The sequence below is a fragment of the Hydra vulgaris genome, chromosome 11 (genome assembly GCF_038396675.1).
Source record: "Hydra vulgaris chromosome 11, alternate assembly HydraT2T_AEP".
In the NCBI taxonomy this organism is placed as follows: Eukaryota; Metazoa; Cnidaria; class Hydrozoa; order Anthoathecata; family Hydridae; genus Hydra; species Hydra vulgaris.
In genome coordinates, this window is record NC_088930.1 from 37,253,756 (window position 1) to 37,357,952 (window position 104,197).

Below are 104,197 nucleotides of genomic sequence, written 5' to 3' on the forward strand. Positions count from 1 at the left end.
AATGGTATAAGACCACCTTAATCTTTTACAAAAATTACATTGAACAATAAAATATAACAGTCAATGTTTAAAAATACTCACAGAGACAAACTATTTTTACAATTATTTTTCTGACATCCAACTCTTCTAACTATTTATTATTTACTATTCATTAAAATAATATACAAAATATTTATTACGTTATCTTCTATAAACTTTAAAAAGATGGGGAGGGCTTGTAAGTGAATTTTCATCTTACCTTGAACTATATTAACATTAATTAGAACTCCTTTCCAGTATTGAAAATAGTTGTAATAAAATAAAATTTAAAATCATATTTACTTTTTTTTTTTTTTTGCTCAACCGACCAGAGACACTTGTAACTGAAACCAGAGTTACGTAGGGCCCCAGAAGAAGGGTTTATATGGGCGCCAAAACTCCTTATTAAAAATCCCAATTAAAATTTTTTTGGTTGCTACAAGGCCGAAACATAGCAGTGTGAACTTAAAGTTACTTATTACCGTTTAACGTCCTGTTTGTACAAATTGCTTTGAGAATTCCGTACGCAGAACGAGACAAAGAATTAGCAACCACGCCGTAAACCTCTATCGACTGTCATAGTTTTGATCTCATGCTATACCTGCTTCCTAAAAGCTTCGTAACTAACCAAAAGGCAATTAGAAACCGAGATAGAACAGATACCACATTCGATCTTAGTAATTAGACCGTGAAGCGATATTTACTTATCTATACCGACAAGCAGACAGATCAACTTTTCCTTTTTTTCTAGCCACAATTGACTTTTTTCACAAATCAATTTTTTACAGAATCAATTTTTTGTTCATCAAATAACTCTTTATCAATTTAGTTATCTTAAAAAAATTAGCTGTTTGTTAATTGGTAGATCGCCTACGGGTAAATCAGAGTTTTTCACCAACTCTTCCACTATTATTACAATTTTTTCTTAAAACATGATAATGTTACGTACCCACTTAAAATAACACGAACAATTAAAAATGTTATGTATTAATGTTATATAATAAATAATAGATGCACGGGCGATTAGAAACTACATAGAATAAAAGTAAACTAATTTGTTTTTAACTGAATATGTATTCACCTAAAACCTTTTTTTATCAACCGTACAGCTCTGTATTTTGCTGTAAACTGCTAATATTCTTTATTTCACAAAAAAGATTACAGTTTTTTTTTAATTGGCTATATTTATTTTAATCCTAAAAACTCTTATTTCTAAAGGTAAAATCAAAAAGTTATAATAAAGATTAATGATTCAACAGCAAAAAAAAACAACACTTTCTTATATAAAAACATGAAGTGTTTTAAGTAAAAGCATGTAAAATAATGGATTAAAAAAAAAATTAAATATAAACCAAACAGTGTTTTAAAATGATTTCTAATATTTTGACGCATTTCGAAAAATATATTACATAAGGTAATGTTTTGTCTAATAGCTTTTTTATTTTCTTTCATGATTTTTTTGAATTTTCTGAATAAACCGGATGACGACGTCATTTCTTAAGTAATTATGATGTTTCAAATAAAGCGTTCAACACAAGAATAAAAAGAACGTTTTTAATTGCTTCAACTCGTACTATGTTTAAAAAAAGTGATTTGCTTCGTTGATTTTTTTTTATTAAAATTATACTTTTTTTTGTTTGTGTAAAATATTACAAGGATTTACTAGCCTAAAAGCTGTGGAGTTAAAAGTTACTAATAGATTTACTAATGTTATTTAATCCTATGCAGAAGCAAGCTAATATATAGATATCAAAAGAAAATGGTTTTTACTTATGATGTTTACTTTTTATTTGCTATGGTTTTACTTGCAGTTGACGTTTATAGTAAGTTTAAATTTTGAAAAACCTCCTCCCAAAAAAAACCTCCTCCCAAAAAAAACTTGACATAAATGTGTTTGCGCCAATTTGCAGTGTCGCGGTTGCCAGAACTTTCTTCATGTTAAATGCCAAAGGTTTAGTTTGCCAAATTATGAAAGCTGTATTTTCATGTTTAATTTCAAATTTTTATGAAGTCATGAATGGTTTATTAGTTTTTTTTTTAACGATTTACTTAGAAAAAAGTGTTATAATATTAGGTATTGCGACGACGAATTCGTCGACCAGACACAATTCCGTAAAACTTCAAGAATAAAACCATATACCGTAAAATCACTTTAGCTTTGAACATTTATTTATCACGCATAATTTAAAAATTTTCAATTTTTTTTTCCTAAAACATACAGAAAATTATATTGGTATTTGATATTGTAAAATAAAAAAAATGAAAAATAAAAACTAGTACTCATTATTTAATTTAAAATGAAAACATCTACTTTGACCGAACTTTCAATACCATCTCATAAGTTCGACCGCTAAATAAATAAATATATATATATATATATATATATATATATATATATATATATATATATATATATATATATATATATATATATATATACATATATATATATATATATATATATATATATATATATATATATATATATATATATATATATATATATATACATATATATATATATATATATATATATATATATATATATATATATATATATATATATATATATATATATATACATATATATATATATATATATATGTATATATATATATATATATATATATATATATATGTATATATATATATATATATATATATATATATATATATATATATATATATATATATAATAAATATGTAAATACTATATAAAATATATTATATACATATATAAAAAAAATATATAAATACTAATAACGTATCATAAACTTAAGGTCACTTATAACGAAAACTAATTTTTAAATGTTGTTATATTGTAAAACTTTGATATAAATTCAGGTAATACCAGTAACTAAGGAGGGCATCTCCCCAGGCTCAAAAAAAAAAAGTCTTTTTGGCACCAAAAAAAACAAGAAGGAGCTCATAAAAAAAGTCTTTTTAAATTTAAATAGTAGTATTTATGATTTTTATTGCAACTAGTCAACTATTTTATTACTTTGGCCATTATCACATTTGGTACGCCACTGGTTAATAAAATTAAAAGTATATTTTTCAATTAATTTAAAAAGTTTTTTTCAATTAACAAATAAACATTACTTTTCTTTAAATAAACTTTGTATGTTTATTGGCAATTCTTGCACGTATTGTTGACCATAGTAGAGCAGCAAGATCCACACAACTAATCGTCACAGGAATCGCAACGCATCCATAATTGTCGTTGAGCTTCTAAAAAATGTCATAAGCTTGACATTTTTTAGAACTCAAAGAACCGTCAGATAATTTTGAAATTATGAACAAATTTTTTATTCAAATAAAATACGATGGTGTGCAACCATTATAAAAATGTTAAAATTTACTGGTAAATTTACAGGTAAAGTTACCTCATTCACAACACTTATCAACATTTCACAATATTACTGCTTAGGGTTAGGACTATTGTAACTGTAATTGTAAAAATTAAATACAAATACACATTACAATACAATAATATTGTATTACAATATTACAGAAACAATAAAAAAATTTTATTCTGGTATTGTATTGCCGTGATGAAAAACAATTACAATAAGTATTGTATTGTTTTTTTTTTTCTAACGATACAATAAAATTCGAGAACTATTGTATTGTATTGTTTTAATGAATAAAATTACAAAAACTATTGTATTGTTTTGATGAAAACAATTACAATAACCATTGTAGTGTATTACTTTACATTAAAGTCGAAAAGCTAACGTATTTGTATTCACCTCTGACGAACTTTTTATTATTTTTGCTATTTTTTATTTGCGGATTTGCAATCTATTGCAAATTTTATTTTTTACATATTTAGATTTTGACAGTAATAAGGCTATCATCAGACAGGCAAAATATTGCCTGTCTGATGATAGCCTTATTACTGTCTAATGATACTATTATGAAAAATAACATTCATAAACTATTTTATTCAGCCCTTTTATTTTTTCCTCTTGATTTTAATGCTGCAAAGGAACTTAAAATATCTATAAAAATTAACTTTAGTAACACAAACAGTTAAACATAATAATTCTTCTTAAATAAAAATGTTAATGTCTTTTATTACAATAACAATATATTGTTATCGTATTACAAAGACGATGTACAATACAATATTTATTGTTATTGTAGTGGGTCATTACAATACTTTTTTTTTTTTTTTCAGATATTGTTATTGTTTTATAAAGATGAATTGCATTACAATATTTATTGTTATTGTATTACAGAATTACAAGTATTGTTATTGTTTCTAAATTAAGTTAATACAATAACAATAATTATTGTTACTGTTATTGTTTACATTACAATTACAATAGTCCTAACCCTATTACTGCTAATTGTCTTCTTCGTTGTTTATCCGTGAATGACTGAAGTTGGAGTATTTCAAAATTTTACTAATTTTTATAAAAAAAGTAATTAATTTTCAAAAATTTTTTTTTTGTAAATATATTTAATTTGGTGATTCTTAATAATACTAATATTAAATTTGATCATTTATTTTAATAGTTTGCTTATTTTAGATTTTAATAGTATGCATTTCTTTAAATTGTTGTTTTGCTAAATGATTATTTCAGCTTGTTGCATAAAAACATTATTTTTTTTATAGATTCATATTTACGAACTAATTACAAATATTATTTGAGAAAAAAAAGTTTGTAAAATTTGAGTTTTGCATGCTTTTTTTACATTTTTTTTTAAATGACCGAAGTTACATGGTGACCAAACTTAAGCGATTTTACGGTAATGATGTCATGAAAAGATTTTTTTCGTACATGAGATCTTTTTTTTTTCCATCCTATAGAAAAAATGCGCATCAATAAATTTTCATTCTGAATATTCTAGAATGTAGGTAAATTCTTAATTCTTAATTTTTTTATGTAATTTTCAAATAAATACTTTATATTGTTTTTAAAGTTTCAACTATAAATATGATCTTATTATTCATTTTTTATTGTAAATAAATTTTTATATAAATACTTTATGTAAATAAATAATAACAACTATAATAACAATGACCGTTAAGCGCTATGTTCTTTTTTGTCAAAACACAGAAATTATAACTTTTAAGATTAATATTATTATATAACTTATATAAAAAATTATCTAATTTGATATTTTATTTATGTAAAATAAGTAAACTCGAAATAAAATACCTCTTCATTTTTTTATTACTTTATTAGGCTCTTCTTCTGCTTGTATGGCAGATCAGTGTAAATACATGACATGTCCTCCTGGTTACAAGTGTGCAGTTAACATTGGATGTGGTTGCACAGTTAGCTGCAAATTAAGTACGCTATTTTGAAAGATTATAAAAGTTACATTTTTATTAAAAGTTATGCTGTTTTTCAAATATATAATACTTAATTCTTAACTGCAGGTGAACCTAGTATAGCGAGGGCTTGCGAGCACTATTCTCTTTCAATCGATTGCAAAGGAGATGGTTATATTGAAGTGGTATCAGCTAATTATGGAAGAACAGTATCAACATTATGTCCTGGAGGAAACGATCAAAACGTTAATTGCACAAATGAGTTTAACTCTATAAATGTTATAACAAGCAAATGCGATGGTATGCCTTCATGCAATATATTAGCAGAAAATAGTATCTTTACTGATCCTTGTGTTGGAACTTACAAGTATCTTGAAGTTATGTATTATTGCAGTTGGTAATTTCTATTTTAATGCTTCAAGATGATAAAACAAATGTGATTAACTGGTTTATTTGGCAGATAAAAAAGTACAAGCAAAAACCAATTAAAGTCAAGGTTGTTGACATTGAAAGTAAAATATATTTTAATTTAAGAGTTTAAGAATTTCTGGTTATCGTTTGTTAAATGTTTAAAAAATTTTATGAAACTTATTTTTAATGGGTAAGCATAGACAATTTCGAGATCAACTGGTACCAGCGTAAAGATAAAAAAGTTTTAGGAAGAAAACAAAGAAAAACATTTAAGTTTTTAAAAAAAAGTTTTTTTTTTTAATTTTTATTTAGCTTATTTAACAAAATAATAATAATAAAAAATGTTGATTAAAGTAAATAAGGTGCAAAGTATTATAATTTTTTGATTTTTTTGTTGTTCCTTTTTAAGAATAAGGTTCTTTATTGGTTGCCCTCATGAACAGGCTCTCTTATCATTCTCAACTTTATAAATACCACTTATGGAAGAGGAAACACGATAAAAAAATAATTCCACTATTATTATATTAGAGGAAGATAATATTTTCACGAAAAAAAGCAAAATATTTCTAGAGAAAATTTTGTTTCAAAAAAATTTCTCACAACAAATTTAAAGGAAGAACAGTTGTCGAAAATAGGAAAATGAATTACTTAAAAATAACATAAGTTTTAAGTAGATAATAACAATAATAATAATAAAAAGAAGAAGAAGTTAAAAGATAATAATAATAAGTTAATTCTTAAGTCTAACTTCAAGTGCAATGTTTTTGCTTTTTCTATCCTGATTTCTTGCTTTTTACTTATTTTATTTCTGTTCTTCACAAATATCATTTATTCATAGTTTTTGGATGTAGGTTATGACGCTTTGTAGAGAATTGATCTGTTTGTCGGCTATATCAGGTAAGATGTGATTAGTGGAATCAAGAGATGAGATTGATAAAAACTTTGTAGTAAACAATTCAGCTTTGTATTTAGGTGAGGTAATAAAATCTAAACCATGCAAGAGTGGTGTAATAAGAGATTTGATCTTACTAAAGACATTGTCAAAAAATTTCCAGAAGTCTTGGGAGCCTAACTTTTGACATAAAATACGAGGTTACGTGACCTGCGAATAGCGAGCTTTGGCGTTAGATAAGTCCTTTTTACAATGATTTCTATCAATAGTAAACAGACGTCTGTTTTCTAGAGAGTTGTTTTGGCAATAAATAGGGAAGTAATTGCTTGATAACGAAGATAACGATTGAATATTGCAGCATCACAATGAGAGGAAAACTATGAAGAAGAGTGAGCCTTGACTTGGACTTGTCGAGAGCGAATAAAAGATTCCACATTTGTCAGCAGGAAGACAAAAAATTTTAACCCAAGGGCCATCTCAGAGAAAATCACGGAAAGTCTCCGTCAGCTTTAAGGTAGTTTTAAGAGGTGCGATAATAGGGGGATTCTGATGATGAAAAAGAATGGGATAATAGTTTTAGAGATATAAAATTGTTATTAAGCAGGGTAAATGTGGAGAAATTAGACACTGACTAGGGTCACAAAACAAGACATAAGTTGAGTAGAGTAGGTAAATGGTTCGGATTGTCTGGAAAGCAAATTGCAAAGTTGACTATTTGTGTTAGAGATATAGAAAGGCAAAAGTTACAGGTCTTAGCACCTGCAAAGTCACTGAACCAAGCCATTCAGTGTGATGAGAATTAAAGTCACCAACAACAACGATATTGGCTGAAAGATAAAGAGAAAGGCCTTAAAAAATTTGATCAGAAATAACATTGAAAAGAGTGCAGTTTTGAGATGAAGGAGAGCAATTTATAGTAAAGAGTGAAGTAGTGCTAAATGAAAGCACATAAAAGCATAGTCTTTGGTTTTAAACCTAGTTTCCCAACTATCGAATGGGTGAATTCTTACAAGTGTTAATGTCCAGGCCAAACATGTGACTATTTGAGTCTTTACAAATTAAATGAAGTTAACCATCCACACTAAGATCACAAAATTAGACAGCTGAACTTAAAACAGACTCACAAAGAGAAAGTAGATCTGGGAACTTTGCAAGAGATAAGATTCAACTGTAAAAAAGTTACTTTGAAGACCACGAATATTAGTGAATATTAGTGATTTAGAGAACATGGTAATGATATTTTAGTCATTTTTTAAATCGGTTGAAGAATTTGGCTCAAAGCACAGACTCAGTATATTATCTAATAATCAAAGTAATCGCCCCATAACTATTATTAAACCCTAAGTCGTAACAAAAAGCTCCAAATATGGTCTCGACAAACAACACCAAAAATATGAACAGGGGCACCATCCATGCGCAACATGGCACTGTTTGCAAAGGCGTAGCGAGGTGGGGCCAAAGGGGAAATTGCCCTGAGCGCAAAAATTTAATATGGTGCAAAATTATCAAACTATCTTTACTTTGTCTGTTAAAAAAAATAAATCAATTTAACATATGGTTTTAGTTTTTTTAACAGAAAAAAATAAAGGATTTTATGTCATAAATTTAAAAGATATTTTGTTGACACGTAAGTATGCAAAACGATAATTGCTGTTCGAAGTTATTTTTAAAGATATTAATTTTTTAAATTAATATAATTATATTAAATAATCATTTAATATAGAATAAAAATTGTTAGATCTTACTTTAGTTGAAAGTTTAATTGTAGTTGACAGATTTTACTTCCATTGTAAGTTCATTATATATTACGGGGTTATGCGGAAATATAAATTATGCGGAAACATAAACAATTTTATGTGGAAATATGAATTATATTTTGCGGAAATAAAAACTTTAAAAAAAAAAAGAAAAAGGAAAAGGACAAAAAAAGGAAAAAGGACAAGTAACTAATTGCAAGATAACCCTAGACGACCATCAAATAATACTAAATGAAAAACTTCATCATCTGGGCTTCATGTGGGATACAGAAAAATCCAAATTTGTCTCTTGCACTATTGTTTGGAAATTTTGTTTAAAATTTCCAAACAACAGTGCAAACTCTAATTCAATCTGGTATCCGATTCGCACACTCATCTTCAATTATCCAATTATACAAACCTTTAGCAGTTCTAACGGTCTGGTCTGGAACTCTGTGAAAATAGAGAGTTAACAACGCAAAGTCTTGACAAAATTGGTAGAAATGCAGTCAAGTCTTTTTTTAATGTATCCAAGTATAGCAAAAACTATATAAACTCTATATATAAGTCTCCAAGTTCTCTTGTTTTTATTCATTACATTTTCACCTTTAAATTTTCTATTCTTTTTTGAGGAAAATTTTTCGTTTGCATTTTGTATCTTCAAGTTTTTTGTTTTTTCTTCGTTTTTTTGTGAATCTCTTTGCCGTAAAGAGCAGTAATAAAATCTTTTATAATCATATTCTTGTTATACGATATTTATATATGTTGAACTTAATTAAGAAGGGTGCGTATAAACTTTTTGTTTTAAATTTAATTAATTTTAAATTTTATTAAATTTAAAATTTATGGTTTTAAATTTTTTGATTTATGTAGTTTTGTAACAATTTTTGTATTATTTTGCATAATTTTTTTTAACAATTTTTTTTATTACACCTGATGATGCTAACCGCTATAGATCAGCGAAATTTTGTGAATATATAAGAATATCAAAATATATTTAAAACAAAAAGTTTATACGCAGCCTTCTTAATCAAATTCATACGCAGCCTTCTTAATCAAGTATATATATATATATATATATATATATATATATATATATATATATATATATATATATATATATATATATATATACATATATATATATATATATATATATACCGGGGCGGACGCAGGTTTTTAATTTCCCCCGTCAAAAAAATGCGCCTTACGCCATGTTGTAAGTGACGCAACTACGTCCACAATGCAAATAGAAAAAATGGGGGGGGGGGGGGGAGTAAGGGCGGATCCCGACCATGTAGTAAAGGGGGGTGGGCAAATTTTTCTTTTCGTTCGATCCAAACGATTAAAGGGGGCGATATACAGGTTTGACAGGTTTACAGATTTACAGGTTTAACGATTTTTAGGCAGGCAAGCCCAAAAAAAAGAATTTAGACTACACAATTTTATGCCACTTTTAAACAGCATACCAAATTTACTTACGTTTTTACAAAATATTATTATAAAAAAAAACATTTAAGGGGGGCCATCGCTCCCATAGCTCGCCCCCTATGTATCCCCTAAATCCTCCTGCCTTTGGGCTAAAGGATTTAAAGGGATTTTCTTTTTGCTATTTTATTGAGAAGCCCATATCTTAATTTTACTTTGAAACTTTTTTTATATATAATATAAATAAATATATAATAATATAATATATAATATAATAATATAATAAATATATAAACCAACAAATGATTGTTTCGCCCAATATCAGGGCTCATCAGCATGTCTAGGAATATATTTATTCCGGACATGGACAATCGGAGAAAGAAAAATTTAGCACTGAAAAGACAAAAATACAAATGGATTTATATACATCGTGTAATAAAAAGTTATATATATTCTTATATAACAAGATTAAAAAAAAAAAGACATACCAAGTTAAGCCTTAACAACAAGAAAGAAGATCATTTTTGATCAAATAAAAAGAAAGCTAATGGTTTTGACAACTACAGCAAAAAACTGATTTAAGTGGCACAAAAACTTATGAATGTTATTAGGTTGATTGAGAAAAAATTTATTGGAAATAATTTTTTTAATTTTTTATTTTATTGTCGCTAAATTAGAAAATGATATAAAGAGATGGTCAAAAAGAGATGGTTAACGTTTGAAGAGAGGTGATAATAGACAAAAATTTCTGAAGTTGTTGGTGTGTATTAGAATAAACAGTATAGACACTAATCATTGAAATCAAGTCGTCTATTTTTTATAGAAAATCTATTGATAACATTATCAATACAAGGAACAATTTCTTGATGGATATACATTAATGCCAAACCGTTAAGTCGATCTTCTGACATTGTTGTTCTCGTATAGTCTTTTAACCGACGCATAACAGAAAAACTCCTCTCACACTCACATGAAGTAACAGGTGAAGTGTCCCAAGTATCCTTAAAGCTATCTTAATATTTTCAAATCCAGGAATTGATATCGATTTAAGAGTTAAAGATATATTGTCAGGAATAGTCCCAGAGAAACTTTCCCAGTATTTTCCCAAAGAACTAGTTCCCCATTCAAGGCACTGATATTAGGGAAATCATCTATATAAAAATCACAGAATATTTCAAACTGCTTCCTCCAACACAATTGGGTTTTGGGTCTTTTAAGAAAAGAAATAATATTAAATGGAATAATTGATAACCCTTTATATGCAGCTACAGTTTCTGATTTAAATCTTGTAGATATAGATGTAGATACATGATCTATAAGAGGGATAGTAACAGCTCTTTTAAAGTATTCTGAAACAGACTCTGATGGAACATTAAAACGATTTTTTTGAATAGAACAGGTTCTTGATTTCAAAACAAAAATTTCAGTTTTACTTGAAAGCAAACATGCTGCTTCATAGCAGTTATTATGAAAACTATCTATATCATTTCTGATGGAAATAAATGTATTTTTAAGAGCTGTAATAAGATGCAAACTGTCTAAGATATCAATAGTTTTTGATTGCAGCAACCGAGTAACAGGTAAAGTAAAATCAAAGACACGTGTTGTCACAACTAAAGTAAAGACAAATTGAAAAGTGCCAATGGAATTTAAAAAAGTAGAAGATTTGTTTTGTGTGTCTTTGTTAACAGAACTCTCAGGGGAAGCCATGATACATAAAGCATGGAAAATAGATAAATAATGCTCAAGAAAAGTGTTTAAACCATCTATACGCTCAATCCATCTAGTTCTACAGATATCTTTTAATTTTTTTTTATGCGTTTGAGGTTCACGCTCTAAAATGCTAGCTTCTAAAAACTTTTGTCTATTTTCTGAATAATTAAAAAAATAAGAAAGTTCGCGAACTTTATTAAAAACCTCTGAAACTAATTGGACATTACACAATTCACAAACTGATAAGTTCAGTCGATGGCTATGACAATGTGTATGCAAAGCCTTTGAATTTATATTAAGAACCTGAGCAGAAAGACCATTTATATACCCAGAGACAGAACTGGCTCCATCATATCCCTGACCCCTACAGTTTTTTATATCTAGATTTAAGTTGCTTAGACAATTTAAAAGAACATTAAGCAAATCTTTTTCTTTAACTCCTTCACTACAATGAATAAATTGAATAAAGTCTTCTCTGATATTGAAATCACTATCAACAAATCGTAAAACTAATGACATTTGCTCTTTAGTAGATGAGTCACAGGCTTCATCTGCAATTATTGAAAAAAAAAACATTTTTGCGAACTTCAGATAGTATAGATTCACTAATTTCTTCACCACAGCATTTAATAATTTCATTTTGTGAAGTCTTCGAAATGTAGGAGGCATTCTTTGAACAGTTATTAAGATGAGAGCCTAAAACATCATTTCCATTGCGTACAGCAAAATTTAAAAGTTTATTAAAACAACCAGTTCCACATTTCGAATATTCTCCAGCCTTTGGAAGATATTGTGAATCATCTCTGTGGCCTCTCAAAGGTGTATTGGTTTGACCGCAAAAAATTATAGCATCAACAATAGGACGAAGTATTTGGCGATTTTTTATTATTTTTTCTTTTACATTAGTATCAATGATGACATTTATTGGTTGACTTATGCCTGAGGAATGACTCAAAAAAATATTAAAAACAGGCATAGTAAATGCATGTAAACCATTTTTAGTTGACTCATGATTTGAAAATGATCTAATAGCATCAGACCATTTATTGAAAGGCTCCAAATACAAATGTGTTAACTTACGTGATCTTAGTTTGAATTTATTGCCAAATAATACACAAGACAAACAAAATGCACCATTAGTACTTTTAGAATATCTCAGCCAAGAAAACTCTTTCAACCAAAGATATCTAAACTGACGACCAGAATCTTTTGGGAAAATGTAATCTTCATTAGGAATAAACATATTTTTAATTAATAAAAAAATTTCATGGTCAGTTAAAAATTCAATTTTGTCTAAAGAAAGCAACATCATTTTGCTCAAAAGACTGGAGAGCATTTAGTACTTCTTTAGGTGGTAAAATAATGTTCGAAGGGCATTCAATATTATTATTATAAAAATTAGGTACTTTCCTGATGCTTGAAGATTTTGTAAAAAAAGATTTTGATAGAACACTGTCCTTAGATGTCTTTGAGTGAGAAGAAACATCTTTACTTAATGTTAATGATTGAGAAGATGTTGTCGATTGAGAAGAAGACATTGCTAATTGAGAAGAAAATCTACTTGATTTTAGAATACAAGATGTATTTTGTAAGACTGCACTAGTAGGTTCTAAGTCTGGGTTTGTTTTATGAAAGAATGTAAGGATAGAGTAGGGCTTTTTATTTGGATTTTTGGCTACTGTGCTGGGTACAATTGTAGCAACTTGATCAATGGTGGTCTGTTTTGTATCTAGAAATTTATTAGGTGACAAGACTGGCAGCAACTTTTTCGAAATTATTGTTTCTGATTTACTGGAAAGTTTACGCCTTTTAGGAATAAAAACTAGTGGGACATAGTGATTATGCTGAAATGTACCGGACTGAAAATTCCCATCATAACAAAACAGAATGTAAAATGGAGAATAACATTTAATGGGAGTACGTGGTGAGATCTCTTGGTTAAAAAATATTTTATACTTTTCAACACCGAAATCTGGGTAACAGGAAACAATATTACAAGAAAGAACTGATGATAAACCTAACAAACATAAAAAACCAGCCCATTTTTCTGTGCTCTCACAGTTTGCAATTGCTTCAGCTTTAATAATATTATTATCTTCGAAGCCAGAATCTAATGCAGAATGAGATTCTGACATACACAACAAACTTTTGAGATTAATAAAATGAGAACTATAATCAGAAAATATTTTTGAAAATAAAGGATGCTTACAGTAATAATCAGCATGTATATAAATTTCAAGGGACGTTAAAACTCTTAACACATTCATCAGTGTATTGTCAGCAACAAAAAATAATGATGCAGAGCTGTACATACAACTTCCAGATGCTTCAGACCTTAAGAAAAAAAAAATATATTTACTTCATGTTTTTAAGAGCTAAACTTCTTTTATCAATAAATTTAAAATTGAGTAAAAAATCTTTGCTTTTTGAACAAATTCATAAATCAAATCAATAGTCAAGAATTCAGACAAACCAACTTATGATTTTGACATGTAGGAATATAATTTATACATCATGAACATATTATATACATACATGTCAAAATCATTTGACGATGTTGACACTTATTAAATGTTGATTAGTCAACGAGTGTAATTTGTTATAGATTAGATTAATACGGTATTAACAATAAATATTTTTAAAAAAAAGTATTAAATTTTGTGTTAAAACATATTAACTAATTGTAATAAAATACAATAAGATAATTATTTTTGAAAAAAAAGTAAAGTGACTTACCTTAGAGCAATACAATGCATTTTATTGTCTTTTAAGTAAGAAGGGATACAAACTTCGGCACATATATTTCTTCTTATTGTGCCATCAATATATCGACTTAAAAGACCTTCGTTACTAACCCTTTTGTTATTGTTGTAAATATATGTATCCAATAAAGTTTCATAAAATGTATTTAAATCGACAAGATTATCGGTTTTAAATCTTTTAAGTACATCATCAATCAAGTTGTAAGCCATGCTTAACCCTTTGAGCGCTCGATAAAATTTAAACGCCGTTCAGAAAAATTCAACTAAAAAAAAAACGGCAAAAAACATAACAAAAAACAAACAAGAAAACAACTATTTTTGAACTTTATTTTTTTGTAGGTTTATAAGATTAAAAGCAGTTTAATGATTTTAATGCACAGCTTTTATGTGATAATTAGAAAAACAGGCTGGACACAGTCCAACACCACATAACTGACACTGCCAACTTGTGCTCACTCGAGTTTGGTGCCCAGCTACACATTTTATTTTTTTTCTTGCACTAACTTTCACAAGATTGTGACCATATAATGGATTGTTATTTGCAGTATGTTGGGGAAGTGGGTATGAGACAATTGTACTTCTAGCCATTTCAATCTCTCTTGATGTTCGTCTTTTAGAAAATACTTTCACTGGAAAATAATCTCCGACTAAACTTTCCACTATAGCCATCATAAAATCTATTCTTGACATTGGCTTATGTTTATTTGTATTGAGCTTAAACAATAAATAGCTATTTAAAATTGCCCTACCAAATAGAGAAAAAGCAACTTTAGTTGTCCACTTTATTGTTTTACGCTCAGACAAGTACACATAGTACACAAGTACACACAGTACACATAGAGCTGTGCATCACCCAAATCTACACCACCCATGGTTTTATTGTAAAGGGCAACAGCATTTGGTTTCATAACTATATTTCCTCTTCTGTTACGTATTTCAGTAAAACCTGCTTTGGCAACAGTAGATAGTAATATAGGCTTTTTTTTACCATCTTGGTATGCCACACACAACAAAGGACCTTTTCTACATTGGCAAACCTCCTTGTTTTTTAATTTTGATTTGATGCAGATTTCTGGTAGGCTTTTCCTATTGACTCTCACTGTGCCTGTTGCAGTGGTCTGATGAGCATATAGATCTAATAACAGTTGAGGAGAAGTGTAATAATTGTCAATACCTAAGTGATGACCTTGATGGAGGAAATTAGTTTGGCGCAAAAGACGAAAAACTAAACTATAAGTCATACCATAGGCAATGGCTGCTACATCTGGGTCTTTTCCTCCTTTGTAAATTTCAAACTGACACAAATAACCATTGGTGCTGTCTGAAACACACCATAACTTAATCCCAAACCTAGAATGACGTTTGTTTGGCATATATTGACGCAGATGTGGTGTCTTTCCTTTGTAGCCAACCATACTCTCATCTATAGAAATGTCTCTTTGTGGATAATAATAATAAAGAAATTTGTTGTTAAAGTGTTCCACTAAAAACTGAATTTTATAAATTTTATTGAGTGGTTGTTGATTTGGCACGTGGATGTCTGTAAAATGAAGAAATTTAAGCAATAGTTGAAACCGGTCACGATTGAAGTGGGTAACAAACCAGGGAGTAGATGCACAAGGATGACTTATATCCCAGTAAAGTTTAAGGTTAGCTTTTTTGATGAGACCCATGTTAATTACGACTCCAAGGAAAGCTCTTATCTCTAAAAGATTGGTCTTTCCCTGTTTAATCCATCCATGACCTCTTGATGTTGGATGGGACCTCAAATGTTGTTGATTATTTTGAATCCATGTATCAGCATAATTATTAGTAAAATTTACTATATTTTGCAAAAATTCACGAGTAAAAAACAAGTCAAGATATTCAATAGGCTTAGACTCAGGTGAAATTGAGTGCTTGGGTCCTGATTCACCAGTAAAATAAACAACATCAGGACCAAGGTCATCTCCTAGAACAAATACCCAATCATCTAAAACATTACCATCAACATCATCTACATCAACATCGCCATCAGAACTGAAGTCTACATAAAAATTAAAATAAAAACTCCAAATTATCATACTAGTTGATATATTTGTATTAAATAATATTGTATACAATTTTTAAATTAAAGTTATCGTGCCTTCATCAAAGAAACTGTCATCGCTGGAACTTAAAAAATCTTCGCTGGTACAACTTTCAACATCCATACAACTTTCTTCACTGTCGCTCATTTTTAATGCCAAATATATAAAGACAATATACCAAAAGATAGAAAAAAATGTGCTCTATTCAATGCTACCATTATTAATGAACGAACAGCGGTATTTTGCTGTAAAAAGTCATAGTTTCAAAGACCACTTTTAAAGCCACGATCGTGGCTCTTCGCGCTCTGACGGTATAGCCACGATCGTGGCTCGTCGCGCTCTAAGGGTTAAACGTTAAAAATTTAAGGAAATACTTTGTTTATAGAACGGAGTTCTTTGAGTTCCTTGAGTTCTTTTGAGTTGTTTATCGATCTTTGCAACCAATCAAATTACTGCTGCAAATGCTGCAAAGGATAGTTTACACTAAACATGTTTTTTTTTTAAACGAATCAGATTGTTACTTTTAATAGCGTAAACCAATAAACTTTTATCCAATTTTCTCATATCCTGCAAAGTAGAGTTTACATTAGCAAGTTTTATAAAATAGTTTTCTCATATCCTGCAAAGTATAGTTTACATTAGCAAGTTTTATAAATAATTTTCTAATATCCTGCAAAGTATAGTTTACATAAGCAATTTTTATAAAACACTTTTTCAAACGTCCGCAAAGCATAGTTTTCACTATAAACTTTTTCTAATAATATTTTCTAACAAAAATATATAGATCGGCAATTAATATTAGGCGGGCGTTAGACGTCATAATACTTATTTTTATTTTTATTTTTTTACCCCGTCACTTGCAGCACTTGACGGGGTTTAAGTCCGCCCCTGATATATATATATATATATATATATATATATATATATATATATATATATATATATATATATATATATATATATATATATATATATATATATATATATATATATATATATGTATTATATATATATATATATATATATATATATATATATATATATATATATATATATATATATATATATATGTGTGTGTGTGTGTGTGTGTATTTAAAATATATATGTATATTTAAAATATATATATATATATATATATATATGTATATTTAAAATAAATATATATGTATATTTAAAAAATATATATATATATATGTATATTTAAAATATATAATATATTACTGCAAAACACAAGACTTACTGACACTGGATCTAAAACATACAAAAAAAACTCCCTAATGGGAATAAATGGGCGCAATTTTTTTTGTGGCCCCAGGCGCAAAGTTCCTCGTTATGCCACTGATTGTTTGTACTCTGATGTTTTATAGCTGTTGATGGAATTTAGCCTCTCTGAGAGCTACAACAAAGTTCGGAAAATCTAACTGCCAGCTGGCCTCAGAACCATAAATTTGAGTTTTTGAGCTGTAACCTCAATAGAGATAATAGAATAAGTTGCCAAGTCATAAAAAAACACAAGCAAAACCCATGCAATGAGTCAAGAAAATCTAGCATTCAACATCCTAAACTGCCAGCCTAATAGATGAAGGAGGGTTGCAAAGCTGGTTAACAGATATTATCTATGTACCCCTTTGCACCCCTTTGTTTTTAAGTTTTATTATGAGTTGTAAGTCTTTTTTACAACTTGGTATGTGGCCTCCGTAAGGTAGTTAGCTGTATGAGGATAAATCACAATACCAAAAATGACGCTTTACATAATGATAATTTGCCCGATTTTATAAATTGTAGTTGTTCGCCTGTCTAACCTGTGTAAAAGTTGTTTGCTTTTTTTTAACTTTTTTTTTAAGTTATTAGGCCGTGTAAATAAAAAAAGCAATTATTTTTACTCATCGTTTTTATAGAAATCACTCAGCTTTACGTTAAAAAAAAATTGAGAAAAATCGCTCAAATTTTTATTCACTTAAAGCAGAGCAATTACTCCAAAAACAATGAGTAAAAGCAGTTGCTTTTTTTATTCACCTTATTAATCTTCATAAGCTGCTCGTATTTATATGAGAAGAAGCGTTAAATTTTAACTAATAAATATACGTCAAATAGTTATGTAACTATAAATAGTGTGTTCCATTAAACAGGAAATCTTTTTACTTCAACTTTTTCTTCATAACTTTTTCCAGGAACTTGCAAACTTTTACTCTAATCGTTTTAGTAATGACTGATTTAACTTTTTTTAAAGAAAAAAGTTAAATTAATTTATGCAGCAAAGATAGTTCTATATATAATTGTTACAGAAAGTTTAAACGCTTTTTACGCTCTTGAAACGTTTTTATGTAATTTGTGTTAAGTTTAAGCTGTTACAAAGAGAAAACCCGATACAGGCTCCACGTTTTTTTTCTTTTTTTAGCCGATTATTAATTAAAGAAAAAACACAACTTTAAAAAAAAAAACACAAACATGGCGATCTAAGGTTGGAAGTGAAACATTTCCCAAAGTATGCAATTTATTTACAATTTATTACGCAAATTACGCTCGTTTTAAGTTATTCACCAAAGTTTTTTTTATTGATTCTCATTCTATGTATTAAGTATTGAAATTAGTTTAAACTTTTTTTATTGCGGTAGTAATTTTATTACTGTAGTTAACATTTTCTCGCCTACACCGAAGTATAACACAAAACAAAAGCAAGATAGAAAAAAAGTTATTATTATTTTAAGAATTATTTTAAATTTGAATAAATATGTGCGTTTAAAAAAAATACATAAATTTTTAATATTTTTAATTTTTAATACTTTTTTAATACTTAGAAAAGAAATAAACACAAAGATTTTGATTTTATCTTAAGTTAAATTACACTATTTAAGCTAGAAATCGACAAATATGTTCTGATGTAGCATCAAGCATAAAGCATAAAAATAAAATATCCCGACGGAATACAAGAATATCCTGATGGAATACAAGAATATCCCGACGGAATACAAGAATATCCTGATGGAATTCACAACTTCGATGCTCCATAACTTGAAGTCAAAATTTGATATTGATATCTTTTTTTTTCTTTTTTTTTCTCCAGCTATTATATACAATATTAATAAAAAAAATAAAAAACAGAAAACCATTTTAAAAATAAAATTGGAAGTTGTTCTTTTTTTAGTATGCAAGACTGAATAAAAACTGAAAAACGTCGGAAACCCACTTCCACTAACTATTGTTAAATATCAGAAAACAAAACTTGAAAATCTTTTCTGAAATGAAATATTCAACGCAAGTAACCAAAAAATTAATGAGAAAAAAGTGCAATAAAGTTTAAACACAAAAACAAAATTTTTATGATCAAAATATAATAACACAGAATATGACTGTCGTTGTTTTTGATACATGTTAGTAATCGCCATGGTATTGGTTCAACAAGGTTTTTAATTATCCTGATTGGTATTTCAAGCCAAAGTTTGGCCAGTTCTTGTGTGAACATTTCGTTACTAGTTATTTGCTTTTTTGTTTATTGATAACAGAGTTGTTAACAAGGCCAAAAGTAGCAAGACCAAGGCCATATGATATAAGGCCAAGACCAAGACCAAGGTCAAAAGTTACAAGACCAAGGACAAGACCAAGGCCGCATATTACAAGGCCTCAAAGAATATGAGTTTCAAGGCCAAGGCCTACGCAAACATTTTCAAAACCAAAGACTTAAATTTTTGCCTTACGTTAACGCCAATTTTTTTGTTTTTATTTTGTTCTTTATTACAATATTTATGATACAGATACAAATAATAAAAAAAGAAAAGTTAATAAGTCAAGATATCGTTAAGAAATAAAGAATAAAAATAAATATAAAGAACACAGATACTCAAAAAAGACCATCAGGTCTTGTTACAGAGAAACCGCTATTGAAAAAATTAGAACTTTTTTTTCTTCCTCTTTTCAATGGTTATTTCCTTTTGTTATGGTGTTTACAGCTTGCATCAATCAAAATACTGTGTCTTCCAAACAGCTGAATCGTGCGAACAATAATGTTCGTAATTTTCTAGATAAATCTCTTGCGCACACTGAATCTAATTTGTCGAAAATTGATTTTTTTAGACAAATTAGACTGAATCTTATTAGTCGCTATATATTATTCACTATAATCAAAGTAATCTCATTTCCAGACTGAATATAATACATTTCCAGAATGTTCAAAAAATGTGCAAAAGAACCAAGATAGCCATACGATGGTTATCGCTGTGTGTTAAGTCAAGTTACCAAATATCCGTATATATAAAAAAATATAAAAAAACAATCAAGGCCAACGCCTAAAATTTCAAGGCCTTAAAGCAAGGCCAAGGACTAACAACTCTGGTTGATAATCCATCCAACTCCATAGATTTTCAATTTGGATTAAGCCAGGTGATCGTGCTGGCTAAGATATGAGTCCAATATTACTTTCAAGAAAATAACAGGAGGTTGAATGTTGTTTATGACGTGAAGTATTGGCTTGTTGAAATAAGTTTTGATCAGATCGAATAAATCGCGACTACAGATAAGTGCACTTTCCAATGTCACGATATCTACACTGGTTTAATGTTTCTTTGTATATTTTATGACAGCCAATACCTGAGCCTGATATGCACCCCTTTATGCTAACATAATGCTAATATGCCATCAGTTTTTTGATTTCGACTTCAAATATTTTCCGTATTTTTGAGACAAAAAATCTCTTTTTTTTCCAGTTGATAATTTTAAAATTTGACTCATGGCAAAAGATAATCATTTTCGATTGTTCCACTGAATAACTTAAGCGCTTTTTGCACCGTTTTTGGCAATCGAATGCAAAAGACTGAAAGAAAAAATTTATCAATTAACAAGAGCTACAAGTTCACATATCAAAGCTATGTATTACATACAAGCAACATATTAAAGTGCATTTAAACTTTATTACAAAAAAATTTAAAGCACTAAAATATTGCTTTAACCTTCTTATTACTCTCCACCTCCTTTATGATATCCTTACAATATTTTTATTATTTAAATTACCCCCATAGTATAACCAAAAATTTGGTTTAAAGACATGTCTCATTGGATTATTACAAAGTGTATACTCAACTTTGGTTTTTGTACACTCAATGTCTCATTGGATTATTACAATCTTAGTCACGATAAATTATTGCATTTTTTGTTTGTTTTTTTATGAACTAAACGGATCTACTCAGTTAATTTCAAAATTGAAATAAAAACATGCAATTGAACTAAAACTTTTAGTAAAAGAACAGAGTTATTTAAAAAATTGATAATAAAGATGTTAATTAACTTAATTTTCTTACCTTATTTAATTGACAAGTGGATTTAATACTCATAATTTTCCGAGGGTTGGTATATTTCTTGGTAAATAATAAAAATGATGTTGAACCGTGTTACCTTTAAATCGCGTTACTTATTGATAGTAATAATGGATATTAAGATTTTAAAGTATTTTTTTCCGGAAAAACCAAAGCTAGCAAAACATTTTACTCCAAATCAAAAATAGTTAAAAATAGTTTCATTGCACTTCACCACATTGTATTAAACTTCAAACTATGTTGCCTAATGTTAAAAACTTACATGGTAAAAAAACTAAATTATATCAATACAAATTATTCGCAAAAATTAGTAAAAAATAAAACTATTAACAAAAAAAAAAAAAAAACTGTTAAATAAAATCTTTTGTTATAATTTAGAAAAATTCTTAAAGAGTCTAATAGATACAAAAATTAACATTAAACTATATAATATATATAAAATATAAGTTGTGATTAAGCAAAACAAAATAGTCTCAAACTAGGATCGTGTTGAATCGTGTTGGATCGTGTTCAAAGTTAGATTTATTAAACCTTTTCGATAAGTTTGAATTAAAACTGTGAACGTCTTGCGCAAATATAAATATAAAAAAATATTAAAAAATTTTTTTGTATGTGTTACTTCTAAACAAATCTAGCTAAATAATTAAATAATCCGGAAAAATGAATTTTTATTACAATATCAAATGTCTCATTAGATTTTTTCATCGGCTTGAAAATACGACGCTCTATTTTCCGAGCAATTTCTTTTAATTAAAAAAAAACGAACATATGTACTTTTTAAAAATAGGCCGCCATTCATTTGATAGATTCTTACTGTTTGTTCATTAATCAAATCGAATTTTTGCGTTTTAATGCTTGACCAACTACTCATGCCAGAAAAAAACGTTGCAACGCGAGATTAATTTTTTTGAGATAAATCGGTCTTAATGCTCATAGTTTCATTCTAATCGGTTCACATTTGACATTCGATATTTTACAATTCTCCTCGCCTAGTTTTGCCTTTTTCTAAGCGCTTTTTTAATTGCTCCTTTTCTGTTTCAAGTTCCATTATTTGTTCTTGACACTGACGTAGCTGAAAGATTGATTGAGATAACAATATTCAACTTCTTTTAAAAACAAGATGTGTTTATATATATGACTTTGATACCCATAACAAAAAATAAGAATAGTTACTTGTACCTCTCTAGCAATTTTTCGCTTTTCAGCTAGCAGTTCATCTTCAACAGCTTCCTAAACATTAGAATTCCTTATCGAAACTTAAGTTAAGGTAGATAAGAAAAAAAGAAAAAAAAAAGTAGGTAAGATAGGATACTAGAAAAAAAGAATGGCGATAAGAAATTAAGGAGGTAAGAGAAAAAGAAAAATGGAGAAAGTTGAAGGAAGGAATAATGAAACAGGAGGGTTACTCACTGCAGCATCAGCTTGTGATTTGTATCTTTTGACTTGTGATTCCAATCGCATTACCTGTAAAATAAATAAAACACTTCGTAATAAAGCGTTTCAGAAATAACATTAATTAAAAATTCATAAACGATAATAACCTGGCCCTCTATCCTCGCATTTTCTTGCTCAAGCTTCAAAACCTGTGATTTCAAGTCAGCTGACTGCTTCTGTAACTCTCCTGGTTTATAGAAAAACACAGTTGAGAGGGAAAATTATTAAAGAAATCAAACAAGTGGAGAAAAAACAGGTGGAGAAAAAATAATTAAGTTTAAATAAAACAATTTAATAATTTTAACAACTTTCTAAATATTGTTAGTTTTTATTGGTTTCATAAAATAAAAGTTACATTTAGATATTTACAATACTTGTAAATAAAAAAAAAGACAAATTTAGTAATATTTTCAAACCTTGTAAATAAAAAGAAAAGACATTTAGTTGATATTTATAAAGGATGTAAATAAGGAAAAACAATGTAAATTCATTAACAGTCCTACAGTTCTTTATTTGAAAAAAGAAAAAGAAAAACTACAGCAGAACTAAAATTATAAATTTACCATAATTTCGATATAGTTTTTTTTTACCATGATAAAACTAATCTGAAGAGTTTAAAATTAAATTAAAAAACAAAAAAAAAAACAGAACAAAAAAAGCAGAATTAAAAAACAAAGCATAAAAAACAAAGAAATATAAATTAACAACAAAATAAAGAAATAAAAAACTTCTAATTAAACTCAATAATATATATATATATATATATATATAAAAACTATATTATATTAACGTTAAAAAACTTCAATTATTTGAAAGAATATTTTTTATTGACTTTTACAAGTGTCTTTTTTATTTTGTTTTTTTGTACTAGAACGTTTCGGTGTATCACTATCTTCTGTATCGGAAATATCAGAAACACTACCAAGACCATGTGACACTTCTAGAAACTGTTGTGGAATGTCAGAATGACGATGCTGATCTATACGAGAGTCTGAATAGCCAAGTAAAGAAATTTCAGGGGCAAATAACCCTAGAGTTGCTGGGCACTCAGGATTATGATTTTCAAGTTTACTTTCATTACTTTTAGATTTATTTTTCTTTTTCTTTGATTTTTTATCCTTAGAATTGTGAGCAAGGCTTATTTGTTCAGTTTTCAAATCAACAACTTCTTTAACTTCTTTTAACTCAGCAGATTGAGGAGTTGCTTGTGAAAAACTTTCAACACGTACTATGCATCCTTTTCGTTTTATTTCATCACCTATATTTTCTTCACAAATTTTCTGAGTAACATCATTAGAACTTCCTGCTTCTATATTACTTAGCATATTGTGACCTGTTTTAGGTTGGTAACTAGCATCACCAGCAGATGTTTCGTAAAGATCAATAACTTCTTGACTGATAAAAGTATTTTTCTCATTAGAAACTTCTTCATTATAACAAAAAGGCTTTTCACTTTCTAAAATATCTTGCTTGGTAACTAAAATAGATTCATCAATTTCATTAGGTGAAATATCATCAAGCTTATGAACATCCAAAGTTACTTGATATAAAGTTTTATTAACTTCTGTTTCAATTGCATCAAATGGATCTTGTATTTTACAATCTTTGTTTGAAATATCAAATTTATCAAGTACATTAACATTATCTGGCTGAACATCTACATTACTAACATAATCTTTGTTAGGGATACTATTTGAAGAGTCTAAATTACTTAGGTTAGTATCCTGCTCACTAGAAATCAAATTTAAGTTGTCTGCTATATTATTTATTAACTCTAAATTATCATTATTAGTAAACAACTCTGAATTAGTTAGAGTTTCAGCATTATCAGCATTTTGATCATTGCTTGTTGCATCATTAAAAGGAAGCTCAGTATACCTCAGAGCCTCATTTTCTAATTCCACATAAGGACTTTGTCGAGCTTCTACAACATGATTAAGATTAAAATCTTTATTTTCAATTGTATCGTAGGACTCTTCTTCAACAACTCTGTCTATAATATTAGCGTCATTATTTGCAATTGTTGAATTACATTGATCAACAGTTGAAAAATATTGGTCAATGTTTAATTTAGGTTCTTCAATTTCAAGCTCATTATCTTCAAAATATAAGTATTTATCAACAACAATATTACTTTTAACATCAGGAGTGGGAGATCTTTCATTTCCAATCATGTGATCAATATCAAGTAAATTAAGTTTGTTTGGCGTATTGTAGATTTCATTGACAATTATTTCATAATCATGCTTATTGTTATTCTTCTCAACACTTAATTCTAGAGGAAGATCAGATTCATACTCACTGGCAATTTCGGTATCCTCTGATAATATTAATGATGATTGAATTGAGAGTTCAAATGATTTGTCTTCAAAATGGTGTAAGCCGCCTTGCTGAGATCCAGTGTCAATAACTTCAAATTCATCACATTTTTCATTATTGTTGATAAAAATTCCAGCATGGCGACGCTCTTCCTGAATAGCACTTGCTTCATCAGAAACATCCACAAAAGATCGCTCTAGCTCTGTTCGTTCCACTAGAAGGAATATCGAAAACAGATGTCATTGGGACAATATAAGCAAACCAAAAATATAAAGAACAACCGTACCTACAATATCCGCATTATTAAAATAAATGTCCCGTAAACATCTTTTTTCGAGAAACCTTCTAGTTTTTTTTTTTTTTCAAAAAATAAAATAAAGTAAAAAATTTAAAAAAAAAAAAAAATATGCGGATATCGAAAGAACGATTTTCTTTAGAGCTCAATTTAAGAACAATTAAAACCACAAATTTATAAAATGCAATTTAATTATGCAATTATTCAAAATATATTTTTGCTTCTTAACAAACTTTAACTGAAAAAGAAAATTTATAAAAAAACCTTATTTAATTTTTACTAACATTACAAGACTAACTTAATTTATATAAAAAAAAAAAAAAACTTTAAAAAGCTTACGTCTTATAGTATCAGCTTCTTTTTGAGTGGTATTAACAACATAACATTTATCTTGCTCAAGCTTAAGAAGTTTAACCTCCCTCTGTAACCTTTCAATCTAAAAATAACTTTTTTATTAATGTCACACTACGCTTTAATATTATGAATTTATAAAAAAAAAAACAATAACAAATCATATACTTCAGAATGAAGCTCATCTGTGTTTTCTAAAAAACAAATTATTTAAATTTTGTAGAAAAAAAACAATCTATTAGTTTAAATTGGGAGGCTGAATAAGCGCAAATTGGCATAAGTGCAAAGCGCTGCAAAAACTGGAATAAGTGCAAACTGCCATAAGTGCGAATTGTCAAAAGTGTGCCAAAAGAATTTGCAAACATTGGCAAAAGTGCGAATTGGCATAATTGCAAACTGACATAAGTGCAGAGTAGTTGCAAAAACTGGCATAAGTACGAACGGCATAAGTGCGCTGAATAAATTTGCAAACATTGGTATAAGTGCGAACTGGCATAAATGCAACTTGGCATAAAAGCAAAATGACAATTTTCACTTGTGCCAATATTTGCCATTTTATTCAGCGCACTTATGCCGATTTGCACTTATGCCAATTCGCACTTATGCCAGTTTTTGAAACTGCTTCGCACTTATGCTAATGTTTATAAATTTATTCGGCGCACTTATGCCAGTTCGCACTTATGCCAGTTTCTGTAACTGCTTCGCACTTATGCCAATGTTAGCAAATTCTTTTGGTGCACTTATGCCAATTCGCATTTATGCCAGTTTCCACTTGTGCCAGTTTTATAACTGCTTTGCACTTATGCCAATTCGCATATATGCCAGTTTGCACTTATAAAATTCACCCTTATTCAGTCGTCCTGTTTAAATATATTAATATAAGTTTTCATATAATTTATACTTAAATATTTACAGTTATGTTTAGGGATAGGAAGTCCCAAAAAGAATTCTGGAGTCAAATGCTTAGTATATTAACCCGGACTCTGGAATTTTGGAGCGCCAAACATGTTTAGGGACTTTTGAACAGATATAACAGGATTTTTTGATGTTCTGAGAGCTAACTTTCAGACGTGGAGCAAATTCCAAACATTTATATGTTTACACTATTTTCAAACAAAGATCTTTTGTTTCGCAAAGAGGTTATCTTTGCAAAACGAAACATCTTTGTTTGAAAAAAGGAAACTTAGTTATCTCAAAAAACAAAAAAAATCCTGGCTATGACTCTGCTTTTGAACTCCATAAAAAAAAAATACAGAAACTTAAGAATACTGAAATCAATCAATTTCTTATGTATGCTAGAATTAATTTCTCAGGTGTTATTGCAAATAGAGACACTGGCTTCAAAGATGATAGATTCCAAGACTATCAAAGTCTTTTTTATATGGAGTTGAAATGATACTAAGCATTTTTAAACTTCTAAGGACAATCGAGTCCAGGTAATAATGAAACCATTGGTTCTAAACCCTGGAGCCCTCTTTAGTAGTTCCCATCATTTAATATGTTATAACTATAGATGAATGTAATTTGTTATAGCTATATGATTTGCATTATAAAAGATAAACACTTGGCTTAAACAAAATGACTTATAAATAAATTATAGTGAATTTTTTATATTATAGTCATGACTATATTTGATATACAATCAACTTATAATTTGTGTTGATATGTTATATGAATTATTTTATGTTCTACCTATATGATTTGATCCTAGTTTAGAAGATTCATTAACTTGGTCTGTTTTATCAAGTGATTCTTCTTTTAATGTACCATCTATATTAATTCCGTGTTCCTAAAAAACCAAACCAAAAAATTTATAAATTATTAAATATATCTAATAAATGCATATTATATATATATATATATATATATATAAATATATATATATATGTATATATATATATATATATATATATATAAACATATATAAATATATATATATTAGGGTGTTTCATATTTTATCAATTTTCGAAATCGAACTCGCGAATCGATTTTTAAATTGACTATTTGTATAAAAATAAGTTTGAGCAAAAAAAAAAAAAAAAATTTAATTTTTAGGGTCCCCGCCAGTTCGATTTTGGGCCAAAAATGATGGGTGTTTTAAAGGCCTGGCGGGGACCTTAAAATTTATCGAAATTTTTTTTTTATTCTTTTAAATGTTATATGTTGGATTGAATATTAATCACATAAATGGAGCATGTTGAAAAATTAAGAAATTAGTCTACAGAATCTTTTAAAATTGGTGAAAAATTCAAATTTTCCATCTTAAAAATCTATTTTATCACTCAATCGCGTATAAAAAACATTTTTGATTTTCTAATAAACTGTTTCCAGATGCGGAAAAATCAATAACCTAGATTTTTTTAATAATAGTGTCAAATGAGGTATATACAGGTCTAAAAAAAAATTTCTTTTATCCTTCGAGGTAACCGAACCCTTACGCTAACCTTAATAGCCTAATAACAATTGTTTATTTTAGTTATTTTTATAATAAAAAAGACTTAATGAACTTACTGCAACATTGTTAAAAGTGGTATTGTTGTTATTAGTTTTATTGCCTCAAGATTAGAAAGTATATGGTAGCTTTTCAACTTTAAATGATTTTCTTGGTATTGTTGCAAAGTTTTTTTTGGTTTTGTAAAAAATAAAAAATAAAAAAGAATGATATGTTTAAGTATAATTAAATAAAAAATACATATTTACAAATCAATATTGCATCATTAAATAAAAGTCATCATTTAAAAACTATATTATCTATTTTGCAATTGCTTGATATGCTAATTGCAAATCTTCTTTAGTCTTTGCCTTGTTAAGGTTTTCTCTCCTTTGGTGAATAGCTAGCAGTAAGTCCTGACGATCGTCTTCATTGTGAACGTTATTTACAAAGTCTGATACAACTTTAATAGATCTTTCAGAAACGTCGTTAACCACTGCAAGGTTGGAAACAAACTGGGAAAAAATCTTAAACTGTTCAATATACTCCCATAGTGGTGCCGGGCTGTTTAACCAAAGTTTATCATTTAGCTTAGTAAGGTTTAACAAACTAAATATGAACCAAGAGTTTTCTCCCACTAGTTGGGCAATACTTGGTGGTTTTTCTAGGTTAAAGTTAAGAGTTTTTAACAAATTTAATTTTTCGGAATGCCGAAAAAATTCAGGAACTGGTTTCGAAAAGACCATTTTTCCAACTTCTTCTCTCTCTGCAACAGAAATACCTTGGTCTAGAAGAGCCAGCGGAATTAAAGTTTCATCAAGGTACCATAAATGTGATTCCATTGAAACCATTGTGGCATCAATTCCATTTAAAATTGTTTCAGAATTCTGAACATATTGTTCTACATAACCTCTATATTTTGTCATTTGCCAATAGGCTTTTATATCTTGGTAAGGCGCAGCGTAAGGTAAAGAGGTTTTTAAAAACCAGATGGTATAAAAGATTGAGATAAACTCAGCAGTAGACTGCACTTTATTCTTTTGATCGTCTGTCAATTCATAAGACAGTTGCAAACTCAATATCCGAATCTTGAGATAATAAATAGTTTTGGACATAAAACGTGCATGAGACACACACCCTGGAGCTTGAATTTTAAAATCTCTTTCAGGGCATAAGTACATTAGGGTTAGTTTCAATAACTCCTTGTAGTCTCCTCTGGGAAAAGTGTTTTTTTTTAGAGCAATCTCGCAATATTTTACAGCATCGAGTTTATGGATTTCTAAGAAAGTGGTAGCAATAGATTGAGTATCATATTTTACAAACTTTAAAGAGTCAATGCTACTTTTAATGTCATTCCAGTTTAATTGGAACCGTTTAAACATTAGGTTTTCTGGAGATTTAGTTTTTCCACTGCACTGTCTTTCACAGAAGTGTTTTAGATGTAACTCATAAACATGCCTCCTGCAAGCCAGCTCTAGTAGAATTGAGTTTTGTTTATGACTAAACCTGACATTTGTACCAGAAAGTCTTCCTGTATTTGTAGCTGTTGTATCAAAACATAAACCTTTCACGTCATCACATATTCCATACTCATCCAGTATTTTAACTAAAGCATCGTATTGAGCTTGTCCAGTACCACGATCAATTGCTGGAATGCCAAGGAGCTTCATTTTACCATCAATATTTACCGAGACCGCAAATCGATCTCTTTTTGATTTTATACCTTCTGTGATGTCTTCAATAATTTTTCCATCAAAATGTGCTATTATGGGAAAAGTAGCTTTAGCGGTAGCAATTTTTACATTTTTCTTATATTGTTCAGCATTTTCCCGAATAGATTTTTTTTGAGCTCGCCAAATAGTTGAATGAGACACTGAAAAATCAGCCACATTTCCGCCTGAACTTACGATTAAATCCGTACATACATGCACTAGATCTCTTGATGAAATATTTTTTGAGACTGATGTCATGGCAATATCTTTAACAAAACCTTTCCTTAACTCTTGTTTTGCGTTACTTGGGCCGGGTTGCGATAAATCAAAAGAAATATCTGATTCTGTACTCACGTCACTGATATCTGAGAGAAGCTCTAGATCTGTAGTTGATTCGTCTATTTGGGGTAACTGTTTAATATTACAACTTTTTAAAGGCTTCTTATCTTTATTTACCGTTTTATATCTCATGTCTTTGCTCCCCAAAGTCATTAGACGACTGGACTTTTGGTCTTTTAAAAATTGGATATCAACATAGTATGAAAGTTTATCAAGGCTCGTTTTTTTTAAGATTTCCTTAATATTATCTTTACCAATCCAAAATACCTGCTCCCCCTTCTTTTTGAATTCTTCCCTAGATTTCTCTGCTGCTTTAGAGTCTTTATTCTTACTTTTCTTTAATGTCTCCCAACTATCGATTAAACAAGTAATATTATTCCTGAAAAAATTAAGATAATACATTAAATAAAATAGAAATATTAATTTTAAGATGCACCTTATATTTTGCATTATTAAGCTATAACCCACAAGTAATAACAACTAAAAAAATTAGTTGCAGTGGTACTACAAAAAAACCTTAATCATCTACTAGCTTATTAAGTTCGAATGATTATACAAATTTATAATAACTATTTTATTATAAATTGAAATTATAAAACTTACCTTATAGATTTATCCGTTAATAATCCATCTTTATAACCTCCGTCTAACCATGGTTTTTTTACTGCAAAAAGAATACAGTTGTCAGGGCAATTGACAAGTCCGGAGCACTTTGCGAATTTATCGGGCCCATCAGTACAACCAATAAACCTTTTGGATGGAGTTAACTTGTTACTAGATCTTTTAAACTGAAAGTTAAGAATTAATTCTTTATTTGTTGAAAAAGTTATCTGAGTTAAGTTTTCTATCAGGCTTTCTTCTTCAAATAAATAAGCTCTAGCTTTTAGTCTCGTAATTTTAGCCATTTTGAATATTATTTAAAAAAATATTAAAGCACTTATTATTAGTAACGCAAATTTAGTTTAAATACTTTGTCTTCGCTTTGGAAAGTAGTTGTTAAATTTTAAATTATTATTTATGTACCTTGGTATATACATTTTCTAAAAATATTTTCCGATCAAATTTCCGGATTTTCAATTTATTGCTCTCTAATGTTTATTAAGTAGAGGCCATTAAGGTTAGTGTCCGGGGCATGTTACTCCATGGATCCAATTATTATTTTTTTTAGACTTCATTTAACACTAATAAAAAAACTATTCAAATTATAGTTTTTTCCGGGTTTGGAAACAGTTTATTAGGGTATAAAAAAAGTTTTTTATACGCCACCGAGTAATAAAATAGGTTTTTGTGAAAGAAAATTTGGATTTTTCACCAATTTCAAAATATTATGTAGACTAATTTCTTTATTTTTTCGACATGCTCTTTTTATGTGATAAACATTCAATCCAACATAAAACATTTAAAAAAAAAGAAGATAAATTTAGATAAATTTTAAGGTCCCCGCAAAGCGTTTAAAACACCCGACAATTTTGGCCCAAAATCGAACTGGCGGGGACCCTAAAAATTAAATTTTTTAAATTTTTTTTTGCTCAAACTTATTTTTATACAAATAGTCAATTTATAAATCGATTCGCAAGTTCGATTTCAAAAATTGATAAAATATGAAACACCCTTATATATATATATATATGTATATATATTATATATATATATATATATATATATATATATATATATATATATATATATATATATATATATATATATATATATATATATGAATCAGGGGCTATTCTAGACCATTTTTGACAGCATCGACCCTTTTTGGGCGCGACCCTAATTAAAATTTGAGGACTTTTTTTTAATGGCGAATATCATTTTTTCGCAAAAAAATTGCCAATTTTCCGCTAAATTTATCCGGGGCAGGGGTACCGCAACCCAAATTATTTTCCTAGAACAGCCCCTGTATATATATATATATATATATATATATATATATATATATATATATATATATATATATATATATATATATATATATATATATATATATACTCTCATAACTGATAACATGTATCTAAAGACCCAATTTCTGAATATATTTTGCACGCTTTTTGTTTTTATATGTGCTTAAATTTTTCAGAAAATGAAAACAACAAAATAAAATAAAGATTAATAAAAAATAAACGATGGCTACCCCAACCCAAACCCTCAGTTGATGTAGCAGTTTTTTAATTATTTATTTACTAATGTAAATAAATTAGTAGTAAATCACCTATCAATATTTTTACTTGATGCATATGTCTTTATTGATGAAACACTGATGTGTCAAATAAAAAAATGGATAAGTGATTTTCTACTAATTTATTGCAGTTTAAATATTTTTATTAAATATACTGCAACATTCGAAGTTGGAAGCTTACAATTTTTTTTTGTTTATCATAGCTTTGAGAGATTGGTGTAAGTTGACAAAAATAATTTCTATTTAGCATTTAAAAATATAATTTTGAAATTAGTTTATACCTATATTTGTGATGACATTTGGTCATTATACATTTAAAAAAAGTAATTTTTAGTGAATTAATTTTATTAGAGTGAGCGACAAATAAATTATGAGCAAGGACAAGCAAAAGAAAAGTGAAGTAAAAGAAAAGTATTTATTTTAGCACGAAAGAAGATTTAAATTTACAAATTAGTGTTACCCAAATTAAATCCTTAATTACGTGGCTTGTGACTAGGACTCTAAAGATTTTTTATAAAGATAAAATCAGGGCTCTAAGTTAGCTATGGTAATAAATTAATGTGTTTTCTTTGAAAAATTTCATTTATCATTATCCTGTTGAAATATGTAGTTGACAATTAAGCTTATTTGATTGAATCTGACAAATTAAAAATTTATTAACTTACCATCAATGAATTATAATTTACCAACATCTTTAATAGAAATATAGCCCCTAACCATAGCAGAGCTTTCACCATGTTTGACTGGTTTTATTAAATTACTTAATATACTTCTTTTTACTTCTTTTTAGTTTGAGCGTATTTTTTTTTTTTGAACTAAATAGTCAGGAGAAAAGTTTTTAGTTCAAATCGTCCAACATAAAGATACTTTCTAAAAATTGTTGATGCTTATCTGCATGTTCTATGGCATTTATCTTTGAGATAAATGGTTTTGCAAATTAAACTACAAGATACCAAAAACAATAGAGGTTTAAAAACTCAATTTACAGCCCTTGAGAAGGAATAGAATTTAACGCCTCATCAGATTATTTAAAAATTAATGGATAATGTCTAACCAATTGTTAGAGATCATCAAATCAAGAGGCTTTTAAATATGTTATTAACTTTTTAAATAGTTTTATAGCAATTACTTTTTTGTAACTTTTCTTTGTTGTCAACTTTCTGTTCATGTTAAGAACCTAAATATATTCTAGATTTGGAGTAATAATTTACATTACCATTGAAAAATATAGAGGGTATAATAAACATCTTTTATATCAAGAATAATAAAATCAGAAGTTCGTTTATTATTTCGCAATTTACTTTCTGATGTGAGTCTGTATGTTTATATATATATATATATATATATATATATATATATATATATATATATATATATATATATATATATATATGTATATAAATAAAGTTATAATTATTAAAAGTAACCTTTGCAAAGAATAAAACTTACATCTAAAATTCTTTCTCTGTCCTTAAGTAAATCAGAAAGTTTTGAAAACTGTTTTTGTAGATCTGTATGTTCTTTATAAAGTTTGTTGTAATCCTAAATGTTTCAAAAAATACAGTTAATTATAAATGTTTCTAAAATACGCTGATTAATTGATATGGTAATATTAATGTATTAATATATGAAATATATTAATACATTAATATATTATAATATATTATTTATATATATATGTAATCCACTAATTATATAATATATTATACACAAACATAAAGCTTGTTTACTAAAAACATATGCAAAAAATGTTTGAAGTGAGAAATTAAAAAAATTTTGCTTATTGTTTATTTTACATTTTTAAGACTTTCAAAATTTCAATATTTTCATAATTTCATAATTGATTACAATTAAAACTATATGTGATTATAATTAAAAAACTAAAATAGGAGAAAGAAAGGAACAAGTAAAGAGTACACAGGAAAAAAATGACATAGTCACATTTAAAAAGTTTTGAGAAAGTATATATTGATCATTTATAAAAATCTTCATGTAAAGCAAAAAAGTCTAAAAATCAGAAGAAAAAAAAAAGACTTTTCTTGATTGATTTGTTTAAAGTTTACTTTATAATAAAATTTTTGTAATTTTTATTAAAAATTTTTTTCTTCCTAACTTTATATAAACACTTTAATAAATGATTAATATATACTTTCTCAAAACATTTTAAATGTGACTATGCCATTTCCCCCTCCCCCTCCTGTGCTCTTGGTTGTAAACCCTGCTCAACTAAAAAGTAAGCATTTAAATGAGCAAAGAAAAGATAGAAAATAAGTAAGAATAAAAAAAGGAGTAAAATATTTTAAAAGAAAAATATTTAAATAATAAAAGAATTTTAAAAAACTTAGAAATAGAGTTTTAAAGAGGAAAAAAAAACAAATTTAAAAATTTGAGTCTAAAGCCAAAATACAAGTCAAAAGAAAAAAATGTTAAAAAATGGAAAATAATAATAAAAAATAATTACAGATTTATCTATAAGAAAAAATTGTTATTTAAAAAACAGAAAAAGAAGTTTAATTTTTATAAGTACATTGGTTACCTTGGTTACATTGTTGTGTATTGTTTATATGTCATGTAGTTTTTGTGTAAAAATAAATAAATTTACTTTTTTACATTTTCATCTATTGAGTTTCTCGTTTTGTTTGCGTAATGTTGTCATTTGTGTTGTTGTTTTTTATATATTTTGCTGTTCACAGTTGTTTTATTACTATATGTAACATAAAAAAAGTATATTTATTAATTTCTTATCTACATATGTAAGTTTGCATTTATTTTCTTCATCTATGTTTGTTTACAATATTGTTTTCTTTCACTTTCATACCTATAGGATATTTCATTAAACATTATGTTACCTCAAATATTCATTCTCTCCTATGCAGTCACTTTCATTTATTCTCTCTTTTTTTTTAGTCATTTAAGATTAATTATTTAAATAATATATAATATTTTTTGTTTTTTAAGTTTATTTTATAAAGGTGTCGATATAAAACAAATAACATTAATTGACACCAACCTAATTTTGTAAATTATAATTAAACCTGTAATTTTTAATTTTATGAATAAATAATTGGATGATAAAATCATGCAATCACATTAATATAACTTATCAAGACGTTAATCAAAATAGTTTTTTTGAATAATGATTTCAGTTTCTCTAGTATTGAAATGAGTATCTGTTGAAATTAGTAGCTCATTATTGTTTTCATTTGCCTATTATTATTATTATTATTATTATTATTATTATTATTATTTATTTGATCCATTGATCAGACTGCTGATTGAGTGATATCATTCTAATAAGTCATTTTAAAATTACTTTAATTATTATGATCATTAATTTTAGCTTATTTTTATTAGTAATTTTTTTTAAAGTAGAAGGGGTGAACTTAATTACTGAATTAATTAAAATTTAACAAAAATCTTACTTCAATAAATGTTTTTTGGGCAAAAGGTTTACATATCTAGTGGTTTATTAATAATTTATATTATTGAGTCAATTATGTTTAAAAAAATTGAATGTTTAATACTTTAGAGATGCTTTTAAACATAACTATTAATCACTAATTTCTTGATTTAATGCTATAACATAGAAGAGACATTTTTGCAATTGAAAAAACAACAATCTATATATCAAGTATTTAACTTGACTTAAGGGGTAAACAGATTCTATCTGTTGACCAGCCTTGCACCCCCTCTTCATCTATTAGGCTGGCGCAGATGCATTTTTAATACCTTGTTTCCAGTTTAGGATGATGAATGCTGGATCTTCTTGACTCAATGATTAAGTTTTGCTTGTGTCTCTGTTTTTATGACTAGACAATTCATTCTATTGTCTCCTAATGAGGGTACAGCTCTAAAACTCAGTTTTATGGTTCTGAAGATGATTGGTAGTCAGATTTTTGAACTCTGTGGTAGTTCTCAGAGAGGCTGATTCCATCAACAGCTGAAAAATATCAAAGTATTAAGAGTGCAATGTTGCGCAAGAATAGTGAACCTGTTTGTACTTTGATGTGCATTGCCAAGGCCACATTTGGAGCCCTTCGTTACGGCTTAGGGTTTATTAATAGTAATGAGGCAATTGCTTGGGCTATTAAACAGTGTACTGAGTACAATCTATGTTTTGAGTCAAGTTCTTTAATAAATTTAAAATAAAGTACTAAAATAAAGTATCAGAACAAAGTACCAAAGTACCAGAATAAAGTACCAAAAACTATAAAACACAAAAAACCATCGCCATCACCAAGTTCTCTAAACCAATCATTCACTAATATTTGTGGTCTTCGAAGTAACTTTTTTACTGTTGAGTCTTATCTCTTGCAAAGTTCACCAGACCTACTTGCTCTTTGTGAGACTAATTTGACTTCAGCTGTCTCATCTTGTGATTGTAGTATTGATGTTTATCTTCCTTTAATTCGTAAAGACTCCAATAGTCACATGCATGGCCTGGGCATTTATATTCGTAAGAACTCATCCATTTGTCAGAAAACCAGATTTGAATCCACAGACTATTCTTTTATGTGCTTTCATTTAGCACCACTTCACTCTATCGCTTTTCTCTTTGTTCTATATTGCTCTCCTTTATCTCAAGTCTGCACTCTTTTTGATGTTTTTATGATCAAATTGACCAAGCCCTCTCACTTTATCCATCAGCCAATATCGTTGTTGTTGGTGACTTAAATGCTCATCACACTGAATGGCTTTGCTCTAGTGTCAGTGACTCTGCTGGCGTTAAGACCCTTAAGTTTTGCCTTTCTCAATCCCTAACCCAAATAGTCAACTTTCCAACGTGTTTTCCAGAAAACCTGAATCATTTACCTTCTCTAGTCAACTTATGTATTGTTTCTGATCCTAGTGAGTGCTCAGTTTCTCCACATTCACCCTCGGTGCTTCCGATCACGGTTTGATCTCTCTAAAACTATTATCTCATTCTTCTTCATTATCAGAATCCCCCTATCATCGTACCTGTTACAACTACCCTAAAGCTGACTGGGACTCTTTCTGTGATTTTCTTTGCGATGGCCCTTGGGTAGAAATCTTTCGTCTTTCTGATGACAAATGTGCTTCTTACATAACTTTGTGGATTCAGGCTGGCATGGAATCTTTTATTCCCTCTTGACAATTCCAGGTCAAGCCTCATTCTTCTCCATGGTTTTCCTCACACTGTGCTGCTGCAATTTCCAATTGAAACCATTACTTCCATATCTATCAGTAAAACAATTCTCCAGAAAACAAACGCCTGTTTATTACTGCTAGAAACCATTGTAAAAAGGTTTTGTCTAACGCTAAAGCCCGCTATTCTCAGGTCATGAAATCTCATATTTAATCACAAAAATTAGGCTCTCTAGCTTCTGGAGAATCTTTAATAGTATCAATAATAAGGGCAAATCCATTATTCCACCTCTCTTGTATGGTTCAGACTTTGTCACCTCACCTAAAGACAAAGCTGAATTGTTTGCTAAGAACATCAATACCATCGCTTGATTCCACAAGTTGCGTTCTACCTGACATAGCCGTCAAATAGGTTGATCCATTGTTTGACATTCGTATCACTCCAGCTTCTGTATCTAAAGTGATTTCCTGCTTAGACTCTTCTACAGCTTGTGGCCCGGACAACATACCTGTTATAGTCTTGCAGAAGTGTTGTCTGGAGCTGTTGTCTATACTTTCAAAAATATTTAACAAGTGCCTGGTAGAGTTTTGTTTTCCAGCCTGCTGGAAAGCAGCATCTGTTATCACTATTTTCAAAAATTTTGGAGAGCAATCTGATTTGTCTAACTGCTTCCATTAGCCTTCTTCCTATCATAAGCAAGGTTTTTGAATCTTTAATTAACAAACACTTAATCTCAATCTAATAACTCACTTTCTAATCATCAATATCGATCTTCTCGTTCTACAGCTGATTTGCTAACAGCGATAACCGATAGGTTTTATCGTGCATTAGATAGAGGCGGAGAGGTTAAGGCCATCGCTCTTGACATTTCTAATGCTTTTGATAAAGTTTGGCATGCTGAGATTCTCTATAAGCTTTCTACTTACGGTGTATCTGGTAAAATCTTCAAGATTATTGAATCCATCCTCTCTAATCATAATATAAATGTTGTCCTCGATGGACAGCACTCTTTTTCTTATTCTTTAACTTTAGGGGTTCCTCAAGGTTCAATCCTTGGCCCTATACTCTTTTTAATTTACATTAACAATCTTCCAGATATTCTCAAATCTAAAGTGGCATTGTTCGCTGATGATACTACTGTTTATTCTTGTCATGATAAGAAGCCAACACTCTCTGATTGCTTGGAGGGGGCATTTGAGCTTGAAAAGGATCTCACTTCTGCTACAGCATGACTCACAGCAGCTGGTGAACTTTAATTCAGATAAAACCCAGTTTTTTTCAGCCAATCATTATCGCAATAATTTAGATCTTCCTATATTTATGAACGGTAATGTACTCGATGAGTCATCTACCCTTCATCTTCTAGGATTAACTCTTACTTCTGATCTTTCTTGTAAACCATATATCAAATCAGTTGCAAAATAAGCATCTGCTAAGATTGCATCTCTTTATCGAGCTCGACACTTTTTTACTCTGGATTCTATTCTCTATTTCTATAAATCTCAAATCTGGCCTTGTATGAAATACTGTTGCCATATCTGGGGCAGATCTTCTAATGATGCCCTTTCTCTTTAGACAAGGTGCAAAAACGCATTGTAAACATAGTTGGACATGCTTTTGCAGCCAACCTCCAACCATTACCACATCGTCGTAATGTTGCTTCTTTTTCTCTTTTCTACAAATACTATAATGGGCACTGCTCTAAAGTGCTAGCGCCTCTTGTGCCATCTACTAAAATTCATTATCGTGTTACTCGTCATTTAATTAAGTCTCATCCTTTTTCTGCGACTGTTCCTAAGTGCTCCAAAAACTCTTATTTATCTAGTTTTTTTCCTCGAACATCAGTTCTTTGGAATTCACTTCCTTCATCTTGCTTTCCTGATTCATATAATTTGCAATCTTTTAAGTCGCCGGTCAATCGTTATCTTGCTATAGAATCTTCATCTTTTCTCTTCCAGTAACTTCAACTCTAATTAGTGGTTGCTTGCAGCCTTTTTGGAAGCGAAGATGTTAAAAAAAAAAAAACTCAACTTGAAGACACTTTCTCATAAAAAACAAAATTAACAAACACTTTTTTATTAAAATTAAATTAGCTTACACTTTTCCATAAAAAAAAAAAATCAACTGAACTTTCCATAAAAAACAAATTAAGTGACACTTTCCTATAAAAATAAATTAAAGTACTTAATAAGATATTTCAAAATCTTACCTTTACTTTATGTGAAAGTTCATCTGTAATATTTTCTAATGCCTCTTCAAAATCTTCAACACTGTTATATGAAGCCATGAGAATATTAATCAAATAAAAGAATTCACACAAATAAAAATTGCATAGTATACATGAAAATAGAAAAATACACACTTGTCTTTAAGACAATCAACTTGATACAGAAGTGCTTGTTTTTCATTATCTAATTGAGCTATGTTGATCATAGCTTTCCTATATTTTTCTTCTGCTTCTTTATACAACTCCTAAAAGCAAAATTTATAATTAAAAACACTTATCATTAAATGTTGAAAATTAGAAATAACCCAACTATATTAAAAAAAAAAAAAAATTTTCAGTTTTGAGTCTGAAAGTCTGAATAATAAACAAACTTAAGGTAGACTAACTTTTAAATGAATGGAAAAGTTCTACTTTAACTTATTAACTTAAGTTATACCTTGAACTGTGTAGCTTGTATATCCAATCCAAACTGACTTTCAATAATGTCATTTTTTATACTCCCAGATGTAAGGCGAGAGACAACCTTTTTTAAGCAATGAATTTGTATATAATATAAATATATATATACATAAAAAATTATATAGATGAGATTTCTAAAGAAATTTTGTTTTCTGATATTTTAAAAATTATTTTATAAAATACTTGTTACGCATATCTTAATTACTATAGTGAATTTCTATATTAGAAATTAATCACTTTCTTACTCATAATAAACTTTTTGTAAACAAAAATAATTACTGGCTGTGAATATTTTTATTCTCCCTAAAGTAATAGTTAACAAACTATATATAAATTAAATTGCCATTGCAGAGCAAGTGTTAAAATAGTTAATACTAATGCGTTTTATGTTTTACTCATATCTTTTGTCTTTACCCATTTCAATGTCTTTTTTAACTAATTTTATATTTATACAGTAAATTTTTAAAGAAAAAGCATTTTTATTAAAAATATTAAAACATAGAACATTACTAACATATATTATCCATACATTTTAGGTTTTTCTAATATGTCAAATAAAGCAAAAGTGTTGTTGACAAATATTCAAGAGTATGGACAAAAAATTTATTTTCGTTTGAAAAATGTATAACATCAAGAATTGGTCTACCCTTTATTGAAAAACCATTGGATTCATTTAATAGAATGCTAAAAAAAACTTTTATTATTGGACGTTACAACTACATGGCATCAATTGAAAAAAGCAGAAAAGAAAGAGTAAAGTTAATTGCTGTCGAAATAAGTAAATTATGGAAAAAACTCAACTTTCCAAGTATTTCTAAAAAATAAGTTAGAAGAAAAATTGAAAAGGTTATAGAAAAACATGACAAGTATCTTAAAAAGCCTGGCAAAAAGGAAGAATGCTCTGTTTTTGGAGATCTTTTTGATATCACCATTATTAAGGGCATATAGCTTAGTCTGGAAGATAAAAAATTTTATAACATACAATTATTAAGTTCAAGAGAAGTTTATCACAGTACTAACACACAAGTGTTCAACTGCATCAGAAGAAAGTGGTTCAGATTTAGATTCACAAGACAATTATGAACCAGTGGAATTAAAAAAAATCAAGAAAGAGAGTATATAATAGAACAAAGTTAGCATCTAATCTTGTGATAACTGAATCTTTAAGTACAAATAAATCAGCTAGAATCTGTAAAAAGTTATTTGAAAAAGGTATTGAAATAGAAACTCCAAGTCAGACAGGAATACGGAGATCAACTATAAGGCAAGGGAAAAGCATGAAGAAATTGTTGCTAAAATGGTACAAGAAGAACAATTCTGCCTACATTATGATGGAAAGAAAATAAACAAGACTGAATACAAAGTTGTGATACTTCAAAATGAGAAAAGGAAAATTAACTTAGGAATTGTTAAATGTGAAAGTGGAAAATCCAATAATATTTTTGAAGCTTTTAAAAAATTGCTAAATGATTTTGATGCATGGATATGTATTTCAATGATTATATGTGATACAACAGCAGTACACTCAGGAAGATTAAATGGTAGAGTTGTAAAAATACAAAATGAAATGGAAACCAGAGGCTTTACTAAACCACAATATTTAGGATGTCAGCATCATATACTGGATCTCCTTTTAAAACACGTTTTGGATCATCTTGTAAATTGTAAATCAACAAGTCCTGGTTTTGATTATAAATTTGTGAAGGACTTAACCGAAAATTATGAAAATCTTCAAAAAAAGTATACATATGAAGCTGAGCCAAATCATTACAAAAACTTGGGATGGTGAGATGACTTTAAATTCTTTTATGAGTTATGTGAAGCTTTTAGTTACTTCAAGAATCATAAAAAATTACCAAAGATTAGGTGGCACAAGCTTCCTCTATTGCACAGTGCATGTGAATTCTAGAGCATCATATGTTCTTCTTGCCTATTTTCTTATACCAAAATGGAGGTGTGAACTTGAAAGTGCAGCAACTTTTATTGCAAATCAATGGAAAAAACTTTGGTTCAGCAAACAATTATTTGATGATAAATCATATGACTATATGCTTGATGCATTGACTGAAATTAAGTGTACAGCTGCTTTAAAGTTCTTTATGAAACACTGGAGCAATGAATATAGTGTAGTTCATATTCCAAGAACAAACATCATTGCTGAACGAAGCGTTAAATTGATAGAAGATCTCCTTCAAAATTCAAAAAAATGGAAATATGCAAATGCGAAATTTATTGGAAAGAATGACCTGTGAAGCGTTAAAACTTACTTGCTGAAAATAATTACTTTTATTGATCCACTTTAATGATATGTAGTTTATAAATACTCAATTTACAATTAGTTTTATTTATTTTTGTGGCTGTTGGAAATAAGCTTTATGTGTCCTCATGTAATCTTTGAAAAATCATCTTATTATCAAAAGGGGGGGGGGGGGGATATTTTTGCAACTAGACTACCATTAAACCAGTTTTTTATCAATTACTCAACATTTCTCAGGTTATAGAAGTATGGCCACAATAGATTCAAAAAATGTCATAACCCTAATATATATATATATATATATATATATATATATATATATATATATATATATATATATATATATATATATATATACAGGACCAATTCTAGGAAAAACAAATGGACGACGGAACCCCCGGCAAACTTTAGTAGAAAATCAGCGTTTTTTTCACCAAATAAAACAATATTTGCCAAAAAATGTCAAAAAACATAAAAAAAAAATTCCTCAAATTTTAAATTCAGCAGCGCGCAAACCAGTGCCCAAATATGGTCGATGCTATCAAAAGCAGTCGAGAATAGCCCCTGATATATATATATATATATATATATATATATATATATATATATATATATATATATAATATATATATATATATATATATATATATATAACTATGCTTTATTTCAGTTACCACTTTTTTTAATCTATTAAACGTAATGATATGTATAGCATACAAAATATTCATGTAACAATGAAATTAAAAAACTGTTTATTACAACTACAGGTGAACTATGTTTTGTGTCTTTATAATAAATTTTCTTCATCTTTGATCTTACACACTATATATTTATATAGTCCTTATCAACATACTTTTACTAAATTAAAAGTATACTGATAAGGACTATTGTTAATATACTTTTATTCAAGTAAAACAGTTTAAAATATTGTATAAAAATTATAAATAAAAATATTTTAATTAGATATTTTCTATACTTAAAAATATTATTAGAATAGTTCAAAAATCTTAACAAATAGTAAGACACTGTGTTTGATGTTATGTAATTAAAGAAGACACAAATAAATGCAGATTGAAATACCATATCTACTTGCACATTTGACTGATATTGAATAAATCAACTAGAAAAAAAAGTAGAATGAAAATATATTGGGTTGACAAACATGAAGCAGAAGGAAAAGCTTCAAAAGTACCTTTTCTTACATCCACAAAGATCAAATGATGATAACAACAATACATTTTACAATTTACTCATTTTTCTAAACTATAAGAATATTAACTACTTACAATCTTACTGATTGCCAATAAGTACTTGTGATTGTAATTATATTTTGAAGATGTTCAACACTTAATTCTAATATGACAATATCATATTACAAAAAATGCTACATTTAAAACTAATTAATAATGGTGATAAAACTAATTAATGATAATAAAACTAATTAATGATGGTGTAAGATAGATTAAATAATTTGTCTAACATCGGCTTCTCAAAAATGTTTGCTATATCTAACTTAACTTTTATTAAAGCTAATTTTTTTTTAATAAAAAAAAATTAAAACTTTTAAAATATAGAAGAAAAAAAACAACTTAATTTTGAGTTTAAAAATATTTCAAAATATGAAATGGGTCATGATACTTAACCATTTTTTATGACATGGTTTCCCAAATAGCAAAAATTTATTTTTTTAAATTGGTTTATCATTATAAAATAGCTGTTAAGACATTTTATATTTACACCAGCAATTTATGGCTGCACAAAAATTAAACTTTCCTGATACATAAAATCCTTTTAAGTGAGTTTTTTAAATTGTGGTTTCTAAACTTTAGCAGGAATCTTTATATTTGGTAAGTATATAGCTACAAAAAAGATTTTATTTATTTTAAGTGATTACAAGACAAACTATCGCTATTGCAAGCACACAAAAGTTGCATAAAAAGAGAGTGTTTGAAACACTTATTGTATAAATTTTGAATAAATTTATTTCACATTTTAAAATGCATTGATTAAATTTAGTATACCTCAAATATTAGCAATAAAAAAAAAATTTTAACATATAGCTTTTGCAAAAAGCTTTTAAGATGAGCAACTTGCTTGGCTAGCTGTACCAGATTTAAATGAGTATTTCTCAGCTTGTGTACTCATTATATATATATATATATATATATATATATATATATATATATATATATATATATATATATATATATATATATATATATATATATATATATATATATATATATATATATATATATATATATATATATATATATATATATGTATAAATTAGTAAAAACACTTATCTTATTTTTTCTTTCTTCTACAGTGTTTCTCCATCAGTAGGTTCATCAGGGAGAATTCTTCCTGTTGAACCTACTGGTGGAGAAACACTGTGTAGAAAAAAAGAAAAAATTAGATAAATGTTTTTACTAATTTATTATTGCTCTGTTCTTTAAGAACATTGAGCACTCTATTTATAGAATACACTAACATAATTTATATATATATGTATGTATATATATATATATATATATATATATATATATATATATATATATATATATATATATATATATATATATATATATATATAAATCCTCATTTAGTGAGACTTCCTCACTCTTTTCGCAAAAGATGTTTTCTTTCGACTTTTGAATATATTGTGTTTTTTTAAGAACAGAGTCGAAGAGAAGAGTCAAAGAAATAGAAAGTTGTTAAAAGACAAATAAAAAAACTGAAAATTGTATTAGTCAGAAAACATAAAGAAAGGAAAGAATTTCAAAGATAAAAGTTTTTGTAGTATGAAGGAACAACTATAGTAAAAAGATGCATTTTAGCCAAATGACAAGTCACCTGAAATTGGTAGTATTTGTAGAAATATAAGGTATAAATATATAACTTTATATATATATATATATATATATATATATATATATATATATATATATATATATATATATATATATATATATATATATATATATATATATATAACCATCATATTGATTTTGATGTTTACAGGAAATTTAGGTCAGGACTGTAATTGCTGTTTAATTTTATAATTTGTAAACATAAACTCAAATATTGCAACAAAAATAAAACTTGAATTTTTATGCAAGTTTTAAACATTTTAATGCAAATTAAAAAATTGACAAAAAAAAATTGACTCAGTTAATTTTTATTAACCGACAGATTAGTTTGTTTTGAATATACTTTTTTGTGATAACAACTAAAGTTGGTTTTGATAATGTTTTGTAATTTCAAATGCAAGTATCTTTTTTTAATGTGTGCTGTTAATAAAATAAGACTAATCCATACCCGTTTTTTAGGAGAATCTTCAAAATCTTTTTCATACTCTTTGTCCATATGATGATCAGCCTGAAATTATAAAAAAAGAATAAAAATATACATTCTACTCAATCTTCTGTGTCAAAAGTGACTAAATTATTCATGTCTTGACATGGTTTTTATAACTTATTTACAACCTTTTAGAAAAGATTTGAGCACAAAAACCAAGAAGTTTTTGGAGAGGACTAATTACAGATATAAATTATTATTGAGTCAGACACTTCAGAAAATTAATTAATTTTTTTTTAATTTTTGGATAACATAACAATATTTTCTTAAACTTACTACTAGTATTTGTATAGTACTAGTATTAGTATACTACTAGTATCAGTCCTTAACACAACTTTTTTATTTTTACATACACCAACTCTTTTACATACACCAATCTTCTTTTCGTAACTTTTAACTCTAATAGTGGTTGCTGTAAGCAACCACTATTAGAGTTAAAAGTTACTAAAAGAAAAAAGATGAAGTTTATAGAGCAAGATAACAATTGACAGACAACTTAAAAGATAGTAAATTAAATGAACCAGGAAAACAAGAACGAGGAAGTGAATTCCAGAGAACTGATGTTCAAGAAAAACAAATAGAAAAATAAGAATTTTCGAAGTACTTGGAATAGTCACAATAAAAGGATGAGACTTAATTGAATGAGGGTAACATGAGAATGAATTTTAGTAGATGGCACAAGAGACGCTAGCTTTTTAGAGCAGTGCCAATTATAGTAATTATAGAAAAGAGAAAGAGAAGCAACATTATGACGATGTGATTTTTTTTCAACATCCTCGCAGTAGGCTATAAGATAGTTAATGTAACAGCACTCCCTTGTAGCAGCAGGCTCTAAGATTGTTAATCTAGCAGCACTCTCTTATAGCAGCAGGCTATAAGATAGTTGATGTAGCAGCAGGCTATAGGATCGTCGATGTAGCAAAACTCCATGCATGTTTTAAAAATATATTTTAATAAAACAAAAACACTATTAATTAAAAAAAACTTTCAAGACATTGTTATTACTTACTTATATTTCCACATTAATTTAATTGTTTTAACTTTTTGACGACAATAAAATCTAGTTTAATTGTCAAAGTCGGAAAATTGTTGTTAAAAGAGATTTTTTTTACCATAAAAGTCTCTTTCTACTACAAGATAAGAATATATATTTATATATATATATATATATATATATATATATATATATATATATATATATATATATATATATATATATATTGCCCATATAAATACATATATATATATATGGGCAATTCCACATTTAAGTGAGTTATTTCGATAAAAAAAATAAAAAGCAAGTTATCATTGGGTTGCCATTTTTAAAAATTTTAAATTTTGATTGTTATTTGTGTTATTTTTTTGTTTTTAACTCCAAATTAAAGTCTTGTGTCATACTTTCTATATAAATGGTAGCTAAACTACATATTGATAATGATATCGTTACAATAACTAATTCGATTTAAGATATATAAATAAATAGCTAAAACAATCTTTTGAATAACTTTACGCAGAATAATTACTACTTAATTATAGTAAGCATTTTAGGAATTCACGGGAAAATAAAGCTATAAAAAACTAAAGAGATACAACAATACACAAAGAAAAGAACTGAAAACTATACAAAATAGAAAATATAAATAAAATAAGCTAAAAAAATGGAATATCAAAAAAGGAAAATTGTTGTCAAAAAAATAGTATACCTGAATACTTTATGGTTTTTGTTTTCTTATTTTTAGGGCGTTTGTTATTTTCTACTACCAAAATTGATACAAGTCAGGGAAAAATGTAGATAAGGATATAACGAAAATAAAAATATTTTATGATATACAATTTTTTTTCGACTTTTTTCATTCAGTATATTAAGGAAATACTTTATAATTTGTGCTAGAAACATGAACAATTTTTAAATTTGTTTTTCCAATGTATTTTGCTAAACTTTACTGCTTTTTATCAATGCACAGGATGCAACAACAGGATGCAACAACAGGATGCAACAGGAAAGCTAGAAAACTAATTGCTAGTAAGTAAAGTATTTGTTTTTTGTTTTTAAAGTTTTTCATGTAAATAAATAAAAAGTCATTAATACTAATATTTAAATATAAAATATTTGGTTGTTTTTAATATCCCCATTGAAACAGTCTGGATTTTTTGAAGGATTATCCCAATTGTGCATTCAAACCCGATAGTTTCCTGATGAACTACTGTTATTGACAATGCTCCAAAAGCTTGTGGGCTTGTGCATTGTTACTTTACTGAACTTTTTTTAAAGAAATGTTTAGGAGTCTATTTAAAATTTTTATTTAAGTATTTAAATACATTTTTTAAACAGATCAATCATTATGCTAATTATCTCTAGTAATTCGTATTAACATTGGGCATTATAAAAGAAACAATTTTAGACATGCATCAAATGGGGTAAATACATTTATTAAAGAAACCATGTTATTATTTTATTTAACTTATTCCATCATTACAAAAATTATATATTTATATTACAAAAATAATATATTTTACAAATAAATAACAATTTATTTTCTTATTTTCCTATTAAAGGTTTTGAAAAAAAAGCGTCAAATATAGCAAAAACATTTTTAAAAGCGAAAAGACGCGCAAAATGAATGAACATAAGATAAAAAAAATTAACAAAATTTCTCATAGTTTTAGTATAAATAGCAAATTAGTTTCTTAATTATATGGACTGATGAGAATCGTGAATAAATTGCTTATCAAAACTCTCAATTGTTGTTAAATCGTTATAAAAGACAATGTTTTTTTCAACAATGACTCTAAAAAAAAGAAAACAAAAGTTGGATAAAAATTTTATAAAAATTTTTTTATAAATGTTTTAATTAATAATTTTTCTATTTTATTTTATTAAACTTGATATTTCATTAAAATTTTGTTTCCTTTTTTAGTATATTTTTTTTCTGAATAGGTAAGTTTAGCTTTTGCTGCGAATTATTTAAACGCTTTATAAGTTAAAAGATGCAAACTGCCGTGGTCAGTTTGTCTAAAAAATGTTAAACATGGACAAACAAGGAGTGCAACTGCATGGGCTTCCCGGGAAGGCTTGTATATCTAAAAATATGACATTACAAATGTCCCGTAAGTAACAGTGGAATTGCCAATATATATATATATATATATATATATATATATATATATATATATATATATATATATATATATATATATATATATATATATATATATATATATATATATAGCTCTGTTCTTTAAGAACATTGAGCACTCTGTAGAATACACTAACATAATTTATATATATATATATATATATATATATATATATATATATATATATATATATATATATATATATATATATATATATATATATATATATATATATATATATATATATATATATATATATATATGGGAGGCTGTATATATATATATATATATATATACAGCCTCCGACCTTAAAATAGTCTACGGGAGCAAATTATGGCACTCGCAAAAGCATAATTTTTCCTCTCAATAGTATAATTATCATGGTAACTAAAATGAAAAATACAAAGTCATTTTTATAAAATAATATAAATAATTTTCATAATAAACTGCAATGCTTTTTAAAAGGCACCGTTGTTGCACAAAAAAAAAAAGAAAAGAAAAAAGAGCGCTGATTGAAATGCACACGTTTTTGATTAGATTGAACCAACTGATAATTATTACACTCTAAATTATATTGATAAAATATAAAATTATTACACTTTAAATTATTGCATAATAATTTTTATTTTATGCAATGAATTATATATTTTATACATTACTCACTTTTATTGTGGAATTGTCTTAATAATTCTTAAAATGCCTGAATTCTATTACAATAAGAAAATATAAAACATTTTTTTATAAGCAGTAGAAACTTTTATAACACTTTGTTAAAAATTTTTATCAAATAAATAATGTCATGGCCTACTTTATTTATACGGCCAGATATTTTGCATTATGAAGAAAAAAATAGAAGGCCAGTTTTCTCGTAAAGTGTTTTTAGGGAAGCAGCTTTGGAAGTTCAAAAAGATGGTTAACAAATGTTGCGTTGTGAATTGTCATTCAAATTATCATAATTATGGTGAAGTATCTACAGTAGTACTTTCGTTTCAAAAAAATGAAGAGTTGAAAAAAATTGAATTGAATTTGTAAATAGAAAAGATTAGACACCTACTAATTCTTCCGCTTCAATTTAATGCTTTAGATTGATAAAAAAACTAAAGCCTATTCCAACTATTTTTGATTGCACAAATTTGACTGAAGAATTTTCATCACAAATTATAAAACCTTCTAATTCAATAAAAAAATCACTAACTAAAAGAATATTTCAGCCAAATCAATACGAACAGTTTTTATTGAATGATTTGGTTAATATCTTTGATGATATTACTGAAAGTCTTGCTCCTGATGGTTTTTCATTCTTGAAGTATGATGATCATGTAACTTTTTATAAATTGAGCCATAGTACTTTATCTATTTCAGAAGTAACAGAGTGCATTCGTGTAAACAATCAGATGCATGTTAAATTATTTTACAAAGGTTCACCTCTGCCATTGCCTCAGTGCTTTCGTCAAGGAAGAGATTGTTGTTGACCCATTAGAAAGGAGATTTGGACAATATAGACAAAGGAGTGGTGGAAGATTTTTGGTGGATTTAAAAGATGTCATAATTTCTGAAAAAAATATTTAAAATCAAAAGTATAGTTAAAGAAAATATTAACTTTGATGATAATTTGAAAGTGCCTCTCAACTCCTGATCATACTTATTTAACAATTATTTCTAGGGGTGGTCTCCTTCACTATTCCTTCACCACCACTTTTGGATTAAGTTTGCACATCCTTTGCTATGATTGACTACTCTTATAACAAAATAAAGAAATTTAATTTACATGCAAGACAAGCTTTACAATATTTGTTAAACCACTTTTATCACTTAGATCAGTCTTTATCACTTTTTTTCAGACTTTTCTTGTCCCATGCATGAGAAAATGGATAAAACTTGCTGGAAGACTTGTTATCAACATTTTCTTAATAACAAAAGAATGATCTCTACCAGCAAAGTAGCCGTTGATCATGTAAAATCTTTTTAAATAAAAAATTAGAGAAAACTTAATGAATTATATGTAGTATAACTATTTTATGTTTTAATGAAAAAAGAAAAAAAATTTAATATTTTATATAACTGTTCTTGTTTCTTTATTAGTGTTTACTTAATTTCTTAAATTTAAAAGGAAGATTCTTTTTATTAATTTATTTCTCATATACATTTGTGGACTTTTTAAATTTAGAAAGTAAAAGAGTTTTACAAATAACCAAAACAAATTAAGTTTTTGAAACAATTTTAAAAACTGGCCATCTATTTTTTCTTCAAAATGCAAAATATCCAGCCATAAAAATAAAGTAGGCCATGGTAATGTTGTTAACAAATAAATGGATAGCTAGTGTGAAAACTCAAAGACAACGCTCGTCTAAAAATTTTTTTCACGACACAATAAATGACGCTTATTATGCATATACTCTTGACGTAATATTAACATTACAAAAATTTGCTTGTAACAAGTATAAAATCAAATTTTGTAGTTAATAAGCAACTTTTTAAGGGATTAAACAAATAGCTTGTGCAAAAAGCAAAAGCTCTCATAAGAAGCCATTTAGAGGAGCAGCATGCATGGTTCACCCTGTTCGTTTTATGAGAGCTTTTCTTTGCTCTTGCGTACATTTATTCCCGCCGAGGCCTGTATATATACAACTCTCGAAATTAGGAAAAATTAGATCGATTTGCCGAACTCAATCTTTTGGAGTTCAGCAGCAGGTCAGCAAAAAAAAAAAAATTGATACAAAGGTCTTACCATAAAACATAGGAACAAGGTTGGCAATTTTATGCCGACCTCAAACACTTTAAGGTCGGCATTGCCAAATGCTGACCCTAATTCCGAGGGTTGTATGAATATAAATCTATATACTTATAAAAAATATAAATATCTTATACTGCTGATTTAAGCGAGCAGAGTGACATCATACTGAAATAGTGTGCTGCCGGGGGCTTTAGTAAATACATTAACTGACAAATAGCCTGATACAGAACTCATAAAACAATTAGAAAATCTATAGCTCAAAACATTTAAGAAACATTTGTACTAATTACTCCCCATAATTGCCCATTTTGACAGTAAAATTCTACCAGACACATACCAAAACTTGGCTGACAGAATGCCAATTGTTATATCAGGTTTAAATGTTAAAAAACTATTGGCCATTCCTAAACTTTTCATGGGTACTGGTGAGCTTATGGGAAACTCAGTTGTTGAAGTATTGAAAAAATGGAAAGATATTCCAGATTGTCTGGCAGGTCTTTGTTTTGACACAACAAGTTCAAATACTGGTGTTCACACTGGTACAATTACTATCATTCAGCAGATATATGTAAAACGTTTACTTTTTTTAACCTGCAGGCATCATATTCTTAAAATTATTTTAGCAGTATTTGACTAGTTTTTCCAATCTTTAGGACCACAGATTGGAATATTTTGTTGGTTCAAGGAATAATGGAAACACATCGACACTACCCAATACAGTACAATTGAGGCTTCTGACATTGGAGTCAAATCTGTAGTTGGTGAATATGTATGGCTAAACCAGAAAAAAATATGTTGAAATTCCTTAGGAATTGATTCTTCCTTAAAAATAAACCACGAAAAGATTACCAAGAGCTTATCCAACTGAGACTAATTACACTGAGTGAAAATGTTGGTGTAACTTATTTTAGGTTGGATTGAAAAAGGAATATACTGTCTTAAAATCCATTTGTCCACAACTAGAGTTGCAAAAAAATGTTTTTTTCCTTTGGCATTTTTTTATTTTTTCTGGTGCTTTTTGTTTTTATTTGGTGTTTTTCTGCTTTTTTGAAACAATTTTTAAGTTTTTTTTTGGCATAAATTTTGGAATAGTTTTTTTTCATTTTAATTTTGATAATATAAATATATTAGTATATAATATCATACCAATTTAATATCAGACTTCAAATGCTAAAATAAATTAGTTATCTATCAAGATTATTTATTTCTTTGAGCATTTGTATATCGTGTAGTAAAATAGTCTTACATTGTTTGTTTGTCATATTTGTCAAAAAAAAATATATCGCTAGTAGGCCCTTATAAAAAAAAACCCATACTGAACTTAATTTCACAAAAAAATTTAAAAATTTTGAATTATTTTAATTTACTGAGTTTCCCAGACCACCTTCATCTGATGATTCGTAATTTATTTATTCATAGTTTACTTTTTTATCTGCATTTTTTTTTTCTTATTATATGACTTATTTATCTAGACATTTTCATATAGTACTATATAGTATAGGACACTTGCAAAATTTTTTAACCTGCTTCCTTGTTCAAGTTCAATTTTTAGACATAAACTTATGGCAAAATTGACATTTAACTTTTTCTGTTTTGCTAATTTATTTTAGAGGTTTAAATAATAATTGATTACCAACAAGTAGAACAATAAGCAATCACTCAATAATTTAAAGATATCCTTTCTTTCTGTTTCTCTATTGTTAGCCGTACATTTTATAACTATAATATTATATTTTATAACTGTATAATATATATTTTTTATGTATAATAAAATAAGGTTTATCAATATTGGTTACTTATATTTTACATATAAGTATAGAAACAAATTAAAGAATTTTATTATTTTTGTTTGTGTATAATTATAGTGCATAATATATTGCATATTCTTGCCTGAAAAAGTTTAAGAATTTTTAAAATCAAGTTTCAAATTCCTAAAGAAATGTTATTTATATACTGACCTCTTTCTGCATCTTTTCAAGCTCATTCATTCTGATACTTCTTGCTTCTGCTCTTGCAGCACGCTTTGCAGCAAGACGAGCTTCAGCCTTAAATATGATGGTTCAAGAAAGTTATATTAGTTTTTAAAAATTAGTTGTTTCACTTCTTATCAGTAACAATATATTACAATATATCTAAAGTCACCAAATTAGTGAAAATTGAAAAGAACTGTTTAAAATTTGTTAGATAAATTGGTATATTTGAAGTGCTTGATGAACTTGGAAGTATATTACTGCATTTGAATAATCTTATAATTTGTTACATTTTATGGCCATTTACCTCTCGAGCAATATCATTTAAATTAAATCCTTGTTCTTCAGTACTCAACTGATTAACAATGCCCCTCCTTCTTCCAACAGCAGACGAAGAAGCCATTAGTGACAATCTTTCTATATAAAATACAAGGGAAACATTGTAGAGACACCATCTATTTTTCCATATTTATATCAATTGTGGTAAACATACCTTTTTACGGCTAGCAATTTTTATCTTATGCCGGAAACAAACTTTCAGGGATATATATTATTCTTTGGAAAGTAATATGGTTTCTTTATATACTTAGAAAGTAATAACATCACATCTTTAGTATGATTCTTATTTTAGATTATATGATTTAGAATAAAGCAAATTCCATAAATAATTTTTGTCGAGAATATACTAAATGATGTTACTATCCGCCATTAAGACGGACGGAGTTTTTCATATTTGATTACGGTGGTGATGAAAGAGCCACACCTGTAGAATGGTTTCCATTTGGATAAATATATGAAGAAAAATTACTTAAATTGCTAATTGCCATATCAAGACTTTAGTTGAATTTTTTTTTTAATATTATATATTATATATACGCATATATATTCATATTTTTCTACTATTTAAACAAGTTTTTAAGCTCTTGCAAAATCAACGATATGTAACTTTAGTCTAAGAACAAACTGGATGTTAAAATTATATAATTAACATTATTTTTTGAAAAAAGCTTTAGATTTATCTACTTTTTTTAAGGGGAGGATGTGAAACTAAAGGCGCATACCTAAGGGGTAAAGAAAAATTAACGCAAACCTTGCAATGATGAAGAAATCTGATAATTTTATATGAAATTTTTTTAAAGAATACTTACGGAGCCCTAGTATAGATAAAAAATCTATAAAATGTTTTAAAACCAACATTGCATATTATATCACTAATATAATATTTTATTTCACTATGAATCTGCTTATAGTTCATATGAATCTAAAGACTACTGAATAAACTAATTAAAAATTTGTAAAATCATGTAGAGTAAATGTTCAACATAGTGCGTTGAAAATTTTTTTAATAGACCTAGAAAACGTAAACGTAGTATACTGAGTTTTCATTACATTTAATGTTTGTTACTGAATGCTACTGAGCGGTGTCCGAAGCCGTTATTTTATTTTCATTAAATAGAAAACGGGTCACTGTTTATTTGATTTTGATTTTAACGAACGCCTCGGGTGAAGATAGATTTTTTTTTTTCATCGAAAATAGATAATGCATTGCGCGCTAGACTTGATCATTCTTTTATTTTATACGTGGATTTATACAGGAGTGTTTGAAGTGGAAACGCTTCTTATGATTATTGGGTTTAGTTATATTTCCCTTATTGAGAAACCCTGAATTACATTACTGATCCACTATAAAATTATATTAAATCATGGGTGCGTTTCAATCTCTTTTCAAAAGTTTATTTGGGAGGAAAGAAATGAGAATTTTAATGGTAGGGTTGGACGCGGCAGGAAAAACCACTATTTTATATAAATTAAAACTTGGAGAAATTGTTACCACTATTCCAACGATAGGTACGTAGCTGTTTTATTCTTCTATTTTTAAAGCAATTTTCAAGATATTAGTAATATCGTAGTATAAAATTGTTTGTAAACATAAAGCTAGCATTTTCATGTTGGAATAATAATTAAATATAAAGTGTTGTTATGAGTCTTTACTTATAGTTAAACAAGTATAATTTTAAAATGAAAGTTTAGATAATTAAAATAACCTCAATATGCGAATTTCGAATTAAGTTTTTTAATGTAAACAAGTTAGAGCAATTTTAATAAAAAATACAATAGGCATTACGTCCCCCCTCCCCCTCCCAATGTTTTAATGTATGTTCATTTCTTTTTTTCAAAACAAATGACATTTTCCAGTTGTTTTTCTTTTAGTCTTGAATATTAATAATATAATTAGTGAAAATGACATAAAAATGGAGTTGCGCTTATAGATCCTGAGTAGTTTTAAGATTTTGAATATTTGAGTATTACCTAGGTGTATATATATATATATATATATATATATATACACACACACACACACACACATATATATACACACACATACAGCCTGCAAAATTCACGTCAGCATTTGACAAAAGCCAACCTATTGTTGTTGTTTATTCAAGTTTGACAAGTTTTATTTTTATAGACATCGTTCATTTTTTTTAAATTCATTTTGCTTTTCTCAAATTTATTAAAGCGTAGGAAGGTTATTAATTAATTTTAAAGTTTATAAAATTTACTTTCGTAAATATGTATATATGTCTATGAATGGTAACCAAGGTGTTTTTGATCTTTGTTATATTAATTTTTTTTTTATATATTTCTTTTTTTTTTGTTTTATTATTGCACATTTTTTAGGAACAATCACTAATGTTTATATAAACAACTAATATTTCAATCTCAAAAATGCCAAATGAAATTTTAGGAAATATAAACATAAGCCATATTAGTCATATATTATTACAATAAAAACTGTTATAAAAGTCAAAATCTTTAAATAAAATTAAAACAATATAAGTAATAAATTCATATTTATCTACAACTCACATTTAAAATTTTATATATAGCTCTCATATTGCATTTAATATGGGCTAACTGCCTCGTACATAACTCTAATAAGGGACTTTAAAGAGTTTTTACTTACACTTTTCATTGCAAGTGTTTAAATCTACTGTTAGATATCTAAATCTAATTTTTTAAATTTAAAACAGTATTGCAAAAATCTGTAAATTTCTGCAATTTCTGCGTACCTGGTATATATTTCTATGTATATCAGGGTGGTCATGGAAATGTCATGGAATTTTGTTTGATCATTGAAAAAGTCATGGAATTTTGTTTGATCATGGAAAAAGTCATGGAATTCCTAAATTCTCATTGAAAGTTATGAAAAAGGCATGGAACTTTTTAAAATGATATTTATTTTTCCGACATTAATACTTTTATAGCTAATGTACCTAAAACTAAAGTCACCATGGAGTAATAAGGAGTTGCATCCGATTGTTTTCAGGGCCTCTGTAGCAGTCTAAATTGATTTGGTAATTTCTCGAGTGCTAGTTTATCTTTAACAGGTGATCGGTAAATACGCCTTAAATGGAGTGATTCTTTTTCGAGCTTGAGCTTTATCCACAGCTGTTCAATGGTATTTTTGTTAAGTTGTTTAATATTTGTTAGCGTGCATTTAAGATCATTTAATACGTAGATAGCTATGCCACCTCCTATCTTTCTGACCCTGTTTCGTGAAAAAATGTTATACCCTGCAATAGCAGTATCTGAAGCCTCAGTAAGCAATGTCTCAGCAAGAAAAATAAGATGAGGGTGGTTATGCCTGGTGGTTGATTGTATTCTGGCTTTCAGCTTGTCAATTTTCATTTGATTTAGTGAGCATAGGTTAATTGCCCAAAAATTGATGTAACTGAAAACCTTTACAAGTTTTTGATAATATAGGCTGGTAAGATATGACAGTAAAGTGCCTGATTGATGGTGATGGTCGAGCTGGCCGTTTTCTTTTAACATCGAAGCTTGATGGTTGCACCGGTTAAGATTGTTAAGGCTGATTCAGGGTTTGTTCTAGCTGGGGTGGGGATGAACTTTCATCAAAGATATTTGTTGTGATTTTTGATTTTGAGGCATTAGTGATTTTGCAACGTTCTTGATGTTGACAAAGATTGATCTTAAATGAGCAGCTGGCTCTTGTGCGTTAATTGGCTTAACGCAGTTAAGGCATCGATGGATGATGAAAAGAAATGGCGAGTCGAGCAGCTTTAATTATGGGAGTTCATCATTTTGCTCTTACTTTTTTTTGCGAACCAGTTTGTTGAATTCATGTTGTTCTGCCTCCGTTCGGTCTTCAATAAGACCTAGGGCATGTGATTCAGAGTCTTTGACTGTGACCTGCATGAGCTTGCTTTTTCTGAGTTCTGTGTTGGGTTTTTTATGATTAAAACCTCTGACTCGTGATAATTGAGGTGTTGATACCAACAGCTTTAAAGAAATTCTTGGCTGCCTGCTTATTTTTGTCATAATTGTCTGAGGCATCTAGTCCCACCACTATAACACATGATTCTTTTTGTTGTCTTTGTTTCTACTAGGGCTGGTAGATTAATTGGTATTTTACATTAATCAATCAACGATTAAATTTCGAAAAATTAATCGATTAATTTTAGAAAAAATGTGTTTATAACTTAATAAAAAGTAATTTATATTTTTTATGATTTTCTCTTTTAATCAGATATGATTTTAAAAAACATAAATTAATAACAGTATCATTGTTTAAGCTAGTTCTTAAATTAGTAACAAATAAACCAGCTGCACTAAAACTTCTTTCTGCTTCTATAGAAGATGGGGGAAGACTTAGCATGGCATTATAAATCTTTTCTAAAGAACTTGGCTTGTTTCCAGTGCTTTTGAGAACTGCAATTTCACATTTAATGCATGTCAAAATTTCTCGAGTGGAAGATTTAAAAGTTATCCCTTTAGTTTTTCCTGCTGCTGAAGCTGTATTAGCTATTATTTCTGCTAATTCTTCACCTTTAGTTTTTTTTCTTAATGGTTCTTCATTACAAGTGTACTCTAACTCAGACTGATATGCTGCTTCTACTTCCTCATGTAGAAATAAACGTAGGTATATTTCTCTAGCAGTTTTAGCAATTTTATTTTTATGTGGGTATTTCAAAAGATTATCTGGAAATTCTGAGTCTGATTTATAGTCAGCTGGGTTATGTAAAAAGCACAGTAAACCAGCAATATTACAATTTCTTTATTCAACAATTCTCTTCGAGACAACAGTAAATAATTTTTGACCAATGTTAGTATTTTGTTTTTTAAGATTTTGTAGTAAAAACAAAATAATTTTATCAGATTTTATCAGATCAGTAACTATTCCCTAGTTCTATAACACTTAACTCTACAACATGTAGAGCCTGAACAATATCAGAAATGTGTTTTATTTCTTCTTCTTTTAAAATTAAATCTGTTCTAGATATATCAACAAGAGCCTTTGCAATAACATTTTTTAATTTTAAGAATCGTTTAAACATACTTATTAGCGAATTCCATCTTGTTTTAGAATCCAAAATAGGCTTTAGTTCTTTTCCTAAATCTGTTCTACAAATACTTTAAAGGGAATCGTTTTTAAGTGGAGATTTTCTGAAAAGTTTGACTATTTTACGAACCTTCGATATGATAATGCCATAGTCCTCATTAAACTTCAGTGTTATTCTTCAGTGTTGTTTTCATCATTAACAATATTAACAGCTCTTTCTGAAGGTAACGAACCATTTATTCTAATCATTCCAAGACCATAGTGACATTTGTCTGAACAATGTACATTGAGACATAAATACCTTCTAGTTTTACCAGAAGTCCACTCATCAAGAGAAATTAAAAACCTTTCTCCTTTTAATTTTTTTTGCTGAAGCTCTTGAACAACTTTTAACTTAATTGAGTTTGCTTAGTTCATAACAATTGTATTTATAGTATGTCGATCATCAGGGATTTTAAGTCCTTGAGCTTTCCAGCCATTTTTAATATCTTTGCTATTGGCCAAAGTTGCAAAAGGGATACGATCAACAGCAGTTAAACGAGCTAATACCTCTTCAGCTTTGCTACCTATATTATTACAATAAGTAGCAATACTTGGCTGTATATTTTTAGACTTCTCTGAAATAACTTTTGTCAAATATATTTTATGTTTGAGCTCTAAATGATACAAGAAACTTTAAGTTGATGAATGGAATTTAAGTTCAACTGAACAATGTTTGCACTTGTATGTTGATTTGCTTTTATTTTCCAATAAAAAGTGTTTCCAAACATCAGAGCGGTTTTTTCCAAACAACATTGTAAATGGTGGTTAAGAAACGGCACTATGAAAAAAGCATTGTTTTTGTTTGTTTACAATAATAATTGACCGGATGCCGGAAAATAAAGGCATATCAACATACAAGTCAACACAAGTCTTGTTTGTTAAAAAAACGCTTGTAAATGTTCGTAAAAATCTTTGAAACACAAAAACGCAAAGTTGTTATATTAAAAAGAAAATTAATCGTTTGTTAATTAATCGATTAATGATTAATGGTTTTTAATCGATTAATCGGTAATCGTTTACCACCCCTAGTTTCTACTCAAGTGCTACTTTATTTGAAAAAAGATTCTGATAATTTTTACTTTCATTAGATTTGCTGCTGAAGAGTGATGAGAATGATTTCTGTTGAAGTTTTTTTAGTTTGCTAAGAGATTTTTGTAAGGTTTTGTTTTCTGCTTCTAAGTTAAAGACTTTTTTTTCGTAAGTTACAATGCATGCTTTTACAGCTAGAATTTCTGCATACGTTATATATTCTAGTTGCTCTGTTTTACCGGGTCCTGTGTTTGAGAATCCTTCAGGTTCATATAGACCAGTGATGGGCATTGAACTGGCTTTGACCAGTTTTATTTTTGTGGACATAATTAACAGCAGAAAAATATTAATAAAGTATATATATGCACATATATATATAAATTTGTAAATGTATATATAGAAATTATATATATTTCTTTCGTAGATATAATTAAATTTATTACAAATAAAATGATTATAAATTTTCCGCAAATATATTTATTAATTAATAAATAAGTTTTGAATTTTGCCAAAAGCACAAAAAAAAAGAGATTAGAAAATATCAGGTGCACACTGTTGTTAGCAATAAGTTAAAAACTATGAGAGAAGAAAGTTCACAAAACTGATAAAAGATTTAAAAAAAAAACTTTAATACTCTGTAAGAATATGAACTGAAGCATAAATAAAACCATGGTTATAACTATTTTTATAATAATATATAAATAAAGTATATATGATAAAATATAAGTATAGGTATATATAAATATTGGTATGCAATTACAACAAAAACTGTGTTTTAGATGTGTTGAATAGAGTTAAAATAATACTATAATTTTGAAAGTAGAAAAATAATTAATAAGCTAGTAAGATGAAGCAATAGCATGGAAAGAAATATAATAAGAAATAAAAAATAAGTGGAAAAAGAAATAAAAAGAATACGAAAAAAAAATTAAAATCCCAGAAAACTTACACTTAAACAAAAACATGTCTTATCGACTTGAAGGCTTAAGCGCAAAAAAATATATATGTATATATATCAGAGATGTAGTTAAGACTAAGACCAAAACATTTGGGCTCAAGACCAAGGCTTTTAAAATTTTGACAAGACAGGGATCAAGACTTAGGTTCTAAGAAGTCCAACGCAATAAAACTCATGCTCGCATATGTAAGGGGTAATGCGAGACCAAGACCAATACTCTAGGCTTTCAAGACTAAGACCAAGACAGTTAAATATGAGTCTCGAGGCGTCTCGAGACCTACATCTCTGATATATGTTTATGATGGATTTTTTGTAGTGCAATAATATTGTTCTTGTTTTAAAAGTCTGATCCATAAATTATTTCTGAAAATAGGTCTTTGTTATCGAATTGCGTTGTATTAAAGTTATTAGCTTTTTATGTGATTGTTTTGATTGGTTTAAAACGTAAACATAAAAATTTTAATTTTCAACTTCTATAAATAGTTTAGTTATTGATGTTACTATTCTATAAAATTTTTTTTCAGGTTTCAATGTTGAAACAGTTGAGTACAAAAATATTAGTTTTACTGTGTGGGATGTTGGTGGCCAAGATAAAATTAGACCCTTATGGAGGCACTACTTTCAAAACACTCAAGGTATAAAATCATCTTTTTTTTTTTTTTTTTTTAATTATTTGTTTGGAAAATTATATTTTAAAGTGTTTGATGATAATAATTTTTAATTTTGATTACAAACCTCTCTCAATCCAATGAGACAGGAGACATTATGAGCATAATGTGCAGAAGGTTTGCATTCTCTTTTTCTGCGATTTTTTGGCTGTGTGTTTAGGATGCCTGATTAGTCTTTAAATTTAAATTCCTTTAGGAGAAATCTTTTGAGGGGAATTTTAATAAAATTATTTCTTCAAGAGATAAAATTCCATGCTTACCTTTAAGTATTTTAATCTCTATTTTTTCAATGTTGCATTTTGTTAATTCGAGGTAGACAAAGACAAAATGTTTTTGCTACATAACTTCGTACTCAAATTAAGTTGTCCTAATAATTTTTGTGTTTGCATTTTAAAAATTTAACTACAGTTGATTTTGTTTACAAGAGTTATTTTTGTTTACTTGAAAGCTTTAGAACTTAATTTTGTGTTTTATGTCACAGTTTAAATTGCCAATTTTGACTAGCCATTTTAAAACAATAATCAGACAATTGGTTAACAGGAATTTATAACATCTATTATATATTAAGTCACATGATTTGTTTTGATGTTTTTCATTAGTTAGAGCATTTCAAAATTTAAAAAAGATTTAAACATGAATTTTTCTTAAAATCAAAGCAGAATTTTAAAGGTTTTCTTTAAAATTAAAATAGTTTTTATTATATTTAAGTTATGATTTATTATAAAGTTATTTTTTTTTTTAATTTATTTATACTGTTTTTATTCAACATATTTAAATCTGTTCCAAAAAAGTTGTTAATAAAGTATATTTAATAGAGTGTTTTAATGATTTTTTTTTATAAAATCCAACTTAAAACCAATAAGCAATAGTTAAATTTATTTTTAATTAGTTTAATTTTAATTAGTTATCCTTTTTTGATTGTTTGGTCACTAAGCTATCATAGATTTGCTCAAGAACAACACCAGAAATCATTTTGATATCTACTAAAATTAATGTTACACCTCAGTTCAAAAGCCTACCAACAAAAAAAAACCTTTTTGCAAATTATAGAAAAAATCATGTTTTACAAACAAAAATGTTTTGACATTATCTAGAACGAATAAATCACTAGAATTTAGTCAAAAAGAGTTTTCGTTAAAAAAACTTTACACTGAAACAATATTCGAAAATTAAAAGTGTATATTTCCCAAGTATTTCTGTGTCCCTGCAACGTCAACTATCTGCCTATCTTTTGTCACAGTGGATTGATAACGCGCCCTCATAGAGCTTGTATGTCTTACTCATTGCTTGAAACTTTGAAGTTTCTTAAATGTAACAAAGACTTACATGCTATATAGTGATAGTTAATACTTATGACTTTTAGTTAATGCTAACAACTTTTAATTAAAAGATGTTAATATTAGTTGTTAAAATTTTAATTAAAAAATGGTAATATTAGTTGTTAGCATTAAGCACAAAATTACATAAAAATAAAGAATTTAATATTAAAATTCTTTATTTTTATGTATTTTTGCTTTTTGGGTTTCATAATATCTCCAAATATATTTTCTTACTGACTTCTGTGAATTACCCTGGTATAGTTTCACAACATGTGGTTTTATTTTCACAGCACTTGTTACCTGCAATTTTGTTAATAATTAGCCCTAATGTAAGACCAAAATTATTAATTTTTAAATTGTTAATTAAAAAGTTATGTTTTAAATTGCTATATAAACCAGCATGTTAGACTAATTGAAAAGTGTTAGTAAAGATTTCATCCACAATTGCTTTTGGTTTTATGCAGTCTAGTTCCTTTAAAGGAATCATGGCCAATTGATTTATTTGAGTGTTTGTTCTAAGTTGATTTGATTTAAACTAATATGGTCTGTTTAAAATCAGAAAGTCTAATCATCTTTTCGCTGCTCGACAGTATAGTCTTATGTAGCCTCAGGTTATATAAACAAATAAAATGACACTTTGTATTGTGTTAGCATTTGATTTTTTGGTGCTATTAATAGTTATGTAAATGAGGGTTGCTGTTGCTAACCTAAAAATGAAAACTACTCCTGGTCATAATTATAGTTTTCATAATAGTATATATTGATGTTTTAGTATGCATTCTGGTTTTATTTATCAGGGATTATCTTTTTCCAGATATTAGAAAAATATCCGGAATTCCGGATACTTTTCTCAATTTTTAGTTTTTCTGGACATACAAAACGTTATCCATACATACAAGTTTAGGTATATATTTTTGTAATATATTTCTTTTTTAAGCTTTTTCACTCAGCACTCATACTAAATTGAGAAAAGTTTGAAGAAAAAAAAGTTAAAATCAACTCAGCTCTAAGCAAAATCAAGAGGAAAATATATTCTGGATTTTTTACCCAAGCAATTTTCCGGATTTTCAAAAATGGTCTGGATGATCTATAATTTATCTAGTTTTTAAATAAAAATAAATTTAAAGAACTAATTTTTTACCATTTCCTTGCACAGCCTCCTAGCAATTTTAAAATTTTAGAATAAGAAGTTAAATGATAACTTCTCTATAATTGATACTTATTGTTTCCTCTTGTCATGGGTTGGTGAATTAGTCATAAAAAAGTTAATCTTCTCTTTTTTGAAAACCTGATGAAATTAAATTATTAACTCTTAAATTTGTAAAAGCTAACACCAACTAATTTCGATTTAGGTCTGATTTTTGTTGTGGATTCAAATGATAGAGAGCGTGTTGGTGAGGGCAGAGAAGAATTAAATAGAATGCTTAACGAAGACGAGTTGCGTGATGCCGTTCTTCTTGTTTTTGCAAATAAACAGGTTTGTTTTAATTTTTGTGTGTGTATGGTACACGCATTTATTATCTATATTATCACTTATAGCTAATGATTGTATTATTTTTGATTAAATGTTTATTTTTATGAAAAAATGTTTGTAGGATTTACCAAACGCTATGAATGCAGCTGAAGTTACAGATAAATTAGGATTACACAACATTCGTAACAGGAGTTGGTATATTCAAGCAACTTGTGCAACTAGTGGTGATGGGTTATATGAAGGTTTAGACTGGCTTTCCAACGAGCTGAAGAAAAAGAAAAACTAATAAAACTTCGTCTATTTCTTGAATCAATAATATCTCTGTTACTCGATTCAGAGCCGTGATTTCGAGTGTTTGCGACCAAATTATCAGTTGTGCGTTGTTGGAATATATAAGTTATTTTTTTTCTTTATTTTTGATATACACAAATTACGGTGAAAATTTTCACTGATTTATGACGGCGTCTGCTTTCAGTTGCAAGCGATAGCGATTATCTCACTAAATTGCAATTGTTTGTTTGTTTTTTACCTTGAAAATTATTTTTGTTTTGCAAACCTATTTTTAAAATTGTGCTCAATTTTTGTTTTTGGAGTATGTGATATAATTAGCCGAACAAAAAAAAATTATTTGGTATTGTGTGTTTCAATCAACTTATTGACTAATTTGTATGAACTGCATCCACAAAGAATAAATAATTTTTTTTTTCAAAATATTATCCCGTTTTAATTCTTGTTACCGACTTCAAAAATTAATAAACGTCGCGTTTATTTGGTTTACTATGATGGTTTGGTTAGATTTTCACTTGATGTTGTGAGAAAATAAAGTATTATATTTCGAAGTCGGTCATTTGCTTTAAAACCTAATTATTTCCTTATAATTAATTATGTAATATGCGTATTTAAACGATTATTTATATTTTATAATTATTTGCTATTTTAAATGCATAGTAATGTTAAAAACAACCTGCATTGCATTAAGCCATGTAAGGCCTATCTTGTCTATCGGCAAAATGTGAATATAATTATTTAGATTTACTCTCGAGCCCTTAATGCAAGGGGGGTGAAATTTTTACTCCATTTCTACTTCTACTGTTTGCGAATTGTTTCGGCGCACTTATGCCAGTTTTTACAATTGATTCGCACTTATGCCAATGTTTGCAAATTCTTTCGGCGCACTTATGCCAGTCTTTGCAACTGCTTCGCAGTTATGAAATTCGCACTTATTCAGCCTCCTCATAAAATTATACCTAATTCAATTAGTACAGAAACATTCTGATATGGTATATCATTTAATAATAAAAATATATAAAATTGTTGTTTTATTTGCCAAAAATATGCCTTGAGGAAGCAGAGATCACTTAAAACTGTGTGTCTCGTTTGAACTTTGGTGATAAAGTTACCAGCAATTGAGAAGGCTCGCTCGATGACGGAATCAAGTATGAGTAGACGGACTCTAATATTTTGCCACGAACGCTGTTCTCTTCTAAGAATTTTACTTCAGATTTAATTTTTAAAATTAAGCTTGTTATTTGCTGTGTTTAGTTGGACGATAAATTCAATTAGATTTTGTTCTCCAACTTTTGCATTAATGCTAAGGGCTTAGTTCTTCCAACATCACATCGTCAACTTCTGACTGCTCGCCAGATGAAGTTTTCGTGTCAGTGTGAAAACCCATCTTTGTGCAAAGTTTTTAATAACTTAGGCTTTTTTTTTTTTTTTTTTCAATAGTCTAGTGAAAGGTGCGTGAATCTCACTTTTTCGCCATCGTGTAAATATTGAAGAGTTCCAGAAATTGGTTCGGGGCGACTGAATAAGTGCGAATTTCATAACTGCGAATCTGCATAAGTGCGACTGGCACAAGCACGAACTGGCATAAGTGCGAATCAATTGCAAAAACTGGCATAAGTGCGCCGAAAGAATTTGCAAACATTAGCATAAGTGCGAATCAATTGCAAAAACTGGCATAAGTGCGCCGAAAGAATTTGCAAACATTGGCATAAGTGCGAACCAATTGCAAAAACTGGCACAAGCGCGAATTAGCATAAGTGCGCCGAAAGAATTTGCAAACAATGGCATAAGTAGCGAATTGGCCCGTTCGCACTTATGCCAATGCTTGCAAATTCTTTCGGCGCACTTATTCCAGTTCGCGCTTGTGCCAGGTCGCACTTATGCCAGTTTTTGCAATTGATTCGCACATATGCCAGTTCGCACTTATGCCAATGTTTGCAAATTCTTTCGGCGCACTTGTGCCAGTTCGCACTTATGCCAGTTTTTGCAATTGATTCGCACATATGCCAGTTCGCACTTATGCCAATGTTTGCAAATTCTTTCGGCGCACTTATGCCAGTTCGCGCTTGTGCCAGTTCGCACTTATGCCAGTCTTTGCAACTGCTTCGCACTTATGAAATTCGCACTTATTCAGCCTCCTCATTGGTTCGTCTTTTGCTTATTCAATCTTCTAATTTCTTCTTTAATTTTAATGAAAGTTCATCAGATTCGAAATTCTCAAGCATAAAAAAAATGCTGCATCAGCAGAAAGCAGATCTGCATCTTCTCGACAAAGAGCTTCACTGGGAGAAGTGCAGAGATAATGTTTTTAATCAACAAAATTTCACTTTGATACCTTTATTTCACTTTCTTGAATAACGGTATCAGATGCAATGTCAATCAATACTTTTCTAACCCAGCTTTTTACCTTGTTAAACCTTTCAAGCATTTCGACCAAGCTATTCCATCTAGTTTTAGTGCCCATAATAAGTTTCAATTGTTTACCAAATTCTTTTTTCACGTATACTTGAAGAATATCATTTGAAGTTCTCGAAAAACAAAATTTCTTTACAATCGAACGAATTTTTTTGATAAGTAAACTAAACCCAAATTCTTCAGTCTCAACAAGCTCAGCTTCATTATAAGTTTGTTCAATCAAGCCAATATTTTCCTCTTCAATGTATTCCTCATCCGATTCATCGAAGTCACTTACTTGATCTTCTACATTAACATTTTCTGTATATGTGTGAGCCACCAATTCAGTTGTATTCGAATTAATATACAGAACATTAATTAAAGCTAAACGTATCGCATGTGCGAAGCACAACTGCTGATTACATGGTAAAAGCCGTTCAACTTTTTGCATCACAGCTGCCCCATCATTTGTTATAGACGTAATATCTTTATCGATACTTAGATTGAGTCTACAAGTTAACCAATGAGATCAAATCTCATTGGTTAACTTGTAGACTCAAAACACACATTTAGTGCTTTGAAGCGTATAAGTGCCAAACAACATGGATCTTTCCTTTCTAGATTTGAGATCAAACCTAATTCACTGTGTTAATTGCAATTACTTTGAAGCTACTTTATTCAAGAACTCCAAAATGTGACATAATATGAGGTAGCTAATATAACTTTGAACAAATAATACAATATATTACTCAGCAAAAGTGTTTAATAAAATCATAATCTATAAAAGTGTCATTAAAAAATAATATTTACAGTATGTGGCGTTTCATTCTTCATTCATAACTTTGGCGCCAAAAATTTGAATTTTTAGACATCTATGGTCAATTTTGTTATTTTAACGTTAGAGTTCTGATCATTGATCTATAAAACGAGATTTTGTCAATATGTCAAGCCGGTACTACACAGTAATTGAGCTGAACATCAATGGTCTTGAATGAATATTGTCTTAGGAGATCATGTTGCAGTTAGACATGACCAAAAGCACAGTTTATGATGCGATTAACCGTTTTAACAACTCCGGAGAATTCGAACGTAAGTCTTTTGAAAAATAAAAGCCGGCTAGGATAATAAGACTTGTCAAGGCCGTCAAAGAACAAATCCGGTCTGATCAATGAGGAAAGTTGTTAAGTGTTTGTTTGTCATTGAGAAAACAATTCGTAGGGTGGTGAAGTAGCATCTAAAAATCAAGTCAAGAGACAAAGTGTGAATCCACTTGGTTAAAGACACTTTAAAAGCCAAAAAATGTTCTCGGATAAGAAGTTATTTACAATCGACTCTCTCTCAAACAGCCAAACATACATCTACATGTTTACCTAGGCATCTGAACAAGATCCTGAAGAGGTCAGGTTTTAGTTGTGACAAAGCAATCAACATCGGAAACCATTTTTTGCCTTGTGTCATCAGATGGTAGTAAAATGTCTCCGGTTTTTATCAAATCTAGACTTTAAATTGATTCTGACATCTACACAGACATTCTGAACACGCATGTCAAGCCCTAGGTTGGCTCTAAATACTCTTCGGATACCTATGTGGTGTTCCAGAAAGATGGGGTACTGTGTCTCGCCTCGAAAATGAAACAGAATTGCCTGAAACAAAACATTCATGATTTTTCGCCAAAGGACATCTGGCCTCCTTGTTCACCAGACCTGAACCCACTCGACTACTATATATGAGTATATGTTGAGCCAGAAAAAATAATTATTTTTCAAACGCGCTAGGTTCACTATCAAACTTTAAATTTCATAAAAAAGAAAAATATATTTATGTAAAATTCATATAGCAAGCCTTGTTTTTCTAAAATTTTAAAAAGTGCTTCGCTCAGAACACTCTAAATAGAACTACGTAACGCTTTAAAAAATATCAGCTCATTAGCTTTGGCTAATCAAAAGTTATCCTTGTTAAGAGATCACAAACATCGTAAAAAATTAAAGTCAAGAAAGACCTAATCAAAAAATCAAATAAAAGCAAATAAAACATTAAAATTCAAAAAAACAAACTAAAATGCTCCACTAGCATATGTCTCTTAATTCTCAAGTTCATTTTTATCGTTAAAACCTTTTCTGATTGCAAGTTTTCTTCTTCTTTGTTTTACTGAGCTGGTTGGTTTTTTCTCAGATTGCTTGACACGCTGATTATCATATTTTCTTCAACCTTCTTTAGTGAAATACCCATTTTCTATGCCTAGTTTTTTAAAAACAGGGAGCTATTCTTGGGCACCACCATTGTATGCAATAGTAGGAGATACAACTGCAGTTTTAAAAACATCGTTTCCAATGTATACTCTTTTTAGGCACCGTGTTCATATCAAATTGTCCAAGGACTCATTGACATCCTGTGTCTCACTGTGTAACAATTTGTTAAAAGTTCATCACCACCAAGAACTCTGTGAGAAAATATTTAACCAATAACATCTGAAACAGCTTATGAATATTAGTTGTTTTTTTTTATATGTTTTTGCTCTAGTAATTTTATCATTTTGATACTTGTTCCGAGGATCAGAGCTACGTGGACAGAATTGATGTCGGATATCTAAATTTGGCTCATCTGTTGTATGGTGTAAAACTGCGGCAACATCCTTAACTCATTGTGTAACAACACTGGATACCTGTAACCCACAAAAAATGTACAGTTCTACTAAAATAAATAGCGTCGTAAGGGAGCACTAAAGATTTTGAAAATGAAAAGTAATTTTTTGGTGGTTTACTTATTTATTTTTAAGATTAAGTGTAATGTTTTATTTGATAAAAGAAACATGCTGCATTCTTATATATATATTTGCCCTTCATTTACACAAAAAATATTAGATTAAAATTAATTAGTTGTTTTAAGCAAACAATTTTTTGAAAGAGCCGACTGTTTGTGCTATGAATGAGCCGAGTTTTTTATTTACTTTTTTTTTATACTTAAATAATCGTTTTGCGCTTTAACGACTTCATACATTTTTCGTAATGCTTCATTGAGCTTATTCTATCGAAATTAGTTGTTTTAATGACTTTTCCTGAAGTTCTAAAACATATAATAAACATATAGTGGCATTCCACGTCAAGTGGAACCACTTTTTGGTCAAATTCAACATCACCGACTCGGATTTTGATGAAAATTGGCTCACATGTTGGGCATATGGACAGAAGAAAAGCATGTAAATTTTTTTGACTTAGGTCAATTATTTTCTGAGATATGACCTCTCAAAGTTTTGACCTTTACACTTGACCTTGGTTATTTAAAACGTCATAACTTTTTTGCTATTATACTTAGGAAGTTGATTTTGGTGGCAAACAGAAGCTCTTGCATAGACAAACAACTTTGTGTCTATACAAAAAAGTGATAAGTTCAATAAAAAAAAAGTTATTGGTCATTTGGTCATTTGACCTTTGACCCTGGTCGATGGCAAAGGTCAAAAGTCATAATTTTTTTTTTACAGATTGCTTTTTTTATTGTGGATGTCCCATGAAAAAATCTTTTTGGGATTCCCATAAACAGCTTTGGGAATAATATTAAAGTATAAGTAGGTTCTAAAAATTTAATATTTATTTGCCTTACAAATGCGATATTTTGAGGTTATTTTGTGTAAATAGCCTAATGGAAATATATATTATTAACTATTTGCTTTTTTTTCTTTTATTTTCTAGGTTGTAATTTAATTACTAGTACTCTAAATACATACTAAGTCAGTATTAAATTATATGAGGCTTAAAGCTATATATATTTATATTAAAATAATCAATTCATTTCCATTGAACTAGTCATCAAAAGACAACTTTGTTGCATTCTTGTATTCGTTTATATATATATATATTAAAAAAAACTATCTGAGCGTTTTTCAACCTTCTGTTTTATTACATAAAATCGCATATATTGGGTTGAGGAATAATTCATGAGCGTTTTTTTCAAATTTAAAAATGCACGCAGAAATAAAATGCAAAATGTTTTATGTTGTTTGAAAGAGAATGTTTTGCTCTACAAGATAGTGTGTTTTGATTTGTTAGTTTTTTTTATTTTTGTGTATTTTCAGATCATTAAAATGGAATGTCAAGTGGACAAAACTGAGCATTTTCAACACCATTTGCTTTTTGCATTTAATCGAGGTGTTAAGGCCGCCAAAGCTGCTCGTTAGATTTGTGCTGTGTATGGAGAAGGAGCAATGCCTGAAAATACCGCCCGCCGTTGGTTTTCGCGCTTTAAAAATGGGAATTTTGACCTCAAGGACGGATCACACACCAGTCGACCAATTGAGTTCGACGAAGAGCGATTGAATCAACTTCTTCACAAAAATCCACGTCAAACGACCAGAGAATTGGCGGAGCAGATGGATTGTGATCAAAAAACTGTGGTGAACCACCTTCACTCAATGGGCAAGGTTCAGAAACTCGGCGCTTGGGTGCCACACACTTTGAGCGAAAACAACAAAAATCAACGTTCCACAACCGCCGCCGGTTTGCTCGCTCGACATCGCTCAACACATCCGTCCTTGAGGTCGAAATTCCCATTTTTGAAGCGCGAAAACCAACGGCGGGCGGTACTTTCAGGCATTGCTCCTTCTCCATACACAGCACAAATCTCACGAGCAGCTTCGGCGGCCTTAACACCTCGATTAAATGCAAAAAGCAAATGGTGTCGAAAATGCTCAGTTTTGTCCACTTAACATTCCATTTTAATGATCTGAAAATACACAAAAATAAAAAAAACTAACAAATCAAAACACTGTAGAGCAAAACATTCTCTTTCAAACAACATAAAACATTTTGCCAATGCATTTTATTTCTGCGTGCATTTTTAAATTTGAAAAAAACGCTCATGAATTATTCCTCAACCCAATAAATACAAAGTTATAATTCCCATGACAATTATAAAACAACAATAGTCATTAAAAACCATAAATGAATGTGTGACTTTCATCACATTTATCTACGTGACTTTTACCACGTATACGTAATAATTTTAATTCACCAACTTTAATAGAACAAACTTAGAAATTAGTTTTTAGCAACTTTCAAATTAAATTTAGATTAAAAATGGCATTTCAAGCACAAGTAAAAGAGTTAAAGAAGAGACAACACTGTTGTTATGATCCTTTCCAACACCATAAGAAAAAACAATATAAAACCTTGAGGGTAGCTACTAGTCGGCAAGTAGCTATGTATCCCTCAAAACTTATGGCTGGAGCAAAATTATGTGATACTTGCCGAAAGAGGATCACTGGCTTACCTTCCGAAATAGGATTATGTGATGATAAAAATTCTGCAAATTGTAAAACAGAGTCAGATTCTCAAGGCAGTTGCAGATTTCAAGATACTTGTAGCGACAAGGGAGATAAAAATTATCAATGCCAGGAAGTAGAAATTTCTATTTTTAATAAATCCTTGTCGTTATTGAGTGAGTCACCTTTGGATAAACGCAAGTTACAAACTGCTAAAAGTTATATTCCGAAGAAAAAGAAAAAGCTTAAAAAACTTGTAAAAAGGAAGTTAGACCTTTTATCTACTAATTCAGATGCAATTGATACTTTAGAGGATGATGAATATGAAGCAACTAAAAAAAACACATGTGCTGATGACATTGTTAAAGTGCTTCAGGATAAGTATAAATCAACACAAAGTAAAAGTGAAAAGATCATGATTTTGACAATATTTGTTGCTCAATGGAGTAATCAAAAAGTGATGAGAGAATTTAATTGTTCGCATCGACTTGTATCTCAAGCAAAAGAAGTTTTAATAACCAAAGGTGTTTTATCTACCCCTAACCCAAAAAAAGGGAAATCACTACCTGTACATGTGAAAGATATAGTAAAAGAGTTTTATTACTCTGACACTGTTAGCCGTGTAATGCCTGGAAAAAAAGATTTCCTATCTGTTATGAAATATGGGGAAAGAAAACATATTCAGAAAAGATTAGTTGTTAGTAATTTGAAGGAAATTTATCAATTATTTTCAGAAAAGTATCCAAATATCAGAATTGGGTTTTCGAAGTTTGCAGAGCTACGTCCAAAAGAATGTGTCTTTGCAGGAGCAAGTGGTGCTCACTGTGTGTGTGTATGTACCATTCATCAAAATGTTAAACTCATGATAGTCGGATCACATATGGATGATTTACAACTAGAAGATGAACTAAAAACCCCTATTAAGAACTACAAACATGCTTTGGCAAAAATCCAATGCAATCCTTCCTTGCCAGCATGTTCTCTAGGCAAGTGTAAAAATTGCCCTGGAGTTGCTATGTTAAAGGAACGGCTGGTGCAATGCTTTGAAATTAAAGGAGTTGAAGAAATTGAGTTAAAACAGTGGACTACAACAAATAGGTCCCAGCTTCAAACATTTATACAGTCCACTGATGAATTTATTGAAAGATTTTTAGGGAGTTTGAAAACACTTACTAGGCATGATTTTATTGCTCAAGAGCAGGCAAAATATTTAGACTGGAAGAAAAACAATTTATCAGATGGAGAATTTCTGGTTATTGGTGATTTTTCAGAAAATTATGCATTTGTTATACAAGATGCAGCACAAGGATGTCATTGGACAAATAATCAAGCAACTTTACATCCTTTTGTTTTTTATTATAAATATGAAGGAAATTTATGTCATGGAAGTTATGTGCTGCTTTTGGAATGTAATATTCATGACACAATTGCAGTTCATCTTTTTCAACGTAAACTAATTAATTTTTTAAAAGTGAAATTTGAGGTATTAAAAATAACATATTTTAGTGATGGCTGTGCAGCACAATACAAAAACTTAAAGAATTTCATAAATCTGTGCTATCACAAAGAGGATTTTGGTATTCCAGCCGAATGGCATTTCTTTGCCACAAGTCATGGTAAGGGCCCTTGTGATGGAGTTAGAGGAACTTTTAAACGTGAAGCAGCAAAAGCAAGCTTACAACGTCCATACCATGACCAAATAATGACTACTTATCAGTTATATACTTTTGCTAAAGAAAATATCGATGGAATTTCCTTTGAATACCTCACTGCAAATGATTGGCAAATCGAATCCACAATATTAAAGGAAAGATTTTCGAATGCTAAAACGATTCCTGGTACCCAAAAACTTCATTGCTTTAAACCATTATCCACGAATGAATTTCAAGTGTGTTGGAAAGCAATCCAGAAAAAAGAGAAGTAACCATGAACTTTCTTCATCCTCATGGTCCAAGTCAACTTTTCTCCTTCAGAGATCCTCCAGATATTCTTACCGTTGATTTGAATGATCTTTTGCTGGCAGTCGAACCCAAAACTACAACTGGTTGGTCATACTTCATTACTTCTAAAGAGTCTGAAGGAGCAACCAAAGCACTTCACTTGCACCATCGTAAACTATTATAGCTTTTTTAATTTATTATTAGCAAATATGTATTGCAATGGTAATGGTGTAAATATTATACTGCATTCAGTACTGTACTGCTATGTAGCTAAAACTGATTAATAAAGCATTTTTGTTACTTTTCAACTATATATATATATATATATATATATATATATATATATATATATATATATATATATATATATATATATATATATATATATATATATATATATATATGGGCCAAGTATCACCAAATCATAGTATATTGGTATATGGTAGCTATTATATAACCTAGGGCCTACATTCAATAAATTACCTTAAAATACTGTATGATTTTAAGATATTTAAATATTAAATTTTTAGAACCTACTTATACTTTAATATTATTCCCAAAGCTGTTTATGGGAATCCCAAAAAGATTTTTTCATGGGACATCCACAATAAAAAAAGCAATCTGTAAAAAAAAAATTATGACTTTTGACCTTTGCCATCGACCAGGGTCAAAGGTCAAATGACCAAATGACCAATAACTTTTTTTTTATTGAACTTATCACTTTTTTGTATAGACACAAAGTTGTTTGTCTATGCAAGAGCTTCTGTTTGCCACCAAAATCAACTTCCTAAGTATAATAGCAAAAAAGTTATGACGTTTTAAATAACCAAGCTCAAGTGAAAAGGTCAAAACTTTGAAAGGTCATATCTCAGAAAATAATTGACCTAATTCAAAAAAATTTACATGCTTTTCTTCTGTCCATATGCCCAACATGTAAGCCAATTTTCATCAAAATCCAAGTCGGTGATGTCAGATGGGTGGTTCCACTTGACGTGGAATGCCCCTATAATAACATTTTAAAAAGTCAGAGATCTGAAAAGTCTTTTGTCTTTGAAAAGTCTAAAAAAACTTTTTTTGTATTGCTCGATTCATTTTATTATATTCTATCATGAATTTATTATATTATTATGTATTTTTATTATTATGTTATTTCATTATTCTCATTCTCATTTAATTTTTTGATTTTGAATAATTTGTAAAACTATTATTAAAGCTGTTTTATCATTTGTTTTATCATTGATTATCATAAAGTTATAAAGCTTTAAGTACGGTACTTTAAAAACGGTAGTTTAAAGTAAAACAAAGGTTCTTTGATTTTTGGTTATGATGGATTGTTTGTGTTAATTTTGTTTAAATAAGATTTATATATTTTCGATATTAGCCAAGATGGATACAAATTTCTTTAAAATACTTTGAAATACTTTGAAAAGGTTGTTTATGTCTGAATTAAACCCTAGATTATTACTATTGATTTTAAATGTTCTATCGATAAAGCATTTGATAAGACTAACTCTGTACGAAAGCGGAGTGAAACTATAAAAATTGGTGTGTAGACCAGAGTAGGTTTTTTTTATGAAAAACTGTAGTAGTTACTGTAGAATTTATTTTGTGTAAAATTACGTCCAAGAAGGATATTTTCAAATTCACTTCTTGTTCCATGGTGAAAGAAATAGAATTGTGTTTACTATTAATATAATTAAGGAAAATACGTGCTTCATTTTCGGACTGAAAAGCAGCAAAAACGTCATCAACATATCGTTTATAGAAAACTGGCTTAACTCCATTGCAATTTTTAATCCAGTTATTTTCAAAATGACCCATAAACAAATTGGCAAGAACAGGTGCTAGTGGAGAGCCCATGGCTACACCATCTATTTGATCATAAGTATGTCCTTTAAAAAGAAAATGTGTTTGCGAGGTAGCGAAATTATATAGTTTTTTTAAATCGTTTTTAGTAATTTTAAAGTTTTTATTATTAAGCATAATCGAATTAACTGCGATATCAATGGTTTCTTGAAGCGGAACATTAGTATATAAACTGGTTACATCATACGATACTAAAAATTGTTTATGTAGATTAACCTGATTTATTTCTTTAACGAAGGAAAATGAATCTTTAGTGCAAAACTCTGTGTTTATTAATGGAGATAACAAATCTCTAAGAAATTTGGCTAGTTAATAAATAGGTACCAATAAATGATACAATAGGTCTGAAGTTTATGGTAGTCTCGGAGGAAGTTAACTTGTGCATCTTTGGAAGTCCATAGATACGAGCAGGATGAGATCCGGAAGGATAAATTCTGTTGTATGTGGAATCATTGAAAAAACCTTTTGCTTTTAGTTTCTTTAGAAAATTTTGGAGTTGAATTTCTCTATTTAAGGTTACATCTTTCTTAAGTTGCTTAAATTTTGTTTTGTAATTAATAATTTTATAAATACCATTTACGTAAATTTCTTTATCTAATATTACTACTCCATTTCCTTTATCAGGTTTTAGAATAATAATATCTGGATTATTTGAAAGTTTTTTTAATATTCCATGTTTTTTCAGAGTTTCTTGAGAAGGAAAATAATTGTAAATATAAGAATTTGCTAAATGGGAAAGTTCAGCTTTAAGTTTTCCTGAATCTTCATTATTTTTCAGTTTTGTTTAAAGAGAGCGATTAATTAGTTCGAAAGTAGAGTAAATATCAGTACGTTTAAGATATTTTGGTGGAATAGAAAACTGTAAACCATTTTTAAGGATGTCTATTTCATCATCAGAGAGTTTGTACGAAGAGCGATTAGTTATGATATCTGAAACATTAAAAGGATTTGTATGACCAATTGTTAATCTTCTTAATTTCTTCTCATGTATTTTTATAACTTTATCTTTTTCTTTTTCTGTATTAGATTTTAGCGCCTTAATCAAAATAAACCAATCAAACGAAGAAATAGTTGTTTTTATGCGATCTTGTAAAGTATTAATTTCTTTATATAATTGTAATTTCTCCTTGTTGCGTTTTTGTAATGCACTCCTTGTAATCTTTTTCTTATAAAACGAGAATGAAATGAAATAAATTTCGGTAAAACTCCAAAAATTCTGCAATTGTTCAAAAACACAATATCTAAAGCGGCTTTATTTAACTTATGATTCATTTTTTCCAATCTTCTGAAATCTTTCTTTGAAAGATGTGTATACTTAAGTGCAATGTCATTTATTATATATCCAAAATTTCTTTTTAGCACAAAAAATGTAAGTATTTTAATAAACAAGACAAACTTTTTAATTAATAAAACCATTTTATTAATTCTAAACAAAACAATACATGTTTCGACTATCAATAGTCATCTTCAGTTGAAGTTTAATTTTTAAATTTGTTTAAATACCTATATAGGTGGTTTTTTCAATATCAATACAAAATGTAATTATCTGTGTACAAACTATTAATTTAATTACAAAAATACAACAAAAACTATTATGAGAATAACAAGTCATACTAAAAAAAACAAATAGGAAGTGACGAAAGAATAGGTTAATAAAAAAACGTTTTTAGGAAAAATATCTGATTTAACTAAAAAAAGATTAAATTCAATTGTTAAAAGATATTGCTGTTCTATAAATTTTAAACTAGTTTTTGTCTCACTATAAGTTTATTTCTGTATGCAAAAATATATATATATACGTGTGTAAACTGTGTATGCGTATCTATACACCTGTATATGTGTATAGGTGTGTTGTGTATGCACGTAACAATATAAAGTTTTTCATATTTTCATATTTTCAAAGCCTTTTTTTAACTATGTTTTTGTTATGTCTTTTTATCAGTTTTGATTTCTTGATAGTATTACTTAAGTAATAAGAATAATAATAATAAAAAAATAACAAAAAAATAATAAAATAAAAATAAGAAAAAAAAAAATTAACATTAGATTTAACGTTAAATATTTTTTTCTTATTTTAATCTTTTTTGTTATTGTTATTGTTATTATAATTATCGTTATCGTTGGAATTATTATTTTTAATTTTATTATTATTTTTCTTATTTTCTTGTTTTCTATTTAAATAATTGTTTTATGTCATTGTTAGTTGTTACGTTTTTTAATCATTCTTTTAACTGTTTGTAACTGACTAACATTGTACGTATAGCTACTTGTGTTTGTAAAAATATGTAACTTATTTTTTTTTTTATCATTATTATTTTTATTACAATTATCGTTAACATTATTATCATTATTAGTAATGCTTTCCTGTGTTTTTATGTTGTGATTTTAATGTTTATTTTTGTAAATATTATTTTTATTATTATAACTATTATTATTTTTATCATTTTCATTAGGTGTTATCTCAATATTAGTAGTATTACTATTTGTAAACAACTTAAAATGTAACCACCAACTATTTCAGAAATATATTGATTGATTATATGTTAGGGGTGCATCGATGCCTACTTTTGGCAGATCCCGATTGGTACAGGCTGAAGCATTAGCATCTGCCCGTAAAAATACATTTTAGTGAATTTTTTAAAAGTGTTATCTTTCGAAAATGTTTAAAAAACGTAGCATAAGTTCAATGTCGTTGTTTCGATGTTGAACCAATATAGATATTTCAACGCCGCTTTCTTGTTTCCAACGCTTGTAAATCAACATCCTTAAATCAACGCGTTTTCAACGTTAAATCAACGTCAAAATGCTTGCTGGGTATATATATATATATATATATATATATATATATATATATATATATATATATATATATATATATATATATATATATATATATATATATACACATATATATATATATACACATATATATATATATATATATATATATATATATATATATATATATATATATATATATATATATATATATATATATATATTTGTGGCGCGAAACTTTGGTGCTAAAACAAAGAAATTTTTTTTTCATAAAAGAGAAATATGTTAGCTAGAAATCCGTTCTATTTTTGTTTGAAAAATAATGCATAGAAACATTTGCCATTTTTGCCAAACAATATGCCATTTTTGCCAAACAATATGCCATTTTTGTGTAATATAGCATGCTCTAATTACCCAGTGTTTTTCATTACCTAGTTTAAAGTCCAATTATCGCAGTGGTTTTAATTGATTTTTGAATAAAAACAAAACAGTAAAATATTCCAATAATTTGACAATACTAAATAATTGTAATTTAAATTCAAAAAATTTGATTTTTTATCGTTCAAAGGTTTGAGTTAATAAAATAGAAAAAATAAAGAACTATTTTTTTCTTTCTTTTTTTGATGTTGCGAAAAACAAAGTAGTTTTATTTCAATATTTGATTTTTTAATGATAAGTTTTGTTTATAACGAATCATTATACTCCAAAACTTAGTTCTAATGGTCAGGTTCGTATTTTTTCACTTAATTAATGTTATTTTTTTGAGCTAATTTAAAATGCTCATGTTACCAAGTGGTCTGGATATTATGAGCACTTTTGCTACTTTTTAAAAACCTTTGTCCTTTCAAGAAAAAATATCGCGTGCCCAAATATCTAAGTGGATCATGAGCAGGGATTCCTTATAATTCTTTATTCGCAAAAATTATGGATCCAGAATAATTGTTTTTGAAAATATTCTAATTTTTGCCTAAGGTGCTTATATTACCTTAATCTACCCTAAATACATATATACAAATAAATTATACTGCAAATTATATATACAAAGTTGATGTGATCCCAGTGGGCACAGGACCTAAAAAAGACGTCTTTTGAACGTTCAATAGACGTCCAAACGGTTCAAAAGACGTTTAAAAGATGTCTTTTTTACGTACCGTACCCACTGGGATATTTCGTTACACCAAGCTTTGTAAAAATCGGGCTTTGTTTCTTACTTGGAGAAACTTTCTTAGAAAGAAAATAGAGCAACTGTATTCTTTTCCATATTTTATTATAAAACGAGCTCCAAACAATGGTATACATCAATACATTTGACTTTCACTTTTTTACACCTCATTTAGTCAGATAATGTTTGAGTCACGGTCGTTTACGAGCGTTATGTTTAGGTGCGCATGTGCCAGAAGATTTAAGAAATTTCAGAGATTTTAAAATGGCTGCGGTTCTTAGCTACATAATCTTTTTTATATAGCAACTGTTATTTTTTGTTTATTTTTGTAAAAATTTGTGTTACAACCATATTAGTAATCTAAATCAATAAATAAATGCCTTTTTTGTATTATTAAATAAATAAATACGCTAAACAATCATTTTTAAGTGCTTTAATTTGTATTTTGGCTAAAACTAAAAATTTTTTTGAAATAAATTTTGAGAATTTCTAACTGTACAAATTTAAAAAAAAATTTTCTTTATTATTATTATTACTTTCTTTATACTTAACAATTTTTTGGTCGTTGCTTAAATTTAATTTTTCTGTAAAAGTGTGTTTTAACTCGTTTAGCTTTTTAAGAGCTTAGTTTTTTTAATAACTTTGTTCTGGTGCATTTTAATCAATTATGTTATAATATTAGGGATATAAAAATGTGATAAAGTTAAAACGAGTTTTATAATAACTTAAATTTATAATAACTTTTAGCACATGTAAAGTACTGTTTACTTACATACAGTTACTTTATAATATAAAGTAATAATATAATAAAAAAAGAGAAATGACTATAAAAACCAATTGAATTATGTTAAAAAATATGAACTTTATAACATTATCAAGGTTATCCATGGTGATTCTTCAACACTGGGATCGTTTTATTTGGAGTAGGCAACAAACGCTTAATGCTATTTATGCTCCCTGTTTTTTTTGTTTTATTAACTCTATTTAGTACAGCTCAATATCTAGGAGTATGTACTTTCATACGCCTCGCAAATGTTTTGCGGAGCCGGGAATCCAATATAGGAAAAAAATATCTTAGACAAGTAAATTTTTTTACTAATATATAAATTTTAAAATAGTTCCGCAACCCCATTACAAAATATTAGAGAATTTTGAAACCAAAAACTTTCCATTTTTTACTTGCCAGAAATGCATTTTGGTAATATTTGTAACGGCTTTCGCTTCTTCTATTTTATCAGCTATTAAGGCCCACCTTAGATTAATATCATCTGTGTTCATAAGTCTAACATAAGTTTTGCACCCATTTGATGCTAAGAGAAAGTCTTTAGCGTTTAAGACGATCACTTCACGAGATTTTACGCTGTTCCAAACAAATCGCTTTAATGACCCTACTACCCCATCAACTGCTCCTTTACCGTGAGAGGTAGCAAAAAAGTTTCATTCTATACTTTGAAAATGATATTCCACAGAGCAATGTTGTATGAATTTGGCCATGTACCTATTTTTGAATTGAGTGCATGGACTATTGCATTGACTATTTTTAAATAGTCAATGCAATAGAGGTCAAATATTTCACTTAAGTATGTAGTAGTGGCGCGTTTTGTTTTATCATTATCGTCGGATATTATTACAAATGATTTTGACTCTAATTGGTAGCGAAAGATTACAACTGTAAACAAGGTAATAATTGACTGCGACCAATAAGCAGCTTGAACAGTATCCTGATAACCACATGTATAGTTTTGTGAATAATCAAAGTGTATCAAAACTTGGCCTGGTTCGAGATTTTCTTTTTGACTGCGGTATTGCTCAGACTGATGCTTTTTAGTGAGATGATGCTCAGTAAACTCTGGTAAATAGTCGCGGAAATGTTTAAAAATACCTTTTATGTTTTTTTTATGTTGACTAAGTACACAGCGATGATCTTCTTTAATCCACCATCTATAGGTGATTTAGGTATTCATGTCTCCGATTTCGGGCAAAGAAACTTTCAATAGTTTACTATCACAGCACAATGAACATTTCATTATCCAACATTGGTACGTTGGGGGCTTGCACAATACATAATTTTCTAACCATTTATTGCAATACAATGGAAAAGGTATTTTACTAGCCAAAGCAGCACACAAATAAGTAAAATTACTGTGATAAATACAACCACATGTTTCAAGTGGTGTATCTTTGCACGTAAGAATGTATGTTGGCCTTAATTCACAAAACTTACTCAATTTAATTTTTTTGTCAGCACTCTCCTCACAATACAGTTGATGCAGCTCTTTCAAATTCATAACTAAGTAGCGTTTTTGAACTTTTTCTCCGTCGATTTTCATAAAATCTTTTCTTCCAGGAGACATAACTGATATATCTTCTCTTTCATAAAATACTTTTACTTTTTTAATTTCTTCTGATGTAAAGTGAACTCGATGTGTTTCTTTAGCAGTGCATAGGCCATATTCAGCACCCAACTGCTCTAAAATAGTTCGTCTTTTATTTGGAGATTTTGGAAGAGCCTGATTTGTCCTAAATATGTTATTTGATATAAAAGAACCCAAATTATGTGTAAGCAATTATATTAAAAAATATATTTTAATATAATAAATACTTGTTTAATGCCTTTCTCATTAACGATTTGCAGTTATAAGAATTGTCTTGCGTAGAATTTAGACTGACGTTAGTTATGAAAACAAGTTTTTTTTTCATTCTTAGCCTTTGGTTGCGAACCTTCGCTTGATTTTTTTGTTTGTTTTCTTTTCTTGGTGTCAATAACTGCCTCCTTAGATAACTTCTAATTCTTTCTTTTTCTAACAAAGCTTTTCTGTTTCTTGCTCTATAAGCTTTCGATCTTTCAGCATCTGATTTTGGCATTTTAAATATGTTATTAAATATAACGGCTGCTGTTTATGATATATGCTCCGTTGTATATTTTAAAAAAACCCGCGAAATGTTGTAAATAAAAAAACAACCTCGAAGTCGATTAAACCAAAAAGTTGCAGGGCAAACTACGTTTAATCTAAAAAAACGTTTAATCTAAAAACGTTTAATCTAAAAAAAATTGCCTTTTTGTTAAAAGTTTTTATTTCTAAAAAAAAAATTCATTACATCAATTTGTTGAAAATAGTTACTTATGGTTTCAAAAAAAACTTTAACAAGTTTAGTAATAAAATGAATAAACAAACTGCAAATTAAACAATAAACAAAGTTGATTAATATTATAACTTGGTTTAAATGACGTAAATCGTTTGAAATGGATTATATCGTTCGCGCTTGAACTTTTTTTTTTTTAAGTCAAGAAGCCGTTACGGAAAAGCAAACGATCGTGATGGTCGTAACGTGCTTAGTAACATGTTGAAAGGGTGATTTAAAGCACTTTAATGTTTTTTTTTGAAACGATGATAAAATATGTATAAGTATCTTTACTTTTACCATGGTTGTAGTTTTAAAAATTTCGATACGAAGGATAGAAAAAGCTTTTCGACTTTTTTTTGTGGCGGTCGTAACGTCTTGTTTTCATTAATATGTTCTTCTTATAGACCTTGTTAGAGTTCGTTTTTATAAAAAATATTATGCATAATGTTTGATTTTGCCTTTTAGTCAAACTTAGAAGTAATAGTTATTTAAAAAAACAGCACTGAAACTTTTTTCAACGCTTCACAACATGGCTATATATAAACGTTAAAAAATGCTCATATAACCCTTACAAGTTTAAGAGTATGTTATAGTATGATAAAATTATTTTTTTAATAAATTTTTTTCTTAAAAGTATTCTTAAATAGTTGGAAAATAAATTTAATCAAGTTATTATAAGTCGCCGAGAATTTTTTTTTTTTTCCTCTTTTACGTGGAATTGCCCATATATATATATATATATATATATATATATATATATATATATATATATATATATATATATATATATATATATATATATATATATATATATATATATATATATATATATATATATATATATATATATATATATATATATATATATATATATATTCATATAATTTGCAATCCTTTAAGTTGTCCGTCAATCTTTATCTTGCTCTACAATCTTCATCTTTTCTCTTTCAGTAACTTCCAACTTTAATTAGTGGCTGCTTGCAGCCTTGTTGGAAGCGAAGATATTTAAAAAAAAAAGATGTTTAGAAAAAAAATATATATATAAATATATATATATATGTATATATATATGTATATATACACATATATACACACATATATATATATACATATATATATATATATATATTTATATATATATATATATATATATATATATATACATAAATATATATACATATATATACATATATATATATATATATATATATATATATATTTATATATATGTATACATATATATATATATATGTATATACATATATATATATATATATATATGAATATATATATATATATATTTATATATGTATATATATATATATATATATATATATATATATATATATATATATATATATATATATATATATATATATATATATATATATATATATATATATATATATATATATATATAGATAGATAGAGAGAGAGAGAGAGAAAGAGAGAGAGAGAGAAAAAGAAAGAGCAATGTGCAATGTTGCATAAGCAGTTTACATAAGCATAGGCTATGTAATAGCTTATGCTTATGTAAACTGCTTATGCAACACAATACATAAGTTTTATTATATTTTAGGAATTAAAAAGAGCAAACAAGACAAGCATTTTTAAGAAACACATTAAAATACATTGCTTACATGAAATTTAAGTTAATTTGAATTCATATTAAACTAAAAATTAATCAAGTTAAAATGTTACTTGGTTTTTTTACATATACTAAATCTAAAATAGATCTATTTTTTATATATACTATTTTTTAGATGACTATAATTGTCATCATATTAGTTGTTCCAATATTTCAACCCTAAAATATTAGAAATATTGGAACAACTATTATTACAACAATTATAGTCTTGTAAAAAATAATTAAATAGGTTTGGCTTTACTAATTTAGATACAAATTGCATTAGTAGCTGGTAATGTACAGTTAGACAATGCTTATTGATATTTATTAGTATTATATATGATTTTCTATTTATGTTAGTTTGTGTTTTTATAACATATGTTGTTCAAGATTCTTTATTTTTTGAATTTATTTAATTTTATTTTAACTTTAATGGCATTAAAGTGAGGGTAAATTTTATAGTCAATTTTGTTTGTCCTATTTTCTCTTCCTCTTTCATTAAGTAAAGAAATTTTTTTCAGTTTTCATTGTCTAAAAGGTGCCCTTATTTAGTATTAATTTTTTAAATGTAATTTGATGAAAGAAGTTTATTCCTTAAAGAAAGTTTATTCCTAAATATCCTTGATTCAAATTTATTATTTTGTTTAAATTTTTTTCTCTAGATGAATCTCGCTAAAAATGATTTTATAAAACACTTTAAGAAAACAATTTGATCATTAAAAGCACAGTATCATGTTCTTGTGTGACAGAAGCTAAAACTAGATTCTACATATTTTTAAAGTTTAAAAGCTATAAGATTTAAAAACTATGATTGTATAAAGTAGGTACACTGTATGTATAATTGATATATGCTAATAATCTACAGATTGATTATATTGAGGAATTTCAGAAATTCATTTGATGATTAAATCAAAAATTCAATCAGTATGATAAAACTTTTTAAATTGTGTAACACTGAGAGATAAATAAATAATATTTATCTATGATTTTTTTGTTGTTGTTGTTGAAAATATAGTTAATAAATTTTATATAAATTTATTTTCCTACCATGGGACACAAAGCTCCACCACATAGCAAACCTTGCCTTTGAGCCAATGTACAGATTCAAACATGTTTACTTTAAATTTAGAGATTTTAAGGTGGTAGACTGCTAAAAAAAAAATTTTAAAATCTGACATTATTCCAATTGATTTTCTCATTTTAAACACGATAAATAAAATGAAAAAAAAAAAAAAAATTTTTTTTTTTCCTCTTTCTAATTTTTGGGCAAATTTAAGTGTTTTTAGGCCTAAAAAGTGCAAAGTTCTTGGAAAAGATATCTCAAAAAGTAAAATATATCAAGTCTCAAAATTTTACAGTTGTGTACCTTTTAAGTAGATAAATGTCCTGAGATAAACAAAAAATTTGAATCTTTTTCAATTTCGATGCACCATAAGCTTTTTCTATGCGTCTAAATTTAGGCCAAATTCCTGACCCCAAAACAGCCCAAAAAATTTAATTTTAATTTTTATCCAAAATTTCTTTATCTCAGGACATAAAGCTCATAAAAATGAACATCTGTACAAAATTTCAAATCAATTGGACAAATACAGCTCCCGCAATCTTATCCAGAATATGAAAAACTTTACAACAGAGAAAAATGCAAATAAAACTTTATATTTTGAAAATACAAATATATTAACACTTGAAAACAGGTTAAACCCCCCCTTTTCATATAATGTTCCTTCTTCATCATTGTGCTTATCATCAAACCCCTTCCTTGTTGCTCTAAGCTTTTTTCTTTGTTTTTTAAACTTTTCAGATGATTTTATGTCCATAAGCTTTTCACGTAGCACATCACTATTTTGAAAACCGTTTTTAGTAAAATGTCCTGGTAAAATTCCTAAACTGTGAAGAACATCTATCATACCAGTTTTACCATCATTAAACTGTATGACAGCAGATGCAACACTAATTTCAAGTGTTGACCTACCCACGTACACATTTTTTGGGCATTTTGTCCAAATTACATTATTGAGCGATTCATTTGCATTCTGTGTTTCTCCATCAAGACATCTTTTTAATAACTTGTTTGCACCAAGATCTTTGTGTGAAAAAATAGGTTTTATAATTTCACAAACAGCTTCTGGAATGTTTATACTGTTTTGATAAGTCAAAGTTTGATTAATCTTGTCCCTTTGATATTTACACCACGAATCGCTAGTACGAGGACAATACTTATGGCGTTCTTCATCGCTGCTGCTTTCAGAACAGTGATGAATTAGTCCTGCTATGGATTTTTTCATGCCATACAAATTCCCTTTGTTTTGTCGTATACTCATTCCATAATAGTTTTGCAATGTATTAATGACTTTATCTGTCATCCTTCCTTTTCCAGTAAGTCTTTTACTATCTTTTAAAACTTTTCCCTTGTACAATACTTTAAGAGAGCGTAAACGAGACCCAACTCTTTTTTGAACATGACTGACACATTCACTTTTTTCAATTTTATACCCTGGGTAAACATTATTACTTTCTATATTTTGGTAAGACTTACTGTCACCATCACCACAGTATTTTGTATAACGCAGTTTGTTAAAAACAGTTGATCGTTTAAATATTTGCAATGCCCCAATAGCTTCCATTGCACCTGCACTACTTTTGTGATTAATTGGGTAAATATGTGATTCTACCCAGTCATTGTATCCCGGTATATCTTTGTTTCTCTGCCAATATTGGCAACTTTTACAATCCTTTATGAGAGTTTGAGTGTCAACACACTTCCCATTACTAATAGCTGTAACTACACCGTTCAGCGAGGAAAAACCGCGTCGCTGCCACGTTCCATCAACACTTACAGTAACATTTTTTATATCAGGGTCACCAATAGTAGACTCACTTGTACGTTGTGTTTGTGCAGCTGCTCGTTTCATTGAATCTTGGGCAACTTTGATATAAGACGAATGCAATTTATAGACAATGTTATTGTATGTTTTTTTTTGCATTGGTGGTGGACTGTTTATTATGTTACAAAAACTTTCCATTGCAGCATAACCTTTTCCAATTTCTCTGAAAGCTACACACATTCTGATATTTATGTCAAACGATTTCATGCCTTGTGTTTCATTATCACTGTTTTTTTCAATTTTTTTTGAGGTAAAAAACTCATTTTGCCATTGACATTTTTTTGCAGTGCAAGACAAAACAAGTTGATGTGAAAATCCTTTCTTTCTTGATAAATCATTATTCAATTTTATTAAAGATTGGCATTTTGGACAAGAACCAACAAGATTTAAAATTGAACTCAAGACATCAGAATTAAATATAATGTAACATTCAGGATTACTATCTTGACTAATACTTGGAGTATCAGAAGTAGGTAAATTTAACTTTTCAGCAGATACTGATTTGCTTGAAGAAGTATTCAACAACGTTGTTCTTTCACACCATGTCATTTAAACATAGAAAAACATAAAACAAAGAAGTAGCTATTGGTTTTAGTGCTTAGATTTTGTAAAATTTAGTTAAAATTGCCTTTTTTTGACGTTGCTATGAGCGTTGCTAGGGGAAGCAAAATCACCCTACTAAGTTTAAACTGTTTTTTTAGGCCTTTTTATGTTTTTTTGTAAAATAATATGTATGTTTTTAAAAACAGCAATAGTTAAAGTTTTTAACTAATCAACTTTTGAAAAACTACTTTTTTCAATGTTTTTTAGCAGTCTACCACCTTAATAGTGTATATTATAATATATTAAAATTATACTCTCAAATATTTTTAGTTTTTTAATTAAACTATTAATATTAAACGAATGAGTTTAACTTCATGTCTTTTTTCATGCTCTTTTAGACTACCTGTCTTAAATACAGAAAAATGTTGAATTAACAAAAACTTTAAATCCTGTTTGTTTTTAATGTTTTAAAATTATACCTGGGGGTATTGATTTTGTAGTTATAAGGCTGTCCAATTATATAAGTATTGTGACACTTTTTTTGCCCTTTTTAGATTTCTACCTCCCCATAAGATATTTTGTGATATTTTTATCAATCTCCCCCCATCCTCCTTCGTCTTATGTGACGTGATATTTGTAAACAAAATATATCTGAGTTTTTGCTAAAGGTTTACTAAATGATAAGAATTGAAATTGAATTAAAATTCAATTTCAATTCTTTTATAGATTTAAAATTCAATTACATCACACAATAAAAAGAGCCCCTTGTATTAGCCGTTGACGTACACTTTATGAAGGTCTTAATAAGGCGTACGTTAAGGACTGATACAGAGAATTGAGAAGTTATTCTTCCAAAGAACCTTTAGAAACGTTGAATGTCATAAAAATAACGTGCAATGGGGAAAGGGGTGCGAAACCAGTGGTTTTTATGCGTACATATTTTATGGACATCCAAAAGGAGAAGTTTCACTAGTGGCGGATTTAGTATAGTACCCCTTAGAAAATGTCTTAGAGAGCAAGTAGGAAAATGTATATACATTAACTGAGAGTTTTAACTCGTGCCTAAGTTAGGAACTTAAGATCTGAACAAACCGCAAAAGTTGAGGCCGTTGCAGTAAGGGGTCGCCCATAAAGTAATTATGCTTATTTTTTTGATCCCCCTCCCGCACTTTGCCATACGCTATTTCGAGTACCCAATACCTCCCTAAAGATACCTACGCTTTTAATTTACCAACCCAACATTTTATGATTTTTTAAATTTAGTGTTTCTGTACTTTTTTAATTGACCTTCTGCCCCTCCCCCTTGTATCTTTTATTTGCAATTTGCTGACCCATCATCCTCTCTGAGCATACGTACTTTATGGACGATCCCTTACCTGTTTTTTAAGTGCTACAAAATAGAAAATTTTAAATGTTCAAAATAACAAGGTTTCTATTAAATAAGATTTCAAAGTTCTTTCCCCAGGTTTGTCAATAACTGGTGTAAGATTGACAACCTTTAAATTAAAGGCACATGACTCATTTAAAAATCCTATAATAAGTTTACGACTATTAGGGAACTACTCATCAAATCAAGAAAATGAACTATATACTGATTAATTCTTTAAAATATTCGGAAAAAAGTATAAATCTAATTATTTAATAAACAGGGGTGGGTAAGGGGAAAAAACGTATTATCTGTTAGCATGATATTATATACTGATATACTAATATATACTAATACATATACTAATATGATATACTAATATATACTAGGGTGCATTCAACGCCCCATACATTCAAAAACTGATCTGTCCCTATTCTTAAAACTTTCTATTGGTTCTCACAAGACACCCTGTTAAATTTTTTCAAAATTGAATGAGATTTAGGGGGGCCACCTCAAGTCTGAAACTTGCAACAAGACCCTAAACAGAAGGAAAAAAAGTTTTTCAAAAGTATGTCATGTTGGGTCTCAAAAGAAGCGAAACTTTATAAAAATTTCAAAAGTAACAAAATTTTACACAAGAATTATTATTTTAAGTTTTATTGCATAAAAATTATTATTTTTTAACAAAAAATTAAAAAAAACCTTTTTTTTCATGTTTTTGTCAAAAAAATTTTTCAAGGTATTTTTAACAAAAAAATGAAAACTATTTGGGCGTTGGATGCACCCTAATATATACTAATATATACTAATGCAGTGCTGGAGTAAGTGGGGCTATACACACGGCATATAAAATTAACCTCCAAAAAAAATTGCCTAGTGCCACAAAAATGCATAACCTGCTACTGCTATATAGTGTTGATAATAATAGTAATTAATATTATTAAATATCGATTGTATTACAACAAGTATGAAATGGAACTAATAAAGAAAAAAATGTATTTGATAATTTTTCTATACTTTGCTTCTCTGCTTTTTTATTTTTTCTATAATATTTTAATCTCTTACATATATATTTTTACATTATTTAGACTTTCTTTTTTATTAATTTATAGTTGCATTATATACTGTTTCTCAAGGTTGGTTTAAGCTTTCTGTTTATAGGGTTAGTTTTTGATGGTGTGATTCAAGAATACTAAACATCACAGGTACAGCAATAAATCACAAACCGATGCATAAAATCATGGAATAATTTACCTCTTCACTTTAAATCATTAAACTCTATTACTAAAATCAGTCTTTATGCCTTTTTTTTGTGGATAGATACTGTTTGTAAAATGTTGGGCTCATTGTGGGTTATTATTATTATTATTATTATTATTATTACTTTTGGTGTTATTTTATAAAATATAAATATTATTATAACATTATTTTACTATTATTCATATTAGTATCACTTATTGTTATTGTTTAATATTTAGTTTTAATATTTATCAAAATTATTGTTACTATTATTATTATTTATTATTATATGGATAATCATTAATATAAATATTGTTAACATTGTTAACAATATTATTGTTATTGTCTTTGTTATAATTGTTTTAATATTATTACTATTATTACAGAATTTATTTTTACTTTAGATTAGTACTAGTACTATTTCTAGATATCCATGAAATGTAATAACCTTTTTTCAGAATATATTGTTTTTTCAGAATTATTATTGTTATATATATATATATATATATATATATATATATATATATATATATATATATATATATATATATATATATATATATATATATATATATATATATATATATATATATATATATATATATATATTCTTGCATGCATTTGTATGTTGCATACATACATACACATATGATATATGTGTGTTTTTTTTTAGCAATTGCAAGTTTCCAAATACATGCAATGTAAAGTATGTAAAAAAAACATTACTTTTTAATTAGCAAATTTAATGTTACTAAATAATTTTATTTTTATATTTATTTTTATAACATGATCGTTTAAAATGCACTAGAACAAAGATATAAGAAAAAATCTTAGCACTTAACTACTTAAACGATAAAAATACATTTTTCTACTAAATTTAAGCAAGAACCAAAAAGTAATCAACTATAAAGTAAAAAAACATTGAAGAAATTGAAGAAAAATTTTTCAAACTCGTACAGTTAGAAATTCTGAAAATTTATTTCAAAAAATAAACAAGTCGCTCTTCTACAGCAAAATAGCTTTTACAGAAATACAACTATATGCATCTTAATTTGTTTTTAAACTTATTTTATTTGCCTAATATTAAAAAGATGATGGTTGTTCATTGATTTAAAAAAAAAGTTTATAATACTGAACAGCACACCAAAAAATGCACACCAAAAACATCTAAAATTCACTTCGTAGTTATAGGAGCCGTTAAATACAGGAATGGCTCCCTATTTTGATTGGATGAAAAAATTTTGTTTCACAAAGTCCGAAAAACATTTTTTCTCGTTTGCCGGATATCGTGACTTGTATATGTTATATATGGAACATGTATATGAAATATTATGAATATATTCTTTAGATTGGAGCAAATATTTTGACCAATCAAATTAGGGAGCCATTCCTGTAAAAGTCATAGATTTTAGGTTTTATCTACCTAAACTTTATTTACCGCTATTATTTTTAATTTGTTTATAGTATTATAGTTTACTAACTTTGTTAATTTGTTTTTATGTTATTCTTATGTAAAACATATACCGAGAGTGTTAAGTAAAACATGTACAGAAAGTAAAACATAAAATTATATTATTTTTTGTTATACATTCAATGTGTAAATAAAAGTTTTGTTTATTTTTATTAACTAACTTTAATTTTATTAATTTTATAAATAATAAAATAATAAAAAATTTTATAATTTTATAACTGTATTTTATTAAATACAGTGTTTTTTATTAACACATTGATTGTATAATAATACGTTTTGTTATTGTAAATGTATTATAATACATTTACAATAGTTACCATGTGTGTTACACACAGGTTTGTAATAGGTAAATGTAATAAGTAAGTGTATTATAATGCACTTACCTATTACATTTACCTGTTACATTATTGCATTTAATAATTAACCTGTATGTAACACTCAAATTAATTATTATAAATGTATTATTATACATTTACAATAATTAACATGTATTATTATACATTTACAATAATTAACATGTATTATTATACATTTACAATAATTAACATGTATTATTATACATTTACAATAACAAAGCAACACAATTTTTTACACGCTGCTACTAAGGCAATACTTTTACATTCTAAGCTATGGCAATAATTTCAATCAGAGGTTTGTTGGTTCAAAATAAAATTAAAAGTTAAATCATAAAATATACTGTTTAACTAATGATTCTCTATTAAACTGTTTTATTAACTAATAAAGTTAAATACATGTAGGTTAAAAGTTAAAATTAAATTATGTTTTTAAATGATGTAGTTTTCTATAACTAAATTTTATCTTACTATTAGGATATCATTATTGAAAACTACTAGTTCTAACTGTAAAATACACTATGTAAGCTAGTGTATTCTAAAATTTGAGTGCTCAATGTTTTTAAGCCTTACGTTTGCAAGGAAAAATTAGTTCAACTCTATTTGCATTATTCAATGACTAGATTTGTTCAATGTTGGAGTAAGTTTCTGGCAAATTTTCTGATACCACAACAACAATATATCTCTTAACTAGTGTCTTTACCAGTCCTTTGAATGACAGATTGATTTTGAGGTGGTAAGCTGCTATCTACTCTTAATGCAGTACAACAATGCTTAGATAAAACTTGAGAAAACCTTTACCACCATCAATTCCAAGCTTAACAAAATATCCATCAGAAAATTTGCAAGTGAATAACTGATACACAAGACTTGACAAATCATTGCATTGAGCAACATCCCGAACTGTACCAGAATCTCCTTTCCATTGGTAATTTTTAAGTCACTGCGGGTGACTTAAAAGATATTTTTGGTTTAAATTAGTAAAAACACTTATCTAAATATCCTCTACAGCCTGTTTTACTTTCAGCAGGATCATCAGGAAGCTTCTTGATAAACCTGCTGAAGGTGAAACAAATTGTAGAATACATTTTGATAAGTGTTTTTAAAATTATATATTATATATATATATATATATATATATATATATATATATATATATATATATATATATATATATATATATATATATATATATACATATGACATCTTACTAAAATGATAATTTTAGTTTATTTTCAAATTTGTTAGCTTCATAAAATATTATTGTTCAACTAATGACAACTAATGACATTTAAGTTAAGAGTTCTATAGAGTTTTCTATAGCTCAACTCTAAGTTATTCCAATAATGTGTCTACACTATACAATTTTTGCTTGAATTTAGTTTTCATTTGCTCTGATCTGTCTTACCACAATTATTTGTTCCCCTACATTTTTTTGCTGTTGTTCCTTTGCCTCAGCTACTAAAATTTCAAGATCTTTGTTTTCTTTTATTGTCAAATTATGAGGCTCTTTGATTGATTTATATCTTAGCATATGCAAATTTACTCAGATTCTTTATTACAAAGTTTTTTGACAATAATTTACTAGTTTTACTAACAATGGTCTTTAACAATGTTATACAATATTGCCTTTTTTACCAAGCTGGATCACTTTAATTATATTTTTCTTAACAATATGTGAAGTAGTTATAGTAAATATTTGAATACAAAATTACTCATCTTTTTGGTATGATTTATCTAATGAGGTAACGTTACTTTCTGATACTCTAAATAGTATTATGTTGTTTGGCCTTCAACTTTGTTTTGTAATCTCCTAATTTATGAGTTTACCTGCACCAGAAATCTTTTACAAAACCAATGTGTCTGGTTAAAAAGTAAAAAAGGAGAGGGTCTTAAAAAGCTCTGGGTGGGTGGGAAAATTTTCTGAAAATTAATAAATGCTCCTTGTGTATAAAGCAGTTGAAATTTATGAACTCATTGCTCACAAAATGTAACCTTCCTACACACTCCACAAGCCCATTTCCTAGATATTTTTGCTTGGTCATTCTTAACTGGATGACTAATGTCTTTATCATGTTATTCCTTAGCTCTTTTGTTTCAATTCCATCTTTTCAACACTGAAACTTTTCAACACTATATATTAATTCTCCTTCAACTACATAAATTAGTTTTTATGCTAAAATAAGTCTAAACTCTTTACAAATAGATTACAAGATGGTTACAAAAACCTAGAGTGTATCACTGAACAATGCTGCACACCAACCTTTACTTTCAAACTAACACTCTCTCTCTTTCTTTTGTTTTTATTTATGTTGTGATATTTTCATACATAGTCATGAGAATTTTTTTAACATCTGAATATCATTAAACCCATCAAACAAGCTCTCATGGCACTTTTTCAACGTTAACAAGCAATAGGAGACTCTGAGCTCTATTAATAGCTCTGATTCTACTTCACTAAATTAAATTACCTTTGTATACAGCTTTTACTTTTTTTCGAATGAGGAGACCTACTTCAATAATATAATTGTTGTTACTTTATCAGCTTTATCTTAAACACACTTTTTTTTCTGAAAAAAACTTATAAAAAACACCAATAACACAATAGAGTGAGCTAATTGAAACTTAAAAGCTGTCATATTATTGATTGTGATCATGTTAAACAATATGCTAATTAGGTCTGTTGTTATTTTTATATAAATATAAAAATATAAATAAAAAAACTTTTCTATATATTATTCAAATTTATAAATTTATAACTACTTTCGAGTCCTTAATACAAAAGGGGCAAATTAAAGGTATAAATAAAGAGGTAATAAAAAGGTGTGTGGGAATTTTAGAGGGGGGGGGGTGTCTTATTAAGCTTAAGGTGGGTGAGAAAATTTCCCAAAAATTAACAAACGTCCCCGTTATAATTATAGAGCAAACATCTATTTTCATTTCTTTTTTTTTTATAGACTTTTGTTAAGTGTTAAGCTTGTATAAAATTTTACAAAGGTGTTTCCAATTTTTATGTATTCTTTATATGTTTATCTTTTAGAAGGCTTCATAAGTAAAATTCAAAAGTAAATGATAATTAAATCTATATAATTCACTCCAAACAATTATACATGAAGTCTAAGATGCAGATGGTGAAGATTTGCTGCACGTCACATCGATCAGAGTAATGTTTGTGATTACATCAAACACCTTATTAGAGTCATGATTTAGTAAATCTTGATGAAAAAAACTGTTTGGTAAAATGACTTTTACCAAAAAAAAATCTCTTAAATTTAGAATTATTCAACTGTCTAAAAGATTACTTCTATAAAAAAGGTGTAGTGCATACACCTCAATGTGTTCTTTTTCATTAATTCTTTGTAAATAAAAAGTTAATTTATCAATGCAATATATATCAAGTTTTGCCCATTTCAAAAAAGTGTAATTTTTTTAATAAAATGTAACACTAAGTAATCTAATGCTTAAAGTCCATAAAGTGCGTTTTGCCCATGCGCTTTGAAGTTTAGAGTTGCCAAAATAAGAAAATTTGTTTTGTCATATATTATACTGCAGAAAAGCACTAAAATCAAGGTAAATTTAAAAATATTCATTGCTCTGGTTACCAGCGAAGTCAGAAGCGATTGCCATAAAAACAATGTCAAAAATTGCATGCTGTGTGCATGCAAGTGTTTGTTACCTAAATGAATTTATTTTTTCTGCAATTTATTTTTATGTTAAAATGCTAACGAAAATTAAATTCTTGTTGCTTTTTTAATATTCACGAATTGTAAGAAGGAAAAAATTAAAAAGCGCATTTTCAACTTCCATCAACTAGAAAAAAAGTTGATATCAAAATTTTTAACCTTGATTATAGCTAGTTATGAATTTTTTATTTTTTTTTCAATGAAATAATTAGGGGTCGTCCACAAATTACGTCACGCTATAAGGGGCATGGGGTTTGGTGGTTTTGTGATGACTCGTACAAAACTTGCTTCTAAAGTGTTACGATTTTTAGACAAAGGTGGGGGAGGGGAGGGGGAAGGAGGGTTAAAAACGGTCAAAAAATGCATAGCGTATTTTATGGACGACCCCTTATCAAAAAACTACATTTGATTTTATATTCATTAGTTAACCGAAAAATTAAATTGACATTTAGTTTTGTAATTATTTGCATTATTCCAAGAAAAGTTTATTTTTAAAGTTTTATCCAATAACGTATTCCAAAATTTAGGTCCTCTGATTGCAATCGAGAACTTAGTAGCAGAACAATATTCTTTTGATTGAACATAATTGTTCTTTGAAAATATTGTTGGGTATAAATGATTTATGAATGAAATAATGATAAAAAATAAAAATAAATAAATTTCAAACAAGTTTGGTTTTAAAACTGTTTGGCTTTATATAAGAGGCCTATATTTTTTAGATTTTATTATGGATTATACGTATGTGCTCTATCCACGTTACATTTTCATCTAAAACTATACCTAGAAACAACAAAGAACGTTTTCTTTTGGCATAAGAGTTATTAATAAAAAGCTTAGGAAGTTTTAAGGGAACGTAATTTAAAATCATATTTACAACAAAATATTATCAAATAAAGTTTTATAAACTTATGAAAAGATTTTACTTTTAAAAAACATTTTATTTTTATACAAATTTTTTATGTACTTCTTTTTAAATTGCTTTCAACAAATTAATTATATTGGCTAAAATATTGTACTAATATATTGTAATAATATTTTTTCAAATGTAAATGTAAAATAAATCTTTTAAGTAACACTTACGTTTCTCAGAAATATTTAGAATACACATGGCTGTATAAAATTTTTCACTATTGCAAAATTGATGCAAGTGCTGGACTCTAAAAAATCTTGTAAACAAAGTGCTTGTTCAGCAAAAACATTACCAGTGTCAAAACACTGTGATTTTTAATGACTCCTAATTCAATTATAGAAGCTATCTATGACTCCTATGACTCCCTACCCAGTCGGGTGACTCTTAAAACAACATTTAAAAAAAAAATCTGATCTTACCCCTTTAATTTGTTTTATATAATACTGAAACACTTCGTTTAAAATTTTTTTGAACAACAAATATTTTTAAGAGTAGCTCAAGACCCAAAATTTGACGGGTCCAAATATGTTAAAAAGTACTTCTAAAGTACGTCAACCTGTTACTCAAAATAAGCAAAAGTATATAAAAAATTCAAAAATGAAAATCATTTTTCATAAAGATAACTTTTTCAGTCATAAATGCATAAAAACTATTGTTTTTAAGCTGAAAGTCATAATTTTCAAGATTTTAAAAATTTTTACGTAAATTGATTATTATTTTTAAAGTTTTTATAAAAATTCACTTCTTTTGAGTACCAGGTTGAGATACTTTAAAAGAACTTTTATTTTCAAAATATTAGGGACCCGTCAAATTGTTAAGGGTCTCGAGCTACCCTTAAAATAATCTTTTATTCACAAAAAATTTTAAACCTCGTGTTTTAGTATCAAACAAATTAAAAAAGTAGCTTTTAAACTTCTTAACAGTCACCCTACTGCCAGGTTTATAAAAGACTCTTTTTTTGAAAAAATACTATTGTACATAATGAATAAATATTACTTATGTTTTATAAATGTGGGTAGGGAATCATGGGAACTATAAACTTATTAGATTATTCACAATGCACAATAGTATTTGAAAAATATCCTATCCTAAAACAGATTTTCTTTTTAAGGCACAATGCAAGTATTATTATTTTTTAACTGAATTGCAATTGTCTTTAGTTACAACATTCCTTCATTTTTTAACACATATGAGCATTTATTAGCTCTTGTGTTTAACTATATCTTATATCTATATAGTTTTACAAACTAATGCAAAAATAAGACATAAAAATTTACTTTTAAATGTGTAGAAATTTATTAGTATTCTATGCCGTAGTATTCTATATAGTTTTTTTGAGAAGACCAGAGTGTGTATATTAGAGATGTGCCAGGTACCCGACGATCATTGATCTTGATCATTGGCATGAAGTTGTATAGAATTAATGTTGAATGCTTTCTCTAGGTTTTTGATATCTTGAAGCTGGGTTAAATGTAACCTGGATTGAACACAACTTGTTTCATCTCTAATATCATCTAGGATTCTATTTTTGGTTACACCCATTTTAAGTTTGTTAGCAATTTCTTGCCTTTGAACACTTGATAGAGAAATATGTTGAATTTCATTTTTATGTCCATAGTGTGAATAACAAGCATTAACAATAACATGTCCATCTACGGTTTGGGTAACTTTAAGTGTGGACGTGCAATTTTTAGCAATTTTTCGAGTACCTATTAAGTAGATATTTGAGATCATATAGATTAAAATAATATTCGTATATCATATATATATAATACATAAAACTCTAAATATAGTAAAGATAATCATCATATGTATAATTTTAAAAGATTTTTAAAACAAAACAAAAACACAAAAACTAAACATGTTTAAGAGTTTTTAGATATTTACATTAGGTGTTCTAATATTATTTAAAATAAATAATGTATTTAACAAAATTTAATAAGAAAGTGGTCACTGAATTAAGTCTTATAACAGTAATTAGATAAACAATGCTAATAAATTAAAATTTGTGGCAAATACAAATATTTTTCTTCTTCTAAATATCGCTATTTACTTGATACATGCCACTACTTTTAACTAGTCTTTTCTTCGCAATGCATTTATAAAATCCACTTCTGTTGCATTGATAGTATGATATTTTCCTACCATCTTTATCAATCTTTTCACCAGAAGGTAAAACATATTGTGTTGCATTATTACTTTCAACATCTGATTTCCACATTTCAAATTCTAAAAAATTATTTACAAAAATCAAATAATCACTTAGTCACTACAAGACAAAAAAGGAGAAAATGAATTTGAAAACAATTATCATTGTGTAACAACTTATATAAAAAAAATTCATAACATCAACAGCAACTGGACTAAAACATAGGCAATAAATATTTTTTAGAACCTATTCATGTTAGAAATTATGTTTGAAATTATTACAAATTCAAAATCATTTTCACGACACATAATCACTAACATATTGAAAAAATAACAAAGCCAGATTACAAAAATTTGTATGCAAAATAAATGGCACTTTTACTCTAAACTATATTTAAATAAAACATTATTTACTTTTAAAAACATTAAGCATTACCTCGATAGTTTGCAAATGATAATTTTTCTTTCAGAAAGGTATAAAAATGAACTGTAGATAAATGTTTTCTTAAATCCTTAATTCGCCTACATTTAAATCATCATTGAAGACAAAAAGAATTTCCTGATTGAATATTTTCTTGTGCTTCATCAATTGATTTGTGTTTATTTTTCATATGCCGCAGCAGTATTTTTTTTTTTTTGGGTGAATGAGATATTGCAAATTGCGCATTTTAAAGATAAAAAATTGGTATTTTTAACATTGGCCATATTCTTTTTATTTATGTTGGATTCAAAAACATTTGTATATATGGCATCTTCATCAGAATCAGTATCACATACTTCAAAACTGGTGGAAACTTCACGCACAATAGTGGTAGGAACAACAAAATCAAGATTTATTTCTTTTGAGATAAACCATGACATTAAAACTAATCTTAAATATTTAGAATATTTAGTAGGGTCTTTTAGAAAAATGTAATTATTGTTCTCTATTTGACCATTATTTATCATACAGTTAAAGTAATCATATTTTAAGCAAAAGATTGCACATACTATTATGGTAATAACTCCACAAATATTTCCACATATCTGCATGGGATAATTTTCTTTCCAAAAAGAACTGCATTTTTTAACTCCATTCATATGTGTCTTTGGATCATGACAATAAATGATATTAAAGCTTTCGCTTATGTGATACAATTTTTTGATTAATAATTTAACTTTAGTTAAAAAATCATCTGGAGCTGTCCATCCTAAAGAATCTCCATAGTAAAAATTACCTTCAATACTATTATAAACTGCAAGTGTCCAGTGGCAACCTGCATTTAAATCTGTGCCAGAAAATGTTTTCTCATTGTTTCCTCCAACATTTATAATAAAGATCAGCTTTTCAGGGACAACAGTTACTCTTGATACATAATGCTCAATATTTCCTAAAAAGTTAAAATAAATTACCTTTGAATGGCCTTGATTAGAGTTTAAAATGCTAGAAATTTGCAGCATATGATCTGATGAAAGCCATCTAGCACAACATAACTCAGCCAAAGTATTAGGGTTCATCCCATATTCTGATATTTCTTTGTTAGCTGGCCTTCTAAAAAGCACTTCTTTGAATTTTTCTATTAAATTTTGAGAAGGAAAAATACTGATTGATTTAGGTACTAACTTGGGAGAATTAAACCATGTTAACTCTTGATCAACTGCTAGCTTCATTTCTTGAACCCTATGAAGAGCTATTAGATGCTGAACACTTTCATACATGAACTTTCCTAGATTGCATTCTATATAATGGATTCCTTTCGCAATATTATTGCGCATAGATAGTTCAGTGGACCATTTCATTAACTGATGTTTAGGTGGTAAACTCTTAAGAGAAATTACATCATCAGTTATATCCACAGGAGACTGGCTTGTTTTGATAGAATAATCTTGAACAGATTTAATAAACTGTTTCTGTGACTCGTAAGCATTATGTCGATTATAATTGTTGATCGTAAGGTGATTAAGCTTTAACTTGTTTGAAGACAAGCTAGCAGATGCCTAAACAAAAGTTATGTCTTTTAGAAGAAGAAAAATTGCATTATCTTTAATGAAATAAAACTGTACTAAAACTCACCATCGTTATTGCGTATTAGAAACTAGAATCTAGTAGCGAGTTCTATCGCATTTATATTGTACATATATTATATATATATATATATATGTATATCCATACAAAGGCATAAACTTTTTTTAAATTCGGCAACGAGAAAAAATTGTTTTTCGGACTAAGGAAAGCAATCTTTTTTCGTCCAATCAAAATAGGGAGCCATTCCTGTATTTAACGATTAGTGTAGTTATAAACCGCAGCCATTTTAAAAGCTCTAAATTTTTAACCAAAAACTGGCGCATGCGTACCTAAACATAACGCTTTTTCCTTATATCTAAACGACCGTGGAGTTGGAATTAGTAACCAGACTAGTCTATGGATAGACTTACAACACAGACATAGACAATTCTGTATGTTGTAATGGACACAACAAATGTTTAATTTTTTGTCCTTGTTGTGTCTATCAAATTTTTGATGGTGTCCTAAGATTGCTTGGTTAAATAATAATTTTCACTTCATAAGTCTACAAAGCATAATTTTTTGTCTATTTGGTGTCTATGATTTTGTCTAAATTTACTTGATTTCATAAAACCAGAAATATTGATTTTTGCCAATAAAATCTAAATTACCCAAAAAATCCCTTAGAAACAAAAAATAAATTTTCACGCACATTCACTGAGAATTGAAAAACAACTGAACTGAGTAATTAATGAACTTCAATTGAGCACAAAATAGTCCATTTTGAGGTTTTTAAATAGACATTAACTTTTTAATCAACAGCACACGCTGGACAAAAAATTAAAAAATGAACTTCTGTTAGAAAAATTGTATTTTTAATTTTGTGCTCGTTTTCAGTTTTTGAAACGATGCTGCAGTGAAAATTTAATTACTCGTTATAAGTCCAAATTATATATTAAATAGATCTTCTATACCTCATTAAAAAATCGAGATTGTTCATTTAGTGTCCGTTTTTAAAATGATTGTCTAGAAAGACAAACATTTTTTATAGACAATTCATTTTTGATAGTTGTAATTAAAATTGTTGCAATTAATGCTTTGTCGAAGTCTATTTTTGTCCTTTTATAATAAGTCCATTAGAGATTGTCTGGTTGCTAGTTGGAATAAGACATCTTTAGGAGCGAAACTAAGAGTTTAGTTGGTTTTTTATCAGTTTACATTTTGTCTTACACGCTTCTTTTTAAAGCTGAGAATTAGTTGCGCAATCGATTTAAAGAAATGTAAATACTGTTGGTATACAAGGGAAATGCACAAAGTCAGTACGGAATTATTTATACCACTATTTAGTATTTTAAATTTTCTATCGTTTGATATACCACACAAATTTAATAAATCAATTATTAATGAGTTATAAAGATTTTTTATTTCAACTATTACACAAAAACTTATTATTTTAACTATTACGCAAAAACTTATTTGTTAATTATCTCAAAATGATATTTTTTGACTTAATGCATTTCGGATTTTTGCAAATCTGAAATTAATGCCACTTTTTGATTATTTATTTTTTGATTACTGTCAATGAGCGAGCAAAGCCGCCGTGAGGGGAAGGGGGAGAAAAGGGCAGTTGGTCCCGGGCGGTAGATATCCAAGGGGCGCCAAATGAAGAGAAAAGAGAAGGTACCTAGAAAAAGAAGAAAAAAAAGGTCCTTCATCTATAATATAGGGAAATTTTGATAAATAAAGGCGCCAATCAGGGTTGCTGTCCCAGGCGACGTGACGGCTCTCGGCGGCCCTGTCAATGAGAGATTATTATAAATATCATAATTTGTCAATTCCCTGAACTGTACTGACTCTAGTCCACCTAGCTTGTGTAAAGCAGTTCACTGTACTATAGTGTCCCATAAATTTGTTTACACAAAGTTTGTCACACAACTTATGTTTCCAAATCGTCGTACGACGGTGGTGAGACCATTTCAAATATATGGAATTTTAAAGAATTTCTTAGCGAAAGATACTATGTGACTCAAAGCGAATGATACTATGACTCAAAATGAGGTTTTGATTTTTCAAAAAAACAAAGACCAGATATATTACTGATTACTGAGAGAAATGTAGGAGAGTGCTGCTACATTGGCTAATTTACGGATAACATGCAAGGGAATGCTGCTATCGACTGAGGGTTTGGGTTGGGGCAGGTATAGATCAATCAATGTAGCAGCACTCTCCTACATTTCTCCCCAAATCAGTAATATATCTGGTCTTCGTTTTTTTGAAAAATCAAAACCTCATGTCATAGTATCTTTCGCTTACCGAATTTCTAAAGAAGAAGAAGAAAAGTCTGGAGTCATACTGTAGTCCATTGACTAGACCTAAACATGATCGAAT

At 28.0% G+C, this 104,197-nt stretch overlaps 6 protein-coding genes across 8 annotated transcripts; 2 read left to right on the forward strand and 4 right to left on the reverse strand.

The window, feature by feature from the left end:
• The first annotated feature begins 1,658 nt into the window (after positions 1-1,658).
• On the forward strand, positions 1,659-6,094 carry LOC100200848 (L-rhamnose-binding lectin ELEL-1). 3 transcript variants are annotated; one of them, XM_065810972.1, is made up of 3 exons: positions 1,659-1,841; positions 5,217-5,324; positions 5,414-6,094. In XM_065810972.1, the coding sequence occupies exons 1-3, from the start codon at positions 1,778-1,780 to the stop codon at positions 5,704-5,706; spliced, it is 465 nt and encodes a 154-aa protein (XP_065667044.1). In that variant the 5' UTR covers positions 1,659-1,777; the 3' UTR covers positions 5,707-6,094. The 3 variants fall into 3 exon arrangements, with proteins under 3 accessions (XP_065667044.1, XP_065667046.1, XP_065667045.1); XM_065810974.1 differs by lacking the exon at positions 1,659-1,841 and adding an exon at positions 4,641-4,885; XM_065810973.1 differs by lacking the exon at positions 1,659-1,841 and adding an exon at positions 4,641-4,881.
• Positions 6,095-10,560: 4,466 nt separating this feature from the next.
• On the reverse strand, positions 10,561-12,728 carry LOC136087010 (52 kDa repressor of the inhibitor of the protein kinase-like). Its single transcript, XM_065809514.1, has 3 exons — positions 12,092-12,728; positions 10,862-12,036; positions 10,561-10,773 (listed from the first exon to the last, which is right to left on the reverse strand). The coding sequence occupies exons 1-3, from the start codon at positions 12,726-12,728 to the stop codon at positions 10,561-10,563; spliced, it is 2,025 nt and encodes a 674-aa protein (XP_065665586.1).
• A 40-nt stretch (positions 12,729-12,768) lies between these two features.
• On the reverse strand, positions 12,769-14,515 carry LOC136087011 (uncharacterized). The gene is made up of 2 exons (XM_065809515.1): positions 14,222-14,515; positions 12,769-13,819 (listed from the first exon to the last, which is right to left on the reverse strand). Exons 1-2 carry the CDS (start codon positions 14,455-14,457, stop codon positions 12,769-12,771), a joined length of 1,287 nt encoding a protein of 428 aa, XP_065665587.1. The 5' UTR covers positions 14,458-14,515.
• Positions 14,516-14,616: 101 nt separating this feature from the next.
• LOC136087012 (piggyBac transposable element-derived protein 4-like) lies at positions 14,617-16,463 on the reverse strand. The gene is made up of 3 exons (XM_065809516.1): positions 16,373-16,463; positions 15,042-16,273; positions 14,617-14,961 (listed from the first exon to the last, which is right to left on the reverse strand). Exons 1-3 carry the CDS (start codon positions 16,461-16,463, stop codon positions 14,617-14,619), a joined length of 1,668 nt encoding a protein of 555 aa, XP_065665588.1.
• A 6,883-nt stretch (positions 16,464-23,346) lies between these two features.
• Positions 23,347-54,709, reverse strand: LOC100207951 (uncharacterized protein PF3D7_1120600). The gene is made up of 12 exons (XM_065810975.1): positions 54,431-54,709; positions 54,245-54,354; positions 53,926-54,012; positions 46,057-46,116; positions 40,456-40,542; positions 40,155-40,264; positions 40,002-40,062; positions 34,135-34,227; positions 27,714-27,810; positions 26,190-26,215; positions 26,010-26,106; positions 23,347-25,589 (listed from the first exon to the last, which is right to left on the reverse strand). Exons 2-12 carry the CDS (start codon positions 54,338-54,340, stop codon positions 23,881-23,883), a joined length of 2,523 nt encoding a protein of 840 aa, XP_065667047.1. The 5' UTR covers positions 54,341-54,354; positions 54,431-54,709; the 3' UTR covers positions 23,347-23,880.
• Positions 54,710-55,463: 754 nt separating this feature from the next.
• Positions 55,464-65,503, forward strand: LOC100200770 (ADP-ribosylation factor 1-like 2). Its single transcript, XM_065810976.1, has 4 exons — positions 55,464-55,785; positions 61,856-61,966; positions 64,671-64,795; positions 64,914-65,503. Exons 1-4 carry the CDS (start codon positions 55,641-55,643, stop codon positions 65,076-65,078), a joined length of 546 nt encoding a protein of 181 aa, XP_065667048.1. The 5' UTR covers positions 55,464-55,640; the 3' UTR covers positions 65,079-65,503.
• The last annotated feature ends 38,694 nt before the right edge of the window (positions 65,504-104,197 follow it).

Excerpts from the sequence above, each read along its gene's own strand:
- LOC100200848 (XM_065810972.1), top strand. The coding sequence starts at position 1,778 with ATGGTTTTTACTTATGATGTTTACTTTTTATTTGCTATGGTTTTACTT. Across the intron at positions 1,842-5,216 it reads ACTTGCAGTTGACGTTTATA|GCTCTTCTTCTGCTTGTATG; the intron begins GTAAGTTTAAAT and ends TTACTTTATTAG. Across the intron at positions 5,325-5,413 it reads CACAGTTAGCTGCAAATTAA|GTGAACCTAGTATAGCGAGG; the intron begins GTACGCTATTTT and ends TCTTAACTGCAG.
- LOC136087010 (XM_065809514.1), bottom strand. The coding sequence starts at position 12,728 with ATGTTTATTCCTAATGAAGATTACATTTTCCCAAAAGATTCTGGTCGT. Across the intron at positions 12,037-12,091 it reads ATGCTGTGGTGAAGAAATTA|ATGAAGCCTGTGACTCATCT; the intron begins GTGAATCTATAC and ends CAATAATTGCAG. Across the intron at positions 10,774-10,861 it reads TTTGGGAAAATACTGGGAAA|GATACTTGGGACACTTCACC; the intron begins GTTTCTCTGGGA and ends GATAGCTTTAAG.
- LOC100200770 (XM_065810976.1), top strand. The coding sequence starts at position 55,641 with ATGGGTGCGTTTCAATCTCTTTTCAAAAGTTTATTTGGGAGGAAAGAA. Across the intron at positions 55,786-61,855 it reads TACCACTATTCCAACGATAG|GTTTCAATGTTGAAACAGTT; the intron begins GTACGTAGCTGT and ends ATTTTTTTTCAG. Across the intron at positions 64,796-64,913 it reads TTGTTTTTGCAAATAAACAG|GATTTACCAAACGCTATGAA; the intron begins GTTTGTTTTAAT and ends AAATGTTTGTAG.
- LOC136087011 (XM_065809515.1), bottom strand. The coding sequence starts at position 14,457 with ATGGCTTACAACTTGATTGATGATGTACTTAAAAGATTTAAAACCGAT. Across the intron at positions 13,820-14,221 it reads ATGCATTGTATTGCTCTAAG|GTCTGAAGCATCTGGAAGTT; the intron begins GTAAGTCACTTT and ends TTTTTTCTTAAG.
- LOC136087012 (XM_065809516.1), bottom strand. The coding sequence starts at position 16,463 with ATGAGCGACAGTGAAGAAAGTTGTATGGATGTTGAAAGTTGTACCAGC. Across the intron at positions 16,274-16,372 it reads TGACAGTTTCTTTGATGAAG|ACTTCAGTTCTGATGGCGAT; the intron begins GCACGATAACTT and ends ATTTTTATGTAG. Across the intron at positions 14,962-15,041 it reads CTATGTGTACTTGTCTGAGC|CTCAATACAAATAAACATAA; the intron begins GTAAAACAATAA and ends TTATTGTTTAAG.
- LOC100207951 (XM_065810975.1), bottom strand. The coding sequence starts at position 54,340 with ATGGCTTCTTCGTCTGCTGTTGGAAGAAGGAGGGGCATTGTTAATCAG. Across the intron at positions 54,013-54,244 it reads TAAATGATATTGCTCGAGAG|GCTGAAGCTCGTCTTGCTGC; the intron begins GTAAATGGCCAT and ends ATCATATTTAAG. Across the intron at positions 26,216-27,713 it reads ACTAGGATCAAATCATATAG|AAAACACAGATGAGCTTCAT; the intron begins GTAGAACATAAA and ends TTTGTTTTTTAG.